The 144,179-nt window shown below is 39.4% G+C and overlaps 2 protein-coding genes and 1 non-coding gene across 4 annotated transcripts; 1 reads left to right on the top strand and 2 right to left on the bottom strand.

The window, feature by feature from the left end:
* Nucleotides 1–6,613: 6,613 nt before the first annotated feature.
* On the bottom strand, nucleotides 6,614–8,945 carry LOC149011552 (exopolygalacturonase-like). Its single transcript, XM_089162694.1, has 4 exons — nucleotides 8,364–8,945; nucleotides 7,994–8,283; nucleotides 7,221–7,446; nucleotides 6,614–6,832 (listed from the first exon to the last, which is right to left on the bottom strand). The coding sequence occupies exons 1-4, from the start codon at nucleotides 8,943–8,945 to the stop codon at nucleotides 6,614–6,616; spliced, it is 1,317 nt and encodes a 438-aa protein (XP_089018820.1).
* Nucleotides 8,946–33,229: 24,284 nt separating this feature from the next.
* Nucleotides 33,230–104,169, bottom strand: LOC149011551 (Metallopeptidase M24 family protein). 2 transcript variants are annotated; one of them, XM_089163794.1, is made up of 16 exons: nucleotides 103,919–104,169; nucleotides 103,751–103,800; nucleotides 93,180–93,240; nucleotides 88,466–88,561; nucleotides 88,228–88,377; nucleotides 86,571–86,702; nucleotides 73,968–74,095; nucleotides 54,494–54,536; nucleotides 50,021–50,104; nucleotides 49,384–49,425; nucleotides 49,137–49,207; nucleotides 45,594–45,647; nucleotides 45,400–45,511; nucleotides 45,219–45,290; nucleotides 34,702–34,845; nucleotides 33,230–34,036 (listed from the first exon to the last, which is right to left on the bottom strand). In XM_089163794.1, exons 1-16 carry the CDS (start codon nucleotides 104,060–104,062, stop codon nucleotides 33,935–33,937), a joined length of 1,485 nt encoding a protein of 494 aa, XP_089019920.1. In that variant the 5' UTR covers nucleotides 104,063–104,169; the 3' UTR covers nucleotides 33,230–33,934. The 2 variants fall into 2 exon arrangements, with proteins under 2 accessions (XP_089019920.1, XP_089019921.1); XM_089163795.1 differs by having other exon boundaries at nucleotides 45,219–45,287; nucleotides 103,919–104,168.
* A 36,121-nt stretch (nucleotides 104,170–140,290) lies between these two features.
* On the top strand, nucleotides 140,291–140,408 carry LOC149011550 (U5 spliceosomal RNA). Its single transcript, XR_016174924.1, has one exon. It is a non-coding gene; the product is annotated as a U5 spliceosomal RNA (small nuclear RNA).
* Nucleotides 140,409–144,179: the final 3,771 nt, after the last annotated feature.

Below are 144,179 nucleotides of genomic sequence, written 5' to 3'. Positions count from 1 at the left end.
GTTGTAACGCTTGTGGGAGGGAGTTGATATTTATGTTCTGAACTTCCATCCTTATTTGGGCTTTACACGTGAATTTAGCGAGAGAGATCTTAACTCACTGTTCTTGTTAATATTAACTGTGCGGTAAGAAATCCACATTCAAATAAGGATCGGCTGCCCTTTTCTTTAGGAAAAAGTATGAGAGGAAAAAAAAGAGAGTAGGTAATATGTGGTTCTTTGGCTTGTTAGTTTGGTTATGCTGTTTCGCAGTTTGTTTTTCTCTCTTTTTGAGTGAGTGGAAAGTTTTCTTAATGAAGGTTCTTGGTCAGGGGATTCTCCCTCAACCTAGTATACCACTTGATAAGGAACTGGTGAGCGATGGGTGTACTGGGGGAGTTGTATTTGCCAGTTTGAGTGTTTATTTTTCCTTGTAATCCTTTTTATCCCCTTTTCATAAAGTGTTTTATTTATTTTTTGTAGAAAAAAAAAATAAAAAACGATTTATGTTGGTCTATGGTCAGGCTTTATGTACGGATGATAAATTTAGGAACTTGGATCCGCTACGGTGCTGGAAGGTCACCACATAATGATGTTCAATTTTCAGTTATTGTTGATGAATTTAGGGACTGGGTCCTCTATGGTGAAAAGTAGGTCACCAATCTTGCAATTAGGGGATTACCCCAATATAGAACCACACACGGAAGAAAGATCCTAAATGTCCACGAAATGATCATTCAACTATTGTATAGAAGAAGCCTTACACATACTTAGTATTTTTTTTGGTACGACACATGTTCAATATTTTATTTGTTTGTTTTAGTGAATATATTCACTTGTTAAATAGAAGGTTAAGATGATTTTGTTTGGCTTGGGTTTCCCTCCAAGTAGGGGATGGCCCATTACTTGAGTTATCCCATGTGGTTTATGGATGGGCAAGTTATTTTTTTTCTTAAGAGGTCCAAAGGGGGACAAATTGCTTGTTTTGGTGGATGAAACAATGAAGGAAGGAATCACAAAATAGAGAAGAAAGATCTCAAGTCCTGTTTTTGGGTGTGCCTTGCCCACATGGCATCCAAGACGATGTAGGCCAAGTCTATCGAAAAGCTGACGTAGAGAGCATAGGAGACGTGCGCCTCCAATGGAGAGATCTTGTCTTGGTGGCCTCCTTTAGGCACAAGGTTTCTGCTATCAATGTGTGAGATCACTCTAGCAGGTTGAAGCATGCACTTGTCTTTCTTAACAGCAGTGCACTCCTCATCACAAGGAATGGACAAGATCATCCAGTGTTCAATCCAGTATAGTATGTCGTCGAACTCACAGCCTGGTCCATTCCATCTGCTCTCACTTGGGACGTAAGGAGGTCCAGTATGTGTGTTAGCGGCCATGTGGAGAAGGGGATGTGGATGTCCCACACCTTGCTCTCTATCACCAATCATTTGTCCTCTTTACCGACTAGCTCTGATCGTGTCGCTAACCAATCAAAAATAAAATCCTATGCTAATCTAGCAAGCAAAAAGTACGGGGTCGAACTATGGGGAAGTAAAAGGGTAAGTTACTAAGATTGAATTTAACACAACCTAATTTAAACTTAATCTATTAATTAATGCAAAAACTTAATCTATGAATATGTTAAGATCTTTGGGATTTCGAATCCCCAATGCTTTTCCCTAACCGATATAACTCTACACTTCAAAGTAAATTAGGGATGGTCTTTCTAGATATGCCCTATCTTCGCAAGACTATCGTCCTTCGCGGAAGCTTGGCACGCTTAGTTCGTTGAGCTATAGAACATCTTTGGCCAAACTCAAACACAATCTACTAGAAGAGATAGAACAATCAAATTAATGAAATAAGCATGGTTCATCTACATCCCAAAGAAGAGGAACTAGCTACTCATTATCACAAAGTTCATAAGAAAAATAAAGATGAAACATAGGGAGAGAGAGAGAGAGAGAGAGAGAGAGAGAGAGAGAGAGAGAGAGAGAGAGAGAGAGAGAGAGAGAGAGAGAGAGAGAGAGAGAGAGAGAGAGAGATGTGGTCTTCTTCTTCAGCAATGAGAGAGATGAGAGCCGCGTTCGCTGTCTTCTTTTCTTCTCTGTGCCTGGCTTCTCTTTTATGTCTCCCGCACACAATGAATCCCCTCTCTTTACGCGTAGATTTTACCTTTATTCGTTCGGATTTTGGAAAAACTCAAAACTATAAAGTTATAAATATTCTCAATATCGTTCCATAGTATCTTGAATCACCACAATCCAAGCTCATACGAGTGAGATATGTGCAAAATACTGAAGGTATGTCTGTTTACCCAATTTTCAGATTTATTACCAATTTTGTTCCTTAGACCTCCACCTGTTTCCAATTTGACTAAGATCTCACTTTTCATGATTTCTTGGGCAACAAGATTGAATGCCATGATTTAAAATCCACCAATATCTAATATATTTGCCAACTTTGCTCCATATTATCTCCAATATCCAAAGTCACCTTATTCCTGAAAAATACACAAAAATACTCAATTAGCTCTCTTCAATTAAATGAGTATGGGGAATTAAATCAAATAAATAATGGTAAATGCATGCTTATCAAATACCACCACACTTGAGTGTTTGCTAGTCCTCGAGCAAAACGAAACAATAAATGCAATACGGGAAATAAATAAAGAAAAACCTAACTCACTTTCATCGGAATCACAGTTGCACTTAGCATGTGCAACAAGCCTTTAAACCCCTAGGTTACCCTAGTGGACGAGTTGTGTCTCGTGAGTGTTTGCAGAGAATATACACACAAAATTCTTAAGTGCTCTTCTAATTATTCTGGCAATAGTAAGAGTAAAAAGATAGATTCCAAGACAAAGACACTCTATTAATGATTGAAGGGAATATAGGCACCCCCACAGTTAAGCTCTTTACACCCTCTCTTGAGTCTAGCTCTAGGCAAACAATTCAATCGAGAAGTCTCGTCTTATCTTCAGTCTACCCGTTCACCCTTTGATAAGACTAAACTAGGTACCAAATAATACCAAGAACTCAAGATCTAAGCAATATTGACCTTCTTAGACATTTCTCCTTTATAAGCACATTACTTCACTTCTTTCTTTAATGGTCGCAGTTCTAGTCCGTGCAATGTCTTGCATCTTAAGCTTTCTAGATGGCCTATGTAACAAGTGTTGGGTCAGCCGCTCTCAAGCCATTTGGCCTTAAGGGATTAGGTGTAGAATACCCCTCGAACTTACGTACTCAAGCCAACTAGGCTACAGGCCAAGACTGGACCAAAGACACCCCAATTGTTCGACGCGAGGCACGATGTTGGTGACACCGAGACCCGGTTACTAAGAAGGAGGTCTAAACATTAAACTTCGGCATATTCTTTTTTTTTTTTTTTCTTCACATTATACTTCAATTCACTTCAAATTTAAATAATCTAAAATCGGTCTCAACTTGTCACCATAAGCACAAGGCAATACAAGATAACTAGATGCTCAAACCTTTTGGACTACCTGGGGTTCCTATTTTCCGATTCAACCTCAGTCTCAAAATGTAAAACCCATTACTATTCTCTCAAGAGGGTGTTCATTACTTCAGATGGGATTTCTAAAACACTTAAACTCTCATTTTGTATCTAATCAAGGAATTAAAACATGTATCTTACCAAAGCCAGAAAAGCCTCAGATTTAAGGGCAATTGGATACACCCAAATAAATTACTAAAAGCATTAAGAAACATAACATAATAACGATGTCCTTCTGTATAGGAGAAGGGCCTTATGAACGTGACTGATCGTTGGCGACAATCAAGGGCCTTATGAGCCATTTGTTGCAGATCTGACAATATGTTTCATTCATTAGATGAAGGATGAGCACTAGAACCATGGTGAGACTGGGAGGCAACAACGTCAGAAGAGCGGCTGGCTAAAAGATCAATGAGATTCCACGACGATAATTGCCAAACTGTCCACAATAGCCATGGCGATGGGAACCATTCAACGAGCATTGTTGCCACCAAAATTACGTGACCGACTACTGCAAGCCATATTAGCAGTTGCCTGAGGTATATTGAGGAGAGTCGAATCATCTTTGAGTCGGAGCATTTGAGTCAAAAGCATACTACGAATATCACCATAAGTTACAGGGATCACACAGGTGGAGACTAAGCTAACAAACACAACATACTCTGGACCTAATTAATTCTCTTTCTTCTTTTTTTTTTTTTTGGTTGTTGTTGTTGTTGTTGAAGAGTAGACTAATTTCATTGCTAGAAAAATGCCTAAAATCCAGATTACATGCCTCTAGAATCCAAGGAATGGATATGGGCAAAACTAGCTCTGTCGTACAAGTTATGGCCTTTTGTGGGAGAGAATCCACAGCCAAATTGGACTTTCTCAAAACAGGAAATTGTTGTTGAAGGGTTTTAATGGTTTTAATTCTTCTACTTCATTCCACTGATCATGAAGAGAGATTAATTGTTTTTTTATATTTTCTAGAGTCCTTTCACAATGCCATAATGAAGTTGCATGGGTCCTTTAGGCTAATACAATTATCCATTTTCTAAACTCAAGGGATTGGTTCAATTGCAACACCAACTTGGCCACTGGTTGAGGACTATGAATATTAAAATCCGGATGCCATCTCTGCAGGTGAATAAACTAATTTTGCCACCATCCATTACCCAAGACGCGCTACACCTCTAACATATCGCCCTCATAAATGAAAGAAGAAATTATAAAAATTCATCCCAACAAATGTTAGTCCACCCCCGAACTCAATTTTCAGGATTTCCTTGCTAGATCTCACTACACATCCATAGAAGTAAGTCGAAGATTGGATCTGTTGATCAATGAACATCGAAATTGGATGCTTTGCAATTCATCATACTCCTGTTGGGGTATCATAGTTCTCCGATAAGAACCAATATGCACAGGAGATGGGAGAGAGTCAATGTTAAGGCACCTTGGATTTTCCCCACAACACCAGCATATGAATTCTTCCCTTCCCCACCACCAACACCTCCATTACCTGCCTCCTCAGGATGTTTCAAACATTGGAACACAGATTCTCTTGGAGCCCCCATGTCCCTCGGAGCTTCTCTATCCTCACACATTATTCGAGTTTAATAAAATTCAGGAGAAGATTTCTTCGGAAAAGAAAAGAAAAGAAAGTTAACTAAATTTCCAATAAGGATTTCTTTTTGAAATTGTGGAGGAGGCAAAAAATTACTGTTAAGATATTTTTTTAAAAGGTATTAAATAAATTACCAAGAATATGTGACCGAAAAAATTAATAGAAAATAATAGGTAAATAAATGATAGGTAATAAAGAAAATAAAGGTATTTCAATTAAAATAGAGGATAAATTCATCAAGTTAAAATTTTCCACGAAATAGGAATACACGCACTTTGTATAACTAGTAAAGTACTACATGCAATGCAAGTGAGATTTTGTTGGTTTTTGAATAATTATAGGTGTGTTGATCACTTGATTTCATTTGGTAGTGGCATTTTCGTACAATTTTTTTTTATGACGGCTATTGTAGTATATGGAGTTCGTATGAGACTTGAGATGGTTGATTCTAAGCATGAATATCAAGAGGTTGGGCTTTAGTGGAGATGATTAATTCACTTGATTTCATTTGGTAGTGGCATTTTCATACAAATTTTTTTTTATGACGGCTATTGTAGTATATGGAGTTCGTATGAGAATTGAGATGGTTGATTCTAAGCATGAATATCAAGAGGTTGTGCTTTAGTGGAGACGATTAATTACAATTAATACTAAATTGCAAATGAATATATTTTTCTTTTCCTTTTCTATAAATAAAAGAGTGGATATATTCGTAATGCCATAGTGACGTTTTTCTACATCTTTTTTTATTTTATTTTTATTATTATTTATTTTTATAAGGGGTCGGGTGGGGTAGAGGTATTTTTAATAGATTAATTCTCTAATGGGATTTGAGATAGTTGGGATCAACGCATGAATATCAAGAAGATCATAAGTTGGGTTTTAATGGAGGGGATTCATTACAATTAATATTAATATATAATTAGAATAAAAGACTAATTAATGAGCAAGTACAATAACAATTTTTTACATAAGTAACCAAACCATTTTGGCGAGTAATTGAGGGTATTCTAGGAATAAAAATGTTATCATCCTCCATGAGTTCATGCGTTTATAAAAGTAGTATGTTTATATGATTTACTTCTGGAAATCCAAACTGATCGGATGCAAGGTAAAGTGAAATCTAATAATCAACTTCTAATTTATTTGAAGTTATTTATATTGTTTCTTAGAGTAATGAATATGAATTATTAGAAAATTTGCTTTTTTAAGTATGGAAATTTCCCTTCCCTTCCTTTAATTTCCTTGCAACCAGACAAATTGACCATCAAAGATTGAATATTTAGTAAGAAATTAAATTTCAATATATTGAACTTTGAATCAAGTCAAAGAGAAGTAGTAATATAGGCAGGTAGTTATGTTTTAATGGAGAAGGTGTCATATGCTTTTCTCCTTCCATAGTTTCTCCTTTGCTGAGGTACTTGAACCAAACACAACTAGATACTCCAGCTTGAGGAATCACTCTTTAAAAGCAATACATAAGAAGCCAAGTACACAGATGTACAAAATTGAATGGACTCAAAAACACGGACTTGGCATTTGAACACCCGAGGCAACCCCTTTTGCATTCTCACAAACAGAGGTGCTGTCACCATCACTTGATGTCAAATCAATATCAACGAGCTGTACTCCTTCGCATGGTACGGCTTCACTACATATGAGGGTAACTGCTTCCTTGGTGACAGATGTACCCTTGATGTTCTTGAAAAGAATGTCTGTGAGCTTCACACGTGAAGGCTGTGCATTGGATAGGGTTAATAAATGCCATTAGTAATCTTAGAGACAAGGTTTACAAAGCCAATATATAATTACCAGCCTTCAAGTGAAAAAGACGAGGTAGAGCAATCAGGATCCTCTCCTACGACCTGATCGACCTACCTCCCTTCTATCAAACACAAAAGGGGATGGTTAGACGAACATACTTATGCCAACCTAGACAAGGTGAGCTCACACACGAAGTCAAATTGGGTGGGGAGCATATATGTATTAACTTGATGAAAAGAGAGTGATTCTAACAAAGTGCTAATTGTGCTTGGAGAGAGATTGTCAATGACTCTGTACAGTCAAATTGGGTAGTGTTTTGTTGATGTCACATTATTTTACTCGTTGGGCTCATCGAACTTACCGAGGAGTCACAGTGGTTCTTGTCACAATATTCTTGGTTGATGATGATGGGGTTTTTCACATTTTTCATGATAAGATCCTCAAATATAACATTAGAAACTTTGTTGTCTCCTGATGCTGGCCATGTTTTGATCCGGACGCCATTGTCAGTTCCAGTAAAAGTACAACTCTTCACTGTGATACCGTTCACTTCCTTTTCATTTTGATATTTCCCAAGGCTTCCCAAGCTGCAAAACAAAGAACAAAAGTTGGAGAAAGCCGTTTGAAACAATTTTCATCATCCCTCCTTTTCTTGTTTCTTTTTTTTTGGCGGCGGAGCGGGCTTTCAGATTTAACCCAACCGTAGGAGCCTTAATCTAATACCTAGCCCTGCGTACCCTTCTAGGGCCAAGCGTAAACTTGACCCAGACCAACCCTAGTAGGGTTTTCCCAACAACTGCCCACCCCTAGTTCACCTTGATTATCATGCGCCCATTTAGTCATGGAACTTGCAAACCCATTGCATCCTACTAGGTCTAAGCCCAAGCTTTAATGCCCATAATATCATGGAAATAACAAAGCTCATCAAAGCCCATTTATATCAAGCACATGCTTTATATATGATGAACCTAGCCCACACCTAACTTCAAATACAGGCCCGATCTAATCCTATTTGGGCTCAAGGTGCTTGTGCTAGTTGCTTTTTCTCTGACACCCCTTTATTGTTTCAGATCTGATGTACTAATTAGTAGGAAGATTTATCAAAGTATTTAGGCATGATTAATATGTCATTACCTGATGCCATGACCTGGTCCACAATTCACATTGGAGACTAAAATGTTGGAAGTACCATCTCCGACAGAAACACAATCATCACCGGTTCCAATATTACTGTTAGTAACAGTGATTCCGGATGAGTCGCCGATGTGCACACCGTCCGTGTTTTGGCTCGTCGCAGGGGCTTGGATATTGATATCATGGACGGTAAAGTCACTGCTTTCAACAATACCTATGTGAAAAGCCTTACTGTTGATTAAAGTGATGCCGCTTAATGATCCGCCGGTAATTTTAAAAAGGCGCAAGGTCTGCAACAAAAGCGAAAGTTCATAAAGGGAAACAAATATTAAGGATCCAATTGTTTCCATGTAAAAATACGATAACTCACTGATTCAGCCATTTTGCAGTTTGAATTGCCAGTGTGATCACAACTACTGCCCCAAGAGCCTTCTCCTTGACCATCCAGAGATCCAGTTCCGGACCCAGTGATATCCAGCTCGTTTAGACTATCAAATGTGATCCATGACTCGGTAGATCCCGAGGAAGTTGGAGCTATTAATTTGCCGCTTATCTCAATACGAGGAGATTTCTTGTTTCCACAAGGACCACTAAACATGATTGAAGTAAGAAAGTAGTCACCTTTTGGGACCAAAAGGCTGGATGGTTCAGTAGATTTACATGCAGCGGCCCATGCATTAAGGAAGGCCTTATTATTATTTGTTTTCCTGTCGCCAACTGCTCCGTACTTGGTGACATCAAACACTGTACCCTGTGAATCATCACCTGGTGGCGGCCCGGAAGCATCTCTCGGTGCAGATGCTGGTGATGGCGTTCCAGTCGGAGTTTCACCTTCCGAGGTTCCTTTTTTATGTTTTGATTTGAGAAGCCGAGTCTCAATAGTTCTAGCTTTAGCCACCCATAGAAGGAAGCCTAGTAAACATATTAACATAAGAAGCCTGCCCGAATCCATCGTTGATTTCTCCTATGCAAATAAAGACTCAAAGACAAGTGAGAAAAGCAAACAAGCTATGATCATAAACAAGGATCAGGCAGAGCCTTAGAGACCTTGCTTGGGACGAGAGGTTTGGTTGATACGAACTCCAACAGATGTCTAGTGGACTTCGTTCAAGTTGTAACGCTTGTGGGAGGGAGTTGATATTTATGTTCTGAATTTCCATCCTTATTTGGGCTTTACACGTGAATTTAGCGAGAGAGATCTTAACTCACTGTTCTTGTTAATATTAACTGTGCGGTAAGAAATCCACATTCAAATAAGGATCGGCTGCCCTTTTCTTTAGGAAAAAGTATGAGAGGAAAAAAAAGAGAGTAGGTAATATGTGGTTCTTTGGCTTGTTAGTTTGGTTATGCTGTTTCGCAGTTTGTTTTTCTCTCTTTTTGAGTGAGTGGAAAGTTTTCTTAATGAAGGTTCTTGGTCAGGGGATTCTCCCTCAACCTAGTATACCACTTGATAAGGAACTGGTGAGCGATGGGTGTACTGGGGGAGTTGTATTTGCCAATTTGAGTGTTTATTTTTCCTTGTAATCCTTTTTATCCCCTTTTCATAAAGTGTTTTATTTATTTTTTGTAGAAAAAAAAAAAAAAAAAAAACCATTTATGTTGGTCTATGGTCAGGCTTTATGTACGGATGATAAATTTAGGAACTTGGATCCACTACAGTGCTGGAAGGTCACCACATAATGATGTTCAATTTTCAGTTATTGTTGATGAATTTAGGGACTGGGTCCTCTATGGTGAAAAGTAGGTCACCAATCTTGCAAAAGAACTTCCTATTTCTTACCGTTTGAAGATTTTCTAACGCTCTTTTGTAATCAATGGACAATTATGAGCAGGTTAATGGCTTATGGGATTTACATGTTGTGTTGGCTAATACTTTATGCCCTTGTCAATTAGTTGTTCTTTGTTGAACGACTCCAAAAGCTTCTTGGGCAATTTGCTATGGAACCTTTTGCTTTTTCACCATCGATGGAGAGGAAGAGAATCAGAGATGTAGAATAAGGGGAAACCATGAATTTTTCTAACCAATCACGATTGCAAACGTCGGCCTCTACACAGAGGGAAAGATCAAAATTTTTAGGGTTTATAATTTGTGTACTTTCCCTTGCAAACGTCGGCCGCTACACAAAGGGAAAGATGTCGGCCCCTACACAGGGGGAAAGATCAAGATTTTTTAGGGAAAGATCAAGAATTTTTAGGGTTTACAATTTGTGTACTTTCCCTTGCAAACATCGGCCGCTACACAGAGGGAAAGATCAAGATTTTTTAGGGTTTACAGTGTGTACTTTCCCCCGTAATAAACATTAGCGATGGTAGAACCAAAAAAACAAAAAGAAAATAAACATGGAGATTATGTTTAAAAAATTTTAATTAAAAAAAGGGCAAATTGGTCATAAAATGATAATCTGTCCTTAAATTGATTTTTTCTATACTACAGGGGAGGCAGATGCAAAGTCTCAGTTATTTTGGACTAAAAATGACATAGAGCAAACCTCAGGGGATCCAGATGAAAATTACCCTAATTTGTATTGTAGTAGATATTAATAATGCATTCAACGACTGGTCTAAGTCTCTAACTGTGAGTTTGTGAATTATGTAGCCTATTATCTCAATCCCAAATATCAGTATAGCAAAAATTTGGGGTTAAAGTCAGCCTGTTCAATGCCATCATGCAGGTTATTTCGAAGTTGGAGCCAAACCCAATGGTTTAGTCAAATTGCCACATTAAGGTGAGATATCAGGGATTTAGAACTTAATACTTGCTTTTTATTTTTGAAAGAATTTAGCTAACCATCAATACAAATGATTGTAGATAAAGATTGCTTAGGGATGCACTTGGGGTCTTTGGTTCAGATGCTACTATACATAATTGACAAAATTATGATCTAGGTTAGATGCATGATTATCATTACATTTTACATACAACTATATAAGTAGGGTTTTTTATTTATTTATTAAGCATTAAAGTATTAACTTAATGTATTTGTGATAACACAGCTAAGTGGTGGGTTTTGTATGGAAGGGATGCAGAGAACCTCTGGAGAGTGGTAGTGAAGATCCTCTCTCAAACTTGCTCTACCTCTGGGTGCGAGAGGAACTGGAGTACATTTGGCATGATTCACTCCAAGAGGAGGAACTGGTTGAAAACTCAATACCTGAGTGACCTTGTATATTGCCACTACAACATGAGGTTGAAGATAGAGCATGCCAGGATACATGCTAACCATGACATGAACATGGACATGTATATCTTCGAGGTCACGACAGATGAGCAGCATCCCCTCACTGATTGGTTGTTGGACAGGGGTGAGCCAGTGCTTGACCAGCCTGGAGGTAGGCTAGACCCAGTCATTGCTCAAGCTGCCGGAGTTGATGTAGATGAGTACATGGCATCTCGAGAGGGGCATGCACATTCACAGGCCATTGCCGCCACTGCGGATGAGGATTGGATGGTGGAGCTTGGCACGCACAAGGATGATTTAGATGACACCCTTGCCCCCAGTCCCAGTCAGACTCGAAGGGATGATGATGATGATGATGACGACGATGGTCTTGATGGTGGTGGAGGAGTACATGAGCGATTACATGTTCCATTATTAGAGACACAACATCCCCTAGAGAGATACACTGGAGAGACTCAGTATACGAAATGCCACCTAAGATGACGATCATGGTGGTGAGCTTCATTGTGGTCGTCCTATGAGCTACACTCGGCTAGGGAGGGGGAGGGTCATGGGAGGGGGGCCGAAAGCGAACATGAATGGCTATAATTATAGTGACGATACTTGATCATATGGCTCATACGGCCATTTGGGTCTGACGGACAGCTTGTTGGGAGTGATGGGGTATATAAGTTTGGAGGAGTCTGTAGGCTCTATATCTGCTTATGGTTATGGTGTCTCTCTGGCTCATGGACACGATGGTACATACCTGTCTTCTAGGAGTTCGCAATACTATGAGTATAATGATGGATCATCCATGAGCTTGGGTGACTCTAGAGGCTCCACATCTACTTATGGGGGTTATGATGATTGGGGTTATCAACATTAGAGTGTCTCGATTATCCCTCCCAGTGGTTTAGGGACAGCTGGTATGTTGGAGGCAATACACCAATATGGTATGAAATTAAACCTAACATCATATGAACCAACACCAGCACCACCACAACGACCAGGGTTTCTTGACTCTCTTACATATCTCTATTCACATTATCCTCCTGATGGGAGTAGTTTTGCATCCATAGATGACAGCAATTACTAAGCTCTAGTTTCTCTGTACGTCAATAACCATCAGCATGAAATGGCATGGAGTGACTTAAAAAAAAAAAAAAATTGGAGGAGAGGCTCATACTTCTAGCCTTTAGGCCTTGTAGCATGAGATCATAGGACACACAGCAGATGGATCCACCGAGGCATAGTACTTGGAATTGATATGATACAGGTGGTGCCAGCACAAGTAGATACATAGTTGTATTTGTATACTAGTATTTTATAACGATGTTTATTGTCCTTGTGCATATTTTATTTTGGTTTAATTGTTTAAAATAATGTTATAGAATTTCAGTTTTACCCGTATACAGTCTCGGGTATGTGCCAATTGAGAACACCAATTTGGGTGAGGTTTTAGGCAAAACCAGCAATCCTAGTGTGTTTATTGGCATCAATTTAGGCTAGCCCCCAAATTTGGGCCTAAAATGACCTAAAATACCGCCCGAAAATGGGGGGTCGAAATCTAGCCAAAACATGGCCATATATTGCCGAAATTTCACGAACCGGCGAATTTCAAACCTTGTTTCCATTTTCCAAAGGTAGCTGTAGGCACTATTTAAATGTTGTTTTGTTTGAATGATCTTTCAGGGTCTTATGATATTCATGGTAAAAATTCGAAGGAAACTCAAGTTTGACCAGGTGAAAATGGGAAACTTAGGTGGAAACTTTGAGGAAACCGAGGATTTTTCTGTACAAGTTTCGACAAGTTTTAAAGAATATTTTGGGGTGGGATCCTGTATTTAAGCTAATTAGAGTATAAGGAACACATTGGTTGTATTTTGCTAAAAAAAATCAACGTAGATATGTCATTCAATGTACATAACATCAATGTAGAGTTGTCCGAACAGTACATTATAAACTTAACTACTTAAGCACATAACATTCAATATATGATTTCTAACTTCAAAATAGTTGATAATAAAAGGAAAATACAATTTGGTGCTAAGAGGAGTGCCAAGAGTGGATTCATCTTGTGAGCTGAGTAGTACTATGCCTGTAACATCCTCTCCTCCAACCAATGAACATAGACATCCCATGACATTTTATGCCTATGGTTGTCAGGGTAATCTACAACTGTAACTTTATGAGTCTCGTCATCAACATGCTTAAGATAACCAGCCTGAGGGAATACACATTTTGGATAGAGAAGTCCTGATGGAGGGGGTATTTGTCGTGGTATTTGGGGAAACATGAAATAAACAAAAAAATTGAAATTTTGGGAAAGCTACAAAATTTACAGGAAAAAGTCCCAAGTTTCCACAAAATTTCTCAAGTTTCCCACGAAATTTGAGAATTTTTTTTCTCATGAACCAGCTAGTCCAACTGGGTTGAACCAAGTTTTAACAGGTTTTGAGGTTTTGAGGTTTCGACAAGTTTCGACAAAATTTCGACAGTTTTTGATCGAAACGAGGACTTTTTTTCGGTCCTCATGAATTTCGTTTCGCATTTTCCAAAATGCGAAATTTCGCACATTTCGACCGAATTTTGTACCATGATGATATTTACTTTCACGTTGCTCTATTATCGGTGCCAACAAATAGAGTGATTGTCTTTGTTTTTTCACTTAGATTGTGTTTGTTTTCAAAGGTGGGGTGGGGAAAAAACATACGAGTTCCATGTGTAATGGGATGAGCGAGAAGGAAAATAAAGGAAGCGATTTTGTGAAAAAGTGTTAAATGTGGGTCCCACTTTTTGATTTTTCACTTTTCCACAAAACCTCACATATTTTGTAAGATTTTGAAAAGACATGGGGTGGAAAATTAGCATGCTACCTCACCAAACAAGCTTCCTTAAATTAATGAAGCTTGTCTTTAACTTTCCCACCCCAAGCAACCAAACAAATCACACTTTTAGGATTTAATGAAAAAGTTTATTTTTTCAAAAACTTTCCCACCCCACCTTTATTCCTAACAAACAAATGCAACCTAACACACCGACCCTAACTATCTTATTTTTATTTTTTTGGTTGATACAAAAAACAAAGCAAAGATTACAATGTATGCAGATCATGCGGATCCCATTCAATCCATATTCTATCACAGTTCAATCCTAAAGCCTCATTGGCTAAGCTTTGTGCCATCTCCAATATGTGTTGTGGCTTGAGCTTTAGAATCAATATACGTTCGAGTATAGGGGCTAACATCAGAAGATTTGGTACTAAATCCATCGGCCATGGTTTTCGAGGATTTGGTAGGTAGTTTGTAAGTCGATCCCAGTTAGTCCAAATACATTCAATCTGAATGTTGTATTGTTGAGCCTTCATTAATCCATCCCTCAAACCTTTAACATTAGCCACAGAACGGTCACTCCCATTCACAGCACACCACTCCAGCAGTGTATTACATGACTCTTGTATATTATTCCCCAGCAGCAGCCTATCTTCTTGGCCATCCAGTTGACGCCACCTGCACAAAAAAAGTATTGTAAGAGTAGGGAGGGGGGATTGTTGTAAAATTTGGTAGCTGAACACTATGATCATAGACTGGTGTAGTGAGTAAGTTGGTGTCATCAGGTTGCACAAGTGGTTTTAGATTGAGATCATGACATCAACCATTGATATATTTTATAATCCGTACGGGCTATGCTAGTTCATCTCTAAAAAGCATATCATTTCAAGTATGCCATATGCTAAAACATATGATGATCATTACAGATACAATCCATATTAACATTGGTTTATCAAGCTGGGAATTGTAGAATAAGTCTAAACAGAAATCGTAAAGATTAGAGAATGGTAGCCTTTCAGTTCGAATCCTAATGGTCCTACTACCCAGATCCGCCTCGTCCAATCACAAGTGAAAAAGAGATGCCAACTTGATTCATTGCTACTACCACAAAGCACACAACAATCTGGATTTGTATTCCATTTGGCGAGAATCTCATTAATTGGAAGTCCTGCATGTAGAAGACACCAAAGAATAGTTTAAATGTGGGATGAATATGTAATTTCCAAAAAGATACCACCAACATTGATATGGGGTAGGGGAGGGGTAGTAGAAGCAATATTAGGAAGCATAAGCCGTTGATATGCCAGCTTAGTAGTCAGATTGGGGGCGGAGGAAAATCTCAACCTCCAAGTATCGGAGTTCGAAGATAGCCACATGCTATTCATAGCAGAAGAAATTTTGGGGCAAAAAGTTAGAGAAATTTCAGAAGCAAAGCGTCTTCTAGTCCTAACAACCTCCACTAGAGAAACCCCTCAGGGAGAAAAGTGCATATTAAACTCTCCAATCGAGCTATCAAAGGCATCCTTAATCCAGGGGTCAAACCAAAAAGATGTATCCTTCCCATTCCCCACTTTCCTAATCACTAGTTTATTTAGTAAGGGAAAAACAGACCTTAGGCTGTTCCAAATAATCGACCTATCTTTAGATTGCACCTTAGGGTAAAAAAGAGTAGTATTGTTGAAAAATACTTGGCTCTGAAGCATTGGGCCCAGATCGAAGAGGGTTCAGTTAAAAGCCTCCAACATTGTTTAAGAAGCAGGGCTTTATTCATAATCTCCAATTTTTTCAAACCTAAACCTTTGAGACTTTTAGGTAAGCAACATCTATCCCAGGAGATGAGAATAAGATTCTTACCTTGACCGGATTTTCCTAACCAGAACTTTTGACAGATCGAGTTCATAGACTTGCAAACTTGTTTGGGAACATGACGTATTGCATGTGATAAAGAGGCACAACTTGCAGCACAGATTGAATAAGGACAGTTCTCCTTGCAAATGAAAGGGAATTTGCTTTCCAACCAACAAGCTTAGCTTTCACCTTGTTTAAGATAGGGGAGAGACAAATAGATTTAGCCCTTCCAGAGAACATAGAGCTACCTAGATAAGTAGCAAACTTATTAATTTCCTTGATGCCTAGAAGATCCAAGATTTATTTCTTGGTTGACAAAGGAGTGTTTCAGCTAAAGAAGGCCTCACTTTTTTCCAGGTTAATCACATGTCGAGTGATGCTACCAAAAATATCCATAACATAATTGATAATACACACATCCTCCAAGGTAGCACGACAAAAGATAAAGGTATCATCAGCGACAAACAAATGGGTAATCTCAGGGCTGTCCTGGCAATTTTGATTCCTTAAAAAGCCTTTTTAGCCTTAAAACTTAAAAGCACATAGGAGTCTAGACAAAATCTCCATGATGAGTAAAAATAGGTATGGGCTTAAAGGACATCCTTGTCTTAAGCCTCTAGTGCCAGTAAACCAAGAGTAAGGGGAGCCATTAAGCTTGACTGAGAAGGAGGCCAAGGAAATTAGACATTCAATCAGAGCACAAAATTTTGAATCAAAACCAAGGCACTAAATAACTTTTAACAACATAGAGCATTCCACTCTGTCATAGGCTTTTGACATATCAATTTTCAAAGCCAAAAACCCCTAGTTAGCCCTGGATTTTTTCATAAAATGAAAATTTTCATGAGCAAGCCTAATATTGTCAGTGATTTGTCAACCAGGTACAAAGACACCTTACACCGGGACACAATGTCATGAAGGATAGGTTTGAGTCTCACAGCTATTAATTTAGCAATGATTTTGTATGAAACATTACACAAGATAATGGTCTAAATTCTGAGACCTTACAAGCATTCTCTGTTTTAGGGACAAAACAGAGCAGAGTGTGATTAATCCCACGAGGTAAAGAATTATAATTGAAAAAATTAGTAGCAAACTATACAATGTCAGATTTAAGTAAGTCCCAGAAATGTTGAAAAAAACAAGTTTGATACCCATCAAAGCCAGGAGCTTTAAAAGCACCAATAGAGAACATAGAATTATGAAGTTCCTCTATACTAGGACAACAGGTCAAAGAGGGGTTATAACAATCAAATTGACAGGGTGAAATAGCATGTCAATAAGAGGGGGAATGACAGGATTGCTAGAAGTGTAAAGGTCCTACATAAAATCAGCAAAGCAGTTAGCAATACCAGCAGGGTCATGAATATACACACCATCAAGAAAAACAAACTCAGTTTTTCTCTTCTTCAAATGGAATTTCGAAGCATTGTGGTAGAAACGAGTGTTCCTATCACCATCCAAAACATATTGGAGTCTAGATTTTTTGAACCAAAAAGATTCCTGAGCCTCCTCATATACCCACCTCAACCATTCTTTCTTTTGGTAATAGAGATTCCAATTAGGATTAGAGCAATTTTCAATGGCGAGCAATTCCAACTGAATTCCATCACAAATGTTATGCACATTACCGAAGTTAGAAGCATTCTATCCTCTAAGAAAATTAGAGAGAGAAGAGAGAAGCAAGTTAAAATGAGATTTGACCCTCCTCCATCCTATTCCAAACCTTACCAACATCAGGAAAGAAATCAGGGTGTCCCTGCCAAGCCAATTGATAATGAAAGAGCTTCCTTCCTGATACAAAAGATCCATTAGTATTAATGAGAAGGGGGGGAGTGATCCGAACCAATTGCAGGTAGTTTAGAAAGTTTCAGATTTGAAAAAGTAGAAAGAAAGTTAGGGCATGCAAAAGATTTATCGAGGACTTCTTTTGTGAGATTGGGGCTGCTTATGGTTGGACCAGGTATATTTGGGTCCATCACCAATAAGCTCATAGAGGTGAAATTCAAAGATAAGATCACACAAATGGGGAAGAGTTGGTGATGATTTGAAATTACCCCCCCCCCATTTGTCAACTGGTGAGATCAATTCATTAATGTCCCCAAGGAAACTGAATATGAGAGATATGGTTAGCGAGATCAATCCATGTCACATCCACCCAGCCGGTACCCCATTTGGAATACCCGGGAATGTGATCCACTGTCCAAGGATCAAGATTCATAGGTCCATGCCTCCCACATACACAATGACATAATCATGAACAAGGATAATCAAAGTAAAAACAATTAATACTAAGTATCATGAATAAGATAAGATTAAATAAATCAGAGTGCGGAAGACAATAACAGTAAAGTATGAACATAATCATAAAGGTGAGAGAAGGTATGATAACCACTCTCTCAGAGCAGTGGAAAAGAAGTGTGATAACGTTAATTACATGTCCAGGTATTAAAGATAATTCCGAAAAGTTAATTAATTATAGGTCCAAGTACTCCAAAAATACACCAAGGGAATGGGGCACTAAGCTAGGGTTTCCTCTACTCTAATAACAGTCTCCTCAATGGTACGGATGAAGTAAACCCAGCTTTGCCGCTCCCTCACAACCGTGGGGCTAACCCTGGTGCGGATAGTAATCCTCCTCGGCACCAACACTCGGATCTTCATAGATGCCACTACCCGAAGGGTAGTATGCAGAATCATAGTCCATCTCGAAGGGGGTGCCATCGTAGTCTTCGGTACCTGTAGGATCTAAAAACATTTGTATAAAAGGAATGAGTTCGAAGAACTCAGCAAGGTAGTTATCCCATAATTAGAAATCATACACATACAGAACATACCTAATGCAATGAGATATGGAACATATGATGCAGTATGATTCTAACTCTATGAATGCTAGTCTCTAAGGTAGACATGCTTTAAGTCATAGCACCATACTTCTTTGGGTGGTCAGTCATCCCCCTCAATCATACAAGATATCTTGGGTCTGCTAGGGAAGTTCGATAAAGTCATCTCAAAAATCATGGTTAGGGAATAGGTCACTACTCTCTCACATCACCATTTGGTATAAGTATTGGCGCATGTCACAGAAAAGCCTAGCCCAATGCAAGTGATCTACTCAGTAGGTCAAGTCAGATCCAGATACGTCCATTCCTCGCCCCCGGCGATCCTTTCCGGTATCCTTCACACTAGAGTCAGCGAAATCCCGAATTTCGGACTTATCAACCCTATTGGTCATCCACAAATAGTAAACGGGAAGCTCTCACGTCCTCTCACGGATTGGTTACCGGTCTTGAGCGCCCGTGAGCCCAAGTCTAGCCATTTGCAACCCTACCAATAAATGGCCCCTTTCGGGTATCCGTAGCATGGTTTGTCCCCTACCGGATTGGGTACCGGCCTAGAGCGCCCATCCAACCATACACTACCACGGGTTGTTCGGTCTCAATGCCCTTCCGATTCGGGTCTGACACGACAAGGATAAACCTAGCCAACCAACTAGACAATCCTATGTATGTCATCCAATAACCCGGGAGAGTGTCGATAGGCACCATCGGAGAACATCCCATACTATTCCCTCCGATGCCTAAGGACAGAAGTGTCAATAGAACACTCCCCAATCCCGAGTCAATACGTAAGCAATCACATATTCAAGTTCATCATCTTTCATGCATCCAATACATCTTATCATAAAAGTTAAAACATGATATTGAAATGAATCATCATAAACATAAGTAAACAAGAATAGTAATGTAACATGGCAAGAGTATAAAGATGTCATTACTACTGTTCAAACACATATATAACAGTCTTATAAAGATCTACAAGTAATCAAAGGGTCCTAGTCATAAACAAGAACATAAATCATAAGTTGGTGATCTATATGTTTATGGAGATAACCATCCTTACCTTGGGTTGAATTGATGATGAATTGAGAGTATCAAGAAATAGTCCAAAATAATTGTTAAGGCCCTAACAAACATCAATAATAAGTTAGAGAAGAAATTAGGAAGATTGGATATCAATTGGATCAAAACTGGCCAAGGTTGTTGTCAGCAACAACTTTGGTCGATGGGTTTGGTCGATGGTATCGACCAAAATTTCCTTCGGGACAGAATGATGGATTTTGGATGTTTTCATCCTAAATTGGTTTTCCGGTGTTCGGATCAATCTGAAACTTGGAGGAACACTTAACAACAGTAGTAGGACACTATAGGTCAAGAAATTTACCCAATCCAATGGTCCAAACAAAAAGCCCCAAATTGAGCTAACAAGTTCAAGTGACAAACATCATGGCATGAGTTGGGATTGATTGCATTGTCATGGAAATGGCATGTAATAGCTAGGGGAACTAATAGAATTTCGATTGGAATCATATAGAAGTGATAAACATGAACATAGCATGCCCTACAACTCAGTTTGGTACAAAATGACATGATGTTAATAGAAAAATAGAGGAATACATAAGCTAGGCATGGGGTGGAGGCATAGCATCAATGGATGGCTAAGAAAATCATAGGTTAATCATGTGTAGACACCATTTCCAATGTCTCACCAGCAAGAAAGGAAAAGAAAAGAATAGAAAATGGTAGGATAGAGAGTGGAATGGTGATTCATACCTTAGTGTGGAAGAAGTAGACAAGAATCAATAGTAAACAATGAGTTTTTGATGAGGTGTCCTTCACATTAGCCAAGGAGGTCCCTTGGGAAGCTCTCCCCACGATTTCAGGTGAGAAAAATGATTGCACAAGGCACAAGGCTCAAGGCTCGAGGTCATAATAAATAGAATAGGAATATTCCATGGAATCTTTAACTTGGCAGACTGGGAAACTTTGGTCGATGGTATTGACCAAAAGGATCGACCAAAATGTTTCTCAGCAGAAAAACAAGTTTAGTTCAGCAACTTCAAGTAGGGATTTGAAAGGCTATACAAGGTCAATTTGAGTGAGGTTTTCTTCCACAATTCAATCAAGAAGTCTAGTTTTGGGGAATACCTTCGGATTGTTCACAGGAGGTCATTAGGTACATCAACGAGATTAATCTTCTCCGATGCGCAGACTTTCCTTAAGCACTGATAATGCATTTAAGCAAGGGGTATCATCATCAATGTCCATAGGCTCGGTCTCTGAATCATGATCATCAATCAGAATGGTCCATAGATCTCTTCTACCACTGCTTCGGACCTGAATACAACAGTGGATCCAGGTTAGGGTCAGGGTTAGAATACGGCTGGATATTACAATCCATACTTGTTTACAAGAGGGATAGTGGGCGGGGGGGGGGTGCATAGATGAAAACGATCACAAATTGAATATCAACTGAGTCAATAAGTAGCTCGACAAAATGATTCGAGGAGAATAAAATGGGAGTTGATTGGCGTCAGTTAGAGAGGCCCAAGATCCACCTTGAAAACCCCTAGACCCCATGCTGGGGACTTCATGCACAGACTCATAACATCTGAGAACACCCTAGAAACGATTGAGAATATTGAGAATTTCTTACACTTTGGTTCACATAGAAAGATAAAATCAAGGTGAAATTTTTTGCATAATTTTTCCAATCTTAAAAGGGTAAATTTTCCATTAATTCCACAGACATTTCAACTAAACAGCAACATTATAAACTTCTTCTCTCTCTCCCCCACCCTTCAAAAAGAAGCCAAATCCACCAACGGAGAATATTAGGGAGAGAAAGCAAAACAGAGACACAGCCAACTACTGTGAAGACAAGTTTAAGGGTAGAACGCATGAAGGCTACCAATGAAGACCTGAGGGAAGACACACAGTGAACAACCAGCAGAGGTTAGAAATAATATAAAGATATTACTTAAGAAAAGACTTTAGCAAATTCACGAAGGAACTAAGCATACAAGAGCATCAAATAAAAAGAAAGATAGCAAACTTATCAAGGAAACACAAGAAATGGGAGACAGGGGTCACCTGGTTATCCATCAGGGTTTGATCCAGTGCTTGGTAAAACACATTAGAGAAGGGGTGGAGCATATTTTGATTTGCCCTATCATATATTCTCATCAAGATGTCATATTTCATGGAGTTCAAAAGGGAGTCAGGATTGATAGAGTTGGAAAGAAGGGAGTTGACAAATGTTTGGAAGGAGTCCATTGGTTCAAAGTGTTGTACTATGTTACTCGAGGGGCGCTTCCTTTTGCGGGTGGGGTGTCCATGTTCAGCTCTCCAATTCTCACTGGTCTCAGACGAATCATCCTCCAGGTCCCCCATTCCACTTTTTCCATGACAACCCCCCTTAGCCTTCTCATGGCAACAACAAACATGATAGATGTTGACAATCTGGGCTCCCTCCACAATCTCCTTTTCCACAAAGTGTTGTATTATTTTTAATATAATAAAATAATATATGTTTCATATTATTGGATTTATAAGTGCGGAAGACTTTCCTTTTGTTTATTTTAGGAAAGTGTCTTTTATATAGTCCCACATTGGAAACCGTGATGTCGGAATCCAAGTTAATTAATAGGTACTGTCTATTAACTTTGATTTATAACAATGAGACACGCCATTGCGTGTGTAGCGTACGAGCGAGGATGGTATACCATCCGAGCGTGCACGCGCGGCGTGAGCAGTGGGTGTTTTTGGCGTTTTCTGGTGCACGCACTTTGCGCGCTTGCATCGCTTCGAGCGAGATTAGATCTGAACCATGCAGTTTTGATCAATGGCAGATCTAGGGCGATGGAAGTAAATCCATAAAAGTCTATTCGATGGTTCAATCTGGACCGTCAGATAGTGCGGCCGAACGATCCGATGGCACATATCTGAACGCAGGCATTTGCAACCCTACAAAGAGGTGCACCCTTACGAACATAGTCATGAAAATATCTCTACTCTTGAGTTTTGTTAGTGCTTGGAAAAACTTGAGAGATTCAACTCAAGTTGTGCTTCTTTGTATCCTGGGAGACGGTTCGTAGTACCTCATAGCACCTTGCTTTGAAGGCGAATTACGTCTTAAGGAAAACGACGTTGTAACGTGACTAGAAGTTCCAACTTTCATACTGTGTTCTTTTGTTCGTTTCCTTTTACACAAAGGCACCACACGCCTTAGGGTCACATGTTTGAGTAGCTTTATTTTCAAGTACGGCCTTCCCTTTCAACTTGTATGTTGCCTCAATTTTGGATTCTTCGGCAAACAGGTTTTGAAGATTATACCCCTCCGAGTACACGTCATTTTCTTTTTTACCATTTTGCTTAGTATCACATCACGCTTCATCACATTTCATAGCCACAGGAATCGCTTCCTCACAAGCGAGCTAACCGATCAACCATCTCAGCAACAGGTGGGGACTTGTAGCCCAGCACTTTGCCAAACAACACACGCTTGCTTCTCTTGTGAGGGAGGTACCGAGTCACCAATCCTTCTATCAAAGTCACACCATGAGTAGAGAACCGCCAATATGCTGTAGAAACTTCCTTCCCCACATCATCAGTAGTGCTATGCAAACGCCCCTTCATAGGAGAACTTCCTTGCAATCCAGAGGATGAAGCACGTTGACAGAGACCACGTGACGAACCGGAAGAGCTTGGACACTCCATTGAGAAACCCGCAGCAGAGAATAGAAGAGGAGAAGAAGTAGAGGAGAAAACAAACAGCCCGCACCAAATAAGATAAGCAAGGAAAGAGATAGCTTAAAGCTACCACCACACGCAAGGGAGAAGAGATTAAAGAGCAGAAAAGAAGCTGCGTTTTAACTTTTTCAAAAAACGCAGAGAGAAGTAAGATTCATCGACAGGAACATAAATAGAGTAAGAAAAGGAAAGAGAACCAGAAGCTCGGTAGGTTTAGGAAAGGAAAGATGTGAGAGCATAAAGTCAAGGAAAGTCCCTAAAAATGGATTTTTGTTCGTGGCAGAGCGGACATCGTCCGCGCACTGCCGCGAACGTGACACGTGTCGCATGAAAATTCAATGGTTAAAAGTGAAGTAATGGTGAATACAAATTTGTTTTACAACTGTAGTTTTAAAATTTTTAAATTTACAATCAAACCCCCTCAAAATCGATGAAAGCATCGTTCTCCGACGGCGACGGCAATGGAAGCAGTGATAAACCCTCTTTCTCAGACAGCGGGGGACCAAATACTTGAATAAGGGTGTTAATCAATACCATCGCAATTAATATCTTCAGCCATTCCCTCTAAGTTCCAGGGCGAGCCCATCTTTGATTCTTTTCCAATTTACTCGATTCAGGTATGCTTCTTCTCCGTTTTATACTTTCGTAATCAAGAATTTGATGAAGTGAGTTGTGGAGATGTAGTTGTTGGTGGGAGTTGTTTGTCTATTTGGTTTTGGAAAAAATGATTTATGTCGATAAGTGAGGCTATCAGCTTCCTACGCAGTCTCTTAAAGAAAATTTCTTTAACTTTTGGTAACGAGAAGATTAGCTTTTAATCAAATTTACAGGAGGGAATAATGGGCACAGCAGCTTTCTAATTTTCTTTATAAAGCGGATGAACTCCATTATTGTAATTTATATGTTGTGGACCGTTGGTTCATCTTTTTTCAGAAATTCAAAGTTGAGTTCAGGTCTTGGCCGGGACCATTGCTGATCTGCTTTTCTTTCCTTTTCTCTTCCTTGCCCTGTTGCGACAGACATGCCATGCGACGGCCTTCATTGCTCTGGAACAACTTATCAATTATAACCAATATACGATGCTCCATACCCTTGCCGGTAAAGGGTGTTGAGTGTGCAACAAATTGAAAAGGTAGAGCGTATGCTATAAATTAAGCGACCCAGAGTCGATTTTCAAATCAAACAACCTAGAGTTGTGAGAGAGTCTCTGTTGCCGTTGCCATTGCCATTGCCGTTGTCGCTGCCGTTGCCATTGCCTGAGAAAGAGGATTTATCACAGCATTCCCTTGGTTCAACCAAATAGGGTTTCTAAATCTGATAGGAAACGATGCTTTCATCAATTTTGAAGGGGTTTGATTGTAAATTTAAAAATTTTAAAACCACAGTTGTAAAATAAATTTATATTCTCTATTACATCCCATTACTTGACTTTTAACCATTAGATTTTCATATGACACGTGTCAGGTTCGCGGCAGTGCGCGGACGATGTCCGCTCTGCCACGAACAAAAATCCCCTAAAAAGAGGAGACAGGAAAGATTTTCATAAAAATCCTGAAAGCCGGTTGGCGAAGTACTAAGGCAGAATAGGGGGGGGGGAGTTAAGAATCGGAAGTAAATAGGAGAACTAATGAGACATGATAGGGGGCTGCCAGAGGAAACGGCTACCATCCCCTTCCCGCGTTTACTCATCACCAGCCCATAGATCCGACCCTGGTGTCAAACCCGATGACGCCTAGAGAGAAAACTATAAAGAGAGTGATGAGGGAAGTGTGAAGTAGATGGGAAAATAACACTTGGATAGATCACGTTACGTTTGGGTGACCATGGGAGAGGAGAGAAATAACACATTCCACTGGAAAATAGTACAAATGCTTACAAATAGGTTCTGGTCCTTTTGGAACCACCACGAACTGCTCCTCCCCCTCCTCTTCCTTACACAGTCAACCACAACATTTAGATGTGATAAATGAACATTTATCCTTCATCTAGAAGAAAACGGATAGTCATTTCTTTGTCAGAAGACGTAAGCAGATTGGATTCTTTCAGAAGTTGAGAACATAAACATTATCCGTTGTTAGCCTAATGACAACATTTGGGAGAGAATTTTGGACACTCTTTGAAAGCTAATCCTTTTAACAAACCGCATGAGAATGCTAACAGGTTGCGCACCTCGAAATGAAAAACACAAACTTTCAGATGACTTCCTTTATCTCCATTAAGAGGTAGAAAATCTGATTAGGCAAGTCAGTCATTTCTAAGCAGCAAGGTGAATTAATAACAAGCTTTCTCCCCCCATAGCTCCTTGCTCTTTCCTTTCTCTGCTTTCCCTTCATTATGCCTCTGATCTGAATAAAATACAGGCCTCCTGAGTCGATCTTGATCTCAGGACCTCCCTGTATCGGTTCTGAAAAACATCTCATCTCATTATTTTTCCCCCTTTCATCATGATCTGGAATTTGATCTCTACGAGATGCTCTGTTTCTAATGGAAATCTTGTAGCTTAGATTTTCTGGGGGGCTAGGATCTGGTTTCTGCAATGCATTTAACCCGGTAAGATGTTTCTTTTTATTGTTCATTTATGACTAATACTCAAGTATTTTGCAGATGATATGTTGAAACAACTCTATTCCCTCTGAGAGTGGGTATCCAATCACAACTGCAACTCAGTGATGTCCTTGTTTTATCTCTGCAAACTACAACTGAAGATTAATGTCCCTTACTACCCGATCATTCCAACCCAGATCTGAATCTACACTACTTGTACGACCACCTACCATTATGCCTTCATTAATGGATTTTCTCATAACCCCTTTTAGCACATATGAAGGCATACTCATCACCCGAAGACTTACTATTTGTGGAAAACAAATACCTGGGACTGCTTGTCTCTTACTGCAATTCAAAAATGGTAAGATCCTCTTCTGCAACAAACTCTTCCCGTCCCTCACACTATCTCTCTTCTGGAGCTAATAGTGGAAGGCCACTGCCTCAGTCTGATAAGAAAAAAGGAAGAGCTCCATCTTGGAGGGAAGTAAACCACCATGGTGTTTGGGCTACTAGCAGTGAAGTACCAACTCCCCCTGCCATTGAGGAATGTAAAATTCTTTATGGATATGCTATTGGCTTTCAACCTGAGTCTATTCTAGCTATTGGGAAAAAACTCACAACTTTGTGGGCTCCTCTTGGAGCTCTGCAAGTATTCTATGCTGGAATAGACTCCTTCAAGGCTACTTTTGTATCTGAGGAGAGGAGGAACCAAGTTTTTACTCTGTCTCCCTGGTGGCTGGGTAACTCACTACTTCATTTATCTTTCAAGCCCATTCCTGAATTCAGATCGAATGAAATTCTCCCTCCTATAGCTGTATGGATTCAACTAAGAGGTATTAGTGCTGATCTCCTATCTCACCCTCTTATTTATCAAGCTGCTGCTGCTGTTGGAAGAGTAATAGAAATCCACCTTTGCCCTACTGATATGGGCCTCCCTAGTAACTCTGCTAGGGTAAAGATTATGCTTGACATAAACCAGAGAGTTGGTTTCAAAACTGCCATCTGCAACTCAAATCGAGTGTGGATACCAGTGCAGTTACTGTACGAGGTGAGAATACTATGCTTTAATTGTGGTAAGATATGTCATCTTACAAAAAACTGCACTGAGAAATTTGGTTTTAATCCCACTTCTGGCTGCCAAGCTCACAGAGGAGACTTGGGAATACCTGATTTCTTCAAAGGACTACAAACAGAGCCAATTGAAGGGGGGATCTATAGATGCCACTCAACCAATGACCTTGAAAAAATGGTGTCATTACCTACTATGGATCAACAGCACAGATCTGTAGAGAATCAGCTCCCCTTTGTAACTGCAACAAATGAGCAGTATGAGCTTTCTGAAGGCTATGATTTTCTTGGGGGTGGGGGTATTGATTCGTATAATGTGACTTTCAATACATCATCCCCACCAAATCTGGAGGATATAATCAAGTTCAATCATACTGCCTTTAAACCTCTTGATGACAGTATAAACCAAAATATGAGGAACTGTGATTATCCTCCAACTCATCATCTCCAATGTGACAAAAGTTTTACTGAAGGAGGTAAATCTTGCCTTGAAACACATGCGAGTCACTGCCTTGAAAGTTTTACTGTGGGTGCTTTTGAAATCTGTACCAATCAGAAGCATTATCCCCTCTCTCAAATTGACCTCTCCATCTCAAACAAGTCTACTACATCTCAGATTGAAAAAGGGAAAGGAAAGACCCACTTTCTTGAGGATGAAAACCTTTCCCTTTCACCAACCACCCTCGGATCTCTGGATCTGACCATCGTTGAAGAAAGAAAAAATGATGCAACACCTGTAACCCAAGAAGAGTTATTCATCTTATGTGATCCGATTACAGCTTCAATGAATACTGATGTCCATCTCAAAAACCATAAAGACTTGGAAGAAATTCAAGCTCTTGCAAAATCTGATCTATCAAAGGGAGAAGGCTCTCCTCTTCAAGACTACTGTGCAGCCACAACAGCTGAACCAGCGGAACCAAAAGATGGAGGGAAAGACCATGTGCTGAAGTACTCAGGGTATAGCTCAACATCAACAACTATACCTACTGCAACAAAAGAAAGAAGGAATGAAGATGATGAGGCTAATAATCTGGCTACTGCGGATCAAGAGAAGGAGAAGGAAAACAAAGACGAGAATTTTGTAAATTTTGAAAAAAGAAAACAGCCAACAACAGAAAGTAAGACAGCTGATTCAGAGAATGATGAAGATGAAGAAGAAGAAAAAGAAAAAGAAGAAGAAAAAGAAAAAGAAAAAGAAGATGATCATGGAGATACAGATGCCTATGCTGAAGCAGAATTCCATGAAAAGAAACAAAAAGAGGATGAAGTTAGAGTTAACTCAACAGCAGCTGAGTTAGATGCACAACCAACAATGGCAAAATACAGAGGGAAAGAAAAAGAAAAAGAACACCCAGGAACATTGCTGAAGGATTCTTCGAAGACAACGAAGGAGCAAGATCAGAATCTTTCTGAAGATGCCATGAGGACAAGTACTGATACAAAGGAAAAAAGACAACAGCATGGTGAGAGGAGCAAGGGAAATACTTCAATACCTCAGCAACAAACTGAGGAAATTTCTTTGATCAACATCAAAGACCTGGCTACGGAGCCAAAATTCAAGAGATATCTGAGAAGAATGGAGAACAAAGGAGGGATCTGCAATAATTCAGTAAAGGCACATAATGTTAACTTCTATTGCTCTTGTTCGAAACATGATGACAAGCACCCAAACCTGCCTCTGCCCTCAGCTTTGCCTAAGCCCACAACCCAGGGGCAGGGATTTCAACCTGCTGATCCTTATCCATGCTATCCAAGCTTTGAAAACCTTCAGCCCCTGAAAAGAAAAAGAACATCTGAGAATCTCTCTGCACCTGACCCTGTGGAAACCCTCAACAACACTCTTGACTATGTGCTTGCCACTTGCCAACAACCTAGGGACACTTTTCTTCGTTTCAGATTGGGAATAGAGGCACGTTTTAACAATATCATCATGCAGAATGATTTGATGCAGCCAACGATGAACAATCCTCAACACATGATGCCATCACAACCACTGAATGCAAACCAGGACCATGAGTCCGACGCCCCCCAGGTCTTTCCTTAACATCTATACAGTGATTTCTTTGACTGCTGTATTACTGAATTCATATGTGTTTTTAGTATTCTGTTTTGCTGGTTTAGTAACATCAAATTTGTTAGGTGGAATAGGTATCATGCTTAACTTGTTTGACTTGCTTTTCTCTCTTGACTGCCCTAGGTGTTTATCTTGCTCTCTACATCTCTTTACCTTCCCAGTTTACTGAGACTCTTAATGTTCTGTTTGTGTGTATTAGTGCCATACCAACCTACTATGCTCCGTGTTTGTTTCTCTTTAATCAAGTAAATTTTATTTGCCTCATCTCTTGTGTCTTGTTTTTCCTTTCTTTCTTTCTCTACTTGAGGGCTCCAGATCTAGTATCTTTTTGGACTAATCATTATGAAAATACTCTCGTGGAATGTAAGAGGTTTAAATGGAACTTTCACCACCCAATGTTTGTCAAAAATCATAAAGAAACATGAGATTGATTTAGTCTTCCTCTGTGAAACTAAATGCCAAAACCATGAAAAAATTTTCACACAAAAAAAGAAGGTTTTCAGAAAACTGGAACCAATAGTGTTTGTAAACAGCACTGGGAGTAGAGGACTGAAAGGTGGCATGTGCCTTCTCAAGAACCCAGAAATCGAGACATCGATTATCCAAATTCATAACTCTTTCCTAGCTGTTTTATGCTTCTACAAAAACTTTCAGTGGATGACTATTGCCATCTATGCTCCTCCTCTTTACTCTGAAAGAAAGATTTTCTGGGAACAACTTCATCAGTTCCTAGAAAATGTTTTGCACCCCTTCCTTATTGTAGGAGATTTCAATGAAGTTTTAAAACCTGAAGATAAGCTAGGAGGACCCTACAAAGCTTCACCCTCTCTGCATCTCCTAACCCAAATTTGCACAAAATTTTCTCTTAATCAACTCTTGGGCACAGGGAACAACTTTACGTGGTCAAATATGCAACAACCACCAAATCTGGTAAAAGAAAAACTTGATCACGCCTTTGCTTGCCCTTTGTGGATCTCACTTTTCCCCAATGCTTTTATCCAAACCCTACCTAGAATTGGGTCTGACCACAACCCTCTGTTGATTTTTACTGAACCCTCAATGCCATCAGGAAGGAAATTATTTTATTTCCAAAATGCTTGGTATCAACACCCAGAATTTCTGGAAACTATCAATAGTGTTTGGAATGGCGAGACAGAACAAGGCTTACACATCAAGCTGGCAAATCTCTCAAGATTTCTCCAAAATTGGAACAGGTCAGTATTTGGAAATATTGACAATCTTTTCTCACTAATCTCCACTGAAATTGATGTTCTACAGGCCAATATCTACTCAGATCCAAATATTGTCAATCAAAAAATCCAAACTATAAAATGGGCTCTGCAGGCTGAAGAACATTTTTGGTTCCAAAAATCAAGAGAGAAATACATCACTGATGGAGACAGAAATACCAAATACTATCATCTTGCTTCAAAAATCTACTGTCATAGGAAGGAAATTGTCTCTTAACAACATGAAGAACAGACAATTACAGGTAATGCAGAAATAGCAACAGCTTTTTCAGGGTTTATGACCAATCTCCTTACATCCTCCAACCCTTTGGATCCCACATTTGTAGAAGCACTCTTCCCCCCATTAGATCCAAACCTGATACCACTGGGTATGTCACACCCTCCATCTATTGAGGAAATCAAATCCACCCTTTACTCACTAGGCTCACATAAAGCACCAGGGATGGATGGATTCAATGCTTTCTTCTTTCAAAAAAATTGGGAACTAGTTAATCATGAACTTTGCTCCTTTGTCTGGGATTTTTTCCATCATCTATGTCTACCTTTTGGTACAAACCACACATTGCTATGTTTCATTCCCAAAATCGACACACCGAAAGTTGTGTCGGACTTCAGACCAATCAGCTTATGTAATGTTAGTTATAAGCTACTAGCTAAAATACTAGCTAGGAGATTGAAACCATGCCTGCATAACTTAATTTCACCCTGTCAAGGAGCCTTTGTCCCATCCCGACAAATCTCTGATAATATTATCATTGCTCATGAAATCTTCCATTATATGAAATCAACAAGAGCTAAAACTGGCTTTGTTGCTCTTAAACTTGACATGTCCAAGGCCTATGACAGGGTTGAATGGGATGCTATATACCATCTCTTTCATCAGTGGGGTTTTGACACACATTGGTGCAACATGATCAAAACTCTAATTTCAACTGCTTCATATTCCGTAAAACTTAATGGTAGCCCCTACCATTGGTTCAAAGGATCCCGTGGTCTCCGGCAGGGATGCCCCCTCAACCCGTACCTTTTTCTCATCATCATGGAAGTTCTCTTTAGACTTCTATCGGAATACAGGAATCTAAACCTTTTCAAAGGCATCAAAATTGCTAGGAACGCTCCAGAAGTCTCACATCTCTTTTTTGCAGATGATACGTTCCTCTTTTGCAGAGCAACAAAGGAAGATGTACTAACAATACAAGCTGCTATTGAGTTATTCTCTGACATAACAGGACAACAGATCAACTTCGAAAAGAGTGGCGCATACTTCTCCAGAAATGTAGACCACGAGCATAAAGGAGCAGTTTTGGCAATCTTAGGCATACAGGAAATGAGAAATAATGCTACTTACCTAGGGACTACACTGTTCCAGGCTAGAGCAAAAACAAAGAATTTTCAACACCTGCTCAAAAGAATTGGAAATAAGATGGCTACATGGAAAGCATCAAATCTTTCATTTGCAGGAAGGGAAGTACTCATGAAATCGGTACTTCAATCACAATCCATATACCTTATGCAATGCTTTCGTTTCCCAAAAACTGTATGCAGGACTTTGGATACAGCATGTCAAAGATTTTGGCTGGGAAAGCCCAACAAAATCAAACAAATGACACTCATCTCCTGGGATCGATGCTGCAAACCCAAAAATCAAGGAGGACTAGGGTTCAAAAGGATGGAGCAGATTAATAGTGCCCTGTTACTCAAACAAGGATGGCGGCTTCTCAACCAACCAAACTCCCTGTGGGGAGAAATCATAAAAGCAAAATATTATCCCAAAACATCTTTCTTCGACCCTAAAGTGCAACACAAAAATGGATCATGGATTTGGAAGAGTATCACCAGTATTACCCCTCTGCTCCGCACAATGGTAAAAAGGAAAATTGGTGATGGGAACAACACGTACTTCTGGTTTGATCCTTGGGTTGACTCAACAACAGACCATATGGTAGGTGATTTTAATACCGTAATAGGGCAAAGGCAAGCTACTGTCAGAGAGGTATATGAACTACAAAGCAATAGGGCGGCAAACCAGCAAAATATCACAGGCCAAATTCCTCCACTCCTTTCCTTGTCAATTTATGCAATAAACCCCACCCCTACTATGGACTCATGGTTGTCACTTATCTCAGCAACAGGTGAATTTACTGCAAAACTCGCAGGAATTGCACTTGCTAAGATAAACAGCCATGATTCAGTACCAAATGTAGCACAGTGGTGGAGGTTCTTTTGGAAGCTACCTATACATCCAAAATTTAAAACATTCTTTTGGCGTCTCTTAAATGCAGGACTACCAACGAAGAAGATCCTATCCAAATGGATGCTTACAAGCCAAACATGCATACTATGCAACAGCGCCGAGGAATCAAACTGGCATCTGTTCATATCATGTGAATGGACAAAGAGAATATGGGCAGCAGGACCACTAGGGTTGCGAACATGGCACATCCGAAACAACTCTCTCCTTAATCTTTGCTTTTCATTCTTTCATGAACGGCACATGGATAAACATACAAAAAAATGGTTTTTTTCAATTTTCATAATAACATGCTACTTTATCTGGTTAAACAGAATGCAAAACTCATGAATAATAAAAACATTAACCCAATCCAACTATTAAATGATGTAAATATATGGATTAAGGACCAAAAAATTTATCCAAATCACTTAGAGAAGATAACAAATAATGATATTAATTTGTCGACCAGCTGCCTTATTTGCTTAATGTCACAAACAAATTTTGGAAACTTACCAACACTCTTATGTGCAGGTATATCTTCTGAGTCACAAGGAGACAGATGGAGCGTAGGACTACTTGAAAATGGAATCGTCAAGGATCTACAACAAGGCAGGGCACAACCAGGACATCTTTTGAAGTTTTTATTAGAAACAATTTGGATTGTAATAAAAAGAGCGATTCAAACCAATGTACAACTACGGTACATTTGGTGTGATCAAACTCTAAACAAACACCTAACTAAAGGCGGGGAGATATCACAAGTATCACCTACCCTTTTTCCTTTGCTAGCGATGATGATACCAATCACATCAAAACTAGAAGTTTGTAATCTAAGACAGGACACAACAAGAGATTGGCTTCTCAGCCTGACAACTGGACACATAGGGTCTAATTATATAGACACTATGTCTCACACTAGATGTAACCTCTGCTTAAATCTTTAATCCAACCTTCACTTTTATCATCAAAAAAAAAAAAAAGTGAATTAATAAATTCTATCCTTATACCTCATTCACCAAAACAGATTAGAAGGAAAAATACTGAAGGGGAGTCCACACTCTTTATCACGACAGATAAGAACCTTGCAAAGATACAAGGCGTCTTTCATGGAGTCATACCAAGCAATTATGGAGTATAATTATGTCAGGAACATTTATTAATGTGAAAGATAACACAAGTAGAAAAGAAACCACGTTGACAACAAACACAAGAGCAAGGGGCCAAAACAGGATAGGTAGAAGCCTCATTTTCGCTGCATATTGCTCTCAAGAAGGGGTAAATCAGTGGTTGTCATGACACTTTCCTTCTCTGGTTATGCTTCAGCATTAACAGATTTATTTGTTCGGTGGCCACGGTGCACCTGCCATCACCGCTTCAATGTCCCGTATCTCCCGGGGAACCTTCGTAAGATTCTTGCAACTATTTGATGTAACATGCTACGAACACCATAAAACAGTGTTAAAAAACAAATACTTACAACCAGCCAGATATACTTGATTTGTGGATAAAGCCTACTGTCGTTCCAAATTATTTATACCAGAAAGCACACCACTACAGCTTCCATCATACAGTAAATGAAATCCTTAACAGTTGAGTTAAACATGACAAGTAGTTTTATGTCTAGGAATGGCCCAAGTTAGCATGGAAATTTATCTAGTCCATTTCTGACAATCCATTTCCTTGTAGATGTATGACATGTGTCCCAACATCACATCAAATGGTTGAAATCCATTTATAAGTCACATAAAAAAGTTATGATTAATTTAAAAAAAAAAATGATGTGACTTGTAGATGGACCTCAACCTTTTGATGTGATGTGATGTTGGAACACATGCCACACATCTATAAGGAAATGGATGGTCCATTTCCTTGTCAGAAATGGACTGATATTGGTCTAGTTAGCACTTCCATCTCTCTCTCTCTCTCTCTCTCTGTGTGAAGAAGGGGAGAATGTGCCTTTTCATATGAGGAGAGGAAGTGCTAGCATAGGCCACTCTCCTGGACAGATTTTTTTTCCCGTAACCATTATATACAGATTATCTGGATAAGGTTGGTGATTTATATGAGATTTTCTGCCAAACTAGGGCTATGCAGAACATACCACATCACTTTCTATCCGGACGCCACCAAAGCCTCTGAATCTGGTAATCACTTCAGGATTAAAGAACTTTGATGTCTTTGGATTCCCCATCGCTGGAACCAATAAGGCATCAATGAAGTAGCATCCAGGCTCAACTGTTATTACCTATAATACAAAATTCCAACCTTAGCGTCTTGCCAACATTGTATGATGTGCTGTTCAATAAAGTGCTAGCAAAATTTAATGGGAAAGAGGAGATGATTAGGCACTACAACAAAAATACATACTACTGGTCAAGGAATTTAATGCTTAATAACTATAGTTCTACTGCCCACATATCCTGCTTTACTTTTGAACTAAGAAAGATTGTCTCTTATCCAACAGATTCTCGGTTGCTAGTTTCTCCATTTAGTTCCTAGCATACAAGATCTCATGCTGGCATATAGTTTAATGGTTACTTTCTAGATGCCAGTGTAGGGATATTAAAGGTAGGAACAATGCTCTGATCTAGAATGTGTCAATTTCCACATCTATCATTAAGTCAATATAATAAGTGGGAGACTAGAAACTTCAGAAGTCTTCCAGCCCATTTTCATAGACACCATTTCTTATGGGATTGTACATCACTAAGAACCTGTGAAACCAAATGCAACAAAAATGCTAGTTAACCTTGCAAGTTACATGACAATGAGAAGCAGTCAAGTGTTAATGGGATTGTACATCACTAAGAGCTTGTGAAACCAAATGCAAAAAAAAGCTAGCCAACCTCGCAAGTTGCATGATAATGAGAAGCAGTCACTCAAGTGTCACCAGGTCACTTGATTCATGACCCAAAATAATGCATGATCTCTTAGAAATAATAAACTGTTCATTAGAGTGTTTCTAATGTCAAGGAGCTCCAGAGAAAGGAAACTATCCCATGAAACATGGCTGCCTTCAACACACCTGATTCAAGTTTCAGATGCAACTCAGCAGGCCACGATTTAATGTCTTCCGTCATGATTTTTCCCAATTCTTTTTATGGTTATTACTTGAGTAACTGTGCAGGTTAATACAGTAAACATTGCACTCACATTGACGCAGTTTCAGACTGGTCCAATTGGATCTGGTCCAATCCCAAAAGAGCCAATTCAATGAGGTAGTGCCCACAAGAATCTATCATTTCAGTTTTAATTTTAGTCTTTTATTTGTTTTATTCCTACATAAGAGTGAGTTGGATTTTGATTTCAACTAGGTTTGTGTTTTTTCCTTCAAATAGATTGTATTAGGATAAAATTTTCAGATTGAATTGATTGAAGAGTCATATTTGTTATTGAGAGATTTCCTTTCCCTTGGTCTACTTCCCCCTTCTTCCCCTCCCTATTCCTCTAATTCTCCCATTGCAGCCCCATATTATGCATATATCATATAGTATCAGAGCCAAAAATTACAGCCCTACAACCTTCCTCTTCCCTTATCCCCCCCCCCTCCATTGATTCTCTTCCTGCATTACAGCTGTCGCCCCCCCCCCCCCCCAAAAAAAAAAAAAAAAAAAAAAAAAAAAAAGAAAAGAAAAGACCCTGCATAGGTTCCCACTTGACAAACCCCCAGCAATTTTTTACTTCTTCCTGCAATTCAAGACTCCTGCTTCCATTCCGGCAGCAACCAGAAAAAGAAAAGTGAAAAAAATAAAATTTGAATTCCTGCAGCAACCAGAAAATGGAAAACCAAAAAAAAAAAAAGGACAAGAGAAGAAGAGCACAGTAAAAGAGATGCAGTCCAGAATCAAGAGGAAATAAAACAAAACAAAACAAAACAAAAGAAGGAAACAGAGAACGTGAAGCACAGAAGCAGCAAAAGAAAAAGAAAGAGAGAGAGAAAAGAACAAGAAGAGACGAGGTTTGAGAGAGGGAGCCAGAAGCATAAAAAAAGAAGCAGCTTTGCATTGCGACAGACAACCCAGAGAGGGAAAAAAAATCAAAGAAGAAAATAAGAGATTCAGAGACACAAAACAGAAAAGACCAGAAGAAATGGTGAGAACAGAATAGAAGGAAGAAAAGAAGAATATTAGAGCAGAGAAAGAAGATATACCTTGGATAAACAAGCTCTGCCAAAGCGAGCATCTTCGACTGATCCTTTACCCACTTTTCTGGATGCTGCTATTTTGTTTCTTTTTTGGATGACTATTTCTGATCCACTTACAACTTTTTTTATTGAAGCATAATAGTAAACTTTATGATGCCTCAAATAATTTTTACTACTTCTGGTTGTTGTTTGGTAGCTCCTTCAGCTTCCACCTCGAAATGGCATCAGGATAGGCACATTTGAATCACCTAGGGTGTTTTCTTAAAGCCCTAAGTCTCCTGGCAACTGGAAATGGTTTGATCAGAAAATTCATATGTAGGGTAAATTTCATTTGGAACCTCTGAGGTTTAATCCAAGTAATTTCTACTCCAAAAAAAGTGGCGTTTTGCATTTGCCTCCCCTATAGTATCCAAAAAAACCAATTAAGTATATATTGTCATTTCTATGACCAAAATGCCCTTATAAACTTTCAATTTTATTTCTTCAACCGCTATAGTTAGATGCTTGTCATGAATTAATAAGTGGATCCAACGGCAAGCGTACATATGTAAATATAAATTTTTTATTTTACGTTCTAAGATTTTTAGTCTTTGAATTTACAATTTCAACTCCTCTCACTGAAATCCCTTCCCATCTCGATAGAAACCTAACTTCAATTAAGGGATAAGCAGCAGCAACACATTGCAAAGCAGAAGATTGAAGAACCAGAAATTGGAGATATTTTTCTTCTCTAGTCATTCTAGATAATTGGTGGCAAACAGAGAAAACGTGTCCTCCATTTATGAATAAATCAAATCAGTAATTGTTTTCCTCATTATGACTTCATGTCTTCCATTAAAACCACATAGCTCCACCTTTCTTCTTCTCATCCTATCCCATATCAGAAGATCAAAGAACCAGAAATTGGAGAAATATTTCTACTCTAGTAATTTTAGATAATGGGTGGCCAAGTCTCCAAACAGGTACAGCATCAAAAGGCGATCTCCACCCAGAAGAAGCTTCTCAGTGGACTGCAACATGACTCTGGCCTGGGTCAGACTATCATCCACCTGACAGAAAGAACTGGATGCAAGACCTTGATCCTCAGAGACTTCACATAAACCAGATCATTTGACCAGGTACCCATGACTTCGGAACCAACAAGATTGGAATCCCATGTATCTCTCGTCCCTTTGCCCAATGCCCGAATCTCTCTATCTAACCCACAACTCGTCAAAGGAACTTGTGTCCTTGACATCCGAGTCCAAGAGGATTGCCGAGTCGGCCATGGTATCCTCAAAACTCATCATAGGTCTTTAAGGCATGCTCATATAATTGCCAATGATGTGGTGTTGGTTCTTGTTTCAATAGCTGTATTTGTTATTGGGTTCTTCTTCTTTATCTTGTTTTGCAGGAGAAGACCAGCGGATTCAGAAGAAAATCTACCAGTCAAGCGATGTGCTGCTGCTGCTTACCCCTTAATTGAAGTTAGGGTTCCACCAGATGGGAAGGGATTTCAGTGAGGAAGTTGAAATTGTAATCGTAGTTCAAAAACTAAAAATCCTATAATGTAAATTAAAAAATTATATTTACAAATATACCCCTGCTTTTTTAACTCCCACCAGTGCCCACCAGTGGATCCACCTATTAATACATGACAACAATCTAAGGGTGGAAGTTAAAGAAATAAACTTGGAAGTTTATAAAGGTATTTTGGTCATAAAAAGGACAATACGTCCTTAATTGGTCTTTTTAAATAACACAAGGGAGGCAAATGCAAAACGTCACTTTCTTTGGACTAAAAATGACTTGGATCAAACCTCATTGGTCCAAATGAAAATTACCCTTCATTTCAATGTTTTTTCTGCTGCACAGATACCATGAGCTCTGTTTCTTTGGTCTTCCTTGGCTGAGTTTACTTGACTCAGCTGGTAACTGAACGTTATAAGATGATTCTTACACCTTGTATGGGTATTTGATGTTTCTAAACTAATCTTGGAGCTGCAAATGGTCTTGTCACTCTTGAGTTTTGCTTTTTGGGTTCTCCTCTGTTTTCTGGGTTGAGTTTTCTCCCCAGTTCTCTGAAGGTCCTCTTGTTGTTTGGTGTGTTACCATCATGAGAAGTCTGAAGTTTGTAACAGTACCCCTCTTACAAGTACCTTGGGGGTTCCAACCCTATTGGTTCTGGCTATGAGAGCTGTAATATCCAGATTTTCTTGTTAAATTGGATAATAGCAACCATCTGGATTGGTCCCTTCTCACATATCTAAAATGGGAAACTGAAAATTCTATTGTAATAGCCTGGCTCATTTCTCCATGAAACCAGAGATGCCAGAAGATTCATGCAGAAAGAGACCGCTAAGGAAATATGGGGGTCTTCGTAGGACATATGACAGACTGGGTAACTGTGCAGAAATATATCAGCTTCTTCAGAATGTGTCCCTCGGAAGCAAGGCAACCAAGAATCTTTTGACTACTACAATATTGACCGCTATCGATCTTACTGATGCTGCAGATGAGGCTAAGGTTTATAAGACTCTTGAGATGGATAGAGTTCTCACTTTTACTTGGTGGGCTGAATCTATTTGGCTGTAATCATAGTTATCAAAGCATCCGCCTAGGCGGCAAACCGGTTTTTAAACCGCTTAAATTGTTGCCGCTTAACTAACGGTCTGATTTCTTGCCGCTTTTTTGCTTAGGTACTACCGCTTTGCTGCTTTTTGTGTCATATTGCCGCCTAGATGCTAAATCAGCATTTTTTTTACATTTTGTTATTTGTGCATATTATTTTTTCTTTTTTTTTTTTTAATCATAATTTATTCTACAATGCCGTATATAAATTTAAATATGAGAGCCATTTCGGAATCGAGGCCAATTTGAAAATGAACTCCGAGGCCCAAAGTGCCTGTCGGCAACAGAATGTGAAGCACGAGCCATATTCAACATTGATAATCAATGAATCATTAAATAAACAATGACTTGGAAATCGGAATACAACAACAACAACAACAACAACAATAAGCCTTTTCCCAACTAAATGGGGTCGGCTACATGGATTCTTGCCCTCCAATCGGTTCTGTTCAAGGCCATGCTAGATACAAGGCCTAAGCTATACATATCCTTTCTCACCACTTCTCCTAAGGTTATCTTAGGTCTACCCCTAGCTCTTCTAGTTCCTTCAATATGGATTATATCACTTCTCCGAACAGGAGCATTTACAGGTCTCCGTTGAACGTGGCCGTGCCACCTCAAACGACTTTCTCTAAGCTTATCACTTATGGGAGCAACTCCCAGACCAACTCTAATATGATCGTTTCTTATCTTATCCATCCTAGTTTTGCCACTCATCCATCTTAGCATTCTCATTTCTGCTACACTGAGTTTATCTATATGATTCTTTTTAACAGCCCAACACTCTGCACCATACATCATAGCTGGTCGGACAACGGTCCTATAAAATTTTCCTTTAAGCTTTAATGGAATATGCCGATCACATAAGACCCCGGATGCACCTCTCCACTTCATCCACCCTATTTTAATTCTTTGGGAAACCTCATCTTCTAAATCACCTCTTTTACTTATGATTGAACCTAGGTACCTAAAACAATCACTCTGAGGAATCTCTTTATCGTCAAGTATCACCACTTCATCATCTGCCCGATCATGACTAAAGTTACAAACTAGATATTTTGTCTTCGATCTACTAGATATCCTGTCTTCGGAATAATGAGATCTATTAATTTATCATGTCAGCACTGTTTGGTTAAAAAAAGGGAAAATTGGATACATCAATTCTGATTACTAATCTATGCACAAGAGTACAAGACACTTATTTGGTGTCACACTATCATAGAGGTAAGTAAGAATGTAAAATTACTACTTTCATTTTTCACATTGATTACTGATATAGTACATACTACATAATTATTGTTATGAATCTTATGATGCTTGATGAGATGAAGTTATGTTTTTATTCTTTTTTTGGATAATTTTTCATAATTGTGATTCTTGAATGTTTTTTATTTTTTATTTTTATTTTAACTTTTATGAATGTGATTGTTGAATGTTTGTTTAGTACTTTAGTTTATTATAAAAAGATTTTGTATTAAAAAGTAGTTTAAAAGTAGCTATATTAAAATTATTGACTAAACCGCTTTGGTCACTTTATTGCTACCTAAGCGACTAAGTGCTTAGTCACCTAATTGCCAAGACGGAGCCCCAATCACTTTGCCGCTTTAATAACCATGGCTGTAATTCTTAGGGAATTCAGAAACCAAGACCCTTTCTATGAACATCCTCCATCTCTAGAGTGCTCTTGTCACTACTTCTCACAAAGAAGGGGCAAAGTGAGGGGGGAGCCAAGGACCAGCCCAAGGAGATCACAGGGACAAGTTCAAATGTGACTATTATGGAGAATCTGACTGCACAACTATAGGAGCTGGTGCCTTCATGCACAATCTTCTTGAGGCACTATCTCAGGTGGGCAAGGTGAAATGAGAGGGGGATCAACTCGGGTTCACACAGTAGCATCTGAGAGTGACACTTGAGGTTATACATCTGTTGATTCTAACTCTCTCATTCCTAAGGATATTGCAGGCCTTCATGGGATGATATTTTGCATTGACGCTTCACCATGGTTGACTTCCTCAATCTCTGCTATACAGTTCTGCACTGCCTTTCTTTTAGCATATACGTGGGTCATTGACAAGTACATCAAATCATATGATGGGTATGTGATGTAACTAGTGTCTGGGGCAGTCTTCAAGATCCTCTCAAATTGAACCAGCAGTACCATTAGGGTTAAATCTCACTATTTCAGGTCTGATCATAGTCAATTCTCAATGGACAGCTGCGGACATGCCCAAATATGCTTGTGGAAGGGCTTGTTTGACTTCCAAACCTTGGGTCTAGGGTTAAGAGGGAATGGTTTTGTGGGGAAGATAGGGTTCGACCAGGCTGTATTAGGGTTGAAACTTGAGAGAATCAATTCTATTTTAATATTTTGTAATTTCAGAATTAATTCCCAAAGCTAGGGTTCAAAACTAGGTTTCTTACTTGGCTTAGGACTCGTAGTTAGGGTTAGGATTTGGAGGGAAGGTGGAGGAGTAGAAGAAGCTAATCCTAAAAGGGTTTAGGGTTTGGTTGAGGGGTTTGGGAGTTAAAGAGTTTCAGCAGAACTAGGATTAGGGTTAGACTAGGGTTTGGATTGGGCTGAAATTGGGAGGGAATGTCACTAGGGTTAGGGGAATGATGTACCTAAAGTTTGGGAGAGATCTGACGGTTAGAATGCCGTAGATCTGAACTTGAATTTTAGGTCTCAGAAAAAGTCCGAAAATTGCAGAAAATTTCCAGAAAAATAGAAAAAGATGATAAGAGAATTAGGGTTATGCTTTTAGGGCTTGGAAGGGTAATTAGGGTTGGGGAAGGGGTAGGGGATGGGCTTCCTTGATGGGAAAGGTGATCCTCCAAACTGGTTCTGAACTTTGGTGACTTCTCTGACTGCCGGAAGGATGAAGAAGTCAAGAAGATGAAGATGAAAGCTGGAGTTTGCAGAAAATTGTCGAACACTCAAAACCCAGGTCGGGGGCTCTCTCCCACAACTCCAAGTCTTCCTTCAATGCTGATTTGGTTATTCATCATAATCTGAGTTTCACGTGAGGGGGTGGTTCTCTTTATAGCCTTACATTGAAGGAAAATAAACCTAGGACTCTAGAAAAAGAAACAAGCTTGAACTCAACTTAAGAAATCCAATTTGGATGGGATTCCATTTACAACTCAAAATACTTAAATAAAACAGCTAGACTCAAACTCGCAAAAATAAGTAACCAACTTCCAGAAGGAGTCCTACTTGAAAATTGAATTCCAACTGGGGACTCCTACTCATGGACTCTCACTCCAACAAGGACTCTATCACAACTCATCAAGGAATGGTCCAAATTATAAAATAAAAGTAGATCTAGAATCCTTGAAAGGAGTGGATTCTAACTAAGGGAATCCCACTCTAACTGGGACTCCTACCCAGACTGGGACTCTTCAATAACTAGACCAAAACAAAACCAAATTCAACAATAAAAGTAGATATGGACTCTTGACAGTAGTCTCCATTTGACTAGCCCTAAATAGGGCTCCAAAAGAGAGGTCAAATTACCAAAATACCCCCGGACAGAATTCGGCCAGCACCTTGGCGGGCCAATGGGCCTGGTTTGTGGTCCAAATCTCAATGGATTTTATGTGGCCTGGGCCAGTTACATCAGGATGTCTCAGTGTTACAGTAACTGTTCCATCTGTTGTCGAAGACATAAGGTTAGAGTCACTAATGATTCTCTTTCCTCTTATCTCTGGTAAGGGGAGTGTTAAAGTTAATTCTTTGATATACCTCACTGATGTCCTCATATACCTAACTTTGCCACCAACCTGTTATCAAATCAGTCAGCTAACAAAATCCTTGAATTGTTGTCACTTTTTCACTTCTTTTGTCTTTTCCAGGATCTCATGACGAAGAGGGTTATCAGAAGGGACGTGAAGAAAAAGACCTGTATATTTTTAGACCTAGTCATCTCCTTTATCCACTGCTCAGTCTTATGTATGTGGGAGGAATAACAGTAGGTCTTTAGAGTCTGTTATGTTATGGAAAAAGTGGTGGGGCACCCTTTTCTTTTTGCTGTTACGAGTAAACACTTAACTCATTAGTTTACATATTTTCCATCTTCTCACACATAAGTGTGAACCATGTATTTTCACTAAACATCGTGATCCATCATATCCTTATCATGGTAATAGATCTAATACTCCTTTTCATATTGTGCACTCAGACATTTGGGGACCTGATCCTACCACTTCTTTGATGGGTTATCGTCATTTTGTGTCATTTGTCGATGACCATTCTTGGTCCACCTGGACCTTTTTATTGAAACAAAAGAGTGATGTGCATGCTGCCTTTACCCACTTCTAACAATAAATTCGCACGCAGTTCAACGCTCCAGTTCAGAATGTCAGGTCTAATAAGGGTAGTGAGTACATGTATGGGGAATTATAACAATTTTATACCGTTGAGGGTATTTTGCATCAGTTGCTTGTGTTGATACACTCCAACAAAATGGGGCTGAAAGTAAAAATAGACATCTCTTTGAAGTCGCATCAAGCCTCTTGCTTGGCATGCATGTTCCAAAAGTTTTCTGGGCTAATGTTTTTCTTGTTGCTACTTACCACATTAAAAGCATGCCTACACAGCTCATTAGACAAAGAACCGTCAACAAAATGGGGTGGTTTAGACAAAGAACTGTCACTTGTTCAAGGTCACTAGGGGATTCACATTGGAATGTATGTTCCTAAGAACTTTAGGTCCAATGCTCCCTTGTTGCTGCCATCCTAATCAATCAGATGCCTACGCCTCTTCTGGGCTCCAAATCCCATCTAGCAACTCTTACGCCCCAAGCTTCTGCCTTTTCTCTTCCTCCTTAAGTGTTTGCTTAGCTGCTATGCCCAGGTTAATAAATGAGCTTGAACAAAGATTGACCCCTAGCACTTAACTGTAATTTTTTTGGCCATTCAGCATCAACTAAAGGGTATGTATGTCACCATTTTTCTTCAAGGTGGTGTCTTCTCTTCAAAAGTGTCACTTTTTTTGAGTTCATTAGGACTCAAACTGGACACAAAACATAGTCAATTATGTTATCCAAAAATAACATGGTTAATTACAACATAAAAGAGAATATTCCTTTAGCTACAAAGAGAACATTCCAAATAAATTGACACACTGGTTCAAAAACCAGCCAAACCGTTTTAGTTTAGAACACAAAATAAAAACTAATTCTGGAAATAAAAATACCTAATTCCATTCACAACCTAAGTACCCATAGTTTATACCCATAAAAAGGTTCCTATAGAACCCAACCATAAAGTTCTTCCTAAGAAAAGAAGCCCAATTTGGTGATGAGCCTACATCATGCCCTCGGCTTAGTGGTAAAATCTCCAGCAACTCAATAGCAGTGATTCAGGGCCAAATCTCACCTTATGTGGGAGGGTTTGTCCCAATTCCCCCCCCCCCCAGCCCATAAAAATAATAGTAATGGTATAAAAGTACTTTCTTAGAAGAGAGATTGTCCAACTGAAAATTAATTTGGTATTTTGGATTTCAACCAAGGACGGTGCCCTTTTCTAATTAATACAGTAGCCTACTGTAAATACAAGTTGCTGGGATACCTTGGTTTCTTTAGCTGATTGTTTTTCTTCATTAGATAATTCCAAAACTAATATAAAAACAAAAGAAATTTAAAACCCAAGTAGATAAGAGCTTATTCATTTCTAGGAATGTAATGTCTCAAGTAGTATGTCCCTACTAATTTTTACACCCTTCCATGTTCTTTTAGATTTTCAAGTAGTTGGGTCTGTCTAAGAATTTTCTCTCCAAACAGATGCTATACCAGTCTTAGAAAACAAATCTAAGGAGGCCTACTATTAAGATGTAGTTTGAAACTAAAAGAAATATAACAAACCATGCCCTCTTGGAGTTCTCTAACTGTACGCAGCGATTTTAATCCTGGTTCTTTGGACCTCTCCATTCCCTGCTACACATGCAAAATTCCAATTCCGATTAAAAAAATGAAGATTTCAATGTACATAGAAATAAGACTCATGTATCCAGAGAGGAGGTTTATCTAGCTAAATTGATCAGACCTTAGCATAGCCTCCTGGATCATGGGTGTCAATGCCCAAGAAATGCCCCAGACCATGAGGCATGAAGACAGCACCCAATCTTTCAATCATCATTTCATCAATATCACTAGAACTGAAACCCACAAAGTAAATAATTACCCACTATTAATGGTAGCCATTTTCTTGTTCAAAAACATAAGCACAGATGTAAATACCTAACAATGATGCCCCCTTTCTTCAGTGATTCAAGAGTAACTTTCTCAGCTAATCTGCAAGTAAAAAATTCAAATGTAAACAAAGAAAAAACTTTAATTCGTGAACTATTTTTCAAATTCAAATTGTTTAAAATTTAATCATTCACCTTGGTAACCAATACAAGACACATTGGTAGCAAACAAAGTCACAAAATTGACATTCAGCTAGCCAATCCAATATGAGAACACATCCATGCAGTTCATTAACCACATTATGGGGCCTGTCTCCCACAGTAATTTCAAATACTTCATATGGTATTACAGAAATTATTTACAAAGATAAGCCACTATACTAGAAATCAGGGTGAACTCTTTCGAGTAACAGCTACAAGAATTTTCTCAAGTACTTGCAAGAGTTTGCATTTTTCTTCCCCAAAAATATAACAAACAGATCTAATTAGAATTTACCTTATACATGGTTCAAGTTTCATATGAGATGGGTTGGCTTCCCAAGAAACCAAGACGAAACCATGGATTGTTTTTAAAAGTCCCAAGTTTCTACAAGTTTCGATAACATATCGCTATTTTGAGATAGCGAGACGAGAGGAGAGAAGAGAAGAGAAGAGATCTGAGAGGTGGGAGATCTCGCCATTTCTTGGTGAAATCTCATCATCTCTGGTCCAACCACCATTTTAGGGGATTTTAAAACCCCCTATCTCGCTCAAGAGAGGCATATCTCGCCTCTCTCTCACTGCAACCCTCAAAACTTGCCGGAAACTTGATTTTTGGCCGGAATTTGTTGGGGATTCAACTTCTAAACATCCTTAACACATCTACAACATTAGATTATCATCATCCAAGCCTATTTCAACTAGATCTTCAACAAAAGTAAGATTTTCCCCCAAATTTGAATTTTTTTCAACTAGAATATTCTACAATGGTGTGTGATTCTAGTATAAATATATGCTGATCTACTAGCTTTGATCTACACTTTCATGGAAAAAAAAATTTAATGTGACATTTAAACCGATATGTGACATACTGCAATGATGAGTTGACTTGGGAGTCATATGTGGCCACCGTTCGAAATCAATTGATGTTGAGTGATACTCTTGCTTTCTTGTACTCCTGTGATTGTGAATTAATGGATTATGATTTATGACTTACTAAAATTCTAAAACTTCTTATGGTTGTAAAATTTTGAAGACATTTAAGTTCTTTGATAGTTTGATGTGTAATGTATTTGATACTTTATAATTGATAACATAAATTACTTGATATATCTACATTACATGTTGTCTAACCTTGCATTTCACAGCATTTCGGTTTTACACAAGATCAACTTAGAAGACATACTTAGGTTTATTTTCTCACAAATCTAAGGCTACCAATGTGTTCAAAAGGCCTTAAATAGGCTAAATACCAAGTTTCAGCCCAACCGGGGCCCTAAAACCCACTAAGACGGCCATTTCTCAGTTTCTAGACTAGCCAAAACCAGTCTCAAAACCAAGATCTTGGTCCTTGGTCTGAAGGTTACTTTTGTGACTATGTCAATATAAATCTTAGAATGCTGTATTTTTCCCTTTTCATTTTTAACTCCCGATGGAGGCCCATGTAATATCACAGAGATTGTTAAAGAAATAGGAGACAATTAGTTCTATTAACTTCTCTTCTTCTTCTCTTGCTGGCTGCAAACTCTTCTTGTTCCTTGGCTTGAACTGATCTAGTTGTCACTTCTAACTTGATATAAAAGCTTGGTTCTCTAGTTTGAGCGTTGACCAAGCTCAGTTTTCTGTCTTCATGTCTTTTTGGAACCCTAAAAAAGTAGAAGGGTTCCAAGGAGGCCATACTATGTATAATATCTCACATAGCATACTCACTGGTTCTAATCTTCAAACAAATGCTCAAAGAAATGAATTTAAGGACTGGAGATGTTGATAAGCCCTAGAAGGCAAAACTAGAGTTACCACCAGCTTTTTCTTTTAAGTTATCAATTCTCCTTATTCCAGCTTCATCTGCAGTGAGATCAAGCTCATTTGATTGCTGTATGTGCTGCTTAAGCTACTAAGAGCTCAGTTGGTAAAGAGAACGGGTCGGAGAGCCTTCTGGAAGGTTTTGCTAGTGGTACTCATCCCAGTATGACTCCATCAATAACCCGAATACCAAGTAGTTTGTGAACTTGGACAATACAAACTATTTGGATTTGCCGCCCCTTGAGGAAATTTGGGTACATTACTAGTTCTATCAAATGAATGTATGACTACCAAGAATAAGATATTCCAAACACTGGTAGTGTACACAAATTGATATTTTGTGAATCATAAGAGACCAACAGTGTCATCAGAGAAGCCAAATAGTGAAAACCCTAGTCAATAAAAGATAGGCCCAACAATCTCATGTGACTCTAGTTAACGTCCCAATTGGTAGTTAAATAGGATAGGCTACCAAAAGCATGGTTGTCAAGGCAACACGGCAACAGAGGCATGGTTGCCAAGGCGGCAAGGCAGTTGGGGCTCTGTCTAGGCGATTAGGCGAAAAAGCGGCGTCTAGGTGACCAAAGTGGTTGGATCAAAATTTTTCAATAAACTAATAAATTTTTACTATAATAAGCAAAACAAACATTCAAAAATCACATACATCCAAAAAAAACAAGCAATCAAGAATCATAATTATGAAAGATTATCCAAAAAAAACACAAACATAAGTTCACCTCGTCAAGCATCATAACATATAATTATGAACTATATCAAATAAAAGTAGTAATTTCAAATTTTTACTTACTTCTATGATAATGTGATGCCAAATAAGTGCCTTGTCCATCTAATGATTCATTGATTCCAGATTTCGAAATGACTAACTATTAAATTTGTATATGGTTTTGTAGAATAAGATTTAATTGAAAAAAAAAAAAAAAAATATTATTATGTACAAAATGTCAACAAAGCGACCACTTTGGCATCTAGGGGGCAATTAGGCACACAAGGTGACAAAGCAGTAGCAATTAGGCAAAAAAGCAGTTGAAAATTTGCATATCAACAAAGCAGTGGCAAATAAGGCAGTTGAAAAACCGCTTTGGAAATCATGGACAATGGGCAATGAAAATCAAGGCGACAAAGCAACACCAAGTTGCCTTGATCCAAACATGGGCCTAGGCGCCTAGGTACGCCTAGGAGGAAGCTTTGACAACCATGACCAAGAAAGGACAACATGCTATAGCATGGATAATTTTACTGACATATTCAAATTTTAAATCTCCAAATTATATAGATAAGATATGTATAATGACACATGTATGTCCTCCACCAAAACATTTGGAAACTCCACTTAAACCACACTTAAGCAAGATCCATAATTCCCTAGGGGAACTCAACAGATTTAAAATGGTACCCATCATGACATAGCTAGGCAGCAGCATGCTATCTCTTCGAATATTCTTTCACTTCTCTTGTTCAAACACACCCAGTACACCACAAAAGGAGTACATTGCCAAATATAGAGACAGAAGGTAAGAGCCAATAGAAACACAAAAGAAAAGGCAGACAAATAATTTGAAGGCGCCCTTACTTATGCATATCTACCCAGCTTACTCCAGGTTTCATTGCAGATATGACAGCATTGTGAGCCTCAAGAACAGCCTGTAAGAAAAACATTCAAGTCTTACTAAAACAAGAAGTTCATAAATTGGACTGGAAGAGTAGAACCCAATAAACAACACAGAACCTGAAAGAGATTAGAGCATGCCCAGAATTCCAAAAAACAATAAAAACAAACCCGATTCTTCACAACTATTTTCAGAAAATAGTGCACTTACATTGTAAATAAGGCATTGATCATTTGTAAACTTTCCATTAACCTGCAATGGTGCACAAATATGCAAGTTTGAAAATTAAAAAATAAAAAATAAAAAATGTAAGTAAATGATGACGATAACAATCGCGCATGAACATTTTTCTTTCGCATTCTATCTTTTCTCAAATTTTCAAAGGAAAAAGGAGATATCTCACGAGAACTCAGCGAGATCTTGCGAGTTCTTGAACCATGCTGCAGACCACAAACCGGAAAACATTATACTGAAGAAAAACCTTAAAATGCTTTCACATCATATACTCTTAAATCAATGCCCAAAGTTCAAAATTCAAACAAGTCTAATAAATTATACATGTCCATAATTCAAATTACAAACTTCAAAGGATAATCCAATCAACAAAGCTACAATTTGAGAGTCGAGACTTGAGACCCTATGTGCTAACCATATCATCTCATCCTGCTAAATGGAAAATGAGAGATATCTCGCTAGATTTCCGTGAGATCTCAAGAGTTCTCCGACCATGCCGCAAAAGATTGCTTCATTTGTGCAAGCTAAGACATTTAAAGGGGCAACAATGCAAAAGAAACGAAGGCTAATGTTTTATGCTCAGAAAAGAAAACTTGTATATTTGTATACTCACAGGGAATGAACATGTTATGTCAGAACCATAAAAGTGGTATTCAGCTCCCATATCCAGCAATGCCATGTCTCCATCTTCTAAAATCTGCCCCAAAAAGGTATGAGGAACACAAATTGTACAAGAACATGTTTGAGTAGATTGTTTCCAATAATTAATTTTTCCGCTTTTCCCAATAGAAAGATTGTATCTAGTAACTCAAAGCCTAGTCTTGCATCAAATAAAAATTTAACAACGAGCAAAACTAGACATAAAATATTAAGCCTACCCATTGGATCAAATGAATATTTTCAAATAATGAAAGGAAAAGTTCTAAACTAATACTACACGCATATTTAAAAATACCCAAGAAAAAGAAGAAAAAAAAGATTGTCAAACAATGACCACTTCCAAACTTCTCATTTCCCTAGAGCTGTCAAGTAATTTCACTTAAATTAATAAGCTACATTCTAACATAGTTTTGCTTTTTTATGCAGTACTCTAAAGCTATGTATAACACTATTGTCAACATGTGCTAATAATGCAAATTTCTCAAAAAAGTAAGATATGCTTACGAGAGGGTGGTACTAATGAGTAGGGTCTAAGTTGGGGTTTCAAGGATGCTTTGGTCGGAATCACAAGGATGGAACAACTAGAACACAAATGTTTGGATCTCAATGAGTGCAAAAGGACCAAGATTTGGGGGAAGAAGCGACAAAGGGATTTTGTTGGAAATGAAAAGAGTTTTTTATTTTATTTTATTTTATTTTTCTTTCTTTTTACACGACAGTAATGAAGGGTGGGCTTGGCGCAATGGTGGAGTCTCTCCATTGTGCGTTGGAGGTCGCGGGTTCGAAGCAGCCTTCCTACAAAGCAAGGGTAAGGCTGCCTAGAAAGTCCCTTCCCCAGACCCCACAGTGTGGGAGCTTCGGCACTGGGTACGCCCTTTTTTTTTTTTTTTTTTTTTATGACAGTAATAGAAGATAGAAGCTAGAGAGAAGAATAAGTGCAGAGAAAATTAATAGGGAGGGATGCAGGATCTCTGCTTCAAAAAGAGAGGAGCATTTAATTACCTTCAAAAGTGAACATCATAGAAGCCAAAAAGATTTCTTCCTAACTAGAAGGATTGATAGATTGTTGTGCAAGGATTACAAGGTGATACCAGGGGAAACTGTAAAACATAGACTTTTGGTTTTGGATATGTGTCTAACCTCAAAAACTCATAAAAGGTGCAAGGTTAACTATCCTAGGATAAGATGGTAGAACTTTAAAGGAGAATGCTTGAAATCCTTCACTAATGAAAAGTCAAACAAAGAAAGTGGGATTTTGAGGGGGGCACTAATGCGATGTATGATGGCTACATGTATAAAAGAGGTGGCTAAAGATGTCCTAGGTGAATAAAAAAGAAAGCTTCATTCTTATAGAGAGACCTGATGGCAGGATAGTGAGGTTCAAGCTGCCATTAGGAATAAAAAATATAGTTTTAAGAAATAGCAAAGGACTAAGGATGTTGAAGATCTTCAAAGATATAGGTTGGCTAGAAATGAAGCTAAGAAAATTGTGGAAAAGCAAGGAGAAGAAGTATGAAGAGTTATATAATAAGTTAGGCACTAAGGAAGGGGGAAAATCTATTTATAAGATAGCTAAAATAAGGGATATGATATGAAGAGTAGAGATCTTGACCATGTTAGATGTATTAAGAGTGAAGATGGTAAAGTACTAGCTTGTGGTGAGGACACTAAAAAGAGATCAGAAATCTATTTCTCTAGTCTACTAAACAAGCACACTTCAAGTATCTGTGAGTCGGACGATTACACCATCCACCAAGACACCAATTTTCGAACATATATACGGAGAATTTTGATGTCCTAAGTAAAAGAAGCACTAAGGAGGATGAAACTAGGCAAGACACAAGGCCCTGATGAAATCCCAATAGAAGTATAGAAGAGCTTAGTACCCACAAGCTAGCTTGGTTGACTAAGTTATTTAATAAGATTATGAGCACACGGAAAATGCCAGATGAATGGAGGAGAAGCATCGTGATTCCAATTTACAAAAATAAAGGAGATATTCAAAGTTGTAATGAGTCGAGCATTAAACTGATGAGCCATAATACGGAATTATGGGAGAGAGTAATCAAAACCCATTTGAGACACTTAACCTTAATTACGGAGATCCAATTTGGGTTAATGCAAGGAAAATCTACGACAAAGGCTATTTACCTAATTAGGAGACTTATGGAAAGGTATAAAAAGTGTAGGAAAGACTTGCATATAGTATTTATTGACCTAGAAGAAGTTTATAATAGAGTTTCTAGAGCGTTAATTTGGCAAGTACTAAAGAAAAGAAGGGTAACAAATAAATACGTGGACATAGTTAAGGAAATGTATGATGGTTCATTGACAAGCGTGAAAACATTGGAGGGACAAAGTAAACTTTAGGCCCATATCTAGTAAATTGGGGGGACAAAGTAAATTCCCAATTATAGTTGGGCTACATCAAGGGTCAACTTTAGGCCCATATCTATTTGCACTTATAATGGATGAATTAACCAAAGACATTCAAGACAAGGTTCCTTGGGGTATGCTTTGATGATATTGTATTGATAGATGAGACTCAAGTAGGGATTAATATCAAATTAGAATCATGGAGAGCAACTTCAAATCCAAAAGGCTTTAAACTAAGTAGAACGAAAATAGAATATCTAGTTTGTAACTTTAGTCATAATCGGGCAGACAATGAAGTGGTGAAATTTGATGATAAGGAGATTCCTCAAAGTGATTGTTTTAGATACCTTGGTTCAATCATAAATAAAAGAAGTGATATAGAGGATGATGTTTCCAAAAGAATCAAAATAGGGTAGATGAAGTGGAGAGGTGTATCCAGGGTTTTATATGATCGACGTATTCCATTAAAAATTAAAGGAAAATTCTGCAAGATTGTTGTTCAACCAGCTAGGATGTTCGGTGCAAAGTGTTGGGCTATTAAAAAGAATCAAGTAGATAAACTCAGTGTAGCAGAAATGAGGATGCTAAAATGCATGAGTGACAAAACTAGGAAGGATAAAATAAGGAATGATCATATTAGAGTTGGTTTGGGAGTTGCTCCCATAAGTGATAAGCTACAAGAAAGTCATTTGAGGTGGCACGGCCACTTTCAATAGAAGCATTTAAATGCCCCTGTACGGAGAAGTGATATAATCCAAATTAAACGAACTATGAGAGTTAGGGACAAACTTAAGATAACATTGAGAGAAGTGGTGAGAAAGGATATGCATAGCTTAGGCCTCGTATCTAGCAAGGCCTTAAACAAAACTGATTGGAGGGCAGGAACCCATGTAGCCAACCCCATTTAGTTGGGAAAACGCTTATTGTTGTTGCTGTTGGATGCATGATCTTTGCTCTGATACCAAGTTAGTGCAAGATAAATCACGCTTACTTATGCAAGCTTCAGCAGAAAATTTCAATAATTACAACTTCAAAACCAAGAGTTCCTCCTATGGTTACAAGAATCAATAGGATATAAGCATTACACAAAAATGGAAACCTCTCTAAAATAGAGGCCAACAAAAAGGGAACTACCATAATAAGCTGATGCTGAGAAGGGAAAGCTACCAAGATACTCCTACCTAATCTACCCAAGCAATTAAAAAACTTAAAATAATTTACTTATAATATCATTACGAACTCCAACCCTTCCAAGACTAGAAGGCTAGTTTTAGGGCCAACCATTGGTCTAGGTCCAAAACGGATCATGTCAGGCCAGCTAGGCTAAGCATAATGCATCAGGGGGCATTTTTGAATAAGATTCTATGTCAGATACGAGAGCCTGCACTCCACTGTTGAGTACATTAAAGGAAGACCTTCTAGTTATCCTTTTGTAAGAGGCTCTTGCCCTAACTTTATAAACAATTGTCACTAAAGAAAGAAGAAGAAAAAGAAGAAGATGATGATTACATTAATTAACAGAGGAGTAAAGGCAAACAAGGCTTTCAATCTGTTACAGTGGTCTTCAATTTCATATCATAATCCAACACAAGAAACAGCTTGGAAAGCAAATTGGACTCTGAACAATGGATGTTTAAATAATGGATTGATTCAAATTCTAATTTGGTTGAGCTTTTACGAATTTAAAAAAAAAAAGATGAAAATCATTGGTAAAAGCACTTGACAAGATTCATTAAAAAATTCAACTGAAACAGTCCATCATTAAGGAGGTACAAAATAAAAGTAAAATCAAAGGTTATGCAACAATGATTAATTTACTAAATTGAACACCTAAAAAATGGCACCTTGATCAATAATGATTGATAAAGCTGAACATACTAGAGTACAATACTCTATATCCATGAACTCAGAAAATTCTCACACACAAAAGAAAGGGTAAAGAATCCATCAAGACTTTGAGCAAAACATGACAAAGTACATAATGCCCATAGAAATTAATTGTGATGATGACCTAAAATGAAGCATTACAAGATAAATAAACCTAGCATACCTTTTCATTTGGAGCAGCTGCATGCCCATAATGTAGAACAGAACTGCAGAAGAAAAATTAGATGAATTTATAATTCTTTCAGAATATGTACCACAGCTTAGAAAAGAACATAAGCTGGATAGTCAACAACAAAAACAAGAAGCACACCAGTTTGATGTGTTCTAGTAACTAAAATTAGATTTTACCAAAGAACTTGCTGTAAAACAAAGTATAAAAAAGTAAAGATAATTTTACGTCAGAGTGGCACTAGATATGCTTGGAAATGCTGAGGATACACGTGAAACACAGTTTGAAGCATAAGACACTATAAACAAAGAGTAGGTGTATACAGGATAACAAAGTACACTTAGACAATTATTTTTCATTAATTATGTGGAAACGATGATATGTCTAACATGCATGGTTATTAAAGCAGCAAAGCGACCAAAGCGATTGGGGCTCCATCTAGGCGATTCGGCGACTAAGCGGCGCATAGGCGGCAATAAAGTAACCAAAGCGGTTTAGTTAATTTTTTTAATATAACTACTTTTAAACTACTTTTTAATACAAAAACTTTTTATAATAAACTAAAGTACTAAACAAACATTCAACAATCACATTCATAAAAATAAAAATAAGAAAACATTCAAGAATCACAATTATGAATAACAATATTATTCATATATAGTTTAGTGAAATTATTTCACAAATTATTTTTAACATGATTTTTTTGTTAAATATCCATGAATAATATTCGAATTGGAATCAGAATTGATGTATCCATTTTTCCCTTTTTTTAACCAAACAGTGCTGACATGATAAACTAATAGATCTCATTATTCCGATTTCCAAGTCATTGTTTATTTAATGATTCATTGATTATCAATGTTGAATATGGCTCATGCTTCACATTTTATTGCCGACAGGCACTTTGAAACTCGGAGTTCATTTGCAAATTGGACCTCAATTCTGAAATGGCTCACATATTTAAATTTATATATGGCATTGTAGAATAAATTATGATTAAAAAAATAATAATAATATGCACAAATTACAAAATGTAGAAAAAAGCAGTTGATTTAGCATCTAGGCGGCAATATGGCGCAAAAGGCGGCAAAGTAGTAGTGCCTAAGCAAAAAAAGAGCAAGAAATCAACCCGTTAGTTAAGCGCTCACAATTTAAGCGGTTCAAAAACCACTTTGCCAAGTAGGCAGACACTTTGATAACCATGCTAACATGTACTAATACCCTCCCCCCCCCCCACACACACACACACACACACCACACCCAAAAAAAAAAAAAAAAACTTGTTCAATGTGTTAACAGAAAATTTCCGATTTTGATCCTTAATCGCAGGTTGTTTAATCACCAAATGATGATGAAATCAAAAGTTAATTTTGTCAGCAGAAGCGAGGAGTCAATTTGATTTTGCAAAAGCAAAATAAATTAATGATTCTCAGCATGCTGCAGTTGTTGATCATGTTATATTGTTCATAAGAGATATATCAAACTTAAGGAAAAGTATAAAACATGGGGTCACATATCGACCGGATATATTAATACATTTTTTATTAACCATATTGGTGCCATCTCACATTGATACCTTCAAAATACAACAAGTATCAGTAGCTAGTATCAACAGATACATTAGTATACATAAAATGTTGCAGCAGAGAATCAAGTGTTTCTAGTGCAGGAATCAATAGGCCAGAAAATAGAAAATGGGATAACTTGAAAACCAGCCACAGAATGAGACTAAAAATTGGGTCAAAGGCTTGTAGAAACCTTATGTACTCGTGACAAAGAAATTTTGATAATCCACTGGTTAGATGAGAAGTAAAAAGGACCAGACAGAAAATAGAAACTCAGAAGAAAACCTTAGTAAATAGGAGAAAGAAAAAAAGTACAGATCAGCAACATTGACAGGCCTCAAACTCTAGTCAACGGAATGTAAAGTAAGAAGGAACAATCTCATCAAGTTTGAGCCCAATCAAAGGGTTGAATCACAGTCAATGTAATAATAACATGACAACAGAAGTAAGAAGGAAAGTACAAGTGTAGAACCACAACCCGCTGCACCTTGGTGGAATCAACAGTAATTGTTGACAAAACATGGAGAATCTTTAATAGCTGTGATGGAAAGACAGGTCTTTTCCTACTTCAGACATCAGTCCAAGTGACAGCAATAGCATTCCACACAATCCATGGATAATTGGACATGCAGCAATAGTATAGGTAAAGGAAGAAGAGGAAAAGGAGGGGGTAATAGACATGACCAATGCTTCACCACCTAAGACCTCTGTAGTCTATATGGTTCACCAGAAAAGTCGCTGTGATTTCACCAGAGTAGCAAGCATCTTATAGGAGAAAACACATTTTCACTTTTATCTATTATATTCAAGCAACTATTACAAACTTACCTTTTTCCTCTTTTTCTTTTTTAAGAAAAAAAAAAGGGCAAGAAGCAAAGAAAAGAACATGAACAGAGGCCTCTAGGACTGGAATCTACAACATGCTAGTATATGCAAAAAAGAACTCTAGTCACTCAAAAAGGAAACTGATGAGGATATCAATCCTATGGAGCACCATTTTGAGTTTATCGTCGGCACCAGCGTAAATATCCTCCTACCACAGCAGCTATACGGATGGATGATGAGTTTAGGGACTATTGGATTGCTAGAGTTCATTGGTTTCAGGGCACTACCCATAGTGCAGCTTATTAGTCTAATATTGGGTTCATGGTTAGAGATCTCATGAGATCCAGCCGAGATCTCGCTCGATATCTCATTTTCCACGCTGGCAAGACGAGATGTAGGTCCAAGATCTTACCCCAGCTCGACCTAGATCTCGGTCCAACCCACTATCTTTTTAACCTATCTCGCTCGAGTCAAGGCGAGATACTATCTCGACTTGACTCTCTCTCACTCTCACCTCCTATCTCAACAGTGGGCTTGAACCTTCATTTCGGCCCAATGTTTTTCCTGATTCTCGCCCATCTTCACCGGCAACACTCCTAAGCAAGGTTAAGCACATCTAAATCAACAAAACAAGAACAGTCAAGGCCATTTGAAGGAGTTCCTTCAAGCAATGTGAAATTTTCCCCCAAATTTTATTTTTCCAAAATACTATGTTCCAGATTATGTCTTTGAGTGTGGATTAAACATATTTTTAACATCTTTGTCTGAACTACACTTTCATGGGAAAAAAATTCAAATTTTCTGTTATTAAATTATTTTTTAAATATTTGAATTAAAAAGTACATTTTCTAAGAAATTAAAAATTAAAAATACTATAAAATACTTAGTTTATGAAAGTCATTCTAATATATGTTAGACTCCATTGGAAGAGCTACAACCTCTATGTTCTAGAGTAGGTTCTACATTTTATGTTTTACAACCTTGCATGTTCATTTCTGCAGCATCTCATTTTCAAACTTAGGGTCAAGTTAGAAATAACACAAAGTTGATTTCTCACAAATCTAAGGCCTCCAGTGTGTTTAGAAGCCTAAAATAGGCTAAATATCAACTCTAAGCCCAACTTGACACTTACAACCCCTGAGATGGGCCCTCGAGATTTACAATATCTTGGCCCGAGTTCTTGCCAACCCAAGCGAGATCTCAATTTTTCTCAAGAGCGAGATTGCCCTCAAAAGCGAGATTTTGAACCTTGATTGGGTTATTTGACTTTTTGTTGGGCTTTATTCGATTTATTTGGATTTTAATTAAGTTATTTGATGTTAATTGGGTTTTAGGACAGTCCATGAGTCATAATCAACCCAATTGTCTTTACTTTAAGTGTACTCCTCAATTTTTCAGTTTTGATCTTTGGTATTTCTTTTTTCTGCCCAATGACTCTCTCTCCATTAGTGTCATCTCTTTGTAAGTAATCCCACTTCTTCTTCCCTTCTCTATTATCTGTGTGATGCTAAGTGCTAACCCCCTCCCCCTCTCCACTTCTGTCTGGCAGAACTTGCTGTCTCTTCTTTCTTTCCCTTCCTTTTTTTTTTTTTTTTTTTTTTTTTTTCTGTCCACAGCCTCTGCTGTCCTTCCTTTCTACTTCGCTCTTCCCCTCTTCTTTTCAGGGCTGATTTTCTTCTCTTGTCTCTTCACAGCAGCCCCCTTCACCCACTCTGGTTATAGAGAATGTAATGGGGGCAGAATGAAGAAGAAAGAACGATAAAGAAGAAGTAGAAGAATCATAAGAAGACGAGAAAAGAGACCGGGCACACATACAAAACTTAATAGTTCACATCTTCATTTCCCTTTCCTTAAGCTGAATATTAGGCTTTAAATAATAAAAGAAACACATTTCAGTAAAACTAGGTCTTTTAACATTTAACAATTTCATCCAAACTAAATTACTACTTACATAATAATCTTAAATAATAAAAGCCTACATTATCTCCTAAACTCCCATGCAAAACAGCATCTCCCATTTTATCTTCTTGCAAGCTAGACTTGAAGCCCCAAATACGAAGAATTATCTCCTAAGTTACTATTCACATAACTATAGCGTGAACCATGGATGTCAAGGCGGCACCTAGGCGATTAGGCGACAAAGCAGCGCCAAGGCGGCAACAAGGAGACCAAAGTGGTGGGTCAAATTTTTTCAATACAACTACTTTTAAACTGATAAATTTCTACTATAAGCTAAACAGACATTCAAGAATCACATTCATGCCCCCCCCCCCCCCCAAAAAAAAAAAAAAAAAAAAAACAAAAAAGCATTCAAGAATCATAATTATAAAATATTATCAAAAAAGAACACAAACATAAGTTCATCTCATCAAGCATCATAACTAAATTAAATTATAAGTATGAAAATGAAGTAGTAATTTTACATTTATACTTACCTCATGATAGTGTGATACCAAATAAGTGCCTTCTCCATCAAATGATTCATTGATTCCGAAATTACTAACTATTAAATCCGTATATTGGCTTTGTAGAATAAAATTTGATCGAAAAAAAAAAAACAAGAAAGAAATATTACTATGTACAAAATGTCAAAAAAGCAACCACTTTGACGCCTAGGTGGCTATACAGCACACAAGGCGACAAAGTGGTAGCGATTAGGTGAAAAAGCGGCTGAAAAACCGCATATCAACAAAGCAGTGACAAATAAAGCGGTTGAAATCCACCTTACCGCCTAAGGGGACGCTTTGAAAACCATGGCATGAACAGTAATTACTGGTTCGTGTTGTATTAGGATGCCAAGGGTCAAGCCACAAGTACGTAGAGAACCATCAGAGATTATGACAAAAGTGGCCAAAAGGGCAAGAGGATGAAGCAAGAGAAGTTCCCTACAACACAAGGTGGGCCGGCGGGAAGGGCAGGAATCTAGATTGAGTCAATTTCAAGAGATGGTAATAGACTCAACTAACCTTGCTTGGTGGAGAATTTCCCAATGAGCTTCATCAAGCTAGCATTATTGTAGTCCTAAATTCTAAGCACACCAAGACGCCCTTCCGGTTTGGAAAGCATACTATGGGCCAACTGATGGTGTAATGCCCCGTATTTAAATATACTATTTTAATAATAATATTGCATGTGATATTGTTAGGTTTTAGAGGAGAAGTGTACTGAATAGGCCAAAGCCATGGTACCAGGTAATATAAATGACTGGAATAGTACTTTGCTTCATGGAATTGGTATGTAGACCCATAGCTAGTGAACCAACTTTAGTTATATTGAACCAAGCCTAATTAATCATTAATAGTGATTAAATATGATAAAATGGAAAATTGGACTGAACCAACCCATCCGATTCAGAGATGGTTCCTTGAAGGGTACAATTTGATTTTTTGTTAAAAGCGATTCCGATGGGTTGGTTTTGGTCATGATTGAACCAGAGGGTTGAATTCGTCTCTTGGATGAGGCCTAAAGCTTATTCTATTAGCAAAGAAAAGAAAGAGAGAACAATTGAGGGCTAGAGGAAGAGAGAAGAGGAGATGGAGGAGGGAATCCTAGACTACTATAAGCAAATTCAAACCTGAAAAATAGAGATTGAACTCAGGCATGCAAGCTTAACCTAAATGATTTAGAATTGCACACTTGAAGAGATTTTCAGCTTGATTTGAGCGCAGACCTAAGGTAAGACTTGAACCGTGTATGAGATTAGAAATTGGAGCTCGAAGATGGACTATAAATTAATGTAGCGACTGGGTTAAATTCATGGATCTAAGATGGTATGGCCAAATCTGAGTTTCAAAACTAAATGAAAGGTAGGGTTGAAACTCTGTTTTCGCAGACTGACCCCTATGAATGAAGTATTTGGACCAAAACTGTCACTGAACTCCATATTGTATGATCTTGATATCATTTCCAAGAGAGCTACAAGGCCTACAAATGTTGTGAAATAGGAATTTTTTGAATTTGAAAAGGATCTGGGTCAAAAACCCCATAAAAACAGGACCAAAATGCAGTTTGAGGCTGTCAGGACAGCACTAAGTGGCAAGCTGCTCTTTGCTGTCACTCTACATCAGCCGCTTTTGGTAACCTTAGGCTGAGATGGTCCCAAAATGCCCCATTTAACCTAGTTAGAGGTTTCTTATGAGCCTCAGAATGAATGTTGAAGTAAATGGCACTCATTTGAAGTCATAAATTGAATGAAATTGGAGTTGGGACACTCAGAATAGGGACCTTAATGTAACCTTACTCTTGTTGAAGTTGTAGACCTTATGAAATGAAATAAAGTGTCTTGTAGGAGGGGTGCTAACAATAAAGAGGGTGCACTGACACGCAACCTTGGAATCAGGAAAAGGGTAAACAAGAGGAGGGTTGGCTAAGAAATATGTGTCAATTTATGTTGGTGCTTGTATGTGTTGTTTGTAATGTTCTTTAATGTTTAATGAGCATTTTGGAATGAGATTGTTAAATCTGATCATGTTCGAAGACTGTTATGGTTGTCACTTATATATGTCTTTTCAATATTGAATGGAACGTTAAGATGACATGGTATAAATTAGGACCATTTATCCATGCTTAACTGCTTCTCTAGGAACCATGTTAAATGATCCATCTTTGTTAGACCTTGCACTTAAAAGAGGACAAACTGAAAATCAGTAAAAGCTACTATGCTAACAAGCACAACTTTTGTAAGTCCTGCTACCTAGTGTAACCAAATGGGAAGGCATGAAACAAGACTGAAAAGAGGAAAGACAAGGTCTAGGCCAATGATAGCTACCTACGAGGGATACCAAGGCTTGTGCCAAGAGACTGGAATTGGGAACCCTCAAAACTGAGACTGAGACTGAAACCAAGGAAGATGCCACTTGGGCGGATTAGACTAAGGTATCCTCTCTACAGAAGAAGCTAGGGTCTAAGACTTAACAAGAAATGAAAGTAAGTAAATTGAAAAGAAAAACTGTTATAATAATAAAATCAAATTGAAGTTTTTTCTATAATGAAAAATGGAATGAGTTGCTTGTTTGGTACACCATGGCATAGTTAAGCATATTGCTTATTGGGCTTGTGAAGTTCATTACTCTTAATGTCAATAGATGCCCAAGTCCAGGATAAAGGCAGTGAAGTTGACACAAAGGTGATGATTTCTTTTTGGTGGTTTATTGTATAGTACAGTAGAATGTGAAGCTTATATATATTTTTTTTTTTTTTTTTTTTTTTTATAAAAAAAAAAAAAAAAAAAATTTTTTTTTTTTTTTTAAAATTTTTAAAAAAAAAAAAAAATTATAAAAAAGAGGGGGGGTGGGCCCCGATTAAAGTGTTTTTTTTTTTTCTTTTCCCCCCCTGTTTCTATCATGGAAGAAAATTCGATCGAAATGGTCGAAATTTCGATCGAAATGCCTGCAAAAATCCAACTCGAAACGAAATTGAGTAGTAGGCACAAAAAGTATCCATTTCGTTTCGTATCGACCGAAATTTCGGTCGATACGAGTCGACATTTCGGCCCGATACCATATCGGGCCGAAACGACACATGCGTAGGCTATAAAATACCCACTTTCGACCCAGTTTCGACATATCGACGGCATTTCGACCTACCGAGCCATATCGCCAGAGCCATTTCGACCTCCTTTTGAATTTTTTGTTGATTTCTCTTGTTTTCATCCGCTTCTTCACCTAATTTCTAGTATTCCATTTCCTTCAAACACTTGATTTGCTCCTCCATTTGTGCATTTTCTCAAATCTTGCAAGGTGAGTAACCAACTTCCTCATTTTTTGATTTTTGTTTCATTTGTGCCTTAAATCATGTTAGATTGCTTCCAAATTTATATATGTTTACTTTAGAGTGATAATCTATGAATTTGTAGTGTCAAAATTATTTTTTGATTCTTCCTACTATTTTTTTATTTTTCTGTTATTAAAAATTATTTACTAAATTATGTATATTGTTAAAAATGTTTATGTATAGTACATGTATAAGCTTCAAATGGATGTATGTGAGAGTTGAGACACCATATTGCTGTGATGGTGTTGAATTAATTTTTTTTTCTGTTAATTATGTAATTTTACTGTATTTAATATATATTTAAATAATTAAAAAAAATATTTAAATATTAAAAAAATAATTAATTTCTGTTTTAAATTTAAAAATAGGAGAGTATTAGTGGAAGCATGTATGCAATTTTTTGAGCATGTTGTGGATATTTTTAAGATAGTTAGTGTGTATTTTATATATTTTAAAATTATTTATATATTAAAAAAATACTTATATAGTTATACATATTTTTTTTTAATATTTAAAAATAGGAGGTTATTATTAGAAGCATGTATGTCATTTTTGGAGCATATTGTGGAGCTTTTCAAGATACTTAGTATGTGTTTCTTGTATCAGGCACTCTATTTTAAAGATGTCAGACATAGCTTGGGATCATGGACGGCCACCGACAATGATAAGAGGAAGAGTGAGTGTAATTACTTGCAAGAAACAAATAGGAGGAGGTGGGGCCACTAGATTGAAGGTGCATCTAGCTGGTGGCAACGGGGATGTAACAGGGTGCCCAAAGGTGCTCGTAGAGGTCAAGAAGGCAATGGCCTCATATATTAGTGGTGGAAAGCAAAAGAGGAAAGAGAAGAGAACACAGAGGGATGAGTTCGAGGATGCTCGCTTAGATGACCTTCCAGGATCTCGAGGGTTATGGTAGGGATGAGCCAGGAGACAGTGACCCGATCCGGAGGCCGATCAGTCGAGGAGGGCGATGATGATGAGTAGGGAGCAACAGAGGATTGATGACATCGGGAGGCAACAGAGGGGTGCGGGTTGTGGGTCCTCAGAGAGCCAGTAGGTATGGGAGGTGTAGGTGGCTCCCAAGTCCCTATGAGGAGGTCTCAGAGTGTCAGGCAGGAGGCTCCTATCCCACGGGCCCCTACAAGGGGTCGAGCTTCCTCAGCACATCCTACGATCCGGATCTTGAGATTCTTCGCAATGATCCGGCCCTATTTGTGAGGCCCGAGCATAAACGAGAGAAAGTTGAAGCACTTATGGGGGAGTGTGAAGGAGAAAGTGGGGATGGCTTTCTCCAAATGGGCGCATTACCATAGTGTTCCAAAGCACATACAGCTCTCGGGGCCCTACTACAGGAGATATGATTGAGCGAGATAGGCGAGGGTGGGAGTGGTGTACGGGGCCCCACTCCATATGAGATATACAATGTGTATTTGCCTAAGCATAAAGAGGACATAAATGAATACATTAAGGGATTAAAGCCCATGTGGAATCATTATGGAATGACTACGATGGTCGATGGTTGGACTGGTCCCACTAGACAATCCATCATCAATTTCATGTTGAATTGTGATGGGAGGACAAGTGTTCCTCAAGTCGGTAGATGCATCCGGTGAGAAGAAGGATGCAAAATACATTTACAAATTACTGAAGCAAGTGGTGAAGGAGGTTGGAGTGGAAAATGTAGTTCAAATTGTGATCGATAATGGCTCCAACTACAAGAAAAGTCGGGTTGAAGATGCAAGAGAACTCCAGGTATCTAAAGTCTAAACATATAGTATTAATTTTCATTTGTAAATACATATATTTACATTACACATATACATTTACACTTTATAACTTTGTATTGATGGCTTGATGCCTTGATGGATGGACGAGATATAGGCTCTTTTGGACTCCTTGTGCTGCTCATCGCATTGACTTAATGTTGAAGGAGATTGGAAAGGTCAAGCTTGTGAAGAATACGGTGGACCAAGCTCGACATGTTAGCACCTTCATATATAACCACACCTATGCATTAAGGATGATGAGGGACAAGTGTCGGGGGTGAGTTAGTGAGGCCGGGCATAACCAGATTTGCTACTAATTGGATAGCACTGCAGAGCTTTGAGAGTAGGAAGACTGGCCTTAGGAGTATGTTTGCATCAGAGGAGTGGTTTAACTGGGAGGGTTCTTCATCGGTGGGAGGAAGGAGAGCTCGGTTGACTATCCTTGATGAGAGTTTACTGCACAATGTGAGGATAGTAGTGAAGATGCTTGAGCTTTGTGGTGAATGTGTTGAGGATGGTAGATCAGCAAAGAAAACCTACTCTAGCACACATATTTGCTGCAGTAGATAGGATGAAGCAGCAAGTTGCTCAGGTCTACCCACGCGGCAACAAGAAAGTCCTTCAAATCATCAACAGTAGATGGGAGTCTATGTTGCAGCATCCACTGCATAAGGCTGGTGAGTTGTTAAGTTGTTAAGTACTTAAGTCTAGTATTTAATTTAATTTTCATTATGTTATCACACTATTAAGGCTTAAGCATTAACTATTCCCTTTTATGACATACTTTTTCTTACACAGCATACTATTTAAATCCCAAGTACCATTACAAGGACAATATTGGGATGAGGCAAGATTTGATGGATGCTGTCCAAACTGTAGTGGAGAAGTTCGAACCGGATACAGCTAAACAAGCAATCATCCTTATGGAGGTGAGATAGTGATTAGAATCATTTGATATTCACAATTCGTAGTTTTATACTAAGTCATTAACCTAGTAAGTAGTAACTAGTAACTACTAAGTACTAACTAGTTATTGTTTTTTCTCTTTATATATTAGATAAAGGCTTTTAGGGATGCCACTGGGAGCTTCGGTCGTGCTGTGGCTGTATCGGGACGGGAAACCGCCCTGCAGTGCAAGTTCATTCATTTATTTCATTATACATTATACATTTAATTATTATATTCTATGATTCTATCTTTAATTTAGTTATTTAAGTATTAAAATGACTTGGAGTCTATGTTTGTTGCAGCTGAGTGGTGGTTGCAATTTGGACGTGATTCACACAACTTGAGTAGGATTGCAAGCAAAGTGCTCTCCCAAACATGTTCTGCCACTGGTTGTGAGCGAAATTGGAGCACCTTCAGCCTCATTCACTCAAAGAGGCGCAACCGATTGGGTGTGAAGCGTCTAGAGGACCTTGTCTACCTACACTATAATATGAGACTAAGAGAGGATCATATTAGACAGGGGATGGACAGAGAGAGCACCAATATCGAGTTGGCCGACATATTTGAGATGGATGATGATGATAACCCGAAGAGTTGACTGGGATCGGGGATAGTGGAGACGGATTGCTGGATGAGGATGGAGGTCTTCCCAATAGTCGATTGCGAGAGGAGATGGGGGCTGATGTGGTGGACTTCATGGCCCAGGAGGGGGAGGCCACATGCAGAGCCCGCCCCGTCCCCTTTGTGCCACACCCTAGTGCATCCACCCAGAGTGAGGATTTGATTTTCTGGTCCGACACTGAGAATGAGGTGACTCAGGCCTCCGGCGATGACGATGATGGTGATGATGATGACGGTGATGGTGATGATGGAGGGGATGAGGAGGGTGTGGGACCTCGTGATCGGGATTCAGCTGATCCTGGGAGAGACCACCACCACCACCACCCCGCCGGACGTGAGAGTCGAGGGGGGGGAGGACGACCACCGAGATTCACAGGAGAGAGTCGGTTCACCCACGCGACACGGGATTCGGAGCCATACCGGAGCTGCATCTCGAGGCAAAAATGTTTCCTCTACATATTCGAGGAAGGGGAAGGGGAGACAGCATGGCTGGAGCACAGAGGACACGCCATCATATGGGTCCTACCGTCCATCCGATGCCGAGAGCTTGGTGGGATCTATGAGATCGATGAGCATTGATGATACTAGAGACTCCTCCACCTCTAGAGGATCCGGATGGCATAGGCCTGCAGAGTCCTCATATGATACTGTCGTGGGAGAGTATTGGTTCTACCGAGTCGACTTATGGTTATGGTCCTTATGGTTATGGACCATATGGTGTCCCTCCCCGGCTATCGGATTCGGGGTCGTGCCGATCGGCCACGACTAGAGCCTTATGGTTATGGAGCGGCCTATGGAGCTTATGGTGTCCCTCCCACTATCGATTATCGGAGTCAGCCACTGTGACCTTATCAGTATCCTTATCCTTCTCCTAGTCCTGAGAGCCAGGGGCAGGGTGGTCTTTCATTTGTTGAGCAGATCTTCCACACTATTCCACAGCCCACAAGGCCCACCACCACCAGTTCCTTTGGAGATTCACAACTTCCCACCGTTAGGGAATCTTATGCATGTGGATGAGGCCACATACAGAGGTGCGAGTTTTTGACTATGTCCAAAACTATATGGGGCGGGGGCAAACATCATGGGAGTTATATTGTCATTTGTATGGGGTGCGGACGGAAGAGGGAGACCTTGAGGCTTGAATAGAATAGACTTGTAAGCAAGTTGTAAGTTGTAAGTTGTAACTTGTAAGTAATAACAATACAACTTCTTCTCTGATTCATGTACTATATACTTGGAATGTTGGATGTTACATTTTCAGTAGTTTTTTAGTAAACTAGTAGTTATTATAGTGTTTATTATGTTTGAAATAGCTAGTATGCAAAAATCCAAATCAATTTGAGTGCATTTGAGGCTCGAAATTGAGTTTTCAAGAATCAGGAAAAAAGTATCCAGTTTCGGTCGAAATTTCGACCGAAACCTCGAAATTTCGACCTTTTCCAAGGTCGAAATGTTCATTTCGATCTTTTTTTTCCTTTTTTTTTATTGTTTCTTATTTTATTAAGGGCCCCCCCCCCCGTGGTTTGGGGGGGGGCCCCCCCCCCCCCCCCGGGGGGGGGCTTTGCCTTTTGTAGGAAAGCACAGAAGAGGGCTCCCACAGATCCTATGGTAGCTCAAGAGATGAAGAAGACCACACCAATATAAATACTAAGAAGATTAAAAAACTGATGTGGTTAACAGAGTCCTACTAGCAAATGAGAGCAACTTGCCCTTCCAAAGTAGAGACACTTATAGATGAGATCAAGCACTGGAGTGCAGTGGTGATTAATGAGTCTACCAGGAAAGAGAAGTAAACCTAAATAAGACCACAAGGAGGGAAACAAAGGGAGAATCCTATATGGTGCAAAAGGGAAGCCTTGATCAGATTTGAGACAACTGTCAAGAAAAGAAGAGATTCTGGGAGATAAAGCGGAGACCTAAGAGGGACTCAAAGAGGTCAATGGAAGAGAGGACGGAAGAGATGGAGGGGGGAGGCCTTAGATAAAATCATTAGGTCATCATCAAAAGCAAGGAAGCTTAAAGTGACAATTAGGGGTGTAAACAGACCGGATTCGGATCGGATAGTGGTATATCCATATCCGCATCCTATTATATTCGGACGGATTCGGAAAATATCCTATCGGTTTTCGGACAGATTATGTCGGATTCGGATGATAATCGGATAGTTATTTTCATAAGTAGATTCTTCTAAATGGGCATTAATATAGATTGAATACAAATTTTCGACTACCTATTTACATCTTTACCTTTTTATTTGTGAGAGCTAGGTTTGAAATTTAAGAATTTAACAACTTTGGTAGCTAATTTTAGTAGAAAATCTAGAAAAATAGTCACATATCATAGGTAAAATTTATAAAAAAAGAATAAATAAATCTAAATAAGTAACTTAATCGGATAATTTTCGGACGGATAATCTTCGGTAAGAAAGGGGTAATACCATATCCATATCCTATTAATAATCGGACGGATTCGGATACCCCTAAACAGATGCGGATCAAATTCGGAAGCGGATTTCGGTTATCCATTTACACCCCTAGTGACAGTTTTGTGCTTAGGGATGGGGGATATGAGGTGTTGAATAGTATTGGATTAGATGCTTCTATAAAGGACTTCTTGAGCAAAAGAGAAGATAAAAGGCGAGAGGGGACAACCTAGATGGATTCCCACTCTGGACAAAAAGAAATCGAAGGGGGAACCCTTGGTGATAACGGAAAAGAAAGGAGTTGAGATGCAAACTTTGATCCAATTGACAAAGGAGGGAGGGAAATCAATCAGAGTAACGATTTCAAAAATAAAGTCCCAATGTGAGGGGAACCAAAGGCCTCATGGATGTCAATCTTCATAAGGGTAGCAGCGGAGTGCAATTTGCAATCAAGACCCTAAGACAGTCTCAATGCAAGAGGACACAGTCAGCAATATTTCTTCCGAAGGTAAAAGTAGACTAATTGTGATTAACATGGGAGGGAATGACTAGCTTGAGGTGGTTGACTAGAATTTTGGCAATGCACTAGTGCAGAAGATTTGTAGAGAGAGATAGGGCAAAAATCACAAAGAGAAGAAGCTCCAAGCTTATTGAGAATAAGGTAAAGAAATGTTTGGTTGATGGAAGAGAGCTGAGAGGGATTGACAAAGAAGCTAAGGATGCCAGAGATCCTCCTTGATAATGTCCCAAAGGCATCGCAAAGCCCATGTTGAACCCATCAAGATCTAAAGCCTGACTAGGCTTATAGGATTGATGGTAAAGACAATTTCCTCAAGAAAAGGGATAGCTCGAAGGGAGTAAAGGAGCATGGAGGGAACAAGCATGTTAATGTAGTACGCAATAAAGTGGCAGGCTAGAAAGGAAGGGCCAAAAAAGAGCATATTAAGGAAACCACTTTAAGTTTGATACTCGAGCATCAGAGATCCAAAAGCCATTGCTAGTCCAGCGCAAGGGGATGGGGTTATAGTTAAGGTGGCCTTTGAGTATGCGATGGAAGTAGGCAGTGTCAAAGTCACCAAGCTCAAGCCATTTGATTTTCAACTTCTGATGGAAGAAGCTCTCTTGAGAGTAATGAAACATAAGAGTATAGGAAAGGGACTTCCTCAACAAAGCCCAGATTGAGTGAGTTAGATTGGACAAGCCGACAAAAGATCACAATCTGGAAAATTGGAGCCATAGGATGAGACCTAAAAGAGATATTGCTAGAGGTACCCAAGTTCTAAGAGTTGAGGGCAAATACGCAATTGTAGAGCAGTTAGGGGGAAGGAGGAACAATTGGCAAGCTTGTCCCAAGCTTCACGGACTGTGGGGAGGAAGGAGTGGGAGAACTACATGTTGCAGTATTTAAAGGGCTCAAAGGAGGAGGGGAGTGGATATAAGGAAGAAAGAGTGATCTCAAAGACTAGAAAGAGGACGGAAGTATAAGAGGCTGGGAAGAAGGGAAAGCTAAGCATCATTCATAAGGAAACTATCTAACTTGGAAGCAATACAATATTGACCTTCTGATGTAAGCAGGGTGGAGCCCCCCCCCCCCCCCCAAAAAAAAAAAAAAAAAAAAAAGGCCGTATACCCCAGGGGTACTTTGATCATTTTCCCAGCCCTTTTAGGACTAAAAAGGGTTCTGGTTGGAATCCCTTTGATCCAAGGGTCATGGATCTAAGTTGTTTTCTTTAAAATTCCTTTCCTTAGTGGTTATTATTTATTGAGTTGTAAAGGAGATCCTAGTCTATAAAGGATTCCCTAGTTGAGTCAAGTTAGGTTTCCTTATTTGAGTCCAAGTCTATTCCCTCCAATTCTAAGGCTATATACATCAACCTACTTCATTGAAGGTGTGTTGAATGGATGAATGAAAATTTATGTTTGGAGGCAAATAAGATCATAATCTTTGAGGGAGGGCCACGGCGGAGTTAAAAAGAGCTCCCCCTCAATTTCAGCTATCATTCTTTAAGTTCCAGCAGTTTTTTTCAATTACAGGAGCCCTATAACTTAATCCAAGTACAGCAACCACAGCCCCCTCCTCTACCCTATGACTTCATCAAGAACCCACCCCTAGTCTTCTTTCTCCCATTGTAGCTACCAAGAACCATTACCTACCCTGCAGCACCACCAAGACTCATCCCCCACCTTGGGTTTTGTTAACACCCTAACCATTCCCATTCCCACCCCTTTAGTTTTCTCAAACCAAATCTTACCCAAAACATTACCCATTTAAATCCTTCCATCTCTACAATCCATAACAATCCAACCCATATTTAACAATTTTTATCCATCCCATTTAGGTTTATTAGCAACCTTTAAAACCTAGGTTTGTGTATCCAACTGCCGGTTCAACAAGAAGGATTCTGGGCTAGCCCCAAATTATTGCAAAATATTTCAATAAACCCTAACCCTAGAATTGGGTCACATCACCCACTTTACGATTCTGCCAAGTGAGGGGAGGGCCAAAGCATCGATGGTCTGTCGTGGCAATATCGTCAATGCAATCATTGAAGGCAGCGACTGCATTGTTATTGAGGACCAAATCACCAATTTTTCGCGGCTAAATCTAACCACATTAAGGTCACCCCCAATACCCCAAGGTAAAGTATCGGTTGAGGAACTAAAGGGAGGACAAGTCTGCCCATAAGGGTTAATGGCCAATGGGACAATTGAAGGCATAGATGATGGAGAGAAAAGAGGAGGTGAGCAACGAGCGAAAGGAGAGACGGAAGTAGAGAATCTGAGAGGAAAAGAAAGAGGAGACTTAGATTTTGTTGGTGTCCTAGAGGATCAAGATACAACCATTAATAGAGTGCACATGACTGAAGAGGAAGGACCAGGAAGGAGCAATACGTGCAGCAACCATTGTCTAAGTGCACATCTCAAGTAGGATGCGGAATGACCATTAAAGGACAACAAGGAAGCTTTGATGTCTACTTGCTAAGGAAGTCAAGCCCCTATTCTAAACGAGGGCCTCAAACACGACTAGAGATGTGTGCAGTGCACCAAACACAGGAGCAATGCCTTTGATGTAAGCGGGCACAGCCACGCCGGGGATCAATAGGAGGGCCAAATGGGAGGACCTTAGAGGGGCGAGGAATCAAGGAGGCATCTCACTAAATTGGTCACCAAGGGGGGCCTTGTGGAGATTGATCAACAACAGAACTATGCATGCGGAGATTGATCAACACATGATGAAAGAGAAGATTGAGAATGGACTCATAGTTCTTTTAATCCTTCAAGCACTTAGTTAGCCAACATATGTACTAAGGATCTTAGTGCTGAAAGTTTTTTGTTCTATTGGTAGCAAGTTGGGCTTGACCAACTTTAGGGGGAGTTGTAATTCAGGTATAAGCGTAGAATTGTTAATGGGGATATTCTTATGTAAGGGTTGAACTCATTCGATCTGTACTCCAATCCTCCTACCTTTATTGGAGTGGCATTTTCCCGATCCCCAAGGCCATCTCGTCTACTATGGAATCTCTCTTTTGTGCCTTTCTTTGGAAGGGCTAGGAATCCAAACATTTCCTTCGCCCCATCAGTTGGTCCAATGTCTACCGACCCAAATCTTAAGGGGGCTTAGGAATTTGCCGGATCCAAGAAGTTAATTCCGCTGCTCTACCCAAGCTCATCTGGAAAATAGTCACCAAACACGATTCTATCTGGGTTAATTGGGTGCACTCCTATTTTCACAAATCTAACTCATTCTGGACTGTCTCTATCCCCTCTCATCCTTCATGGACCTGGAGGAAGCTTCTACTTCTCCATCCCAAAGCCCTCCCTACCATTACCACTCATATCTCTACTGGTTCCACTATTTTTTTTGGCTAGATCCGTGGCATCTGATGGGAATCCTCCTCTCGCTCTTCCCTCCCCGCACAGTCTATGAAACCCACATACCCAAATCTACCCTTCTCTCGAAGTTCATCTCTTGAGGTTCCTGGGTTCCATCCCCTCACCATAGTCTCACGCATGTCTGAAACTCCCTCCCCCCCCCCCATTTTCCCCCACCTCCATGATATTGTTATTTGGAACCCCTCCACTACCAAATCATTCACTACCTCCTCTGCTTGGAACCTTTTCCGCCTCCCCCCCTCCCCTCCCCCCCCCTTTGGCCCCCATTGGTTTGGTTTAAAGATCACATTCCTCGTCACTCCCTCACCCTCTGGAGAGCCCTAAACCTAGCCCTTCCTACCCAGACTTTCCTCCTATCCCACCACATTCCAGTGAGCCAAAATTGTATCTTGTGTTAGAATGGTACTGAGGACATTGAGCATTTGTTCTTTTCTTGCCCTTTATCTAGCGCTCTTTGGAGAAAAGCCCTTAGCTACATTTGGCCCCGGTCCCGCCGCTCATTTGGGTTTGTCCGTGACTGGTCTTGGATTTTGAGTAAATTTTCAGGTACCTCTATTTGTGATCGGATTGGTAAGCTTGTCTTTGGTGCAACAGTCCACCATTTGTGGTGGAAGTGAAATCTCAGGCGCTGGACCTCCAAATCCCACTCTATAGACTCTATTTGGAATGCTATTTATTTTGAGGTTTCTTCTAGGATCTCATTTGCTCCCCATCCCCCGATTGTTGACTCCCCAAGGAACAGGCTCATTGTTGTATCTTGGGGACTCAACTCCCAACTCCATACTCCTATTTGATCCTGCCTTTTGGATCCTTTGTAGTTTGCTTCTTTGTCTTTAATTGATTATTTATTCATCCAAAAAAGAAAACCTACAGAGGTATTTCTACTTTTCTTGTATTCCTCTATTAATAAGAAGAAGAAGAAGAAAAAGGCTGGCTGCGTCTCATTGATGCAAGTCAGATTCCCCATATATATTCATCAGTATATAGGCATTTTAGGCTTTTACTTCAACATAGTGATTTTCAACTTGAGGTCTGAAATGGATGCTCATTTGCATTCATTCTTCAATAAATCTAAGGGCAACACTGTGTTCAAAATGCCTAATATATGCCAGGCAGCCAGTTTCAGCCCCAAAAGACACCATATACCCCTCAAGATGGACCATAGAATCCAACAACAAATAAAATTACAATATACATAACCAAGGTCTCAAGCTCAACTCATTATTGTGAAGGGCAAATTGCCCTCAAGTTTGAATCTATAAGATGTAATCAACCAGAAAGAAAATGGAGGAAAATAATAGAAGCTTTCTTTCATTTGAGAAATAGCATTCGTATAGGACCATTACTGACTCACAGTTTCTAAGGAAGATGGATCAAAAGTGAAGATCTGAGAGTACAAAGTTTACCAGGTAATTGAAGTGAACAGATCACATCATCTAGTCATTTCAGAAGATCAAATGATTTTATCGTGATCCACATCAAATTTGGGGATTATGGGCTGCAACTGCACAGATCCCCAACCTAGATCCTACTATCCTAGAAACCACCGAGGAAAAAGCTTCTATAATTTAATACTCAAACATTACAGGCATACTATCTTTACGTTGCCAGTTAGAAGAAAGCATAAACAATCACAATAACATACAGAAACTCACCCATTGTCACCAGAAGCACATATGCATGTGTATGAGCAATGCCTACAACCACCATACATATATATATGATGAAGAAATATGCTCTCTAATTGATATTCTTTCATGTCCGCTCTCGTGTTCCTCATAACCTATTAAGAATAAAAATATAAAGATGAATTATTTGACTTTAAGTTTAAATAATACACTCACAAACTAGCTAACATCTGCAGGAGATGAAGTGATAAAGTTTAGTTGTAATAACTAAAAACAACCAGAGGAAACCAAATATCGTAATTTCCAACATATAAAGATAAAGAAGCAGAGTTGTCAAGGCACTAGGTGACTAAATGCATTAGAGAGGAGTAAACAAAATACTGCAACACCAAACAGATGCAACCAAGGCACCACCCAAAAACAGATAACATCTAGATCACAAGAAGAATTACCTATTGCTGCCAAAGGACTATTAATGCATCACAACAAACAAGCCCCAAATCTGAGATGTCAAGAACTAGTCAATAGTCCTAACTATCAAGGCTGAGAAGCGCTAAGCACTCAGGGGATCGATAGAGCAGCTGGGCGGCAGCAGAAGAAGCAACAAGAAAATCAGCCAAAACAGTCACTGAAGCGAATTATCTGATTCCATCTATTGGGTTGGGTAGAACATTGCCCGCATAAGGAAAATTACAGCTTCAATGACAATATATAAATATTTAACATACATAAGGACTGAATATATGTATGTCTGTATATAAAGTTTTTATCATTAATATTTGATGTAGCCCTATATCTAGATGATCAACTAGGTGCAGTTATGGGGCAAATATTGGATGGGTTTGAGACTAATACTCAAGATTATTTGATCGACAAAGTCCCATTAATCTCATATAGGGTGGTTAGGTGATGCTTCAAAGTGATTATGTTAGGCTTCAAAGCAGAAGATGTAAATTCCTGAAAATGGGGTGAGAGTGAGGTATCTCTAGAGGATGTAGATGGAAGACTTCTAGGTGCCAGAATGTGATGAAACTAGGAGGGAATGTAGATAATGTTGTGGGCAAGGTTGTCAAGGCAACCACGATGGTTGGGGCACTGCCTAGGCGGTTAGGTGATAAAGCAACACCTAGGCAGCAATAATGCAACCAAAGCAGTTGGATCAAATTTTTTCAATAGAACTATTTTTAAACTAATAAATTTCTATTATAAGCTAAACAAACATTCAAGAATCACATCCATAAAAATAAAAATAAAAATAAAAATCAAGAATCAAAATTATGAAATATTATCCCCCCCACCCCCCACACACACACAACACCAAAAGAAAAGGAAAAAAAAACCCTCAGACACACAAACATAAGTTCAACTCATCAAGCGTCATAACATATGACTATCTATAACAAATTATAAGTATGAAAACGAAAATAGTAATTTTAAACTTTTACATTTCATATATGGCTCTGTGAAATTACTTGATTGAATTGTTTTTTCCCGAAAATTTTTAAATAAACGAATAATTTTCGAATCCGAATTGTAATTGATATGTCCCTTTTTTTACTGAACACGATAAATTAATAGATAACATTATTTCGATTTCCAAATCATTATCCACTTTGTGATTCATTGAATCTTGATTCCGAAATGCCTAACTATTAAATTCACATACAGCTTTGTAAAATAAAATTTGATTTAAAAAAAAAAAAAGGGAAAAAGAATCTTATGTACAAAATGTCAAAAAAAACAACCGTTTTGGTGCCTGGGCGGCAATAAGCCGCACAAGGCGAAAAAGCAGTAGCGCCTAGACAATAAAACAGCCGAAAATCTGCATGTCAACAAAGCGATTGCAAATAAAGCAGTTCAAAGACCACCTTACTGCCTAGGCGAACGCTTTGACAACCATACTTGTGGGGGAATGGTTCTCAAGTTTGGTAATGTCCCAATGGGTAAGAACGTAATGGACTAGATTTAGGTTTCTTTTTTCTAGGATTTTAGGAAGCATGAAAATTCAAGAACCTTGCTAGTTTCCAGGGTTAGGGATACTGGAATCACAAAAACTTGGAGGGAATACAGGTATTGATATAGGGATACATCATCCAAGCTTGGTTGGATTTGGATGGCGAAATTGGACGAATGAACATTCTTGTTTTAGGTGTTTTAAGAAGTCCAAAAATTCAACAATGAAAAGAGAGAAGAGAGAGAGAGTAATAGGGTCCCTATTAATCTCACCCCCAAACCTCCCAACTACAGCAATTACAGAAAATGCAGCCCGGAAACAGTCTCAGAACACAGAAATAACAGTAACGGCTACTGCATTAAATTCAGAAATAGGAATACAATAGAAACTCCTTACTGATTCATTCAATAGCAACTTCCCAAAACAAAGCACCACCTCTAAACCCCAAAACTCTACTGGAGAGAACTTCTCTCCTCCAGCAAGCTCAACTTGATCCACACTCAGTTATTCCACGCATACCCTCTCACCTCACTCATTCCCCCCTACATAATAAAACATTCTTAACAACATCTTACACCTCACACCTCACACCTCACACCAATCCCCTCCTGCCAAGTGGACCATCATCTCTGCTCTCCATTGTTAGCAAGGTTGTGGCTGCTGTCCAATATACTTTGGCTACCTGTCCCTCCTACCGATTCTGTCCCCTGCATGAGTGGTTGGGATTAATCCACAACAGCTGCTGGTGGTGATCCCATGCTTCTCTCCTTATTCCTGTGTTCGTACACCCGAGTTATTAGGGGCTTATTAGACACAAGGAGAGAGAACACAACAGTAGGAGGGATGGGGTATAGGTTGCCAAATACCTGAATGAGGTAGCATTTTGGAGCTTTGAATCAAGTGCAAATCAAGTCTAAGGTTGTTAATTCTGCCACAAGAAGGAACTTCACTTGACTTCACCTAGAATTTAAGAAAATACTCAATTCTAGGACATTCTCTCACCAAGTTGACATTAACCAATCGTTGCAGCAGCATAACACATAGAAGCACTTAATGATGTAGGGGAAACCTAGGGAATATGGATCCTACAACGGCTGGTTATCTATACTCCATGGTTTTCAAAGCAGCCACCTAGACAGTTTCAACCACCTTATTTGCCACCCTTTGTTGACATGCAACTTTTCAACCACTTTTTCACCTAATTGCTACAGCTTTGTCGCCATGTGCACCTTATTGCCGCCCAGACGCCAAAATGATCCTTTTTTGACATTTTGGATATAATAATATTTTTTTAATCAAATTTTATTCTTCAAAAGCCATATACAAATTTAATAGTTAATCATTAGATGGACAAGGCACTTATTTGGCATCACACTATCTTAGAGATATGTAAAAATGTAAAATTACTACATTCATTTTCATACTTATAATTTGATATGGTTCATGGTCATATGTTTTGATGCTTGATGAGATGAACTTATGTTTGTATTCTTTTTTAGATCATCTTTCATAATTATAATATTCTTGAATGCTGATTTTTTATTTTTTTTTGGATGAATGTGATTCTTGAATGTTTATTTAGCTTATAATACAAATTTATCCATTTAAAGTTATAATGAAAAAAAATTGACCCACTCGCTTTGGTCGCCATATTGCCACCTAGGCGCCACTTTGTTGCGTAATCCCCTAGGCAGAGCCCCAACCTCTTTGTTCGCCTTGCCACCTTGACAACCAGTGCGTTCTCTAGGTGGATGCAAGTCTTAATGGGAAGATATCTGTTAGAACAATTAGGGTATGTAAGGAGAGGAACAAGCAAGAAGAGGGAGGAGAAAAAGGGAAGGAACAAGCGAAGCTTGTGGGAGAGGGAAGACCTCTCAGAGGAGCTCTGTTCTGTGGGAGTTATTCTGGTTATCTGTTGAGTCTTTTACCTTGTTATTTATATCAGTTTAAGTAGTAGATAGTAGAATCAACTTGTATTCCTAGTATTGTCAATTCAGATATTACTAAAGGAATACAGCTATTGTTCTTGGTTGTTCTATTTAAACTATACTGTTACTGTTAACATTGAATTGCATTCAGCAACTAGAAGAGTATTTGGTTCAGTTTTTGGTATGGATTAATGAAGTTACAGCAAGGTTCTATCATTGTGGTATAAGAGCCCGTTAATCCCAGGGAATGGTAAAGAGTCGAATGGAGTCCAGAGTGGAGAATGTGGAGGCGAGTGTGAGGGACATGCAGAACCAGCTCGTATTGATCGATTCAAAGTTGGACAGAGTCGAACAAAGTAATACAGCATTTTTAAGTGAGATGAGAGCATACCTGTTAAAAGGAAAATCGCTGGAAGTCGAAGAAACATCGCCTGAAATCACCATAAATAGGGGCGAAAACACCGTGTTACCAGAACAACGATTCCAACCTCTTGTTGGTCGACGCGATGGATTTTGGCTAAAACCGATGTCAACAGATAACCAGAATAGTGCAGATGTTAGTAAGCAGATACAAGAGATGCTGGAGGACTTTGAGCCACTATTTGCGGAACCCAGAGGGCTACCACCACGCCTATCCTATGACCACTCAATACGTATGGCCAACGGCAGCAACCCACCAAATCTCAGGCCATACAGGTACCCCCATTCACAGAAGGATGAAGTTGAGAGGTTAGTCAAAGAAATGTTAGCTGCTGGGTTAATACGAACAAGTGTCAGTCCTTATTCGAGCCCAGTGTTGTTAGTGAAAAAGAAAGATGGTGGTTGGAGATTTTGTGTGGATTATCGAGCACTTAACAAGTTAACAATCCCCGATAAATTTCCGATACTAGCGATAGATGAATTGTTGGATGAACTAGGTGGCGCCAAAGTGTTTAGTAAGCTCGACCTCAAGTCAGGGTACCAACAAATCAGGATTACCGAAGGAGACGAAGAGAAGACAGCATTTCGAACTCATGACGGACATTACGAATTCCTCGTGATGCCTTTTGGGTTATCAAATGCCCCAGCCACTTTCCAAGCTCTCATGAACGAGGTATTTCGAGAACATTTGAGGAAATTTGTGCTAGTATTTTTTGATGATATCTTGGTGTACAGCAGGACTTTCGAAGACCATTTGAGTCACTTACGAGTTGTCTTAGGTCTCCTAACTCAACATTGCTTGGTGATAAACAAGAAGAAGTGCTCATTTGCGGTCACCAAGTTAGACTACTTGGGGCACATCATCTCTTCTGAAGGGGTAGAGGCAGATCCACAGAAGATACTTTGCATGATGGAGTGGCCACTACCAAAGAATATCCGAGCTCTTAGAGGGTTCCTTGGCCTCACCGGATATTATCGACAATTTGTTCGGGATTATGGGAAAATTGCAACACCTCTCACCAATTTGTTGAAGAAAGAGGCTTTCCAATGGGATGATTTAGCCACACAAGCATTTGAAGCTTTAAAGGCAGCAACGACCACTGTACCTGTACTTGCTATGCCTGATTTTACGAAGGAATTTGTAGCGGAGACTGATGCTTCGGGAGTAGGACTAGGAGTTGTCCTTATGCAAGAAGGACATCCCATCGCTTTTTGGAGTAAGGCACTATCCCAGCGAGCTCGTGCCAAAACGGTATATGAGAAAGAGCTGATGGCAATGGTCCTAGCTATTCAAAAGTGGCGCCATTACTTAATGGGGAGACATTTCAAAGTCCGAACGGACCAAAGAAGCCTAAAATATTTGATGGACCAGAAATTGATAGCTGAAGACCAGCAGAGGTGGATTATGAAGCTTTTGGGGTTTGATTTTGAGGTCCTTTATAGGCCCGGGTGTGAAAACAAAGCAGCCGATGCATTATCAAGACAAATGGAAGGTACAATACGACTCTCTAGCTTGTCAGCAGCACTATGGGAAGAGGAGGAAGGTTTAGATTGTGAAATCCAGCAGTCGGAGCGCTATCGCAAGGCGATACAATCACTTCTCAATGGCTCCCCTGAGTTCTCAGATTATACCTTGCAGAATGGTACACTCTTTTATAAAGGGCGCTTGGTAATTCCTGAAAATTCGAGATTGATTCCTAAATTACTTGCTGAATTCCTTTCCACACCGTTTGGGGGTCATTCCGGCTATTTCCGCACCTATAAAAGGCTTGCAGCAATAGCATACTGGATCGGTATGAAGCGAATGGTGAGAGAATTCGTGGCAAGTTGTGATGTATGTCAAAGAAGCAAACATCAGGCCATGAAACCAGCAGGACTGCTTCAGCCCCTACCCATACCAGATCGAATTTGGGAGGATATCAGTTTGGACTTCATTGGTGGATTACCCAAAACCTGAGGGGGAGATACCATACTTGTGGTGGTGGATAGACTCTCGAAGTATGGGCATTTCATTGCCATCACACATCCTTATACAGCCAAGGAGGTAGCTGGGGTTTTTAGCAAAGAAATAGTAAGGCTCCATGGGTTTCCAAAATCAATTGTGTCTGATAGGGACAGGGTGTTCATGAGCCTTTTTTGGAAGGAACTCTTCAAGTTGGCAGGTACCAACCTCAAGTTCAGCAGTGCATATCACCCACAAACAGATGGACAAACCGAAGTTGTCAACCGGGGATTGGAGATCTATCTCCGCTGTTTTTGTGCTAGGCAACCAAAGGAGTGGACCGATTGGCTGTCGTGGGCTGAATATTGGTACAATACCACTTACCATTCAGCTACTAAGATGACACCCTTTCAAATTGTTTATGGCCGAGACCCACCACCCTTACTTAAATGGGAGGGCCATCACTCCAAGGTGGAAGAAGTTGACAACTATTTACGCGTACGAGATCATATTCTCGATGAGTTGAAGAAGAATTTGTGTGTGGCTCAAGATCATATGCGCTATCATGCAAATCAACATCGAAGGACTGTCACTTTCCAAGTGGGGGAGGAAGCCTTTCTCAAGCTTCAGCCGTACCGATTCAAGAAGTTAGCCAAACGCCCCAATGAGAAGCTTAGCCATCGTTATTACGGCCCATATCCGGTTGCTGCTCAAATCGGTCACGTGGCTTACAAGCTCATTCTTCCACCAAACTCCAAAGTACATCCAGTTTTTCATGTCTCTCAGCTCAAGAAAGTGGTGGGCAGTAACATTACTACTCAGCCGCTGCCACCATGCCTAGCGGATGATGGGGAACTTCAACTAATCCCGGAGGAATTATTAGACATCCGCTACTCAACCCAAGGCACACTTGAAGTCCTAATTCAATGGAAGCAACTACCCAGCTGTGAGAATACTTGGGAGGATTTCTTTGAAGTGCATAACCAATTTCCTGATTTTCACCTTGAGGACAAGGTGAAACTGAAGGGAGGGAGTGTTGATAGACCCCTCATAACTAAGGTGTACAAGCATAAAAATAAAGGGAAGAGAATACTATCACTCCCGGTGACTGAAGAAGACAAAAACAATGAAGGGACTGTAACATCCAGCCCAAACCTAGCCTGGACACCCTATTTATTTTGGGATAAAGAAAGACTGGTTCAATGTTAGACCTTAAAAGTTGAACTTTAGTTTCAACATTATTATCTTTGAAAACCTTAGGAAGCCATGTCAGACCTTTCCCTTAGGGTAGATTTGTAATGTTTGGCCTTATCCTACCTTGGCCCGGCCCGGGACCTATTATGTTTGTAGGTCCGAAAACCCAAAGTGGGGGAAATGAGACTTGTGGACCCTTTTGGTTGATGATTTGGTGTCGGAACCCAAGCCCGTGAACATTGACGATGATGCCTCTCACTTGAGAGCATTGTCAGTGTTAGTTTTGAATCTGCGCACCGAAGAGGGGTGAATTAGTTGAAATACCAAATGAACTCCTGTGCTCAATCCGAATATATTTCCTGAAACTAGACTTCTTGATGGACTTGTAGGAGAAAACCCCACTCCATTTGACCCCATATAGCCCTCCAAATCCCTGTCCGAAGTTGCTGAACTGTGTCTGGCAAATCCTGCTTGCGCATCAAAGAAGGTGAGCTTAGTTGGTGGACCTAATGACCTCACATGCTTGATCCAAAGGTATTTCTGGAAACTAGACTTCTTGATTGACTTGTAGGAGAAAATCTCACTCAATTTGACCTTGTATAGCCCTCCGAATCCTTGTTCGAAGTTGCTGAACTATTTCTGGATTTTCTGTTGAAACCTGTTACATGTTTTGGTCGATCCTTTTGGTCGATACCATTAACCAAGGACCATCGACCAAAGTTGCCCAGAATCGAGAAAAAGATGCTTTTTGGATATTCCTTCTTCTATTTAAATGAAACCTCAAACCTAGAACGATATTTCACTCATTTCAACACCTGAGAACGTGGGAAGGCTCCTCCTTGGCTTGGGTGATGATCTTCTACAAGAATCCTTGTCTCTCTTCTCCAACTACCATCTTCCAAGGTATGATTCCTTCTCTTGCTCTCTATTCTACTCACTTCACTTCTTCTTTTACTAATGAGACCATGGCCAAGGTGCTGCAACCTTGCAAACACCTTGCCATGAACGTCTCTTCCCATTTATACTTGCTTTTCCTTCATTCTTGCTATGCTTCACTTGCATCTTGATCTTTACATATACATTACTATGATTCCTTACTTCACAACTCGATTTATTATACTAAACTGAGATGTGGAGTATGATTAGTCTAATCTCTGGCTTGCAAATGATTGTAATTATGTTCCTAACCTATTCCCCAACTAATTCTCTAGCTTCCCTTTCAATTACATCAATTTCTCATGAATGCTAGGATTCTTGTCTTTAGAACATAGGACCTCAATTTGGGGGTTTTCATTTGGACCATTAGATTATGATAATACTTGCTAGGTAGTGTTCTTACATTGTTATTAATCATCCCTCCAAGTTTCAGATCGATCCGAACCCCGGAAGACCCATTTCGGACCAAAATCCACTATTCTGTCCCGAAAACAATTTTGGTCGATCCTTTTGGTCGATACCATCGACCAAGACCATCGACCAAACTTGTTACTGACAGCAACCTTGCTCCGTTTTGATCCGTTTGACATCCAATCTTCCCGACTTCTTCTCTAACTTGTTATTGATGTTTGTTTAGGGTCTTAACAATTCTTTTGGACTAATTCTTGGTATTCTCAATTCATCATCAACTCAACCTAAGGTAAGGATGGTTATCTCCATAAACATATAGATCATCAACTTATGATTTATGTTCTTATTTATGAATAGAATCTCTTGATTTCTTTTAATCGTTATAAGACTGTGATATATGTGTTAGAAAAGTAGTATTGAAATCTTTATACTCTTGTCATGTTACATTACTATTCTTGTCTACTTATGTCTATGATGATTCATTTCAATATCATGATTTAACTTGTATTATGAAGATGTATTGGATGCATGAGAAGTGATGAACTTGAATATGTGATTGCTTACGTATGACTTGGGATTGGGGAGTGTCCTATTGACGCTTCTGTCCTTGGGCACCGGAGGGAATAGTATGGGATGTTCTCCGATGGTGCCTATCGACTCTTTCCCGGGTTATTGGATGACATACATAGGATTGTCTAGTTGTTTGGCTAGGATGTCCCTGTCGTATCAGACCCGAATCGGAAGGGCATTGAGACCGAACGACCCGTGGTAGCAATGGGGATTTGTGGGCACTCAAGACCGGTAACCAATCCGTGAGAGGTCATAAATCTCATTGTGGGAGCCATTTATTGGTAGGGTTGCATATGGATAGACTTGGGCTCACGGGCGCTCAAGACCGGTAACCAACCCGTGAGAGGACGTGAGAGCTTCCCGTTTACTATATGTGGATGACCAATAGGGTTGATGAGTCCGTAATCCGGGATTACGCTGACTCTAGTGAGAAGGATACCGGAAAGGATCGCCGGGGGCGAGGAATGGACGTATCTGGATCTGAGTTGATATGACTGAGTAGATGACTTGCATTGGGCTAGGCTTTACTGTGACATGCGCCAATACTTATACCAAATGGTGATGTGAGAGAGTGGTGACTAAATCCCCAACCATGGTTTTTTGAGGACTTTACCGATATTCCCCGGGCATTCCCAAGATATGGAACGGGAGAGTGACAGACGACCCAGAGAAGTATGGTGCTATGACTTAAAGCATGTCTACCCTAGATGATCAGCATACTTAGAGTTAGATTCATATTTGCATCATATGTCTCATATCATATTGCATCATGCTATGCTGCGCATCATATGATTTATGTTATTATGGAATAACTTTCCTTGCTGAGTTCTTTCGAACTCACTCCTTTTTGCAACATACTTTGTTAGACTTTCCTGCGGTACTACCACTGTTGACTGTGGCAGTCAACCCTCTGGAGGCCGAGTTGAAGACTTGTATCATACTGGTGGCGATGAACCAGTTGATAAAGACAAGTAGACCGAGATCGGGACTTGTTTGTAGCAGTTCAGTTTAATATTTGTGTGTTAGGGATGGGATGTCGCCTCATTCCCTTTTTAACCTTTTATTTGAATTGTCGGGACTATAGCTTAGTTGTTTCACTTGTTATTTGGTGAATCGGTTGTAACCTTTACTTTTAGTCGTTTCATCTTCCGCTAATATTATAGGACGGGTTTCCTCCCTCCATTTTTCACTTGATTGTTTATACTAATGAAATCCTTTCCGCACTCTGATGTTATTTGTGAATCCTTCTGAGGTACTTTCTTAACTTTTATTATTGAATTATTTGGAAATAAGGAATTGTTCTTGCTTTTGATTATATTATTGTGCTAAGTGACTATGATCGTTCCTAAACTTGATCGGCGGGACAGTAATTCACTCCCCGGGTAATCCAGATAGGGTATCCCCTTGGTGGATTTAGGGCGGGATGTGACAGGGACAGCTGGCGACATTCTATTGGATAACAATCATTACTCTGCTCTCAGCAGTGCTGCAGAAGAGACAAGCCACGTGGCAGGGGATGATTGGGAAGGCATGTAAGAGTTTGTTAGAACAATTAGGGTATGTAAGGAGAGGAACAAGCAGGAAGAGGGAGGAGAAAAAGGGAAGGAACAAGCGAGGCTTGTGGGAGAGGGAAGACCTCTCAGAGGAGCTCTGTTCTGTGGGAGTTATTCTGGTTATCTGTTGAGTCTTTTACCTTGTTATTTATATCAGTTTAAGTAGTAGATAGTAGAATCAACTTGTATTCCTAGTATTGTCAATTCAGATATTACTAAAGGAATACAGCTACTGTTTTTGGTTGTTCTATTTAAACTATACTGTTACTGTTAACATTGAATTGCATTCAGCAACTAGAAGAGTATTTGGTTCAGTTTTTGGTATGGATTAATGAAGTTACAGCGAGGTTCTATCAATATCTAACAAGGAGATTGCAGCAGCAAAATAAATGATCAATATGCAACTCAGAAATAATCAGTAACATTCAATATCAGCCTCAACTAATTTTGAAGATTAAACAAGACTTGTTAGGGAAACATGCGGATGGTGATCATGGCAATATAACACCTAGTTGAGTGCAAGCTTAACAAGAATTCCTAAAGAATACTGGCTTTCCTAGTAAGGAATCTGTAGCTAACAATAAAATTCAGAAAATAACAATGTAAAAGGGTCCTACGATTTAATGCAAATAAATCTACTGCAGGAAGAGAGGTAAACAAGCTGGATCAAGGTAGAAAAATTAAATATTCTAAACGGCAGAAGGTGCATTACCTTATCAAACACTGGCAGGGGTTAATTAACAAAACAAAAAATAAATAAATAAATCAAGTACCTACTGATGGCCTAGAGGGGCTGCAAACAGAGGTTAGCGAACTAGAAAATAAATAACAGAAAGAATTAAGAGATAAGAGTGGGGTTTTTGGCTGTGAGAAGAATTAAGAAAGAAACAGAAAAAGGGCAACAAGGGACAAAAGTACCGAAAAGGAAAGAAGGAAAGGAGGCAGCAACTGAAAGAGAAAATTAAGAGATAGGGAAGGGGGTTTCCATGGTGACAAGAAAGAAAATGGCAGCAAGGAAAAAAGACAAAAAAAGGAAGAAGAAGAAGAAAGGGAGGCAGTAACTAGTTGTTGGATAGAAAAGAGAAAGAATGCAGAGGGCTCTTCATGCAGAGAATACAGAGAAAGGTGGCAGAGGGAGGTTTATCAAGAATGAGAGAGGGGGATGACACCAGTAGAGAGAAGGTCTCTTGTGCAGAAAAAATTTCCAGTTTCATCCCATAAATCTGCTTCTGTCATGGTCACATCATTCTTATAAGAAAAATTCAAAATTCAAAAACCCTAGGGATGCCTAGTACAGAGGAGTGATCTGATTCAGATTGAAGGAACTAAAAAATCCAAGGGAAGACCTAAATTAACCATAGGAGAGGTGGACACGAAAAACATGCTTAGCTTAGGCATTGTTTCATCTTTCATGGATGACTTTGAATATAGCTTGATTGGAGAGCAAGGATCCATGTGCCCAACCCCATATAGCTGGAAAGGGGACATGTTGCTGTGTGAATGTGCTAAACTCTTGTGAGTTTAAAATTAAGTGCTTTTCATATGCATGTGCAACAGTGCAAGAAGAAGTGCAGGAGCATTATAAAACTGGGACTCCAGTCCAAGACTTCAGGTCACTGCAGAATTCAGTAGCCTTGCTGCAACATGGGAATAAGTACTGAGTATGATAAAGAATATAATTTCATCAATTATCATTTAAGGCTTGAGATACAAGGAAGTTACCTCGATATGAGCTTCTGAGCTTACATCATTGGCGTACTGAATGAGGGCAAGCTCCAAGTCGGACTTTAAAATGCGGCACTCAATCAATATGGGGTGCAGTAAACTTAAATCAGTCTCAAATTTCTCCATGCCCTATAACATAAACAAAACGTACCGAACAAGTTTTAGAGAATGAAGAAAGGGGAACTTAAAATACCAAAACTGAAACTAGATTTTCATGACTCGAGCACATACACTGATACAATTAATTAGTAGACAGAAAATAACTACCAGGCATTGCTATTAAGAATGAAGGAACAAGGCAAATCAAAAGAATAAAAAAGTGATCAAATAAATATCCCAACCATTCCAACCAATTTAATTAATAAATTTCATTTTTTGGGGGGAAGAAAAAGCATTATTTATTCAAAGGAAGAGGCAATGCGGGTTAAGGAACAACCATAACCCAATAGCTGATAAAGTAAAACCTACTTTGCAATTTCAGAGCTAGAAGCAAAAGAGGATCAAGGGTCCCCCAACATAAGTTATTGAGGCTTAAACTCTTAAGCTTACGACTAAAGAAGACCATCCTTTTCAAGAATATCTGCAACAAATGAAAATACTCTCAACAAGATACGTAAGGAGGCAACATCTATCAGAACCATCCAAATTCTAAGATGATTCACATACAAAAATTGTATCAACAACCACCCATGGGAAGACTTCATCTTTTCTTTGGTGTTGCTTCCTATGTAAAATTCATATAAAAGTAAGTGTAGGCATTATGTCTCTCCCATCTTCTCTTATGTAATCAATTTCAGCAGCACTCAGCAAGTAGGCCAAGACATGAGATTAAAAATCATTGGGCTCTACAACTAATGCAGCTTTTATTGAAAGTCTTGGACCAGTGGAAGTATCACAAAATCTAAAAACCTGAAAACATTCTATGCATTCTTTTTATGGCCTTTTAATGGAGTTAAAAAAAGGATTCCAGCCATGGTCGGAGAACTCCTAAGGTCTCACCAAGATCTAGCAAGATATCTATCTTTTTCCATTTAGCAAAATGAGATGATGTCCAAGCCGAGACAATATGCTTATTAGAGCACATAGGGTCTCAAGTCTCAACTCTCAAACTGTCACTTTGATGATTGGATTATCATCTAAACTTCGTATTTTGAACTATAAACAAGTGTGATGTATGAAACTCGTTTTGAGTTTTGAACTTTAAGCATTAATTTATGAGTATATGATGCGTACAACAGGCCATTTTAAGGTTTCACTTCATCGTAGTAGTTTTCCACTCAGAGTCCCTAGTGGAACTCACATTTAGACTATTCTTTTCATAAATCTGAGGTCACCAGTGTGGTTAGAAGGGGTAAAATAAGCTGGACAACAAGTTTCAGTCCCAAATGACCCCCTAAACCCCTCGAGTTGGGTTAAAAATCCCACCAACTCAGCGAGATCTCACCAAGATCTCAAACCCTCTTTTTTGGGTAGGCTGACCTCTAGATCAAGTTCTTGAACCATGGTTCCAGCTTCTAGAGGTACCTTGAGAATGGATAACTAACCTAGTTGTAGCTAGTACATTCTACTTTGTGCACTAGCAAACAACTACATAATAGCAGTAGTCAGTACACAAATTAGTTTGTCAAAAAAGAAAAAGTTGGGAGAGACAAACCTCAAACTCTGCAGGCTTTGAGAAATTATTGCTATCAGTGTTAAGCCCATACAAAAGAAACAGTAAAGGCTTTCCTGGTCCTCCATAACGATCATATAGAACTTTCACAATCTCATCAGTAAAGCAAACCATGCTAACCATGTACCTTTCCTACAAGGGGGAAACTTGAACACATAAGATAGTTGAAGATGTGTCAGCTATTCAAAAATGGAATAATTAAAGTATAAGAGTATGTAACCTTAAAGTATGATAATGATTTTATTTCCCCCAACCAAACAGCATAATCAGCACTCAATCTTGGAGCGAACAAAATTGAATCACCAGTCACAACGTCCTGAAGCACCATTAAAAAAAGATTCAATATGATGGAGTTACTCTAACAGCCAACCAAGGTGAAAAATGAGAATAGATGCTGTTTATCGACATCATGGATTGCAACAATGGATCCTAATTATTGATTTGAATATAACACAATATACATTATGCAAACTTCAAAGTGTCCAGACAGCTTGACGTACCACAAGCCCACCTAAATGAGTCCAATTGATCAGTATTACAAAGATTACGAAAAATAAGAAATATTATGCTTATACAGTTATACTTGAAAATTAAAGATTTTTTAAGCAGCATTGTCTTTTGACTTTTCAACTAAAAATGATGATTAATATATCAAATTGTTGCTTAGTTCAATTTTTGTTAATTAAGGTATTACAACAACAAAAATAACATATCCATATCCCAACTAAATAGGTTGACCACAAGGATCTTTGCTCTTCGACAAGTTTCTATTTGATATCATACATGATGCGGGACCTAAGACATGTATGTCTTTCTTCACCACACCTCCTATGGCTTTTCTAGGCCTGCTCCAAACTCCTTTAATAGCTCCAATACTACAGTGCCCCAGGGCCTTCACTAAACACAGCCATCAAATGACTTTCATAAAGTTTATCTCAGCTCTCATACGGTCATTCCTTACTTTATCCCTCCTAGTCTTTCAAATCATGGAATAAATTTCGGTCGAAACATGTGAAATTTCGACCAAAATGCCTGCAAAATCTCAAATTGAAATGAAATTCCCACCATTTCGTATTGTTACCAAGTTTCGGCCGAAATTTCGCAAGTTTTGACACTCTAACTTGTTTTTCCTTGGTTTTTGTTGATTTTTATCTCATTTTCACCTAATTTACACAACTCCTTTGCCTTCAAACAACTCTTAAGCCACAACAGCTACAAAGGAAACTCCATTGGCAATAGAATGTGAAGCATGAGCCATACCCAACAATTCCAAATTTCCCTTTTTTATTTTTGTTTTGTTCATGCCTTAATGATCTTGTATTGCTTTGAAATTAATATATGTTTAGTCTAGGACTATGATCTATGATTATGTGTTGTCAAACTTCTTTTTTATTATCGCTACTTTTTTTTCTGTTTTTAAAAACTATTTTCTAAATATGTATTTTGAAAAAATACATATGTATACATGATATAAGGCCTTGAACTTAATATATGTGAGACACTTAATATATGTGAGACACCATCACTTTATCTAGTTGGTCATTGTATTTTGTTGAGTTGTTGTACATGTAACCATTCTATCAAACAATACATGTATGTTGATGATTCTATGCTTGTATGCAATACAGTTTGTACTTGTCAGAACCAATCATTCATTAGTATACTTGAATGATAAATTTTTAGTGGTAAATGATAAGTTTTTAGTGGTTTTTTTGGCAAAATACTAGTTCCATTGTGTTTATTATGCTTTAAATAGGTAGGTAGTAAGAAATCAAATGAAATGAAGGTCATATAAGGCCTGAAACCTTGGGTTGAAATTTCAAAAAAAAATACCAGGTTTCGACTGAGATTACAGTTTTTGCCTTGGACGAAACTTAGGTTTCAATCGAAATTTGCACCATGTTTCAAACACAAGGTTTAAAGTATTGGGACCAGATATTGTATTGGAAGGGTGATTTCAGATTTGTACTTTATTATATCAGAGATACGTATTGTACACTACAAATGCACGAAAATGGTTAAGATATGCATAGAAATACCTTAAGAGGAAAGGAATGCATTTCCATACGTACATTGACTATTTCTCAAAAAGCCTACCTTTTCTATGAAATGCCCTTTGATCTGTTATCTTAGCACTCCTTAATTCATTTTCAAGTATATATTAGAAGCCCAACTCCAAAAGTGTCAAAAACTTGGTTAAATAGAAATTTTCAAACTCAGGGTTGACAGTTTCCCTTCTTTTGGCAATTTTTGTTGTTCGCATTGATGTTACCAATCCATAATGGTACATATTAAGGCACCCACAGAAGCCTTTATTGGACATATCAATGCTACCACTTACCAGTATGCATCTTTCATGTTGTTTCATATTATATTTGTATCAGACAATAATAAAAACTGTGACGTATCAGTAGATACCATACTGTTACCAGCTGAAATTGACAAGTAACAGTAGATACTTAAACCTGAGCTACAGATTCTCATTTTGACTACACATAGTTTATTGACCATGCCACTCCGTAATTGCCCAACATTCCTGACCATACATGATACATCATAGCTGGGACATATGACACTCCTATAAATTTCCTTTTAAGTTTTAAAGTGATACATCAATCATATAGCTCCCTCGATGCACCGTACGGCCATTCCATACTTTGTCTTCCCTGGTATTGCCACACATCTTCATCTCTGTTACACTCAGTTTATCTACTTGCTGCTCCATAATTGCCCAATACTGTGAATAATACATCATAGCCAAATGTATGCCAGTCCCAAAAAAATTCCTTTAAGCTTTAAAGGAATACACCAACCACATAGGTTTTCAGACATACCCCTCTACTTCATCCATACTATTGTATTCCTTGGGTAAATTCATCCTCTATTCAACCTCTTTTTTTTTTTTTTTTTTTTAATATTAAGTACAGAGATCTAAAATAATAATTTCATGGTGCCTGCCTTGGTGTCTAAGGAGACCAAGTAGCTTCAGTGCCCAGGCATATAATGTAGGATCATTAAAGTAAGAACCAACCTACAGTGGGATCAATGATAGATTGCAGCAGAACATCGCACACTGGAAAGGTTGAAAAATATAAGAAGGAATAAGGTAGCAGAGATGGAAATAATGAGAGGGTTGTGACTTTCTCACTCTTGGATCTTTAGCCTACAGTCATCTCAGCTGTTGAACAAGGGTTTTCTCTCAAGGATGAGTGCAGCAACATGCCTCAATATTGTATTCATCAATTCTGTCCCAATCTATTCTAATAGCCGCCTATCTATTCACTCAAACCACCTCACAAAATTAGAAACTAAAAAAAAATACAAATAAAACTTTGCAACTAGATGGAATAAAAACTCTTCGGACTTGAAAAAACGGACAGTGAAATTTTTAGCTTTCTAATGCTGGAAGCCTGGAACTCAAATATACAAATTCCATAAATCTTTTCATATGGTAGGCAATAGGCATAGCCAAAGATGCAACGAGCAGTTACATGGTTATTTGCTTCAATATGTTTGATAAAAAATAAAAACTCGAAAGCAATTATTTACGAAAATTCACGCACATCAAACAAAGCTTGATAGGAACATACTCCTTCAATATAAATCAGATTTTCTTTTAACACTCTTGAATTTGTTAAAAAGCTGGTTCTGTATTCTACTTCATACCAAAAGGCAAATGTTAACTAAAATCATTTGACCAGTCAAACTTCTAGAGGGGAAAAAACCAGTCATGAAATCAAGACAAACTTATAATTTAAAACTAATATCATACTTTCTAATTGAAGTACAATAAAAAACCAAATGTGAGACTAGTTATACTAGGAAAATGATCCATTCCAAAAACAGTATATAAACCAAAGATACATTTTGTTTCTACCAAATTTCCAATAGCTTGCTTCTTCAGTTCTGCTGTCCTGAGCCTCTAGCTGTATGTTGATTTTTGATATCTTGATGTGGCTCCATATAGATATTTGATGTCTAGTAGAACTTAAAATTAATTTGATGATATGGGGAGACTAAATATTACATAGGGTGCCATGGTTGCCTAGACAACTCATGGGTGAGTGCCTTACAGCCTAAGTACTCACCCTTCCAATGCCTTGAATCACCTTGCTGCCATAGTTGTCAAAGCAACAAGCCAAGGCAAGGCAATCGGGGGCAATGAAAGCCAAGGCAACACCAAGCAAGGTGACAAGGCTACACTAGGACACCTAGGTGACACTTAGGCAACACCTTGACAGCTACACCAGCCGCCTAGACACCTACAACAACTTCCATTTGCTTCCACTCTGAGTCTCTCAAGACTATGCAGTTACCAGCAAAGCATTCAGCACTCTCCCAAAGAACACAGCTCATGCATTTCCCCTCTCCCTATAAGTCTGATCACTGACCCAAAGTTCAGATCCAATTGATAGAAGTGGGTCTTTACCTCCAAACAGATCTCCTCTGGACCACCATCCAGTAGTGCAGGAACTTAGCAGCACCATCAGCCGGCCAAGGCACTGGTCAAGGATTCCATCTTCAAATCCTCTAAACTTGCTCAAAAAGCTCTCATAACTACGTACAACTCCAGACTTAAATGACAAAACCCACAACCCACAGCCAATAGAAATTTATACTCTATCTGATATGACCTTATTTCTCTCTTTGAGAATTCCAAAATACCAATCTGAGAAATATAAAATAGATTATATAAATTAGAAATAGGCAAAAAACTAAATAGCCATATAATGAAGATTCAATAGGCCCAAGTGCAACACAAACAAAATAGCTTAACTTTTACCAAAAGAAAGAAAAAGAAAAATAATGGCCTATTAAACTTCAATTAAGTATCTCTAATAATCATTTAAAGAAAATAAATTTATTCAATAGAATTATAGGAAGAATCAGAAATTACATGCACATGAAAGGAATTTTCAGTGGTAGAAACTCACAATGGCTCCGTAGAAACCCGGCTCCCTCACTCCAAACAAGTAGGCAAAATAACTCTCCTGCCTACAAATCAAGTAGCGCACCATGAGACAAATAAACTGCATCCCATTCAAGTATGAAGCATCAAAGGTCTTTCAATAATTGAGGAAATTCAGTGAAATCTGTCTGCAATCACATGAGGAAGTCTGGAAAGGACATCATTACTTCGAACACCATTATATAATAGACAATTTCATAGTGTTTACCCATCTCAGAAGTACTTAGCCAAACAGTAGAATATGGCAAGGAACCTAAATAAATCTTAACCAACAATACTACCATGTAGTATAGCTCAAGAACGATGTTTACATAGTGAAGCCTGTACTCAAAATTATATCCCACAACGAAGCAATGACAATAAGTGTTTGCAATCAAGATAAGAGCAGCATAAATATCCCTACAGGCAAGAACTTCCGTAACATGAGCCTGAGAAGACAAAAGTTCTCTCTGTGGAGAACGAACTGACCAGGTTTAGCACAATTCATGTTTCAGATTTTAGATCTACAAACAGAAAACAGGAACTTTATATAGATTTCAACATGCATCAGATGCAGACAGGGATGACTGCAATTAATGGGCATTTGTAACAGATTAACAAAAGAACAGACTTCAAACAGTCAAAAGGTAACTTACAGATCAGAGCTAACTAAATTCAGTTAGACATAAATTACAGAACTAGGAATTGACAGAAGAAAACCAGAGCCAACTAAGAAATAAACCAAGAAATGGACTCAACTGAACGGGAACTAATAAAGAGAATAGAGTAGATGGAGAGAGAGATGTTACAGGTCAAACCACATACAGCTGAAAGTTAGTCTTAGGAAACAAATTTGGTATACTATACATAAAACAGTTAAAAGAAGAAAATTAGCAAAGTCAATCAATACATGGAGCATAGTTGTCATGGCGGCTAGGTTAGCAACGCGTCCAAGGGATGGAAGGAATCCAGGCAAAGCCAACCAAGGCAACAAGGAAACGCCTAGATGCCTAAGTGCCACCAAAGCTCCTGGAGACCTTTGCTAAACATTGACAACTATGCTTTGAAGCCCGATGTATCTTAGATTGCTAGGAGACCAACTGGAAGCAAATATCCAGGATCCACTATGAAGCATGAACCAGGCTGCAAGCCAAGTTCGAGTAGGTCAAAACAGGGTTTAGGGTCCACTTGATGGCTAGGGTTAGGTAATTGTCAGGGTTTGATGGTTAAGTTTAGTCAAGTAGATGATGGAATTTATCAATGAAGGTTTAAGGTTTCATTAAAGTGTTCTGAATGCTGAGTTAACTTTTCTACAAATTTAAGTTAGGCCATCAGCGTCAAGGTTTTGACAAAGGAATTTTTTTGGGTAAAACTAGGGTTTAGGGTATTGCATTCATGATGGTGCTTGTGTTGACTCGACTGATGAGAAGCCTATGAGCTGCATTTGTTGGTCGGATTCATTTCTATTAGGAATTCAGTCCTATTAGGAGTTTTGGTTCATATAATTTTCTATTTCTTGCTTGCCCAAGTAAGGGTATTTATGTAACAGTGCTCTTTTCACTTCATTATAAATAAAGGGCTTTGGATCATTCTAATCAATTCAAGCCATTCTACCACAATTGATTCTTACAACATGGCATCAGAGCCAAAGGATGATTAGGAAAGAAAGAAAGAAAAAAAGGGGGGGAAATTGTCTCTCTTTCTCGATTCTGCCCCTCTCGGCCCTCCACTATTACCGCCACCATCACAATGCCTAAACAACCATCCCACCAACATCAATGCACCTCAAACACCACTCCATCTCAATCGCTGACTTGCAACATCTATCACAGAACCACCATAGCCATCACCTAGCCAGAAATCACACCCAACAACTTTTGAACCAGCACCTGCAAATCCCTTTTCAACCATCGCCCAGCCATTCCAGAAACTGCAACTCTGTTTTACACCCATCGCTTGACCTGCTTCTCATCATCTCCTTCTTTCTCGCTACACCACCATCATTGAACCAGAGATTTTCTATTTCTATCTGTTCTGCAACTATAGTCCATTACCATCACCTCTGCACCCATCACCTTTCTAGCAGCCATGGAAGAACCTCCACCTGATTTCCCCTAACCAACTGCTATTGCCAGGCCCCTGCAAAATCGTCTTCTTCCTTGTTTCCAAAACCCCATCAAACCCAACCTGGCATTAAACCAATTGACCCACCCAGCAAATTAAACCACCGAACCAGGGTTGATTTCCCCTCTATAGTAGCCAATCTCTAATTTTCATTGAATTAGTACAACCCCCCCCCCCCCCTCAAAAAATAAAAAAGAAGAGAAATGTTGTACCTTATCCTATGAATCCCATGAATCCCTAAATTTCTTTGGGTGGTTAGGCTATTCAAATCTGCGACGTTTCAGTTGTTTGAAAAGGGTGAAGACTGAAGAACAGCAAAAATATTTTGAAACATGGCAACCACCAATGGTACTACTGCTCCCACCGGCTGTGAACATTATCCCACTCTTCAATCTCTTTCAATAAGATTTGATGGTACAACTTATTTGATCTGGTCTCGATCTGCATACCTGAATATTATCAGTTGAGGACTTGTTAGACACATTATGGGCACCACTATCAAATCTACCATCACAGGTGTTTCTCAGGATAAATGGATCTCAAATGACTCTATCATCATGTTGTTCCTTTTGAATTCCATGAATTCAAATATAGCCCGTGGATACCTATTACTTGATACTGTAGCCCAAATCTAAAAGGCTACTACAAAAACATATGGACAGTTGGGGAACGATGTACAAGTTTATCTGATACGGAAGAAGCTCATGAAATTACCTAAAAGGAACTAATTGTGGCCCAGTATTATGCTAAGTTATGATCTCTTTGGCAGGAGTTGGATCATTGTGAGGATTATCACCCCACCAATATGGAGGATGTTGCTACTTAGAAGAAGCACGTTGACAAGATTCGGGTATATGACTTTTGGATGGTTTGAATGTGGAGTATGATCAAATCAGGGTACAAGTATTGAATCGTGTCCCTTTCCTACACTAAAACAGTCTTATGCCCTTGTTCAGTGTGAGGAAAGCCGTCGATTACCCATACTTCATACTCCTATTGTGGAAAAATCTGCCCTACAATCTGTTAGCACCAAATCTTATTCAACCAAGGAGATTGTCAAGTGTGAGCACTATCACAAACCATATCATACCAAGGCCAACTGTTGGAAGCTCCATGGGAAGCCTGCTAATTTTGTGCAAAAGAGGGCACATGCTAATCTTTCTGAGATTGTTCCTACACCACCTAATGTAGATATTGGTTTTTCCCAAGAAGAGTTAGCTACTCTGTGACGTATTTTGCAATCTTCTACGACGTTGTTGCCTCTACTACTGCTCCTTCCACTTCCCAAACCAATTCTTATCTTGCTACATCAGGTGACACTTTTGCAAGCTTCCATGTTTCTTCAATTTCTGCTCCTTTGATCATTGATACAGGAGCCATAAATCATATGACAGGTTCATCCTCTTTATTCTTATATTATTCTCTAACCTCAGGGAAAGATAAAGTTCAAATTATTGATGGCTCTTATTCTTCCATTATTGGAAAAGGGACCATTCAACATTCTCCATCACTTTCTTTGTCAAAAGTTTTGCATGTTCCTTCTTTCTCTACTTACTTGCTTTCTATTAATAGCCTTACACAGCATGTTCCCAGGATTTTGGTAATGGGAAGGAGATTAGACTCAGGAAACTAGACAATGGACTTTATTTGCTGAAGCCAATTAGAGGATCTACTTCAGCTCTGGCTGCATCTTCTCATCAAGTCCATTCGGTTATGTCGGACATTCATTAGTGGTATAGTAGGCTAGGTCATCCCCCTTTAGTAATTTTTAAGAAAGTATTTCTTAATTTAGTTTCTTCTTATAATAGTCGTGATTTTTTTGTGAAGCCTGCATTTTCATTAAGCATACTAATTGTATTTATTTATCTTCTCTTTATAGTAGAAAATCTATTCCCTTTGTGTTAATTCATATTATGAGGCCCTTGCCGACATGTGTCTATTACGGGCCATAGATTCTTTGTTACTTTCATTGATTGTCACTCCCGATCTACATGGATTTATCTTTTAAAACAAAACAAAAAATGAGGTTTTCTGATGTATTCGAGATTTTCATAATATTATTAAAACTCAACTCAATTCCACTATGAAGATCCTTCACAGTGACAATAGCACAAAGTTTATAATGGTGAACTTCAAAGATATCTCTCCTAGCATAATACACCAAACTAGTCATATTGATATGGCTGCCCAGAATGGGGTTGCCGAAAGAAAGAACCAGCATTTATTAGAGATAGCCCATTATGTTATGATTGCTATGCATGTCCCTAACCAATACTATGGGTGATGCTATACTCATTGCCTCTTACCGTATAAATAGGATGCCCAGTAGGATTACTTGATTTTAAGTGTCCTAAATGGGATTCTCCAGGAAGATTCTTTATTTGTTATTCCCCCCCCCCCCAAAGGTTATTGGATGTGTGTGTTATACAAGAATCACAGTCTATCAAAGTAAGCTGGCTCCCTACAGCCTACGCTACACATTCTTGGGGTATTTGGCTACTCAGAAAGGGTTCAAATGCTATCCTCCTCCTTTTAGGAAAACCATTGCGTCCATGGATGTCGTTTTTAATGAGTCTTATCCTAAAGGAGAGGTGTTCTTTTCAATCCTAGACTTCCTACCACACATATGGACTCACACACATCACCACAACACAACTTAAAGGCCCTGGAAGAGATTCCTCACCGGGGGAGATTTCGGCCAGCATACCAAAGGACTTTACTTCTTTCCCTTCCTTGTATGAACCTTATGAGGATCCTGGTCAAGGGGAGACCACCCCTGTGAGACACACTATTAAGGTTTCCCAAAATACAATTGACTAGAATAAGGAGGTTCAGATGTATCAAAGGAAGAATTACAATCAACTGTGGAAAAAGATAGCCTATTACAACTCCAACCCCCTACTCCATAATCAGATTATACTGTTCTCCCTGAGGTATCTACTTCTGATCTTCCTATTGCTATTAGAAAAAGAGTTAGATCTTATACTCAACATCCCATAGCTAAATATGTTTCCTATGATTCTCTATCTAACTCCCATCATGCTTTTGTATCCTCTTTATCATCTGTTTCAATTCCTAATAGTTGGCAGGAAGCCTATACTGATAAGAGATGGAAAGCAGCTATGGTAGAAGATATGCGGGTAATGAAGCAAATTGATATTTGGGAGCTAGTTACACTTCCTCTAGGAAGAAAACCCGTGGGAGTTTGTGGTTAAACAGAATAAGGATGGATCGGTCAATAGGTTGAAGGTCGACCGGTTGTAAAGGGGTTTACCCAGGACCGATGGGATAGGTTATCAAGAGACCTTTGCCCCTAATGCAAAGTTGAATACTATTAGAATTTTATTGTTCGTAGCTATGAACAAAAATTGGAACTTGCACCAACTAATTTGAAAAATGCCTTCTTACATGGGGAGTTAGAAGAAAACGTGTATATGGAGATCCCACATGGTTTCTCTGATGACAATATTGCAGGGAAAGTTTGTAGGTTGAAGAGATCAATTTATGGATTGAAACAATCTCTTAGATGTTGGTTTGGAAACCTCCAGAAGGTAGTGACTTCTATTCGATACAAGCAAAGTAACGTTGATCATAAAGTGTCTGTCAAGAAGTCAGGTACCAAGATCACTCTTCTCATTGTTTATATGGGCGATATTGTCATCACAGGGAATGATGGTGACAAAATACAAAGGCTAAAGGACTTTCTTGGCAAAGAGTTGATTAAAGATTTAGGGAAGTTACAGTACTTTCTAGGAATTGAGGTGGCTTGATCAAAAAAGGGTATATATTAATATACCTATTCTAGAGGATGTTCTAGATTTATTATCATAAGTGGGAATGTTGGGGTGTAAAGCAGTTGATACCCCTATTGAGGCTGGAGCTAGACTTAAGGAGAAGGAGGGAAAACCAATGGACAAAGGAAGATATCAAAAGGCTGGTAGAGAAGCTTATTTACTTGTCCAAACCAGGCCAGACATTGCTTATGCCATGGGGATAGTGAGTCAATTCATGCATAATCTATATTCAGCTCATATGAAGGTTGTTACCAAAGTACTACAATATTTGAAGGGAACACTTGGAAAATGAATACTTTTGTCACCCACTGAAAATCTAAGGGTAAAAGCATACACTGATGCAGACTGGGCTAGGTCTCGTAACAGGAAGTCAATTTTAGGTTATTGTACCCTTGTTGGAGGAAATCTAGTTACCTCGAGGAGTAAAAGATAGAATGTGGTAGCTTTATTCAACACAAAAGCTAAATATAGAGCTATGGTTCGTGGAGTTTGTAAACTACTATGGTTGAAAGGTCTACTAGAAGATATTAGAGTTCAAGTTTTAAACCCTATGATGTTGTATTTTGACAACAAGGCTACCATTAGTATTGCCAATTATATTGTGCAACATGATCAAACTAAGGACATTGAAATTAACAAATTTTTTGTCAAAGGAAAGCTGGAACAAGGGCTGATCTGCATGCGTTTTGTGAAGTTTGGAGACAAAGTGGCTGAAATTTTCATTAAGGGTTTGAAAGGAGATTTCCTTCCTAAAAATGGCAAGTTGGGTGTAACTAACATCTATACCTCAACATGAGGGGAAGTGTTGGCTGGTTTAGTTCTATTAGGAGTTTTGGTTCATGTAATTTTCTATTTCTTGTTGCCCAAGTAAGGGTATTTATGTAATAGCACTCTTTACACTTCATTATAAATAGAGGGCTTGGGATCACACTTATAAATTCAAGCCATTCTACCATAATTGATTCTTACAACAGCATTTGAACCAATTTGAGAGAACTTGGATGGCTGGTTAGGCTATTAAAAAAATACAGTTTCCTTTTGAGGTTAGGGTTGATGAAATTTAGGGTTTCAATAAAAGCATTGGACATCAAGGTGGATCAAGTATAGGGATCGAAGGGAGGAGGCAACAAAGCTAAATCAGATTAGTATCCAAAGGTGAAGTAAGACTGTGGAGGTCAATCAGACAGGATTTGTAGAAAATGAAGAATTCAAAAAGGGGACATAGGGGTTGGGAAATTAAAGGATTAGAAAGAGTATGGGGCTATAGATGTTGAAAACTAGTTGTTAATGCTGAAAACCCTTGAACAGAAGCTTGAATGGTAGAAGATGTTCTTAAGAGGAAGAGAAAAATAAATAAATTCAAAGAGAAGAAATCAATATCAATCCCAGATGAACTGCTCAACAGCATCAAAACACTGTTCACTGGTGACGTTAATGGTGTCACAGCCACTTCTTGTCTTGTTTTAGTGTCCACTTGCATCTAAACCTTGGAGGACTGAAGACTTATTAAATTTTGTTTGGTCTCTTTTTCAGTGTCCTAAGTTGCTACAACGTTGTTTCTATTTTCAAGAACCAATTGATTTCTCAGCAGATTTACTTTCTAAGTTTCTATACTGAGGATTAGTACTTCTAATTCCTTGTAACTCGTTATGCAAGCACTAGAGCTCTATATATATGATGTATTGGGCTGTTATTACCAAAAAATGTATGCATAGTTTGAGATCTCTCCCTCAAAAAACTGAGATCTGGTAAAAATCCTCGATCAAATCGCCCAACTCAAGAACCCATCTTGGTGGGTGTTAGGGCTCAGTTTGGGCAGGAATTTGGTATTTAGCCTATTTTAGGCCCTCTAAACATAGTGGTGACCTAAGATTTGTGAGAAAACAAGTGTATACTCAGACCTTGCTTTGAAACTTATACGGTGAAAGAGTGAAATGCAGACTTATAAAACATGAAATACACAACCACTACTCGATATAAATGAAAACATAAAGGTGTAAAGTCAAATAATACATCAAACATGTTCAGTTATTCACAATTTCACATTACAATATTGGTGTACAAATAAGTTACACACGAGAGTACAAGAGTAAAATCAATGACTGAGCAATGCCTCCAACTTCTGCTCCACCAGCACCAGCACCACCTCCACCAATGTAGATCACAACTTTCGAAGAAAAAAAATGAAGTTTGGGAAGAACAGTCACCTTGCTTCAATACTATGACGGAAGCAAGAATAGAGTAGATATATTTGACAAGGTGTCAGGCCAATGCAACCAGCCAAATTTGATATTGGACCTGGCAATACTATGGAATATGAAGATAACAATGTCATTATTATCCCATCCACAAAAAATGAATGTACATAAATAAGAATTTTACCTAATAATGATAAGTAATTACTAAATAGACAACTATCAAGAAAAATATGAAAAAAGAAAAAAGGTTCTTTATTTTCTCTGGGAAACTATTGTTCTACAGGAAGTCAGCATATGAAATGTTTGGACTCTAGTGTTCTTTTAAGCTTCCATTTCATGTGAAAGATTGTAACCAGGAGCAAAATAACAATATTCCAAACTTTGACAATCAATAATGTCAACTACATCCTATAGCCAATTAGGTAATCACTAGAATGAAGTTATAGAGAGAACGTATGTGACTGGGAAAAGAAAAATCTTCATTTAATTCTTGAGTTATCTTAAGAGAGGAATGCAGCCTCCCTGTTGCGCCACCAGCAAGTTTGTCCATAAAGAAACCCCTCTCCCTTATAATCTCTCTCCCCACTATCTCTCTTCCATCTATTTTCATTTTTAAATTATCTTTGCAAGTAAGAGTTACACATTAAACTTGGGCATATTATGATGAAAGAGCCAAGCTTCCCACACCAAATAGACGGCCAAGACTTGGAAAAGACCCCAGGGTTGCTGCCCAGCTGCACATGAGCAAAGGAACAGCCTTGATACTTGGTTCTTGTCACTGTTTTAGCATTATTCTACTGGGCAGTGACAGTCTCATAATTCTGTGCAATCAAAAGAGCAGGTATTGTCCCATTAGGGATTTAGTTAAGCCCATCTTTCATTTTCAATAAAGGCACACGACTTAGGGTCCTAGTTGATATACAGTTAACAAAATTCCAACATCTTTTTCACAATCCTGAGCTCCTTTCTCTCTGGTGACGCTGAACGGCACTTCATCTACCACCGTTTGAGGCAGAGAGACTCGCCTCTATAGTCTCTTCGCCTCCTTTTCACCATCATCCTCCCTCCTCTGTTCATCTCCCTCCTCTCCTCCCTCATCTGCTCACCTCTCTCCGTTTTTCTCCTCACCTGCGCGGAACACCAGATCTGGTGTTTTTCGCTTCGCTTTTCAGCTCACCTCCTTCCTTTTCTCTCCTCCATCCCTCATCTGCTCACCTCCCTCCTTTTCTCATCTGCTCGAACACCCAGATCTGTAGTTTTTTGGCTTCGATTTGTGGTTTTTTCGGTCGATCTTTCTCATCGCCTCGCCTCACCTCATCTCTCTCCCACACTTCTATTCTCCCTTCTTCGGTTAACAAATAAAAACCTCTCTGGTTGCAGCACTTCTATTCTTCCTTTTTCCGTTATTAACGAAGAAAAAAAATCTCTAGTTGCAACTACCTTTGGTGCATACTGCAGAACAACTCCAGATCTGGAAGTACAAGTTCTTCTGCGGTGAGCTTGACAGGTACGCCTCTACAGCAGAGCCGGATGGCAGATCCGAACCTTCTCCGCACTTTTGATGCTACCAACGCGACAACCAAACTTCCGTCCTTGAGGCGTGTTCTGTGTCCGCCCTTGAGGCGTATTCTATGTCCGCCCTTGAGGCGTATTCTATGTCCGCCCTTGTTGCGTGTTTTGTGTTCGCCCTTGTGGCGTGTAAGTCTCCGCTTTTGTGGTGTGTCTCCCCCTCTGGGTGTTGGTGTTTATATGGTGCTGTATTTGTTATAGCTTTCATTCTAAGGGTTTATTGGGCCTGACCCATCCCTTAGCCTGGATGACACGGTCTATTGCATGTACGATAGTTTGGTCAATTTCTGCTCCTTAGTTCGGAAACCTTGTGTTTTCATGCATCTATCTGTTGTATTTTTCCTTTCTTTTGTGTCTGTATTTTTCTTAGTTCAGTGAATGAAGTGTTGTTTACCAAAAAAAAGAAAAACTTAGGGTCCTGGTTCTTGTAACGGTCAGAGTTATAAAGATCCCATTAGTTAGTTTTATTCCTAGTCTAAGTAGGGATTTTGTTATAACAGCCCATTCCATCACTGTAAGGTTACTCCTCAGATTATCAATAAAATATCTCAGATCCGAGTCCCCTTTGATGAACGTTAGCTGCTGCAACCATTGTTTCGTTCAATTTGGTCATAAATAGGTCCAATCTTGAAGAAACACTAAGGATCAAGGTGAAGTCAAGTCTTAATCCTTATGTGGCTGAAAAGACGGCCTTCTACAACTCCATCTCCATTCAATTCAAACAATTACAAGGCCCCCATCCAGCTTGGCCTTCAGTAGTTTGAGGCTATATCATATTACGATTTGCTTGTGCATGATTCAATAACAGTTCCCGATAAACTACGCATCAATATTGCAGCTATACCATAATTTATCGGATATCGATCGAATACCTAAATAACTCGGCATGATCGGTGCAGTAACGTGTTTGCTCCTCGCCTCCCTGCCAATTGAAAACACGAAAGCAAATTGAATATTTGAGTAGGAATCCTAAATACTGTGTAAGTGTCTGAATAACGTGTAAACGATAAAAATAAAATGATACACAAGATGAAAATTACTTGCAGAAAGACGAAACCATGGAGGGGCCGAGATGAAGAAGTCAAAGATTGGCGAAGAGAATGAACGAGCTTTCTTCGATTCTCTGCGTGGAGCTCCATCGGGATTTCCGGTGGAGAGAGGGAACTTCGCTGAGAGGAAGCCATGGTTCGTTTTGCAACATGAATCACTCAGAAGTTCGTGGCTTATTTATATAACCAATAAACAAACACAGAGGGAGCGCCAAAAATGCGCCATACCATAATTCCAATTACAAAGTCAAAAGAGTGCGCCAAATGGGCATTTTGTTTGGATCACGATGTGCGTTTTTTTCATTTTTATGAAATTCTGGAACTCTCCCTCAACACCCATTTATTTACTCAAAGCTTCCCTCAATTTCTCATTTATTCATAAAATTCACTCAAAACTTTTCAATCAAATGTTTCACCCTATTTTTCCAATAAAATAAGCATTTACATCCTTTTTAGTTTTTTCTTCCTACTCTTACACCCTCCTCCCTCCCAGTTCTAAAATATCTGAATTACCCCTCTAATTATTGTGCAAACTTCTCATCCTTTGAAGTTTTTATATACACCTCTTTTAAAATCAGGTCCTACTTATGGCACCCACAAAAATACACCTTACATTTAGGCCCTTGAAAACTTTTTGTGGGGCAACTTCCAGAACTAATGTGTTAAATGTTATTATGAAATGATTGTTGTACTTTTTATTCGTGGCCACATACCTACTAAAATGACGAATAAGCTAGGCACAACGTTCTATACTTAGGCACAAAGATTTTTCAGAATAGGTCCAAAACCAAAAATTGGAACCATTTTGTGTCAAATCTAAAGAACAAATTAACTTGTTGGAAAGCCAAGTCTTTGTCTTATGCTAGTCGTAGTGTGCTTCTACAATCAATTCTACAAGCTTTGCTTATATACCATATGCAATATTCTTTGCTCCCTAAAGAATCTGCAAGAATCTGGATGCTCAATGTCAAAGATTTTGGCTAGGACACGCTGATTAAGGGAAGCATCTAACCGTAATATCATGGGATAAATGTTGTCTACCTAAGGATATGAGTGGCCTTGGTCTCAAGAAATTGGAAGATGTTAACAGAGCTCTACTGTTGAAAAAAGGCCGGAGGCTCTTAAGTGAACCAAACTCCATATGGGCTCGATGTTTAAAAGCTAGATACTTCCCAAACACAACAATCTTTGACCCAAAGGTATTTAGAAGGTCTAACAATGGCTTACGAAAGGATGTTCCTCAACTTGCAGGCATGGGCCAACGAAAGGTGGGGAATGGCAAAGACACTTCATTTTGGTTTGATGTGGGTTTCTTCAACCCATGATCATAAGGATAGAGATTTCAATCCCCATTTTCAGCCAAGGAATACCAATCTTCCTAATGTGGAGGAGCTACAACATACTTATCTGGACGAAATCCAACTTTCTTTCTCTCCTCAAATCTCTTATGAAATTGTGAATATAGCTTTAAATCAAGAACAAAATGCATGGAAATTTTCAATATCAGTACAAGAGAAATCCCTACAACTAGCTTTGAAATCTTTGTACGGCTCATGATATGCTAATTTCCAAAATTCTTATAAAGAATGGTGGAAATTCTTTTGGAAGATTAAGGTGCATCCTAGATTTAAAATGTTATTCTAACAAATTTTGCATGCAGGTATCCCCATAGGAGACACTTTTTCTTGATGGACAACTAGTACAACTAATTGTTTTCTGTGTAGTACTGAGGCTAAATCAATATGGCATTTGTTTGTTGATTGCCAGATCTATGGGATTAAGAACAACGTAGTTTCACTAAAATAATCTATTGGATTAGTATTCTTATTTGTTATCTACTTATAACTTTGACAAAACTATGCTACATTGGGTGTTTTCAATAATGTTGATTACATGCTATGCTATTTGGAATGCAATGAATGAATCTAGAATTCAAAATTCAAAATACCCCACCTAATCTTGAGGCCACCTTGGACTAAGTGTTTAGATGGATTAAGGAGCTAAACTTAAACCCACCAAGAACTCTCTTTTCTTTTCTTTTTTTTTTTTTTTTTTTTTTTTGGGGGGGGGGCTCTATAAAATATAGCCCCATGTATGATTCATTACAAGAATGTATACGCAAGATTATTAGGGAAACACACATAACCAATTACAGTGTCCTAACGTCTGTAGAATTTTCTAAAGCAAAGAAGAATAAGACTGGGTGGATATGGGGACTAGTGGAAGCACGTAAACCATATCATGGGGAGTAATGAACAGCAATAACGCCATCGGGGTGGCATTGCATGGTATTCAAAAGGGGGTACAACATGCCGAGCAAGCAAGAATACAAATTAAGTGTACATGGAGCAATATAGAAGGTGTGATGGAATTAGATTGAATATTAAGGGCTAGAACAAAACACCTTGAATGTGCACAAGAGATCATAGAAGTTTGGCTGAAAATCCAAGACAAGCAAATCACTACTTTTTAGAACTTCACGATTCCTAGTTGATTCAGAAACCTCTTAATCAAGGGAAGAAGCCATTAAATGAAGCTTTCTCAAGCTGCTTTCATTTTTTAGGGTATGCATACCAACACAGATAGAAGGGTCGCAATCTCCAGCAGTTACCATTATTCAACCAGTGAGAACTTCTGCTGCAACCATTTCACCGGTATACGAGATGTGGACAAGCACTTTGTAATTCACCACCTTAACCCCCCCCTCCCACAATTTATTGGAATTTCCATAGGAAGTCTCTCCTACTTCTTCATTGGAAAACATCACTATATACACTCCCCCCCCCACCCCCTCCGTCAACACCGGTGGACTTGAATTATAGTACATTATCGGCCAATGTAGAACTGGATCTCCAGACCATATGGAATGCCACCTTCCCTCCTTCATCTAAGAGAGGCAAAGGTAAATTGGTAGTATCTGAAGGTATTGACTTGCTTCCATGTAAACGTAAATTGATGCTTCAAGAAATTCAAGAAGAAAGACAACAAACTCTGGATGCAGAGTTGAACAAGAAAATGCAAGTCGATCAATATGGCTCCAATATGTTGTGTACTAAGGCAATGATGGCTAGCCTGGCAATGCCATTAGGTGAGAAATGATTGCACTCTCTCTCAACTATAGAAGACTGGGTCGCACCTCTATACAGAAAGAGCTTCAAGTTTTAATTCTCAAGCATAGACCCAACTTTGTTTTTATTTCTAAAGTTAAGTCTGCCAGTTTGAATGTTTGGCAGTTATGTAAAAATGGGGTTTCTCTCAGTTTGTGTCGGTCCCCCCAATTGGAACTGTGGGTGGTCTTATTTTTTGTTGGAAAGCTACTATAACAATGGATGTTGTGTGGTCTTTGTCTTGGTGTGTTCATCTTTTATGTGGTGATTCTTCCACCTTGTAGTATTTTACATGTGTGTATCTAGTTCGATACTCTCTACTCGACATTACTAGTGGCAAACTTTAGAAAACCTGGCAAGTTTCATTGATCAACCTTGGCTCATTGGGGGAGATTGGAATTCGTATTTGGAACTTTCTGATTGACAAGTAGGTAGGCCACTTCCCGACTCTCTTTTAATTCCCATGCAGCGCTTTACAAACGATTTCCATATGATTGATATCCCAATACATGGGCACAAGTTTACCTAGACCAACAAACAAAGGGGACCCAGACGTATTGAAGGTCGATTGGACCGATTCCTTTGCAATATGGATTGGCTTTCACACTTTCCAGGTGCTAGAGTTTCTCATCTTACGGTAACGCATTCAGATCACAAAGCGTTGCTTCTCCATATTGAGAGCTCACGAGGTATGCTTCCCCAACCCTTCAGATTTGAGCACTTATGGATTCATGAAGACTCCTATCCTAATATGCTATCCCAATCTTGGAACATTATGGTCAAAGGATCCCCCTCTTACTCCTTGGGAAGAAAACTCCTGATTCTTACAGGGAAACTCAAGATATGGAATAAGCATACTATCTATAATTTTGACACCAAAGAAAATGAAATCCGTCAACAAATTGCTATTCATGAACAAATACCCCTTGAACAAAGAGCTGAGCATTGGTTAATGGAAGAAAATTCCCTCACTACGGCAGATAAATGGCATCAAAAGTCTTGCTTGAAATGGAAACTCCAAGGGGAATGTAATACACGATTTTTCCATCAAAGCACTATGGCAAGAAGAATTAGAAATCATTTTAGATCTATAACTCACAATGGCATCAATTTCATGGACCAAAGGGACATTGAGAATGCGTTTGTGTCACATTTCAAATAGATGTATTCATCCTCATCACCACAACAGCTACCTGATTATTTCAATCCTATAAAAAAATAGAGTATCTGCTGAAGATTGCAACTGACTACTGCATACTCCAACTGTGAGATCCCACCCAACCCTAACCTTGTTGTGGTACCAAATGCATATATGCCATATGCATTGTTCAATTTATTCTCTAATGTACAAATTGCCTAGTTTCATTTGGTAGAAGTTTACCTCGAAGTTGATCTATTCTCTCCACGATTTCTTCTAGTGCCTTCTATCTCCCTTTGATAGGAGGGTGATCTTAAATCATTCCCATGACTGATCCTTCTATCCCTGCTATTCTAGAGTGGATCTCCATACACTCTATTACCTTGTGAATTCTCCACATGATGATTTCGAAGAGAAATCAAGTGTGATCTTCATGATTTGTTATTCCTTCTAATTGTTTCAAGACTTCAAGCTTTTCATCTCCTATTCTTCAATCAAAGATTAGTAATCTCTCTTTTGTTGTATTGATCTACTCTTGCTATGATTTATTCTTTGAGATTGAGATTATGAAGAAGATGATGCATCCTTGCAACATATTGATCCTTGCAACCATCTCTTCTACAATCTCCTTTCATTCTTAAGGTTTTATGATCTTCATATTGACCTTCGCCATGATCCTTGTAAAATCTTCATCGTGCCATGATCATACTTTCGATTTGATTTCAAAGCATGTTAGATTTATTCCTTGTTTTCTTACAGAAGACTTATCGTTATTTGTTTCCGATGACTTTGGGAGAAGAAAGTCAAGGTAAAAGCGATGTATCTCCATCTCCTTGGAAGCCAGGTACTCTCCCAATTTCGAGGACGAAATTATTTTAATGGGGGGGAGAATGTGAAATCCAGCCCAAACCTAGCCAGGACACCCTATCTATTTTGGGTGATGAAAGGTTAGTTTAATGTTACACCTTGAAGTTGTACCTTGATAACATTGTTGCTACCCTTTGAAATCCTTAGGAAGTCATGTCAAACCTTTCCTTAGGGTAAATCCAAGGTCCTGAAGTGAAGGAAGAAGTCTTTGTGGGTCCTCTCTATAGAAGACATGGTGTGTGACCCGAAACCCATAGATATTGTTGATGGTGCTCCATACTTGGAAGCATTGTCAGTGTTTAGTGAGAAACTGCACATCAAAGAGGGGTGAATTATTTGAAGTACCTAATGAACTCCCGTGCTCAATCCGAAGGTATTTCTAGAAACTAGACTTCTCGATTGACTTGTAGGAGAAAACCCCACTCAATTTGACCCCGTATAGCCCTCCGAATCCCTGTCTGAAGTTGCTGAACTGTGCATTGGTCGACTGGTTGGTCGATTGGGGCCAGTAGACCAATCAATCGACCAATGGTGTGTTAAATCCAAGAAAATCTTTGATTTAGGGTTTTTCACTCTCTATTTAACCCTACTTCGAGTTTCTTAGTTACGGCTGCCTCCTAAACACCCAGAGAGCGTGGGAAGACCTTTCCAAAACTCTTTTTGGTGATTTCGAAGATTCCTCTGCAGATCTAAAGCTTCTCATCGCTGATCTGACAATTCAAGGTTAGTATCTCTTCTGAAATTTTAATTATTCTTTCTTCGATCTTGTTCTTGATTGAGATCAGGAAGAAGATGATGCAATCTTGCAACCATCTATTCCATGATCTCATTCTATTCTTTGAGATCTATGATCATCGTCATGATCCACCCTAGCCGAATATTTTCTTGAAACCCTGACCCTTGTATGATCTTTCTGGAAACCTTTGGTAACCTCCCATGTGAGGGAAACCTCGTGGGCAATATTTATGTTAATCTAAACTCTTTTCCAATGATTTTCTTGTTATTTTTTGCCAAGCAATTTATTCCCTTTCATTCTGTGATCATAACCTTTTCATGAGAGCCATAAGGTTGAAACCCTAGTTTCTTGGGTCAAATCAAGAACCCATCTTTTGACCATGACTTGATGTTTTTATCTTCCTAAATGATTCTAATACATGCTAGGAAGTTCCCCTTCGAATTCGGATCAATCCGACTTCAAACGAAGAAGTTATGACCAAATCAGTTTCTGCAATTCCGTACTGACTCGGTTGGTCAACTGCTTGGTCGACTGGATCAGTAGACCAAGCACTCGACCAAAGGAGGCAGTAGCTTCATTTTTTGCCGGATTCGATTCGTTTGCTCTCTGATCTTTTAGGTATCTTTCCTAATGTTGTATCTATGATTGTTAGGGGTTTATTTGCTAAGTTTGGAGTCTCTCTCTTTGATCTTTGGATTATCTATGGCGATAATCAAGGTAAGGACAGTTATTTCATAATAACATAGATCGCATACTCTCTAGTTTCTACTTTATGAAACTATGGGTTTGTTTACTGTTCTTATATTTTATACTTCTGATGTACTACTGTAAGTACAGTAGCACTTCACTTATGTTTTCTTTTATTATTCAAGCTTATATGAATTGTTTATTACTATATTGTTTAACGATTAGCTTATGCTTTTACATTCTCTTTTATATGATGAATTGTTGGTTGTGTATGTCATGACTGATCTGAGAATGTGTTTGATTAAGTATGGTTTGGGATTGGGAAGTGTCCTTTTGACGCTTCTGTCCTTGGACATCGGAGGGAATAGTATGGGATGTTCTCTGAAGATGCCCATCGACGCTTTCCCAAATCATTGGTTGTCATACCTAGGGCTGTTTAGAAGTGTTTGGCTAGGATGTCCCCGTTATATCAGACCCGAATCGGAAGGGTATTGAGACCGAACGACCCGTGGTAGCAATGTGATTCACGGGCGCTCAAGACCGGTAACCAACCCGTGAGAGGACGGGAATCATATTGTGGGGGCCATTTATTGGAGGGTTGCATATGGCTAGACTTGGGCTCATGGGCACTCAAGACCGGTAACCAACCCGTGAGAGGACAGGAGAGCTTCCCGTTTACCATATGTGGATAACCAATAGGGTTGATGAGTCCGTAGTCAGGGACTATTAGGACTCTAGTGCGAAGGATACCGGAAAGGATCGTCAAGGACAAGGAATGGACGTATCTAGAACTGAGTTGATGTAACTGAGTAGATGACTTGCATTGGGCTAGGTTTTACCCTGACATGTGCCAGTACTTAAACCAATGGTGATGTGAGAGAGCGGTGACTTAACCCCCAGCCATGGAATGTCCCGAGGGATGCCGGACCCACTACCAACAGGCGTTGTGTGATTGACCTACCCAAAGAAGTACGGTGCTATGACTTAAAGCATGTCTACCAATAGAGACCAGCATACATAAAGTTTAGATGCATACATACATTATCTGTTTCATATTGCATTGCATCTTGTTATGTTCTGCCGCATGTTATTTATGTTGTTATGAGTTAACTTGCCTTACTGGGTTTCTTTCGAAACTCACTCCTTTTGTACCATATCTTTTGTTAGACTTGTCTACAGGTTCGGAATACTTTGACGGTACGTATGAAGAAGCGCAAGGTGAAGAAGATGAAAGAAGAGCCGACTGAAGATGTGGATTAGATTTCTCTTGTTTCTTTTAGACTTATCTATTACTTTACTTGTATTAGCTTAGAGCTTTACTTAGATTTCGATCTACCTTCCGCATATGTTGTGGAGTATATTTCTATTGTACTCTACAGTTGTCTTTGTTTGTTATCTTTTTATTCCGCACTCTGATATTCTTAGTGATCCTTCTGAGATCCTTACTTGAATTTCATTATTTACTTATTAGAATACAATGATTTGTTCTTGCTTTTGATTATGTTATTGTGCTAAATGGATATGATCATTCCTAAACTTGATCTTTTGGGCTGTGGATCACTCCCCCGGGTAACCCAAATAGGGTATAGGCTGGGTGTATTTGGGCGGGATGTGACACCGACTGATGAGGAGATCAAAGAGGCTGTTTAATGGCAAAAATGGACTCAATTCTCCAAGTCCTGATCACTACCCAGGGGTTTTCTATCAAACAAGCTGAGAGGAAATTAAATCGGATCTTCAGACTATGGTCTACCATTTCTTTGAAACGTGTACCTTTTCCAAATCTCATAACTAGGGGTGTCAATTTTCAACCCAAACCGTTAAAACCGGACCGGACCGGCCTGTTATAGCCCGAACCGGCCCGAACCGATCCTTAATGGGCCGTAATTGGGCTGAGGACCTTCAGCCCGAACGGTTTCGGGCTGGCCCGGCCCAGCCCATGTGCCGTCAGCCCGTTAATCTTTTACATATATATAAATTAAAATATTAAATGTAATTAATTTTTTTTTGTATTGTTTAAATGTAATTAATGATCCTTGAATTTCGGTGTTTGAGATTTTGAGATTCGAGTTTGAGTAGTAGAGAGTTGAGTGTTAACACATTTAACAGTTTAAGTTTTAAGTTTTAAGTTTTTAATTTTTAAATTTCACTTAGTTTTATTATTTTAAAATTTAAAATTCTTAATTGATAACTCTTAAATCTTAAGTCTTAATCTTAATCGTTAACTTTTTAATTTTCAAATTTCATTTAGTTTTATTATTTTAAAATTTAAAAGTCTTAATTGATAACTCTTAACTCTTACAAATTAAATTTCATTGGGTGAAAATTGTGAGGTTGGTTACACATGATAGAAAATCTAAATTCTTTATTTTTTGAGGGTGGAGGGTGGTTTGGATCAAGCTAATGCCATCACTTATCCTTGGATCTACTTGGAGTCTTCATCCTCTATCTTTTGTAGTTTTGTGTGTGAGAAATTAGAATTTGGAGTTGAGGAAAAAATAAAAATAAATTTCAATATTGATCTTTAATTTAGTCCAAACCGTTAGCCAAACTGAATCCAAACCATTAGGCCAAACCGTTAGTCAACCCGAACCCAAACCGCACCAAACCGAAACCGCACCGAAACCGTTATCTTTTAAATGGGCTGGTTTGGGCTGGGGGTTTTTCAGCCCGAAACCGTTAGGCCCAGCCCGAAACCGCTCCAAACCGCACCGTTGACACCCCTACTCATAACTCTACGTTTATAGCCTTGATTCCAAAAATAGACAATCCTGATCAAGTGGGTAATTCCGACAAATTAGTTTATGCAATATGAGCTACAAGATCATATAAAAAATCCTGGTCTTCAGACTCAAGCACATTTTACTGCATCTGATCTCTGCAAAATGGCTTCGTCAAAGGCAGGCACATCTAAGATGACATTTTAATAGCACATGAAATTATGCATAACATCCACAAGCACAAGCAACATAAAACTAGCATTATGACAGTGAAGCTAGATATGAGCAAAGCATATGATCGGCTCGAATGGACTTTTCTCAAACACACCCTGCAAGCATATGGATTCCCAGAAAAATGGATTGGTTGGATCATGTTCTGTGTCACAACAGTCATTTGTACCCCGTTGAGCAATGGATCCCCTTCCAAGCCGTTCAATCCTTCTAGGGGTCTTCGCCAAGGAGACTTGTTGTCACCTTATCTATTTGTTCTCTGCTCTGAATTGCTAACCTCACATCTTGAGTTAACAATTCAGAATAAACATTTGAAGGGCATCCAACTTTCAAGGGGAGGTGAGTGCCTATATCATTTAGCCTTTGCTGATGATCTCATATTATTTGGTCAAGCTACGCGAAAGGAAGCCCGGGTTTTTGTGCAAGCTATTCAACAGTACTGCAAATTCTCTAGTCAATAACTCACTGTGAGCAAAACTAGAGCACATTATAGTCCGAGCACAACAACGACTATGAAGAGAGACCTATCCCTACACTTTCAGATTTCACTGACAAATGTGGAAGATTTCTATTTGGGCATCCCGCTAATCACCAGTAAACTGAAAAAGAAACATTGTGCAACACTCCTTGACAAGGTTAATAGTTGTTTGCAGGGATGGAAATCTAAATACTTGGCAGCACCTAGAAAAGCGGTGCTCATTCAATCAACTCTTGCAGCAATGCCTAACCACTGTATGTCTTGCTTTCGTCTGCCAATGGCCGTCACCCACTCAATGGAGCAAAAAATGAGGAATTTCTACTGGTCCAATGGAGATAAACAACATGTTCATACCATTAACTGGAACACAACTTGTGCTTTTAAATCTTTAGGAGGTCTGAATTTTCGTAACCTCCTTGCCTTTAACCTAGCTCTTTTGTCTCAGAAGGCATGGGAATTGATTCAAAACCCTCATTCCTTGTGGGATCAGTTAATGCTAAAGAAATACTGTTAGCACTCCTCTTTTCTTGAAGTGCTCCCTTCTTCAAAAGACTCCTGGGGTTGGCGATCCATCCTGATATGTCGCGATGATCAAAAAATGTATACTCTGGCAAGTGGGAAATGGTCATATAATTAATCCATGGACTGACAACTGGATCCCTCACGTAGACCTTGATTCTAGATGTTTTCCATATGCTACAGATGCTCCGAAAAAGGTTTCTTAACTTGTTGATGACCGAAACCATTCATGGAAAACTCATCTATTACAACAATGGTTGGCCTTTGATATTGTCAGCAAAATCTTAAAGATCCCCCTACTTGTCGCATCACTCCTAACAGACTTATTTGGCAATGGACCTTAATAGGGATCTTCTCAATCAAGTCAGCAGATTGCTCACCAATCCTTCTGATAGAAATGCCCCTATCCCACCTATTTGGAAAAGTTTTTCGAAGGTACCCTACCGCCACGAGCGAAACACTTTCTTTGGAAGGTACTACATTAAAAACTCCTTACTCCATTGCTTCATATCCAGAGAGGCTGCATATGCTCAAATCTATGTCTTCATTGTGAAGAAACTCAAACAACCCCATACCACATTTCATCACTTGTCCCCTTGCACGCACTATTTGAGAGGCCCTAAAAGTTCCTACAATTCTTCCACATGGTACCTTGGTGGAGAAAGTCAAATCTTTGATCGCTTAATGGTATGCTAACCCATTGGCCAAGGGACCAATTACCACCCTTATAGCGTTATGGCTTTTGTGGAAAGCATATACTAGTCTTATTGATACACAAGGACGTCCCTCGCCATCTCAGATAACATTTCAAATCTGGGAAGGTCTTCAAATCTACAGTATGGGAAAATAGAGAAACCATCCTCCCAGTAATGCACCATTACGCATCAAATGGACAACACCGCACCTCCCAAAGATTAAATTGAATGTGGATGGATCATTTTTCAAAGACCGGAGGGCAGCCGGTTATGGTGGTATTGCTCGAGATCATCAAGGTTGCATGCTCTTCTGCTTTGGACGCGGAACTACTTCCCAGGACGTTCTCACCATAGAAGCTATGGCAATCTGTTAAGCCTTACAATGGGCGCGTGACTTTCAGCTGATAGACATTGAAGTAGAAACAGACAACTAAGCCTTATTTTATATCCTACAACCCCAACCACATGAAGCTCCTTGGAAGTTATTCCCAATCTTTAAGGACATATTCCAGCTCAAGGAGACATTTGCATCACTCACTTTCCATCACATCTACCATGAGGCTAACATGGTAGCGGATGTTCTTGCCAAACACAGTGCCCTTTCACATGATGCTTTCTTGACTATTTCCCATCCCCCTCTCAACTCTGTTTGGTTTTACTGTTTCATATTAGGAATAGGGTGTAATAGGGCCCTCTAAATAAATAAAATTGTTGTTATACCAAAAAAAAGCAACCCTTAACTTCAACATTTGAGGGAACATGGAATATCTTTATTATAAATGAGCTATGTACTTATAATATAGTTTCATCAACCGAAGAAAAAGAATGATCATCTTACTCTTACTAATAAATGGCAATAACAAAGCACCAATAATATTACAAATTTATCCATATACGAGCATTTTATTCATTACCCATCCACCTTAACCCCTCTCTCATTCTCATCTTCTTCCGTGATCCGGAAGAACGAAAAAAAAACTCTTCTTCCGTATTGGTGATTAGAATAATCACTATATGATACTTTAGGTAAATCATTGTATTTCTCTTTATAAGTACCTGCATTCTCTCATTTCTAAACATGAAGTTAGAATCCTAATATGGTATCCAAAGCGGGCTGGATCTGCAACTTTTTGGTTTTGGCCATGGTGTTTGAGTCTTCAAGCTCCATTGCTGCTCTTCACACTTCTGACTCAACTCCATCTCTTTCTTTTGCAAATATTCATCACAATCTCTCTATTAAACTCTCCTCTTCCAACTACCTGATATGGCGATCACAGTTTATGCCTCTTTTGAGTTCATCTGGTTTTATAGGGTTTGTTGATGGATCAAAACCCTGTCCTTCTCCCTTTCTTGAGTCTGATTCGTCCACATAGTGCCAAATCTTGAGTTCTTCAATTGGAAAAGATTTGATCAGATTCTTTAGAGCTAGCTTCTTACATCTTTAACAAAGTCTGTTCATTCAGAAGTTGTTGGATTAGGTTCTTCTAAGGAAATCTGGGATACTCTTGCAACGACATATGCCTCGTCGTCTCAAGCGCTTATTATGCAACTTCATTCCATCAGAAAAGGTTCAGATCCGATGCAGTCCTATTTACTCAAATTCAAGCAATTAGTAGATGCTTTGGTGTTAGCTTCTTCGCCGATCTCTGATCCAGATTTGGTTCTGTTTGTTCTTGGCACCAATTATCAAGCATTTGTGACATCAATTACTACTAGAGATATATCGATTCGATTCTCTAATTTGCGTGGTTTTCTGTTAGCGAAGAAATTAGATAGGCCAATATTCTACATGATATTACAAATGCTTCTACTCGGTTGGCTTCTTCTACAGTCTCATCCCACCTTGCTTCAATCCATCCTAATCGCCCTACTTTTTATGGTCGTGCTACATCTGCATCTTGTGGGGGTCGCTCTTTTGGTGGAAGATTTGCTTCTTCTGGCCGTGAAGGTAGGAGTTCGGTGGTTTGTTTCTGTCAGTTGTGTGAAAGACCAGGTCATGTGGCCTGATTTTGTTATCATCTTTCAAAGTATGCTTCTGTTGCGTCTCCGACGGCTCCTCAGGCTCGATTTGCCTCTTCGGTTTTGTTTGGTTCCTCTGATTCATCTAGTACTCATCATATGGTAAATTGGATCCTTGATTCTGGTGCTACACACCATCTCACCTCGGATCTCAGTGCCATTAGTAGTCCCTCTGAGTATCTCGGCCCTGAGTCAGTGTCGATTGGTGATGGTTCAGGTATGTTAATCAAACGTGTTGGTACTTCCACTCTTCCTACTGCAACTTCTGCCCTTGCCATGAATGATGTTTTACATGTTCCTACTGCATCTCATAGTCTTCTTATGGCAGCAAGTTATCTAATGATAATCCAATTTCTTTGAATTTCATGCTCGGCATTTTGTGGTTAAGGATCACTTCTTGGGCCAGGTCCTACTGACTGAAAGCTTAAGAATGGTGTATATCAATTTTGTGATGATCCGGGTTCTACTGATTCTGTTATGGCATTTTCTGTTGTTAAGGAGACACCTGCAATTTGCCACCCTAGGCTTGGGCATATTACTTTTCGCACTTTGAGTAGATTACTTTCTCAGTTTGATTTTTGCTCTATTCATTGTAATAATCGGATTGTTTGAACTGTTTGTGAATTTTGTGAAATGGCTAAGGTTCACAAGCAACCATTTGTATCCTGTGCCACACACACGATTGCTCCTTTACAATTGATATTCTCTGATACGTGGGGACCTGCTGTTGAACCTTCCTCTGAGGGTCATCAATACTATGTGAGTTTTGTGGACAATTATACTAGGTTCACTTGGTTGTATTTGATCACTACTAAGTCTGATGCTCTGAAGGTGTTTCAAATTTTTAAGGCTAAGGTTGAGAATTTTTTTTCTACAACTATTAAGCAATTTCAATCTGATTGGGGAAGGGAGTATCGTAGCTTTTCAAAATTCTTGACGAATTGTGGTATTCTACATAGACTGAGTTGCCCTGCTACATATGAACAAGATGGACGGGTTGAACAACGTCACTGTAAAATTGTTGAAATGGGCTTGGCCCTTCTAGCACAGGCTGATATGTGGAGGCGATTTTGGGGTGATGCATTTACCACTGCTACATTTATTATGAATCGCCTACCCTGTGTAGCCCTTAATTTTGATTCACCATTTCAACGTCTTTTTCATCAAGATCCAGATTATAAGTTTTTGAAGGTGTTTGGTTGTTGGTGTTATCCGCTTTTGTGTCCTTTTATGAAACACAAATTAGATTACAAATATGTTCCATGTGTCTTTATTGGATATAGCCCTCAACATCAAGGCTATTTTTGTTTGAACATTGACACTGGAAAACTAATAGTCTCTAGGCATGCAGTTTTTGATGAGCTTTGCTTTCCCGTCAAACAAGTGGTTCCTATGTCAGGGCCATTACCCAATGAGCCTTCTGTGGGTTTTTACCCTTTATTGCTAGTCTGTGGGCTATCTTTTTCATCAAATGGGCCTCCAGTGATTACATCTCATGGGTCTCCAGTAGGTGAACCTCATATATTTTCAATGGGCGTTACTAGTGGGCCTCTAGTGGATGCTATTAATGAGGTCCCACATGATCCTTCTCCTATTATTTCTCAATCTTCGTTGGATCTTACTGTTCCAATTCAATCCACTTCTCCCTCCATTGTTTCGCCATCCACCAAGTTGCCTCACCTATTATGCCCGCTCTTCCACAATGCTCACATCACATGGTAACCCGGTCACAAGATGGTACTCATATCCCAAAGCTTCCCAAGAGCTTCCCAAGATCTTCTATGCTAGTTGTTATCCTCTACCCATGGCTTTGATAGCTTCTAGTCCTCACGAGGTGAACCTACTTGCTTTACTCAGGCTAACAAGCTTGCTATTTGGAGACAAGCTATGGATTGTGAGTTTAATGCTCTATTGGCAAATCAAACATGGGTTCTCACTCCTCCACCCCTTGATAGATGTATTATTGGTTGCAAATGGCTTTTTCAGATTAAGAGGAAGTCTGATGGCACTATTGAGCGGTATAAGGCCCGTCTTGTGGCCAAAGGTTATACACAGGAGTATGGGCTAAATTATGAGGAAACTTTTAGTCATGTCGTAAAGCCAACAACTATTCGGATTATTTTATCTATAGTTGTTTTGTCTCATTGGCCGATTCAGCAACTTGATGTCAACAATGCTTTTTTACATGGGAATTCACTAAGGAGGTGTATATGCATCAACCACCTGGTTACTTGGACTCGCGACATCCCTCTTATGTCTACAAGCTTCAGAGATCTCTTTATGGTCTCAAATAGGCACCAAGAGCTTGGTTTTAGTGTCTTAGTTCTTTCTTGATTAGTATTGGTTTTTTGATCTCTAAGACGGTTTCTTCCTTATTTTTTTCAGCCAGAGTCTTCGACTCCGTTGTATATTTTGATCTATGTTGATGACATTTCGGTTACAGGTCCTTCTCCTCAGGCAATTGATGAGTTGCTTCTGACCTTATCATCGGAGTTTGCTCTCAAGGATCTTGGTCCTACTTGCTTCTTTCTTGGCATTGAGTTGATTCCCTTAGCTAATGGGGTGCTCTTGTCTCAGTAGTAGTATGTTAGCAATTTACTTGAGAGGGCTGGATTATCGGATGTGAAGCCCATTTCCACTCCTATTGCTACCATTGCTCCTTGTCCAAGGACCTTGGTACACCTTTATCCGATGCATCTCCTTATTGTAGTTTGGTGGGTGCCTTACAGTATGTCACTTTCACACGGCCTGATCTTTCCTTTGAGGTAAACAAGCTTTGTCAGTTTATGGCTTGTCCTATTGATTTACATTAGATTGCCCTAAAGCGCTTCTTGCGGTATAGGGTACTCTTTTATATGGTTTGCATATCACGCCTTCATCTACTTGTTCTATCCAAGCTTATACAGATGCAGATTGGGCTGGTTGCCCTGATGATCAAAAATCTCAAGGAAGTCTTCTAATCTTTGTTGGAGACAATTTGGTCTCTTGGTAGTCTCGAAAGCAATCCACCATCTCTCGTTCTAGTACTGAGAGTGAGTATCGTGCTCTTGCAACTGCTACCGCTGAGGTTTCTTGGATTCAGTCTCTTCTTTGTGAGTTGGGTATTCTCAGTCTAGCGCTCCCACTGTATGGTGTGATAACATTGGTGCAATGTTTCTCTTTGCCAACCCAATGTTCCATGTACACACGAAACACATTGAGGTTCACTTTCACTTTGTACGTGACAAAGTGGCTCAGAAGGATCTATGTGTTCGTTATCTCTCCACTGTTGATCAGCCAGCTGATATATTGACGAAGGGTCTATCTCTATCCCGTTTTTGTTTTCTTCGGTTCAAACTCAAGCTCCTGGAAGGACCGTTGACTTTGCGAGAGGGCATTAGTGACTAGGATATTCACTATAGGGTACTCTAGGTAAATCATTGTATTTCTCTTTATAAGTACCTGTATTCTCATTTCTAAACATGAAGTTAGAATCCTAATATTCATAGTTTGGAAAAATAAAAATAGGAAAAGAAAAACCTTTCATCTTCTTTCACAACCTAGGAGAAACCTCAACTATTATAGTTCTAATGTTTATTTAGGTTAAGATTTCCAAATCACCTGCAGTTCAAATTTTACTCTATCTTTCAGGTTTTAGATTTGAAGAGCCAAAATAGAAACTTGGTTTTCTTTTCTTTTATCTTTTTGATGAATCATATGACGAGTAAACTATGACCTAATTATAATTGAGATTTTTCATCTAAAAGCACTACAAAAATCAAACCAATGCAACACAGTCCAATACTGGGTGGCTGATAGATTGAATAAAAGATTGGAATTTAATATGTTAGAGCTTAAATTTGGAATTTTGAAATATTATTTTTGAATTCAAAGAATTTTGAATATTGTAACGTTACATGTAACCATTGGAATTTTATTATATAAACTTAATCTACTCCACCAAAGGGTAAGCAGCTTCACCCATTCTACCTTTTGAATTATCCCTCTTTCATGATATCTCAACCTTTTTCTAAAACAAATTAAAACCCACCCACCCACCCACCCAATGACCACTGCAAACTCTTTTTTCCCAATCACTAATCTCTCCAATTTAGTTTTTGTGAAACTAGATGGATCAAACCATCTACTACGGAAGGAGCAATTGGAGTCAATCTTCATTAGCTAAAATTTCATGGATTACATTGATGGCACCATCACACAATCTCCAAAGAAGATTATAACTGATAATACTACAACCCCCAATTCAGAATACAAAACATGGATGAAGAATGATCACTTTGTTTGTCCTTGTATTAATGCAACCTTGACAGAATCCCTTTCATCTCACAGTCTTGATGTAGAATCCAGCCCTATTCTAACCCTGACCCTAACCCGGATCCACTGTTGTTTTTAGGTCCGAAGACCTGAAGCGGTGGTAGAAGAGACTTATGGACCCTTTTGATTGATAATTATGAGTCGGAGACCGAGCCCATGGACATTGACGATGATACCCCTTACTTGAGTACATTGTCGGTGTTTAATGAAAGTCTGCGCATCGGAGAAGAATGATTTAGTTGAAGTACCTAATGGACTCCCGTGCACAATCCGAAGGTATTCCCCGAAACTAGACTTCTTGATTGAATTGTAGAAGAAAACACCATTCAATTTGACCTTGTATAGCCCTTCAAAACCCTGTGTGAAGTTACTGAACCAAACCTGATTTTCTGTTGAATTATATTTTGGTCGATCCTCTTTGGTCGATGCCATCGACCAAGGACCATCGACCAAAGTTTCCTAGTCAGACAAGTTAATGATTCTTGGAATATTCCCTATTCTATTTATACTAGCCTCGTGTTTTGAGCCCTATTGCAATCATTTTCACTCTGAGAACATGGGGGGGAGCTTCCCAAAGCAACTCCTAGGCACTTGTGAAGAAGACTCCGCGAAAACCCATTGTTAATCTTTGTTTCTTGTCTCCATCTACAACTACAAGGTATGATTCATCACTTCCACTCTCTATCCTATCTTTTTCTATTCTTTTCTATCCCTCTCTTGCTGTTGAGACCTTGGAGATGGTGCTGCAACCTTGCAACCATCACTCCAAGTGTCCACTCTTGCTTAACCTATGATCCTCTCACCTATCTATTGATGCTATGCCCCCATTTCAAGCCTAGCATATACATTCTTTGATTTTCTTCTTAACATCATGCCATCTTGTACAAAAATGAAGTATATAGTATGCTATGTACATGTTTATCACTAGCATATGATCCTAATCGAATTTCTATAATTTCCCTTAGCTAATGCATGCCTTTTCAATGTCAATGCAATCAATTTCAATCCATGCTATGATGCTTGTCTCTTGAACTTAGTAGTTCAATTTGGGGCTTTCTATTTAGACCATTGGATTATGTTAATTCCTTGATTTGTAGTGTCCTCATACTGTTCTTAAGCATTCCTCCAAGTTCCGGATCGATCCGAACCCCGGAAGACCAATTTCGGACCAAAATCCCCAAAACCCACTATTCTGTCCCAAAGACATTTTGGTCGATCCTCTTTGGTCGATGCCATCGACCAAAGACCATCAACCAAAGACCATTGACCAAAGTTGTTGTTGACAGCAACTTTAGCCAGTTTTGACCCATTCGACATCCGATCTTCCCGATTTCTTCTCTAACTTCTTATTTATGTTTGTTTAGGGTCTTAACATTACTTTTGGACCATTTCTTGGTAATTCTTGATTCATCATCAACTCAACCTAAGGTAAGGATGGTTATCTCCATAAACATATAGGCCATGAACTTATGTTTGGTGCTTATACTTAAAGAACATAGTCTCTTAATTACTTTTAATTATTATAGTACTGCTATACATGTTTTAGAAGAGTAGTATTGTGATTCTTATACTCTTGTTAGAATGGTTTATTATTTCTTGTTATTTATATTCATGATGGATGTCACATCCACCCAGCCGGTACCCTATCTGGCATACCCGGATGTGATCCACCAGCCCCGCAGATCCATAGTTCAGGGACCACATAATCCACATCAACGATAATACAATCATGAACAGATAATAATCATAAACTAACAATGAATGATCATGGAATTCAAAAATAAGGTGCCAGACATAATCAGAGTGTGGAAATAAATATCAAATCAGATAACTTAAGAAGGCAGTGGGCGGAATCCACTCCTTCACCAAACGGAAGTGAGGTCAAAATTTAGTTAAGTACAAGTCTCAAGTTATGAAGGTAAATTAAAGTTATTACAATTCTTCTAAGTTTAACTGTCACAAAAAGAAGTAGTAACTACTCATAAGTCTCCTCCACAATGGATATGTCCTCCTCAAAGGTGAGGACCATGGAGATCCAACATGACTGCTCCCATACAACTCCAGGGCTAACCCTGGTACGCCGGGTGATCTTCTTCGGTATGGTCACCGAAGTCTTCAGTGTAGCTAGCCTCCGGATAGTAGTATGAGGTATCCGGGTCCGTCTCAGGGAGGGTACCATCAGAGTAATCACCTGTAGAATAGCCTAACAAAATATTGCAACGAAAAAGGAATGAGTTCAAAAGAACTCAGCAAGGAAGTTATCCCACCACACATAAACCACAAGATAATCATAAAATGATGCAGATGATATGAGGCATGTAATGCAATGTGACTTTATTCTAAGTATGCTGGTCATCTATGGTAGACATGCTTTAAGTCATAGCACCATACTTCTTTAGGTAGTCTCAGTCACTCATCACCGGGGGGAATTGGGTCCTGCATCCCTCTCGGACAAATCCATGGTTGGGGGTTTCGGTCACCGCTCTCTCACATCACCGTTTGGTCTAAGTATTGGCGCATGTCAGGGTATAGCCTAGCCCAATGCAAGTCATCTACTTAATCATATCATGCCAGTTCCAGATACTTCCATTCCTCCCCTCTCGGGATCCTTTCCGGTATCCTTCACACTAGAGTCACGGATATTACTCACCGGACTCATCAACCCTATTGGTCATCCACAAATGGTAAACGGGAAGCTCTCACGTCCCTCTCACGGATCATTTCACCGGTCTTGAGTGCCCGTGAGCCCAAGTCTAGCCATTTGTAACCCTACCAATAAATGGCCCCTTTCGGGTAACCGTAATGCAATTTATGTCCTCTCACGGAGTGGATACCGGTCTTGAGCGCCCACAAATCCACAATACTACCACGGGTTGTTCGGTCTCAATGCCCTTCCGAATCGGGTCTGATATGATAGGGACATCCTAGCCATACATCTAGACAAATCCTATGCATGTCATTCAATAACCCGGGAAAGCGTCAATGGACACCTTCGGAGAACATCCCATACTATTCCCTCCGATGTCCAAGGACAGAAGCACCAGTAGGGTACCCCTCAATCCCAAGTTATACTTAAGCAATCACATGCCCAAGTTCATCATATCAGTTCACAAGATACAACGTCATAATAAACATTCGATTCATGACATTGACATAAGTCATCATATATTGAAATTGATAAACATGATACAACATTGAAGTAATATAATGTAAACACAAAGCTACTGTTAAAAGACATATGTAGCAAGTCTAACATGATAAGGATATGAAATAGAAACTATATTTACTAGGATAGGAATACCAAATCAGGATTTCCATATCCTAGGTAATTACATCGATAACTATCCTTACCTTGAATCGGAGAAGAGAATGGTCCAAGATCACAAGCAGTGGCCCAAATAGTCTTAAAGTCCTAAACAAGCATATATGAAAGGTTAGAGAAGAAATCAGAACAATCGGAGATCAAACGAATCAGAACTGGGCAAAGTTGCTGACAGCAACTCTATTGGTCGATACATTTGGTCGATAGTATCGACCAATAGTATCGACCAAATCAATTCCAGGACAGCAAGCTGGCTTTTCGGATTCTTGCCCAGATTTGGTCTTCCGGGTCTCGGATTGACATGAAACTTGGAGGATAGTCTAAGCACAACATGGGGACACTAATTATCAAGAAACTTTCATAATCCAATGGTCCATTTGGAAATCCCCAAATTGACATATTAAGGTTAAGAGTTGTAGATCATAGCATTGGCTATAACTCAATGCAAATTAGGGGAAAACATGGGGGATTAGGTAGGGAATCGTTTAGAAGTAACATGGAGCACATATGCAAGGTATAGATTAAGTAAATCACGAGCTTCATCTCAGTTTTGGTAAATAAAGCAAGTTGGTAAGCAATAAATCATGGAAATGTGTAGTCAATGATCATGAGGTGAATCAATCATAGTCATATCGGTGAAAACATCATTGTATGGGGTTTAGAAGGTTCATGGCAAGGTGTATGCAAGGTTGCAGCACCTTGACCATGGTCCCAACAGTAAAATAGAGAAAAGATGAGTGAGAAAGTGATTAGGAGAGAGAGTCATACCTTTAAAGTGGAACAAGAAGGTAGGAATAAGTGGTTGGCAATGATTGATGAAGAAGATGCTTCACCACTACCAAGGAGGAGTTCTTGGGAGGCTCTCTCACGTTCCCAGATGTTAAAGACGCGAGGATAGGGCTCCAGTCTCGAGGAATAAATAAATAGAAAAGAATATTCTAAGAATCTTTAAATCTGGGCTCAGCAGACTTGTTGGTCGATACATTTGGTCGATGGTATCGACCAATAGTATCGACCAAAACAAACTCTGCAGAATTTTACAGAATAGTACAGCAACTTTAGGTGCGGACTTGGAGGGCTATACAAGGTCAAATTGCATGGGGTTTTCTCCTACAGTTCACTCAAGAGGTCTAGTTTCAGGGAGTACCTTCGGATTATGCACAGGAGTCCGTTTGCTATTTCAACTGTCTCGCTCTTCATCAGTGCGCAGATTCTAACTTAACACTGGTAATGTGCTCAAGGAAGGAGCAGCATCATCAATGTCCATAAAGCTGGAATCCCGACATTACGTCATCAACCAGTAGGGCCCATAAGTCCCTCCTACCACCACTTCGGGTCTTTGGACCTACAAACATAACAATGACCGGGTCGGGTCAAGGTTAGGTAAAAGCTGGATTTTACATTCTTCCCCCCTTAAAAGAATTTCGTCCTCGAAATTGAAAGCGTACCTGTGCTCCCAAAAAGATGAGGAAATTTCTCCTTCATTTCTTCTTCCTTTTCCCATGAAGCCTCTTCCGGGGTATGGTTCTTCCACCGAATCTTCACCAAAGGAATGGTGCGATTCCGCATGTTGCTTGTCCTTTTTATCTAGGATTTCAGCTGGTCCTTCATCGTAAGAAAGATCAGCACTAAGTCCTTCGGGTGCTTGCTGTAGTATGTGTTCCGGGTTCTCTATGTACTTCCGAAGCATCGAAACGTGGAACACATTGTGAACTCCAGCAAGAGATGGAGGCAAGGCCAAGCGATAAGCAACAGGTCCAACCCTTTCCAAGATTTCAAAAGGTCCGATGAAGCGGGGGCTAAGCTTCCCTCTCACATTGAATCTCATCACACCTTTCATAGGTGATACCTTAAGGAAAACTTTCTCTCCAATAGGAAACTCCAGATCGGTCCTTCTCTTGTCGGCATAGGATTTACTGTCTTGGTGAGCAGACTTAATCCTCTCTCTAATCATGTCGACCATAGCACTTGTAGCTTCAATCATTTCCGGGCCTAAGACTTTTCTTTCACCTGTCTCGGTCCAATACGGAGGCGTTCTACAAGTGTTACCGTACAAAGCTTTAAAAGGAGCCATGCCTATTGTTGATTGATAAGCTGTTGTTATAGGCAAACTCCACTAAAGCTAAGTGATCATCCCAATTTCCACCCATGTCTACCACACAAGATCTAAGCATATCTTCTAAAATTTGAATCGTCCGCTCGGATTGTCCATCGGGCTGGGGATGATGAGCTGTACTCGGGTTTAATTGGGTTCCCGGGGCTTTTCGCAATCCATTCCAAAACCTTGAGGTGAACCTAGGATCACGGTCGGACACAATACTCATCGGCACACCGTGTAGGCGAACCACGTTGTCCACATAGAGTCTAGCTAGCTTGTCCAAAGTGTAGGTGATCTTCATAGGTATGAAATGGGCTGATTTAGTCAACCTATCTACAACCACCCATACGGTGTCATTTCCTTTACTTGTCCGCGGCAAGCTAGTCACGAAGTCCATGGATATATCTTCCCACTTCCAACTAGGAACGGGAAGGGGCTGAAGTAATCCGGACGGAGGGTGGCGACAGCTTTAACACGCTGACAAGTCTCGCACTTGGCAACAAAGTCTTCCACATCCGCCTTCAAGCTATTCCACCAAAAATGTTCCCTTAAGTCTTTATACATTTTGGTACCCCCAGGGTGTATTGTAAAGATCGACTGGTGTGCTTCTTTCAATATTTCCTTCTTGATTTCATCAACAGCGAGGCACACAGTCTACCTCTAAACAATAAGGCACCATCTAAAGATGTACTAAAAGCAGGGTCCATCTCTGAATTCGTGGCAACCTTCCCAACCTTCTCTCTCAGTTCAGGGTCAGAACTTTGCAAAGCGACGATCCGGTCTCTAAGGGTGGATCTTGCCGTCATGGCAAAAAGAATACAATCCGAACCCTCAGGCACCACTTCTAAGCCAAACCTTTCCATTGACAGCAATAAAGGTCGACTCAAAGCACACAAATTCAAATCCTTCTTCGACTCTTCCTACTAAGAGCATCCGCAACTACATTTGCTTTACACGGGTGATATTGGATGTCACAATCATAGTCGAAACCAACTCCAGCCATCTTCTTTGTCTCATATTCAGCTCTTTACGGGTGAAGAAGTATTTCAAACTCTTATGATCTGTGAAGATAGCGATTTTCTCACCGTATAGGTAATGTCTCCAAATCTTTAAAGCAAAAACAACGGCGGCAAGCTCTAAGTCGTGAGTGGGATAATTCCGCTCATAGTCTTTCAATTGCCGAGAAGCATAAGCCACAACTTTTCCGTGTTGCATCAACACACAACCCAATCCGATCATGGAAGCATCGGTGTAGGCTATCAACCCACCGGAACTATCGGGTATAGTCAAAACCGGGGCACTTGTCAATCTAACCTTCAGCTCTTCAAAATTCCTCTCGCAAGACTCGGTCCAAACGAACTTCTCTTCCTTTCTAGTTAGCTTAGTCATAGGGGCAGCCAACCTAGAAAAATTCTCGATAAATCTCCGATAGTATCCTGCCAATCCAAGGAAACTTCTTATCTCGATCCACGGTCTTCGGTCTTTCCCAATCGGTAGCGGTTTGCACTTTTTCCGGGTCGACACGAATACCTTCGGCTGAAACAACATGGCCAAGAAACACTACCCTTGAGAGCCAAAAGTCACACTTGCTAAACTTAGCATAAAGTTTCTTTTCTCTCAACCTTTGCAAAGTGAAGTTCAGATGTTCCGCATGCTCTTCTTCATTCTTCGAGTAAATCAAGATGTCATCAATGAATACGATCACAAACTTATCGAGCACATCCTGAAATACCCGGTTCATGAGGTCCATGAACACGGCGGGGGCATTTGTTAAGCCAAAAGGCATAACTTTGAATTCGTAGTGTCCATACCTTGTTCGGAACGCCGTCTTGAAGATATCACTTGACTTCACTTTCAACTGGTGATACCACGATCTTAAGTCAATCTTCGAGAAAACAGACGCACCCTTCAAGCTGGTCAAACAGGTCGTCAATCCGAGGCAACGGGTATCTGTTCTTGATCGTTAACTTGTTCAACTCTCTGTAGTCAATGCATAGGCGCATACTACCATCTTTCTTTTTAACGAACAAGACCGGAGCTCCCCGGGGTGACACACTTGGCTGCACAAAACCTCTATCCGGGAGTTCATTCAAGCGAGCTTGCAACTCCTCTAGCTCGGTAGGCGCCATCCTGTAAGGAGCTTTAGACACCGGAGACGCTCCGGGAGTTAAGTCTATGGAAAACTCAACCTCTCTATCGGGGGCAGTCCCGATAATTCGTCTGGAAACACATCCGCGAAGTTACAAACTACACTGATATCTTCGGGTCTCTTCTTTTCCTTAACCTTGCTTCCGGATGAAACATCTTCCACTAGGGAGTGGACTTGCATTAAGGCGGTCAAGGTCTTCTTGCTCACTCTTCCCTTCCTTCCTTGGAACTCCAAAACTGAATTCCCCTCCAATCGGAATTGGATCTTCTTTGAAGAGCACAAGATCACGAGCGTTGTAGGATGTCAACCAATCAATTCCCAAGATCACGTCGAAATCTCTCATATCGAACAACACTAACCTTGCCTTCAAGTTCAAACCACAAACACAAACGGGACATTCCTCTAACACTTTATCTAGTTTAACAATGGACCCAACGGGGGTACAAATTGATAAATAACTAGACAAACATTTGGGTGTTAGGTTAGTCTTCACAGACAAAAGTAGATGAAATGAATGAATGAGATGCACCCGTATCAAATAATACAAATGCTTTGGTAAAGAAGCGACTAACAATGTACACGTAACAACATCATGACAAGCTTCTTGGTCGGTGCCGGATATCTTCGAAGACTCTGCCGGCGGGAGGGGCGGGGACACTCTTACGAACAGGAGCACCGGGCTGAACAGGACTTCTTGGGGCGGAGGCGGGCAAAATGGCCGGGCTGTTTGCAAAAGAAGCAAACATTATCCTTCGGTCCAACGAGAGGTAGCTGCCACTGGAGGTCTCGAAATGCGGGCACTGGGGTGTACCATTCCGGGTAGAGAAGGCTGAACAATTCCTGCAGGTCGGGTCCCACTAGTGCGGCCATCTTGGCCTACATGAGCGGCACTTGGGACTCGGCCCAACACTCCGGGGCTGATAGGTGGGAGTGGGGGTGCGGTGCGAGGCTTCACAAAACGACGGTCGATACGATCAACAAATCCGGAAGATCTGGATTGCCAAGGTTTCTGTGCTCGCACATTCTCCTTCTCGGTTTCCTCAATTTTCTTCGCATTCTCCACGGCTTTGAGCATAGTCTCCAAGAGGTAAGGCGGTGAGGTGGACTTTGATCGAAGGTCGCAGCCCTTTGAAAAATTTCTTCGCCTTGGCAACATCGGAACTCAAGGAATCGGGGCGAAGAAAAAGAGTTCTTCAAACTTCTGCTGGTATTCCCGGCCACGAAAAGGGCACCTTGAACCAATGCCATGAATTCTGCCTCTTTGGCATCCTTCACCGACTCGGGAAATAGTTCCTACAAAATGCTTCCTTGAACAACTCCCAAGTAACCACACCAGCATGAAGGTTCTCGAGAATAGGCCTGGTGGAGGTCCACCATGCATCGGCTTCATGTTGGAGCTTACGTTACGCAAACAACACCTTCGATTATCCGAACAACTGCGGGTGTCTAAATGCCTTTTCCAATTCTCTCAACCATCTATTAGGAAAGAGGGTGTCCTTGGTCATTCCGGTAAAAGATGGCACTTGGAGTTTAAGAAAACTTTCCATCAGCTTGGTATGCGGGATCTCGGTGGACCTCTCCACATACGGAGCTGCACGGCCAGGGTTTCTTGAACCACTTGCTCGGTTCTCTTCTCGCATAGCCAAAAATCCGGTCATCATTTGATTGAACTGCGCCGCTTGTTGCTGCATCATGTTGGTCATAATGCTAGCAATGTCTCCGAAGCTTCCGATTTCAGGGAGCATCGGGAACTCCATTAGGGGCGGGGTGCTCTCCTTGTCTTTGCTGGTCCGGGGTCCCAGCGGGCACATCTTCAACTCCGGAATTATCAGGAACCAATCAAACGATTCCTCGAAGCACCATTACGCAAACATCGGAAATTCACAACATCGAAAATCAACTTGTCAAAATCACTTGATCAATAGAAAGGAATGCCCAAATCATGCTTAAAATCATCAACATAGCAAGATTATAGTCCAACATTGACAAGAAACAAATCACAAATCAGATTTCCACAAAAGCCCAAAAGCAGAAATTTTTCCCTATTGGTCGATACATTTGGTCGATGGCATCGACCAATAGTATCGACCAAAAAGCATTCTAGCGAAAAAAAACCAGAATAAATGGCCCACTCGTTTCATTTCCAAAACATTTCCATTTCAAACTTGTCTCTGGGGAAAACTTCTCCTTAAGGTCTCTAAGGGTTTTAGGGGTGATTTGAGACTTCCAACACTCTTGCAAGCTTGCATTGATCAACAACACAAGTAAGTCTCATTCTCTTCTTCTCTCTTCTTGCGTTTTCATTTACCAAGATATGATTTTTCTTCAAAACTGCAAAATGGTTGATGCTAATGGTTAGAATCATGTCTAGGGACGTTTAGAAACATGCTCCCACCATTTTACAAGCCAAACTAAGCATGAAACACAAGATTTCACATCTTAGGATTCAAAAATCACTATTCATCTCAATGTTTCCAACTTTACAAATACTTGCCTCATTTTTAAACCAAAATGAATTTTGACATGAAACCAAGTCCCACATGACTAAATTACCATGGGGAAGGTGTTCCCACATTCGGTTTGCCAAAATTTCAACTTTTGAAAAATCTCAAACATAGCCCAAAGAGGGATTTCTTCCTTTACCTTCTTGCTGAATTTTCACTTCTACACGGCCAAGATGTTAGATTTTCACCAAACGAAACATCCCAGCACGTTTATCCAAGTCTTATACATATGCTAGTATGTTCGAATCGCATTTTCGCAACAATTTCAAATTTTCGAAAAAATTTACAAAAATGCCCTTCATCTAACAAATGAACAAGGGAATTAATCAAAATGAAATTTCTTTCTTGTCTCCGCGAGGTTCATCATGCCCCGAGAGGAGGACGGAGGGCTGACGAGAGGTATAGGACATGCTCCACGGCGGGGAGGTGACCGATGAGGACCTCTTCATATCACCTCGGGCGAGTTCTGTTCGAGCACTACTTCTATGACATACCGATCGAGTACGGGCGGTTGGTAGTCTTAGATGAGCTAGAGACCTTTCGCATACGGGAGAGGTTAGAGGCGATGGGATGGTCATCTTTGTACACCACGCCATATTCGGTCTACCCGAGCTTGTCGGGTACTTTTATAGTAACTCGACCTACCGATTCGAGGATGACCCGCGAGATGGTCCTCGGATTGTCATCTGCTCCGTGGTCGAGGCGTTGAGATCACATTCACTACCAGCGAGTTGGCTGGGATCTTGGGAGTGCCGTCCGTGCCAGGACTTTCGCTTGTGGATTCCTCCTCGCACCGACATTCCGGAGGGTCTCATTCCATACGAGACACACGAGATATGCAAGACTACGTGGGACGACGAGAACCGCTTCATGCCCGGGAGTGGCACTTCTATGATACCATCTGCCCGAGTCATCGCTCGCTTTGTCGGGCGAAACATTATTCGAAGGCGGGGGCATCACGGTAGGGTGACGATTATGGAGGCACTAGTCATCTATTGCATTTACACTGGCGTGCGAGATAGACTTGGCTCACATCATGCGGCATATCATGATAGACCGAGTTGAGTCTCCCGGGGTCGGGAACTTAGCTTTCGGCCGGGTCTTGACACGCATTTTCCAGTACTTCCAGGTGGATTTAGAGGACACACTGACGATTCCTGATATAGAGATAGGTGAGGACCTCTGTGCATGGTCGGTCAAGAAAATGGGGCTTGGTAACGTGGTTGGATCGGACAATGAGGCCGGCATCGATGGGGATGCCGAGGATGACGATGTAGATGAACATGGAGACAATGATGATCGGGTGATGCTCCGGTTCGGGATGATGATCGGGGGCATCGGGAGATTCCCGCTCCACGATTATCCGAGGATGGAGGTCCATCTCACCAGACTTCGAGGCTCCGGTGTGACTTCTCATCGGTCTCCGATTTATTCCATACTCGAGAGGATCGAGGCTCGACAGATGAGGATGGAGACATACATGCACGCTTTAGGTGAGAGGTTTACACGGTTCGAGGATGAGTTCGGATCGAGGAGGGATCGGACGGATCGTCGGAGTAGATCACCTAGATAGATAGCATTAGGGGTTTTCCTTTTTATGTTTCCCAGATGTACTTTCTTCCAGACTTGTAAAAATTTTCTTATGTGATTAATGAAATCAAGTTGTTTTGCTTATATTATTGTATCTTATTCCATAATCGGTTAAGTTTCATCTATTCGATTTACTAATCTCGGTTATCTATTATTCAGCTCTAAGAATAGTTGAGTTACCCTTTTTGATCGGTAACTCGGAATGTTCCATCATCGCTTCCGTGGTTAGGGTCTTACTGAACACGGGGCTCGATACCACTCTGTCACATCCACCCAGCCGGTACCCTATCCGGCATACCCGGATGTGATCCACAGCCCAGCAGATCCATAGTTCGGGGACCACATAATCCACATCAACGATAATACAATCATGAACAGATAATAATCATAAACTAACAATGAATGATCATGGAATTCAAAAATAAGGTGTCAGACATAATCAGAGTGCGGAAATAAATATCAAATCAGATAACTTAAGAAGGCAGTGGGCGGAATCCACTCCTTCACCAAACGGAAGTGAGGTCAAAATTTAGTTAAGTACAAGTCTCAAGTTATGAAGATAAATTAAAGTTATTACAATTCTTCTAAGTTTAACTGTCACAAAAAGAAGTAGTAACTACTCATAAGTCTCCTCCACAATGGATATGTCCTCCTCAAAAGTGAGGACCATGGAGATCCAACATGACTGCTCCCATACAACTCCAGGGCTAACCCTAGTACGCCGGGTGATCTTCTTCGGTATGGTCACCGAAGTCTTCAGTGTAGCTAGCCTCCGGATAGTAGTATGAGGTATCCGGGTCCGTCTCAGGGAGGGTACCATCAGAGTAATCACCTGTAGAATAGCCTAACAAAATATTGCAACGAGAAAAGGAATGAGTTCAAAAGAACTCAGCAAGGAAGTTATCCCTCCACACATAAACCACAAGATAATCATAAAATGATGCGAGATGATATGAGGCATATAATGCAATATGACTTTATTCTAAGTATGCTGGTCATCTATGGTAGACATGCTTTAAGTCATGGCACCATACTTCTTTAGGTAGTCTCAGTCACTCATCACCGGGGTGAATTGGGTCCTGCATCCCTCTCGGACAAATCCATGGTTGGGGGTTTCGGTCACCGCTCTCTCACATCACCGTTTGGTCTAAGTATTGGCGCATGTCAGGGTATAGCCTAGCCCAATGCAAGTCATCTACTTAATCATATCATGCCAGTTCCAGATACTTCCATTCCTCCCCTCTCGGGATCCTTTCCGGTATCCTTCACACTAGAGTCACGGATATTACTCACCGGACTCATCAACCCTATTGGTCATCCACAAATGGTAAACGGGAAGCTCTCACGTCCCTCTCACGGATCATTTCACCGGTCTTGAGTGCCCGTGAGCCCAAGTCTAGCCATTTGTAACCCTACCAATAAATGGCCCCTTTCGGGTAACCGTAATGCAATTTATGTCCTCTCACGGGGTGGATACCGGTCTTGAGCGCCCACAAATCCACACTACTACCACGGGTTGTTCGGTCTCAATGCCCTTCCGAATCGGGTCTGATATGATAGGGACATCCTAGCCATACATCTAGACAAATCCTATGCATGTCATTCAATAACCCGGGAAAGCGTCAATGGACACCTTCGGAGAACATCCCATACTATTCCCTCCGATGTCCAAGGACAGAGAAGCACCGGTAGGGTACCCCTCAATCCCAAGTTATACTTAAGCAATCACATGCCCAAGTTCATCATATCAGTTCACAAGATACAACGTCATAATAAACATTCGATTCATGACATTGACATAAGTCATCATATATTGAAATTGATAAACATGATACAACATTGAAGTAATATAATGTAAACACAAAGCTACTGTTAAAATACATATGTAGCAAGTCTAACATGATAAGGATATGAATTAGAAACTATATTTACTAGGATAGGAATACCAAGTCAAGATTTCCATATCCTAGGTAATTACATCGATAACTATCCTTACCTTGAATCGGAGAAGAGAATGGTCCAAGATCACAAGCGATGGCCCAAATAGTCTTAAAGTCCTAAACAAGCATATATGAAAGGTTAGAGAAGAAATCAGAACAATCGGAGATCAAACGAATCAGAACTGGGCAAAAGTTGCTGACAGCAACTCTATTGGTCGATACATTTGGTCGATAGTATCGACCAATAGTATCGACCAATTCAATTCCAGGACAGCAAGTTGGCTTTTCGGATTCTTGCCCAGATTTGGTCTTCCTGGTCTCGGATTGACATGAAACTTGGAGGATAGTCTAGGCACAACATGGGGACACTAATTATCAAGAAACTTTCATAATCCAATGGTCCATTTGGAAATCCCCAAATTGACATATTAAGGTTAAGAGTTGTAGATCATAGCATTGGCTATAACTCAATGCAAATTAGGGGAAAACATGGGGGATTAGGTAGGGAATCGTTTAGAAGTAACATGGAGCACATATGCAAGGTATAGATTAAGTAAATCACGAGCTTCATCTCAGTTTTGGTAAATAAAGCAAGTTGGTAAGCAATAAATCATGGAAATGTGTAGTCAATGATCATGAGGTGAATCAATCATAGTCATATCGGTGAAAACATCATTGTATGGGGTTTAGAAGGTTCATGGCAAGGTGTATGCAAGGTTGCAGCACCTTGACCATGGTCCCAACAGTAAAATAGAGAAAAGATGAGTGAGAAAGTGATTAGGAGAGAGAGTCATACCTTTAAAGTGGAACAAGAAGGTAGGAATAAGTGGTTGGCAATGATTGATGAAGAAGATGCTTCACCACTACCAAGGAGGAGTTCTTGGGAGGCTCTCTCACGTTCCCAGATGTTAAAGACGCGAGGATAGGGCTCCAGTCTCGAGGAATAAATAAATAGAAAAGAATATTCTAAGAATCTTTAAATCTGGGCTCAGCAGACTTGTTGGTCGATACATTTGGTCGATGGTATCGACCAATAGTATCGACCAAAACAAACTCTGCAGAATTTTACAGAATAGTACAGCAACTTTAGGTGCGGACTTGGAGGGCTATACAAGGTCAAATTGCATGGGGTTTTCTCCTACAGTTCACTCAAGATGTCTAGTTTCAGGGAGTACCTTCGGATTATGCACCGGAGTCCGTTTGCTATTTCAACTGTCTCGCTCTTCATCAGTGCGCAGATTCTAACTTAACACTGGTAATGTGCTCAAGGAAGGAGCAGCATCATCAATGTCCATAAACTGGAATCCCGACATTACGTCATCAACCAGTAGGGCCCATAAGTCCCTCCTACCACCACTTCGGGTCTTTGGACCTACAAACATAACAATGACCGGGTCGGGTCAGGGTTAGGTAAAAGCTGGATTTTACATTAAATTTTATTTTATTTTTTTTTATTTTAAAAAATAAAAAAAAAAATTATTATATTACCAAAAAAAACATTAGGGTTCCCCCCCCCCCCCCCCCCCCCCCAAGGGGGGGGGGGACGGAGCATTAAAAACCACCCTTTTTTTTTGTTTTTTTTTTTTTTTTTTTCCATACCCAAGAGGGGGGGGAGGAACCAAATTTTTTTTTTCCCCTTTTTTTTTGGGTTGTTTGAACTTAAAAGAACTAGATTAAGATTGAAACCTAGAATGTTTGACTCCCAATTGTTTGTGGCCACGCCATCTAGTGGCATTGTGGAAACTTGGGAATTGATTAAAGCCTGTGAGTTAAATTTTGGAGACATGAAGTTGACTGCAGACTTAATGATCCTTGATCTTAAAGGATTTTGACATCATCCTGGGGATGGATTGGTTGATTTGTAATCATGTCAATCTTTTGTGTTTCGAGAGAATGGTAGTGTTGAGACCCCAAAATGAACCGACGATTAAATTTTTGGGAATGAAGTTGGGATCCCCAGCATGAATGATAATTTCAGCCTCATAGGCTAGGAAGTTGTTAAAGCAGGATTGTCAAGGATAACTGTTAACTATAGTGAACATCGAAGCTCAAGAACTAAGTTGATGGATGTTCCTGTTGTGACGGAATTTCCTGACGTCTTTCCAAAAGACTTGTTAGGTTTACCTCCAGAAAGGGAAGTGGAGTTTGCCATTGAACTGATTCCTGGTGCTGCTCCAATCTCTAAGACACCGTACATAATGGCTCAACAAAAGTTGAAGGAATTGAAAGAACAATTACAAGACCTGTTAGATAAAGGTTTTATTTGGCCTAGTGCTTTGTCATGGGGAGCTTCTATCTTATTTGTAAAGAAGAAAGACGGGTGTCCATAGACTATCAAGAGTTGAACCTGGTAACTATCAAGAATAAGTACCCATTGCCCAACGTCGATGACCTATTTGATTAATTGCAAGAGGCAAAAGTTTTCTCGAAGATTGATCAAAGGTTTGGATGTTACCAATTAAGAGTGAAGGAAGAGGATAAACCAAAGACGACTTTTAAGACTAGATATGGACACTAAGAATTCTTACTCATGCCATTTGGATTAACTGATGCATCCGTGGCATTTATGGACCTAATGAATAGAGTATTCCGTGATGTTCTTGACCACTATGTGATTGTCTTTATTGATAATATACTAGTGTACTACAAGAATGAAAAGGAGCATGAAAAACACCTAAGGGCAATATTACAAATCTTGCGGAAGGAGAAAATTGTTTGCCAAATTTAAGAAATGTGAATTTTGGCTTGATAAGGTGGTATTCTTGGGTCATGTGATTTCTGTAGAGGGTATAATGGAGGACCCTAGTAAGGTTGAAGCAGTGATAGACTGGCTCTACCAACCAATGTAATAGAGATAAGAAGTTTCTTTGGATTGATTGGCCATTACAGGCGATTTATTAAAGGATCCAACATTGCTATTCCATTAACCCGCCTCACTAGGAAGGGAGACAGATTTATGTGGACTAATGAATGTGAAAGGAGTTTCCAAGAATTGAAGCAAAGATTGGTAAAGGCACTTGTTTTGAGTCTGTCATCTAGCGCTGGAGGATTTATTATCTATAATGATGCATCTATATTTGACTTAGGGTGTGTTCTGATCCAAGATTTACACCTAGGTTCTGGAAGAGTTTGCAGAAGGCATTAGGTACTCAACTAAATTTCAGCATTACATTCATCGATAGATTGATAAACAATTTAAAAAACAATTCAGATTCTGCATAGATATGCTTAGAGCTTGTGTGATTGACTTTAAGGGAGGTTGGAGTGACCACCTATATCTGGTAGAACTTTCATAAAACAACATCTACCAGTCTACTATCGAAATGGCACTCTATGAAACATTATATGGGAGGAAGTGTAGATCTCCAATATGTTGGCGTGAAGTTGGTGAGAAGCAAGTGTTGGGGCTATCTTATACACGAGACTAGTGAGAAAATAAAAATAATTCAGAAGAGAATGAGGGCTGGGTCTATGAGGACCATGATTTTGCCGCTTTACACTATTCTTCCAAAGAGGTTATTTTGCACAAAAATTTAATTAGAATGGAACAACCTTGCCAGTACCCTCTTTTATTGTACCAATCTCAAGAAACATTTGAATGTAGGGTCATAAATGGATAACCTAAATTCATTTTTTTTTTTATTTGCTTCCATATTGATTCAGGGGTATATGAATTTGTCTGATTTCTAGTAGGATATGGATATGATTATTCCCCTTTCCAATCAACAATTATTTGTCCGACTAGTTATACGGTTAAGTTAGTTTGGGTTTGTTTTCTTATTTTCTTAAATTTATAACTTAAAATATCTAAATATTTTTCTTGGTTTGCTATTAAAATAATATAAAGGAAGATAAAGAGTGAAAAGTGTAAGAAAAATTGAAGATTAAAAATAATAAAAGAAAGGAAAGTTGCTAAATTCTTCAATTTCAAAGCATTTGTATTTCCACCCAAAAAAAAGAAGACAATTTACATAAACAAATTAATCATTTGAATGTTATTCGAATCTAGTTGCGGATGCACTTCTAGTTCATTGGGAGGCAGCCTCTTGTTGGAGGTCTAAAGTCCTAGGAGGTATGTGATTTGATTATCCGTTCCCTCCACACTTCTCCCCCCTCCTCATTCCCATCCCCAAAGGACTTGTGGGCCCCTAGTCACCACAATTTTTTTTTTTGCCAAAAAAAATGACTATCTCAATTCTTAATTCCCACACAAATAACATGATAATCTTCCTTGCTCGTTTACTTTAGAGAAGTAGGGGTGTCAAGAGGTTGAGTTGGGCCGAGCTAGCCTTGAACCCTAATTCTAGTCTCGAGATTGAAATTAAAACCCAAGTCCAACCCAACCCAATCATGGTTCCAAAATCCTCAACCCTAATCCGACCTTGACAGGGCCCGACCCACCTTGCTTGCCCTGATTAACCCTGATAGGGTTGGGTTGGTTTGGGTTGGCTTGATTAATCCTGACGCTGACCCTAATTTTTAGTGGAAACAAAATTAATAATAATATTATTGCCAAGTAAAATCAAGCAAATAATCATTTTGTTGAAAGTTGTTGGTTTTACCAACTAAGCAACACTACATTGACATGCAACTTTAGTATTAGGGCCTGTTTGGTTACATGAGTCTGGAGATTTCAAATATCTAGAGATTTCAAATCTATAGACTTCAAATCTATGGAGTCATAATTTATAAAATTAAGTGTTTGGTTGTAGAATGAAATCTGTAAATTCATCCTAAAAAACTATTTGATCGGCGTGATTTTTGTGAATGTACAAATGTATAGCTTTTTTGAAATCTCTGGATTTCACCCCTTACCCATAAATCTACATATTCACGTTTTTAGTGTAAAAAGGTGAATCTATAGAATTCATGAATCTAGAGATTTTTACAACCAAATGGGTATAATTCTCACATTCATGAATCAGGAGATTTGAAATCTCTGGATTCATGTAACCAAACAGGCCCTTAATAACTTTTATTAAATTAAACTAGTATATGGTCAGGTTTGGCCCGAACTTGACCTAACACTATTAGGGCTCATTATTTTTTAACTTAAGTTTGCCCTCAGGGTTGAAAAAATTGAACTAAAATCGAGCCAGATTTGGGGCAAATTTGGGCTGGGCTGAGTCAATATGTTTTTATTGACACCTTTCAAGGAACTAGAAATTTGTCCCACATTGAAACAAAAAGTAACTTTGTCCTCCGAGGACCCTATTTAGCAAGCACTCGATTTCGACTACAAATCACGCAGCCGCGCGGTGAGCACAGAGCGAACTATTCTTTCGCCTTTTACTAAAGAATACCGTGTGCTCGCCGCACAAAGCGGCATACGCCAATTTTTGCAGTAGTTCTCTTTTGGGGAGAACTTCACAAATACTCTAGTTTTGAAGATTTATTGCAGACCCTCTTTCTCTCTGTACCTGTTAGCCAACTCTCCGTCGCTGTGAGCCAAAGAGTTTAAGATGATCATGAAGCGCTTGTATGAGTTGAATGTGCCCAGAATTGACCCTTGGCTTCATCGCTGTGTCCGGGGAGGATTCATCTGCGAGCTACCCCTCTGGGGTTTTGGACAGGCAAATACCTCTCAACTGATTCTCTAAGGGCAAGCTGAGCGATGAGATCGAAATTTTTTTTTGGGTTGAAAGGAAGAACTCAACTTGCTTACTCTGCTTCAATGTGTTCATTGTCAGTTGTGGTTATCACTGGATTCCAGTACACCTCTGATTGTGTACGCTGCTTACTTTGCTTCGGTGTTTCCATTGGCACTTTTATCACGTTTTTGGCTTCTCCACAAAACACCAACAGGTCACATAATGTTAAAACTCCTGTTGTCCCTTTCAAGGACCAATGTCTAATTTTGATAGGTTTATTCATCTTGCCAATTCCCAAGCACTTGCAGTTGTATTACTATCCCTTCCAACTGATTGCTCTCCCTTTGCAACAGTGTGATTTTCTGAATAACCAGCAAAAGTGAAGTCCCCGTAGTTGCATTTGCTCTGTTTTAGGCCGATGAACCCCTTGGACTTCCTTCCTTGTAAGAGGAGTAATATTCTTATCCCCTCTTCTGTTGAACCGTTGTGTCTATCCAAGTGATGTCAATCACCAAACTTCTTTCCAGAGGCTCAACATTACACCGGACCTTTACTCCATTTTCAACTAATAGGGGAACTCCTACTCTTATCCTAGCTACCCATCATGGAATGCATATTATCAATTAGTGATTGTCGAAACTGAATTAATAAAACACATTTTCCCTGAAAAAAGAAGAAGAAAATATTCACTTCGGTTCTTGGATAGACATTCTTATAACTGTGGTCTACAAAGTAGTATTTATTTTCTTTTGGTTATACAAAAATAAAGTTTAGGGTTGGCATTATTTGGCCCATTTCTTCATTTGGGTTCAAGTAATGCATTCTGCATTAGAGTCTCTTATGATAGAACTCTGTTTGCATATGAATTGTGATGTTCTTGCATGTCGATAGCATTTGTATTGTGACAATCCCTGAAGGCAGCATGCAGGAAACTGGTGTAGAGAGATTTATTTTTATTTGTTCCATTTTGGTCAGGAGCTGCAATGGAACAACTAGTTATTCCAGTATCCATCTTTCTAAGTGTATCTGGACTGACATTGATAACAAAAAATTTTCTGAGGAGTATATGATCAGGTTTAGTTGTAAGAAAGCTCTTCTAGTATCTTAGTTCACTTGATCATATTTGAAAATAGATCCTACTTGGCAGCTGGATTTTGTTTTTCCATGAAGTCCTGATGTAGCACATAGGTGCTTATCTGGGATTTCTGACAATGTCTATTTCCATTTATTTCTTTATCGGTGTATGACATGTGTCCAAGTAAAGATTCAATGGACATAATAAATTTCATTCAAAATTATTTTTAACTCTTGACAATTCTGTCTCCTCTTTATAGCCGATTTGCAAATCTTCACCACTGCTACTCCAAGATATGAGAGACTACTGAGAGACTCGTTGCTGCCACCACTCCCGTGACCAGTATTGGTAACATTAGTAACAACAGAAACTGAAGGCAGACATCTCCATTTATTCTCTCAGCCTCTTAGTGTTGGTTAAAATCAGGCAATATAGTTTCTTCAAAGTTATTGCTTCCGTTTCTGCAAGTATCCTCCTGCTCAGTCTCCTTCTGATTAGCCAGTCCTGAATGACAAACTCAGTAGAATGACTATGGATTTTCCTATTTCTTCTATGTTGCTGCTTCAAATCATATGATCAGTAAAATTCTTTGCCTGTTAACTGATGAAACCCTAATCAAAGATTCAATTCTCAAACCACCACCCTTGATAAGAAGACAAAGCCTTTTAGCAGAAAATTGAAAAAGAAGAAGACAACTCCAATGACATAATAAAGCCCAAACCTGAGGATATTTGCACCCTTCACATGTATTTTCTCCACCCAGCAATGATTGTTCGTGACCCTTTCCCCTCGAGATTTCTTTGTTTGTAGAGGAAACACCAAAGAGAAGCGAAAAAGCAGGGAAAGGAGTGAGGATTTTAAAGGTTAATAACATTTTTGAAGTGAAAAAGCAGGGAAAGGAGTGAGGATTTAAAGGTTAATAACATTTTTATGTTGCACTGATGTTAGCCATGCCGGTCATGGGAGTGGAAGCAGTGCTAACCGATAAGTCTCTCAGTAGACTGCCTTAATTTTGGGTGGTGTTGGAGATTTGCAAGTCGCCTCCAATAAGGAGGAGAGAGAATCATTAAGGATTGAAAGTTATTTTAAATTTTTTCATGTCCATTAGATTTTTACTTGGACACATGTCAAAACATCCATAAAGAAATGGATCGAAATGGACCATGTCAGAAAAGGACTAAATATAAATATCTGCTTGTCTGAGTGTAGTTCTTTCATTATGAAACGCAACACTAAGTAAACCTGATGTTTTCCTCAACATTCCTCTTTCTCTGCTCAGCAACCTGATGTTCTCCTTTGGAATAGTACCTCTTTTACTGTTGCCTCAGCCTATTCATTCTCTTTTCCTGAAGAGGAGCCTTATATGGAGTTCTGTTGGTTAAAGTTATGACACCTGCCTTTACCTTACCTTCAGCTGGAATCTGCTTCTTCAAAAACTTCCTATGGCAAGTACTCTTAGAAGGAAATGATGGAATATACCTGGAGTCTGTACCTGGTGCATGGCTCAAGATATTGAACTTGATCACTTGTTTCTAAGGTATCCTTCTATCAAGACAGCCTGGAGTTACTTGAATACTCATTTCTGGACTTGTGACTTCTAGGTTCACTCTCAAGTTCAACAAGTCATTCATGATTGTGGTAAGCAAAAAGAAACGTCCTTTGGCATCTTGCTTCACTTGACGATGTTGTGGACCATTTGGATCAACTATACTTTTAAACTCTTTGTGAGAAATGCTATATCAGCCTTCAGTTGTTTCAGACATGCTACGCAGCTCATGCAGGAGTTTTTCTCGGTATCTTCTCATCCCGAGATTCCACTTGATAAGAAATTTGTAAAGTGGGAAGCCTTAATTTGTGATTGGATCAAAATTAACGTGGATAGATCTCCCCTCCCAGATTCTGATAAAGCAGGTTTTGGTGATGTGGAAGGGACAATTCAGGTGTTATGAAGCTCTGCTTTGCTGAAGGATGTTGATCCCAGAACTCTCTAAGGAACATTGTTGAGAACTTATGGACATTGATGTATCCTTTTGATGATATCCCATTCAAGTATACTCTGTGTGAAAGGAACTTTGTAGGGGACAAGTTGGCCTCATTTGCAGCCTGGACCCAAGATGTTTTGTTTTCTGATACTTCCCCTCCCCCTTTCATATGTTTCCCTAACTTGTTTGGTAACTTAGGTTGTAGATTAACTCATGGATTTAAATTCAAGTAAGTTTCTGATTCACCATAAAAGAAGAAACACAACATTGTTTTGTGCTGGTAATTATAACCACAAAGATTGATTCTAACACAGGCCATAAAATTCGTTTCCTCTATGCAGGTATAGCCATGATGCTAGGAAGAGAACCAATCTGAATCAGATTGTAAAAGATCTGGATATGTATAATCACCAGTCAATGCTGGATACAATATCAAAATAGTGCTTCAATATGAAGAATATGAAAGACAAACTCGGCAATCACATGCATT

Source organism: Hakea prostrata, chromosome 7 (genome assembly GCF_041222555.1).
Source record: "Hakea prostrata isolate BN-2017 chromosome 7, UWA_Hpros_2, whole genome shotgun sequence".
NCBI lineage: Eukaryota > Viridiplantae > Streptophyta > Magnoliopsida > Proteales > Proteaceae > Hakea > Hakea prostrata.
The sequence above is the reverse complement of the archived record's forward strand: the minus strand, read 5'-3'. Positions and strand labels throughout refer to the sequence as shown.

Coding starts and splice junctions, on each gene's coding strand:
- LOC149011552 (XM_089162694.1), bottom strand. CDS start 8,945: ATGGATTCGGGCAGGCTTCTTATGTTAATATGTTTACTAGGCTTCCTT. Junction 8,284..8,363: donor ACTGCAAAATGGCTGAATCA/GTGAGTTATCGT, acceptor CTTTTGTTGCAG/ACCTTGCGCCTTTTTAAAAT. Junction 7,447..7,993: donor GGACCAGGTCATGGCATCAG/GTAATGACATAT, acceptor TTTGTTTTGCAG/CTTGGGAAGCCTTGGGAAAT.
- LOC149011551 (XM_089163794.1), bottom strand. CDS start 104,062: ATGGCTTCCTCTCAGCGAAGTTCCCTCTCTCCACCGGAAATCCCGATG. Junction 45,648..49,136: donor AGCTGGGTAGATATGCATAA/GTAAGGGCGCCT, acceptor TTTTACTTGCAG/ATTAGCTGAGAAAGTTACTC. Junction 34,846..45,218: donor GAGAACTCCAAGAGGGCATG/GTTTGTTATATT, acceptor TTTGTATTATAG/GTAATAACAGTTGAGCCTGG.